Below are 144,179 nucleotides of genomic sequence, written 5' to 3'. Positions count from 1 at the left end.
CCCCAAGTTTTTTGCAATTCATTCAATATCCGTTAGAGCTATCTGTAAAATTATCTTCCTTACTATGCAAGTGATTGTACAGGGTGCAATATTTTTTCCGACTACATCTTTACAAATAATTCACCAGCCTCACAAATAAAGCAATTATAGATTTCACATCTAAACAAAAATTTTTCGCACCTTAATACATGAAATTATTTACAGATTTATTATGTCTTTGAACTGAAAAAAAGTGTTTTGTTAATTTTAGAATGAACAGAAACAATGCAAGAATGCAGAAGATTTTTATTTTTAATCATCCAAAAATTTCAAAAATATAGTCTCGTTCAAAATAAAATTGCTTTAAACAATAAATCCTTAATTTATCATGATGTTGTTCATAAGCTGACATATTTGTAAACTACGTTATGTATGATGGGATGTACATTATGAAAAAAACAGCGGGGGGGGGGTATCCTTCCCGGAACTTTCTTGTATATTCTCAAATAAGAATATTATTCCTCGTTTACTTTGAGTAAAATTGTGGGTCAAGGTCATAAATGTTATGAACACTCAGATTTCTACTTTCTGGTATACGGAGTATACAAAGAGAAAATATTATAATCATTCAACACTTCGAGATCGAAATTTAGACGAATCTCTACGTTTCAAACCTCGTTGAGTTCGAAAATCACATTTTTAGAATAATGTCTGTCTGAGAATACAATAACTCAAAAATGCCTTGGGCTAGATGGATGAAATTTCTTATATGGTCTTTACACCCCATATTTATATGTCTATTAAATATTCAATGAAATCCAGTCAAAGGCACTCTGTCTGTCCGGTTGTCCACGTACGAGTGAACACAATAACTGTAACACGTAAAGATTTACGTAAAGATCTAGATCTTATCAAATTTTGAACCATATCTGTTAAAGAATTGACAATCTGTCGTTCAGTGCTTTCTCAAGCATATAAATGCAATGCTACAAAAATGTAATTGCTTAAATGAAATGAAATTTGTTATTTGTAATTTTGTGATTACAATTGTAGTTACATGTCAAATTTTAGTTTCAATCAGTTAGAATAAAGTCGCTCAAGAGATATACATATTCCATTTTTCGATACATGTGTAAACTGCATGCCAGTGATTAATTACCGAAAAAATCGACAATGTTCGCGTGTTAAATCTAGTAAAAACTCTAGTTTCACGCCAAATTTCTATGTTGTAACTATTGCTCTCGAATGCCATACAACGAATTCACGTCCTTTCCCAAGGTCCACAATTTTATGCGGAAAATGAGGCTTAATACTTTTATTAGAAAGCCTGCTAGAAAATTTTTTAAGAGATAATTTCCTCTGAATATTTTTAGATTTCTGCACATGAGCTTCGTAATATAAAAAAGAAAATCAAATATGGATTTCTGAAATCGTTTTTCTTTTGTTAATATTTTTTTTGAGTCATCATTTTTGTTTGCATGCAAAAATATAGATCTCCAGACGATCAATCCTTTGACAGATTTGATTTTAAATTTAATAAAAAAATTATATATTAGATGCTAAATTTGAATGCCAGTTTTTATCATAGATTTTTACACTTTGTATTGATCAGGTTCACTTGCCCTATATTGCACTATAAATTGTAATGAAATCTTAATTAAACTAGCATTAAATTTGGAAAAGTAAAAATTTGAAAAATTAAGTTTTATGTTATAAAGTTTAGTTTTCTTAATTTAAATGTTTGTAATTTAGCTTAAGTATATGCTGCATAAAAAGAAAAAAAAAAAACAACAACCTTATAAGTATTTTTATACCGATTAGAAATAGTGAACCAAAGAAAAAAATCTTATTCTAAAAGTGTTTTATTAGAATTTCAAATGATATTAAAATGGTGGAATTTTTTAAAGCGATGAATATTAAATTTAAAGATACCATTTTTGTCTCACTTCTTAAGCTTGAATTCGTTTTCCAATGACCTCTTCACTGGTTAACATTAACATTTAATGTTTTTCGAGAATCAATCTTCACAAAATAAGATTTCTTTTTTTTCTTCCTAAAATTTAATTTCCATCACTTTTTTAATATTTGACCATTAGGGTACCATTTGAAATAGTAGAATATTTTTTTAGAAAAAGAATTTTTTTGGTCCTCAAATTCTGAGTAACAGAAAAGTATTTATAGGCTTTTCGAAGTTCCTATTTTTTGCTATAAACAATCTTGTTTTTAGCTATTTCCAAAAACAACACAAATATTTATATGAAATTTTTGTCGAGTATTCCTTTTATATTTAAGTAGAATTTCGAAAATTTCGCTAAAAAAATGAAAGTTTTATCAGAATTTGCCTTTTTAGAAATTTACTCCTTATTTATTTAAACTAATGTCTGTGGCTCATTATTTAGACCATTTTTATTCTTGAGATTACTGTTCTCTGAAATTAATAAATTTTGTTTCAAACGGGAAAACTGGTATTAAAATGTCTACCCACCAAGGCCCCTTATCCGTTAACATATCCGGTTACAAACTTTGAGGCCTGTTTTGGCTTGCCAGCTCAACAACTTAAGCCAATAAAATTGATTTTACGTATTTGTCATGGATAATTAACCTGGACCATAGTAGCAAATCTTAGAAATAAAATAAAAACAGACAAATTAAAATAAAAACATTATAATAATTATCCTAAAATTTCGAATTTTTTTTAAAAAAAGCCTTTAAGTTTTCTTTCTGTTTCCATAATTTTACGGTAATTAAAGATAAATTTTGTTAAATATGCAACGTGGCAGCAAATGGACAATTATAAATCTTTTGAATAACATGTTAAATGAAGAAGAAAACAAAAGTGGTTTCACCTGAAAACCAAATAATTAACCATCCATTTTTGTATCGGCGTTTTGTCCATACCGAAGAAGTTTTTATTTCTAGCAATAGATGAATTACTATTCCGGAATATTTATGCCTCTATTTAAACATGTAGCGTTTAAAGTTCAAATAGTTTTTTGCACATGCTCTATTTTCAAATTTTCCAGCTCGCGGCCGGTCTTTCCCAGTGTCAACCTGTTTCCTTATCTCTCTGTGTAAAACAAAGGTCTCCTTTTTGTTATCAGTATAGACGATTAGATTCTAGCCACGACCCCTGTTTGGGCTATTCATCACCTCCGAACAATCACCACTTGATGAATGATCTCCTCGAAAAGAATTTCAAGAACGAGGATATAAATTTGTCCACACCATTTTGTTTTTATTTTATTTTTTTGCAATGTTGCGAGCTTCTTATGGATGGTGGCTCGTCTGTAATAAATCTCGAGATGAAAGAGAAAATTCCAGATCCGCGTAAGTTTTCAGTAGACTAACGAAAAACCTTGTCCATGCAAATGTCAATGAAATTAATCCATGGGAGGTCAAAGACACATGACAAACTGAACTGAGCGTAACAACAGACAGTTGAGAACGCTACGATACGGCATCACGTTTTTTTTTTCTTTGAAGGTTCGGAATATATGTATTTAAAATAAGAAGAACAACCAATGAACCAGTCACCAAGTCCCAACCATTTGTTCATTTCGAGTCCAAGTCCAACCGTTGGCCTGCTTTCGCTAATTTTTATTTCATATGAGAGTTCATAACCTTTAAATATGCTATCAATGATAGCCCGTTTTCCTCCACTCTCCATTTTTTAGAGAAATCGTAAAATCACTGCTTCACAGTTGTTGATATCGGGATTCTAGGATTTGGTTTGCGGTATTTCCCAAAAGCACAAGGCAGATGACCCTTGATGGCAGATGATCTTTTGGTTATGAGCTTTCCTATGAAGTAAAAATAAGGAAAATAAATACATTAGATATTTTATTTGGTGGTTATAGTTGGGAAACTCTTTCAATGTTTTTCCCCACAGAGAATGCACAATGAAAAGGCGGGGGGGGGGGTTCTTTCGAAAATGGGTATAGAAGATGAGAGCAGAGAACCATTGATGATGTATTTAGGGGATATTAACTTTCGTATGAAATAAAAATTGCCGAAATTGTTATAATGGTGTGGCTGGCAGATAGATTCTTTGGTCTTGCCAATTATTTTAAATACATAGATTAAAGGTGAACAGTTAATAGCCAAAGGCGACTATTTACGATAGAAGCGAATGTTACTTTTGTTTAAAAATTGATTTAAGATATCATATACGTTTATGGTAATTCTTACTTGCAACAGCATGGTTAGATATGAAACATAACTAACTACTAATGAATAAGAGGTGCATTTTTTTTTTTAACTAAACCAAAATTGGAGCAACAAGATAGCATCTAAAATAGAAGTCCGACATCACTCCAATAATAATTAGTATTCCATGAGTGCTTTCGGGGAAAATTGAGCCACATATGTATTTCGAAGGGAAAGAGGCTTCATTAATCATCATGACCACAACGAGTAATTAATTCTTACAGTGGGAATCAGTTAACAACTTTTTAATTACCTCTGATTAAGAGCTCAGCTAAAAGAAACACAACTTTCTTTTCATTAACTAGTCGCCTTTGATGACCAGTTTGTTCATCGGGCATATTGATTTGTTTAATTTTCTATAAATCTTTTAAATATAATTTCAAGTCCATGATCCCACTCTATTGTCAAACATTAAAGCCACTTTATTTTTGTTGATTTGCTTAAACTCTGTTTATTGTGTACATTAACTTTTCTAACGGAAACAAGTTCATAATATCATGTCACTAATAAAAAACCTAAATGTTTGAATCATCTGTCTTCTGAATTTCATGATACTTTAATTTCTTTTCTTCACTTTTTTTTTTTTCGTCTTGTAAACTGAATCTATATAAACAGAATCCTTCTTTAACACATTGACTGCCGCATGACGCGCCAGTGTCTTACAGATGATATGTAATTGTACCAAACCATCTATGTTATTAGATGAACCCTTCTCTACTACAGTCAGGAGATAGCAAAGAAGGGGTCATCTAACTAGATAGAGGACCCGGATATTGGGTGTGAGTCGTGGCAGCGTAAGTAATAACTTCCAACAATGGAGGAAAACTATGCTATTAAAAATTTGATGAAACAAGGAAAACATTTCGTATTTCAGGGCAATATATATATATATATATATATATATATATGTATGTATGTATGTATGTATGTATGTATATATATATGTATGTATGTATGTATGTATGTATGTATGTATGTATGTATGTATATGTATGTATGTATGTATGTATGTATGTATGTATGTATGTATATATATATATATATGTATGTATGTATGTATGTGTGTGTGTGTAATTTAATTAATGCTATATGTTTAATTTAACGATTAAATACATGCTATACCATTTAATTGAAATTAAATATAGCAATATTTCCTGCAAACCAGGTGAAAACCAAAGAACCTTTGACTTCTTTTTTCCATTTGCATAAATATTTGATGGTGTGCTCAGTATTTTTGCAGTTTTAAAATGATTTTAGCCAAATCATAGCCATTACTAGAGATATATCCTCTTCACAAAGAAAGTAAAAATAAATATATAAAACGAATGGAATTTTTAAAGCTGAATATATCTTTAAACAAAAAACGATTTTATCGAAATTTTACAAAGTGAGCATTTATTTGAGACACCTGATTTTCAAATGATACTGCAGTTTAATGTTGGATACTAAAGTTATGAAATCATATCCTGAGAAAACGTGAAAATTCCAAAAGTCAGCACAAATCAGAAGTAAGAGCGAAGTTTTACTTCAACAGGTTAAAAAATAATTAATTTTAAGAAACTTGACAGTAAATTTATTGTATTTATTATATCATGCTTTTTATATACGAGTTTCTAAAGCCAGTTCTGTTAAAAATTTACTAAGTAACATCTTTTATTATTTTAATTTGTCAAAATTAACTTCTGAAAACTTCTTACATAGAAATTGAATTAAAATTGATATTAAAAAATTGGCGAACCCGAGACTTCTATTGATTAATCTATACAGACTTTAATTTGATCCCTGAAAATATCACTAATTTGTTTCATTTAAATTTGAATTTTAAAAGGGCAATTATATTTTTGCTTTCTTGTTTACGAAGTACTAAGATAAAATACTGCAATTGCTAAAAAATTCGACCTTGACTTTTCCAATTTTTTAAAGACTCTTTAGCTTACAGAGCATAAAAGAAAAATAATAATTATGAAAATGTCAAACTCAAAACATTTACCTTTGATGTTTTAAATCGAAGTTCGAAGTCCGAAAAAAATTCTTGTGTTCTCATCAAAATAATTTCAAAATCCATCGAACTAGCTCGATGATATGCAATCTACTGCCTGAGGGATGGAAGCGACTTACTTAGAGCTTCTGTTTGGTCTGAGGTAGATTTTAAAATAGATAGGAATCTCTGCAATTTGGCTCGTCCATTAGTCCGGCGTTTTCAGAAAGAAGAGTGGGAAGGAAACAAGAGAAAACAAGATGTGGATGTTAGTGACCTTAGCACGATGTAAACAAAAGGCTTCTATTTAGATTTTGAATTTTATTTGCAGTATTTATTATATATTAGCCGCATATGTTGATCAGCTACTTCACCAGGAATATTGGTTGCGTCTAATTTAAATTAAATCATTTATACATAGTTTGATTTTTTTTCTGAAAAAAAGTTATTTTTTTTAAAAGCAAAAGCTTTGATATGTTTAGAGAAGCTTGTTCTGGGGGGGGGGGTGAGCGTTTCCGTTAAAGTTTTTTGTGTGCTTCTCAAATTTTAAAAATACATATTACGCATGCAAAAATTTATTTATTGATGTTAAGTAAAATGAAAAAAGAGACATTTGCAATATAATATAATCTTAATATATATAAATTACGTGTCACGTTGTTTGTCCGCGATGGACTCCTAAACTACTTAACCGATTTTAATCAAATTTGCACACCGTGTGCAGTTTGATCTAACTTAAAAGATAGGATAGTCCTTTTTTTGAATTTTTAATTAGGATTTTAATTATTAATTAAAAACTAACTTTCCCGCCAAAAAATTTTTTCATTTTCCCCATCGCCAAATGAGTACGGCTTCAGTTTTTTTTCCCAAGAGTCATGAGGCTAGGCTTAAGAATTTTCGGCTGATTATTTGAAACGATTCTATTTATTTTCTTAATGTTTGATGCATTTAAAATTAAACATTATTAATGAATCGATCTTTCAGATTCATTCTTAAGTACTTTTGAATTAAAATAAAACAGAATAAAGGAAATTAAAAATGTCTAATCTGCATAGCGTTACCCCAACTGGCGTAGAAAAACTTACGCATTTGCGTTACCGTAACTGGCGTTGAAAATTCACGCATGCGCATTGTGTTCTGATTGTTGACATGACAACCCTTATCAACGGATGATTTAAATTATTTTTAGGTTAGTTGCATGTTTTTGTAATTAAATTGTATTTATGTTAATTATATATTTTTGTATACGCTTATAGTTTTAAGTACATCTTTTTTTTAGTTCTTTTTAACCTGTTTTCAACCAATTATTTTAAACGATTCGTTTTATTTTCTTAGTGTTTAATGCATTTAAAATTAAACATTGTTAATTAATCGTTCTGGTCATAATGAATCTGAGAATATTTTGTTGACAAATTCTTGAAATATTACATAAATTAGGAAAGATATTCTTTAGTGCCCATAAAGTTTAAACGCTCAGTGACTGTTTTCAGTAATCATATTACAAAAAAATACTTTGTTTCAGTAAAAAATATTATTATATTAATTGCAGATTAATCTTTTCCACTTTACTTTATAGTATAAATTCTACGGGAACTAACAGAAAATTAGAGAGATACGTATTACGTTATGATTGAAGGCGTTTATAATATTATGAGAGAATTATATGACTATCAAAATTTGAAGTTTTAAAATATTTTGATGAAGAAGCTCTTAAAGTTGGAATTGTATAAAATATTTAATTATTAAAATTTTAACGAACATTAAGATTGGCGAACCGGCTGGTCGGCAAAGGCGGCTAGTTAAGAATTAAAACAAAAAACATTAATGTTGTACAAAAAACATAATAATGCTTGTTTTTAAATTTATAAAAAAATAAATAAATAAATATTTGCAATGTAACAGAATAAACTATATGGAAAAAAATTAGATCTTAAAAAATTTTAAACATTATATTTTAATACGTGCTTAACAGCATAGAAAAAACAATAATATAAAAAGTTATAATAAAACAAGGCTGGCTTTTACAGTAGCAAACTCTTTAGTCATGTGATCAACGGCTTTACATATCGTTTTTTCAATTGAAATAACTGCTAAATCTGATAGTTATTAAAAAACATTTTATGAATTTTAATTTGTAGAAACTGCTTTCGTCTGAAGCCACAGAAACGGATAACGCCAAAAATATTTACAGAACTATAAATAAATTTGGAAGCAAAGGCTGTAGATAGTTATTTTTGTTATATAATGATAATTTAAAATGTTTATGGGTGAGTATGCATCTGAACTACAATTTGGGTTTAGAATATTTTATTACATTATTATGTAAATAAAGTCGTCTGTATCTTTATATATATTTTCAATTTGAAAACCAAATTTAAATCCATACGTAATCATTTAATTATTTCAGAATCTAGATTTTGAAAATTTCTAAAAGAAATAAAGAAATAGAAAAAATCATTACATTTCTCTTTTCCCTCAAAACGCTTTTAAAATTTACATAATTTACAAATCAACACAAGAAGCCTGCTCTGTTGTGTCCCAAATTTAAAATAAAATTATTATGAAAATTATAATAATATTTAGCCTCTTGGAATAGCCGCTCTGAGACCTTCTCACATCCCCATCCCCTCAGCATAAAAAGTTGGGCCTCGGTTAAGGTTGCAAATGTCTTGCACGGCATTGGTGAATGATACTTACTAATGTAGATAGCATCATTTTATAGGAATCTACATTTTTAACTAAATCAATTAGGCGAATAAACATTTTGGAAGCCTATCCTCCGACTATCCGTAACCAAAGTATGTCTCAAAACTAAAGTGGTAATCACAAGGCAATATAGTAAATTTCATTAAAACATTGCGTTTGTATGCATGCGTAAATACAGACCGATAGACGACCAGGACTTTGATAGATTTGGTTCATCATTCAATAAAAATCTACATTCTAGATATTAAATCTATGTACCAAATTTTATCCATCTACCGTTCTCCGTTTTATAGTTATTGGGACAGTCCGAAAGACAGTCTTTCCTTGAATGGAGTTTATTCAACACAAATTCAAAAAAGAAACTAGAAAATTTGGTCTTAAGTCTACACACCAATAACTCAAACTTTTTTGTCATGTTCACAGACAAACATAATGCCAAAATATATTTTTCAAGCACAGGGAGGTTTAAAACATATTGATTCTCAAAATATCGAGTTCGAATTTTTTGACGATTACATCTTCCTTGTCTTTATAAACGAGAAAGGAATAATAAGTTAGTCTACTGTGTCTGCTCTTTTGGACAAAATATTATTGGACAATATATGCATTCTTGCATTCGTAATTTCTACTTACAAGATACCTACCGAATTTGGCGCCTCTAACTTTTGTCTCATGAGTGCTGTGTGTTCTCTGTATACACATCAGGAAGGCCTACTCTTACCCCAACTACTCAAGCAGGCATTACCGTGACGAATTTTGCACCTAGAATCGGAATTCCTGCCAAGCTATTAAGATACGTAGCTATGCGCAGGCCTCATAGTGGAAGGCAACTTATGATGAAGACAAGCAGGAGAATCCCACAGGTAGACACCGCGGGTGGTCACGGGGAACTCGGGGTTCCTTATCACCTTCGCACGTGACGAATGGCCGCTTTACTGTCCCTTCCTCCAGTCACACAACTTGACTTACAAGTTAGAATCGTTTCATGTTTATGAATGAGTTCATTATGAAAGGTTTATATTAGACTGTAGTAGACTTTTTAGAGCTAAATTTTCCTTATTCCAAAAATTTCTTCAGAAATTCGATGTCATTCCAATTAATTTTTCGAGTGTTTTGTAGTTAAAATCAAGATGAATATTTTTAGCTTTTAAATTTCCCCCATTTCTATTAGCATTAAAGAAGAATGTATGTGATTGTGTGAGGCATTTGGTGTTCTATAAGCATTTAAAGGCTCCATTTGGTTATAGAGTAAGAAAATTTGGATGCGAAAAACCAGTTCGTTTTGTTATTGGAAGTTAAGTATAGCAAAAGTCCCCCAATTCATTCTGTTGTAAAACTTTTGATTACTGTGAACTGTAGTTGTGCATCATTTAAATATCAGCTGTATGTTACTTGCAAAGCAAGCTTATCAAAGCCAGATTAACTATCCATGATTGGTATTAGCAAACAGATAATTTTTCGTTATTAAAAATTCTTGATATCGTGGGCAGTGGTGTCGTAACAGAATACAAGGAAGTGAGGTATATATAAGACTCATACCACTCTTAAAAAACCCGTAAATAAAAATGTCAGTGCATTTTTTTCCTTCTTTTTAAACGCTTTAACTTTTTACAAATCTGTAAAGATAAAATTTTTATAACGGATTTTTTTCTCTTATTTTCTGATGTTTTAGAAAATAAAGGATTTTTTTTAAATATGTTCCAAACTTAAGTATTACCTTAATACATTTATGTCTTAATCATTAGTTTAATTTGAATAGCTGTAGCTATTAGTGAAGTTGAAAAATTCATTAATTTCAATGTTCATAATATTTATAAAAATGAGTTATAAAATAAAAACTGCTCTGTAGAAAATAATTAAATAAAATGCCTGATTATATATATATAGCTGAAAATTCATTTGTTTGTGCGTTTACTTGTATGTGTGTTTGAACGTTATAAATTCCAAGCTCCTGGACAGATTCAAATGAAATTTGATACATACATTTCTTAGTACCTAGAAATATTTATTGTGCTATTAAAATGTTTCTATAACTCCTTAAAAGTGGTTGAGAGATTTTGCGTTTTTCCGCCATAAATTCTAAAAAAATAATTACACAAAAATTATTTTTTTACCATCTTAAAATTTAAAAAAATATATAGCTTTTCAATAACACAAATTTCCTTTTTATTTTCTCGCATATGTTGTAGAGAGAAAATATACATATATATATTATGTATATCATATATGCCTAAGAAAACAAATAAAAAAATCGAACTTGAGATTTTGACGAATTTTCACGTTTTAGATCTCCCTGAGATCGAAATACATATTTTTGGGATATATCCGTCGGTCTGCCTGTCTGTGACAAATATAACTCTAAAACGCCTTGATCTTGACGGCGGAAATTTGGCATACTCTCAAATTTGTAGATTTCTATCAAATTTTAACCATGATCCTCTCAGATGAAGTCTATCTGTCCGGTTGTACGAATATAACTTAAAACGATAACTACAAAACGAAGAGATAAAATTCGATAGATAAATTCGATACAGGAATTAACATCTGTAGTCTAAACTATTTTCAAATTTTGAGCGAAATTGAACAAAGGATTTACCATCTGTCAGTCTATACATTCAGAAACATGTAAATGTGAGAACTCAAAAATGTAATGACTCAATATAAATAAATATATGAAATTTAGTATTCGGTTTTGTGACTACAAGTGCAGTTTTGTGTCAGTTTTTTTTTTTAATCAGTTGAGAAAAACGTGTTTAAAACACAAATTCGATTTCCGGATAATATTAATCGCATGCCAGGCATCAATCGCCAAAACACTCGCCTAGGATCATATGATATATTCAGCAAATTGCTAAATAACTTGCCGAGACTCACACGATAGATTCAGTTAGAGTCTATATTCAGCTCAAAAGCTAATATTTTTTAACTACTGTGCTCCAGCGCCATGCAAGGCGTTCTCTGGGATAACACCTTTATTAAAGAGTATGCGAGAAAGTTTTGAGAAAACCATTCTCACTAGTTGAAAAACTAATATCTAACTAACTTAAATTCTCTGATTTTAATCAATTTTTTAAAATTAAATCAAACTCAGTTTATAAAAATGTTTTTTCCCCTTTTCGAAATATTAAACCTATTTAGAAGTTTAATTAATTTTTCTCACGCACGCTTTTGCCAATGTTGAAGTTATTTTCTTTTACTTTTGCTTTTGTTACGCAGGTTTTTTTTTATAGCTTGACTTAAATTTATTACCTTTTGATACACATTTTAAAATTTCTTTAAAAATTATTATTGTTTCTTTAACTGCCTGACCCATTTTTGTCACACGTATTAGTATTTTTAAAATTTTAATTCTTTCACTTAGCATACGATTTTTTTCACTGGTTTGTATGTTGAGATTATTGAATAGAAATCTATTAAGAATATATAAATATATTTAAAGTATTTTAAAAATATATGTTTATTTATATTCCTATGCTCATATTGCAATTTACACCATGAAAAATTTTTAGTTGTATGTTATTAAAATTTTGAAATTGCAAGAATTCTGTTTTAGAAACAGTTGGTATTAAAATGCTTTATTATTACAATTAAACGTTTTATTATTACAATTAAACGTTTTATTGTTATAATGGAGCATAACTTATCGAATTCATCTCATTAATTTTATCTTTAATGATCTTTGAAGCCGTTGATGATTTCTCAGTTCCAGAAAAAAATTGCTATTGCTGATAAGTAATTTCTCTGTCCTTCAAATCTTGGAAAAATTTATCTTACAAATAACCGAGAATAGCTGAAATTTTTTAAAAATTACTACAAAGTTAAACTTGGCAACTGAAAATATTATCATATGTTACCGGGAAATTTCGCCTCAAAATATATATAAAAATTTATAAATGCTCATACTTTATTCTTTCCCCCATTGTACTTGCACGTCTGGTAATCTCAAAATTCCATTGTGATGTGAATTTGGAGATAAAACTGAGACCTCAAAATCACCGATTCTCATCAAATTGTGCATCGATCAGCATATATAAAAAAATAATTCAGTATAATCTTTTGGCAAATTTTATCACATTTCCAGATTTAAAGGAATTTGTCTTTAATTGTAATCAAATATAAATAATATAAAAAATCAAAAATTTGAATCAACATTGCAAACTGTATTTGATAATTTTCATTTTCTTGCTCTGTACGTGCTTAATTAACTTTTGACTGAATTCTTCAAGAATTATTAACTGTTCTTGTTTGCTCGAAACGTTCTTTGCATATTTCTTCTCAACACAAACGCAATAAACCTTCTTTCCGAACCAACGCCATGTTCGCACATGATAATTAAATGTTCTGATTTAAACGCCACATCAAAAGAATTCGTTTTTGTGTGACAGTGTGACGCCATCCTCTGCTAGCTTCGGTAACTTAAAACTGTAACTTCTGCGGCAGATGTAAGAGAATTATCATCACAGGTAGTTCTACCATTTAAAAGCGGTGCATGAAGAGCCGACTCGATTTGTCAGAAGAACTACCTGTCGGATTCAAACCGGGGTGTTTGTAGATTCAGTTCACGTCAATCCTTATCGTTGACAGGGAACTCCAGGAATGTTGCTCGCAGCCGATACCTGTGATAGCGACAGGGGACTCTCACTGGGATTTATGGCCCCCTCCTTTCCCAAGGTCTTCGCTAGTTCACAGAACATGTCTTGAAGATTTTTGTGACGCAAAACTGTTTCTTTTCTGTTGATTGTTTCTGTGAATATTGTGTTTAAACAATGAAATTTGAGCCACAGAAATATATAAAAAAAAATCTTTGTATGAATGCATTTAAAAGATTTGGAGCCAATTACTATCTTATTCATTTCGGATTCTCTTTCAAAAACTGAATTTAGTATTATTTGCTATCCAGAATGGATCCAAATCTTCTCAGTTGTATCACAAAATAAATGTTATGAAATAATTAATTTTGAGCTAGTGCAATATTGGATATTTTTATTTTCTTAACAGCGAAGTATGTAATTGGTGAGGAATTCGACATCAAGATTGTAATGAATTTCATTCTTTAAACACTCATGAAACCGAGTAAGGTATTTTTAATATTATTTCTATTTGTAAATGAACAGGATAATTAAAAGAATGATATCAAACAAGCTAGGTGGGTGTAATTTTGTATACACTTCTGTGATTAAAATCTTGGAGGTGTATCGAAAGTTGGATCAAATTCATTATCAGATTGACTGATGCTATCTTTCGATATTGCTACGAATTTGTAATATTGCTTCCCTGCACAGTTAGTCTTATGGCAAGTAAGAGATTTTGGACCCCTAATTTTGGCTGAAAATTTGGCTACTATTTATAGACTTAATAAATTTTGCTACTTTGGCAAAAAAAAAAAAAAAAAAAAAAAGATCCCTAATATTTGAGAATCTTAGCGATATCTCCATTAGGACTCAAATTCCAGCATTTGTTCCACTATTAAATCCCTGTCACGGGACTATTTTAAAAAGCGGAGGCAAACAGACGGGAGTGAGTCAATAGTCGAGTCGAGAGAAGTAATAGTTGAGAAAAACTTTTTTAGGAATATTGAACTCAAAGAGAGCTCTCTTTGAGAGCACTTTGTGTAGTTGCGGTTGTTTAATAAGAATTTGCTATTTGTGTGTTGTTGATTTCTGCAAGTGCTGTTTTGTGTACTTTTCTCTTTTCGCTTGTGTTTTACTACTGTGTGTTTGCATAGAATAAAATACTTTATTCATTGCTTAGCCTTTTGGTTTTTTTCCCAATCATACAGTCATCAGATAGAATTTTCTGCAACAATCTTATTTCGATAATATGGCATGATAATTCAAAAACGCTATATAGGTGTATGGATTTTAGTTTGTGATCTTTACACCAAAATCATATATCGATGAGAAATTGTGGAATCATCGATTAGCGGGGATCGATGAGTATAAACGGAGAGTGACTTAATTGAATAAACGTGACAAACACATATCGATATGAGCAAAAATACTGTTGCGTACGAGTTTAAACACCTAAATGCGTGTTTGACTGTTTTTAATATATATGTTGCAAATCTAAGCAGAAAACACATTATATTGTGAAGGACTGCAAAAAAATCGAGTGCAAAAAATTGTATTGATTATTTTTTACACTATTCGGGAGAAACAACTTCATCTTAAAATGTAGTTTTTGATTTAGTTTTATAGAATACATATAACTAATTGTATTTACTGCCTGTAAAATAATCTTTTCTCATGTATAGAGATCTTACATGCCTTTTCCTCAGGTTCCCATCGGTTATGAATTTATCAAAATAGGGAAATTAAGTATTTATTTTTAACATCAGAAAGAAATAGTTTAAAATAATTTTCTAATTAAAATAAAAGTAATAAAAAATGCCTAAAAACACCTACTGAGATAGTGTTTATCATTAATTACAAATCACTTCTCTGGTTGGAGAAAGTCGTCGAAAATTGATTGTAATTAAGTTTTGAAACGAACATTATAAATATGTGGGTTTGTAATATGTAAATCTGTGAATTTTTTATTTTTATTTGAACGCAATACACGCTTTTACATCCATTGATGGGTGGGAAAATGATTTTTTTTTAATTTTATGATATGGAGGCTGGATAGACTATGCTATTCTAGAGACATAGTGAAATATCAAACAGTAATAAAAATTCTGCAAGATTTATATTATTTGCAAACATACAGGATTACAGGAATATGTTATATTAATAACTGCCTGTGAAATTTTAAAATGTTTTCAAAAGTGACATGGCATAAGTTTAAAATATAAAATATTTCAAATTTCCATCTTAAAAAAAGCAAGAAAGTTGATATTTGACTAGGGCATCTTTTTTTTAAATTTACAAACAATAGCTTTATTAGTTTTTTATTTCTTGAATTCTTTGAGATCGAATATATTAAGTTATGGAAAATGAGAAGTTGAAAAATGTTGAAATGAAAAACTTCAAATTTGACACAAATGCTATTTCGGATATTATGGATACCTCTGTTCATTCCCATTCAGCGTCAACTATTGTAGTTTCACAATTGGGATTATATTGCTCTTTTATGTATTTCTTTATATATTTTGAAAGTAAAAGGTTTTTATTTATCTATTTATTGCTCTTGGCATTATATATTCATATTTTGTTCGCTATCGTTTTTTCAACCGATGTAACAAATATTTGATTACCATCTTTTATGAAATATTTACATATTATATATTCTTTATTTTTGTTCAGCTAAATAATTGCTTTCGTAGAAAATTTAGATTATTTTCGAAACCACTTAAAAGCTAATCGAAAACTAGTAAAAGAAAAAAACTTTTACAGCAACAGAGACTTCATTCTATTCAGATGTTAATGCGGAAATTAAATTGCCTTAGTGTATTTGGCATATTTTGTGTGCTCATGAATTGTTCCATTGTATGTTGCATGGTGTAAAGGATTAGAACAAACGGATTCTGCTTAATATCTATGTAATTTTCAAGACGAATAAATTTTAGGCCACAAAATTTAGGTGAATTGGATACTTGCTTTTTTAATAATACTATAATATTATGGATCTGCTTCCATTAGTAAAGTTTATCTCTATAATAAACATAATTTGAGACAATCAAAATAATACAAATTTAATATCATAGTACATCAAAATCATAGGCATGAAATTACATTTCAGCGCTTAATTGAGATTAAATATTACCAATATTCTCGGCGAACCAACTGATCGCCAAAGGCGGTTGGTTACAAATAAACAGATGGAGTAAAAAATTAAAAACGAATTTGTCGTCTGCCGATAAAATTCTGTTATAAAATAACGATAAGTTAAAAGGCATTCGGGGAAATAACGTAGAATTTAAGCAGATATATTATTACCCAGCCATCCTCTATATTTTTATCCGGACTCTTCGGTAGATTTAAAAAAAATTAAGATCACAAACTAAAGGTCATAAAAATCCATTGCAGATGACACCTGTAAGACTCTTCAACTTATTAAATGACACAACTTTGGACAGTTGGGGAAAAAAAAAGAATCTTTATAAGATTCTCCATTTTAAGAAGATAATATCAGGAAAATAAAAAAAAAATGCGAGTGAAATTCAACAGGTCACTATAGCCATCTGCATCGTGCAAGTCTACAGTTGCCAACTCCCAGAGATATCGCTATTGCTTTCGAACAGAAATATTTTGGAAATATCAATGAAGTTTTTAATACATAACATGAATTATGAAATGATACAAATTGTTGAAATTTCTATATAATTTTTAATGATGAAACGATCATTAAATATGATTTGTATTTTAGTATAGTTAATCATCAGATATGACGAGAAAGTCAAAAAGCAAATAAATTAAACTCATAAAACTCTTATGATTTATTTATAAGCACCTTATTGGTACAGATCCCCAAAATATTTTACCCGAACATTTTGTTATTAATTTAAACTAAATCAGCTATAAATGAGATAAATGAAAATAAATTTTATGTTTACGTTATGTTTTGTATTAAACAAGGCATATTAAACTTAATTTTATTATGAAGAATTACTTTATAACAAATAACAACAACAATAAATATATAAACTTTATAACAAATTTCAACCATCTAGCTCAAATCGTTTTTAAGTTATGTTTGTCACTGACAGACAAAGAGGTATTTTCCAAAAATGTGTTAATGTGTAAAATTCTCGAGTTTGAATTTTTTGACGATTATTATATTTTCTCTATACTACATATACGAGAAATTAAAAACAAATCTATAATATTAAAAATAAAACCGTATACCAAATTTTAACAGTCTTGTTCGTTGTATGTAGATATATTTCTGTATCAGTGCCAATATATTCCTTCTTCAGCCTTCATTCCTTCTCTTAGCTTATTTTTATATATGAGAAAGTATAATTTCTGAATCTTTTTGGATTCAATAATGATTTGATAAAGAAAATATGTTCATATTTATAATTAAAAATATAAAAAAGAAGAAGAAAACCCACAATAATTTACTATTGATGAGTGATAATTTAAAATAAGATAAAAAAAATCTATGCCTATTATTAAAAGTGTGAGATACACGCATTTTATTATTTTTTTCATGAATGTTTTGTCTTGTTAACTTATAACTTATATAAGTTATAATTTCAACTGGCAAAAGTACTTCAAGAATAGACAAGATAGAAACTTTCGACTAGCTATTTAATATACATGTCCATGGCAATTTTTAATGTAGAATTTTATTAAGAGGCTTTCAGTTTTTATTAAACAGCCTTAAATATGAAGGCGGAGATGTTACTGAAATTTTAACTGTCATCTTTTATCTTTTAAAAATTACATGATAAGTGTAAAAGTTACATTGAAAAGTTTTTGTAATTTAATCTCTTAACGAATTTAAAATCTTGCATGTGCCTTTCCATCTTGGTCACGTTTGATTAATATTTTAAAAATAAGAAATATGTCAATTGATTACTTTAAATTTACTTATGAATAATAACTAAGTAAATATTTGAAACAAAAGAGGTTAACTAAAAGACTCAAATTAAGGGGGGTAAAAAGGGTAAAAAGGCAAAAGGTTTATGTATTCAGTATCCTTGATATGGACAAGAATGTTTTTTTAACGTCCTTATATTTGAAATTTGTCTTTCATTCCAGAAATATTAAATTATTCCACTTTTACAATTTTCATTTTGTCTGCTTCGAAACATCTTTTTCCAAGATTAGAAAAGTACCCCTTATTTTGCCTCCCAAGCAGTATAAGAACCTCGTATCATTTATTTCAGTATTAACTTATCAGATTTCCTCTGCGAAAGACGTAAGGTCAGAGGCACCTTACGAAGACAAGTAAAATGAGAGGGGTGGGGGTGAGGGAGAGCAACCCATCGTGAAAACGACATCAACGCTAAGTGAAGAATACTGTAAAGGCCATATGACATAGATATCCTTATGTGACTGTTTTTATAACTCCATTTATTATATTGCTGCTTTAAAAATCCGTTTTCGCCACTCTATTGCCTAACTAACACTTTTGGGCAAATTTGCCCCACAAAGGTAAGCATTGAGCGAGATAAGCAGTAAGATGAGAGCATTTCCAGAGGTTGTTTTTGTTAGGCTTTCATCTTCGTCTCATTTGATGCGTTCTCTTTCATACCCACTCTTGGGCAATTCTAATTAATGTAACTCGAAACTGTATTTATTGTTCACATGGCTAATTCAATTTTGTGAATCATTCGTGATCGCTCCGCCACCTATTTCTATGTATAATTGAGATTCACTGTATAGTTAAATAAAATGTCCTACTCTAGCTTTCATCTGATCTCTATTTTGATGAAATCAACGCCTTTTGGCGCATGCGCAAAAGCGAGGAGTGTTTCTACATTTAAGAATAGACAACAGAAAATACCATCACAAAGATCGAAAAAAAGAAGGTTTCACTTTCATAGCCACTAAAAGAAACTCATTTAGTATCGCATTCCATATAGACTGTGCTGCCATCCTTCTTGTAAAACAGAACTAAAAGCAAATATTTCATTCTGACATTGCGGAAATGGAGCAAATATTTGTTGTCATAAAAATTATGCAAATAATAATGAGGTATTTACTGTAATTTTACCTTTTTTTCCGATGAATAACATTAAATTTAAGAATATATGATTTGTTGTTTTATTAATTTTAAAATTTTAAAGTATGAAATACTGAAATTGCTTTTTTTTTTTGTCAATAAATTATCTCTTTCTATAATACAGAAATAAAATTTAGAACATTTTTAAAACTGTGGTACTATCAGCAAATATTGATGAAGGAGAAATAAAAGTTTGATTGAATGTACTGTAAATGCGTTTTAGTGATACTGCTGAAAATGAAGTCGCTTGATTTTACAAGTTTAATTTCATATGAATTATTAATTACTTTTATTATTTACTTTGATTAATTATTATTGTTTAATTTTGATTAATTAATAATTATAAAAATATTATCATTATTATTTACTTTAATCATTATTACCAAAAATGATTTATTTATTGATTTACTTTGCATTACATATGAATCATCGTAAAAATACAAATAAGAGCATAATTGCAATAGTATTAAAAAATTAATCCGATGAAAAATACCACTAACTTATCGCAGTTTATTTAACATCTGCCAATTAAAAAATATATTAGGCACTGAAGTGTTATTCACGTTCTAAATTTCTGAGAGATATACATGCGTTCAGCTAAGAAACAGATGGATTCAAACGTAATGCTTCCGAAATCCCGAGGCAAGTTCTAAAAGCAAAAAGTATTCAAAAACTGTAGTCTTTAAAGAATTCCAATGTCTGCTATTCTTCACAGATCTAATACGATTCTATTCTTCTTAAATTGGAAGTGGTATAATATTTAAAACCATTTTTTTTAGTATCTGATATTAAATCAATAATTTGTGACAAATATTAAAATTAGCTTTCCTTCTACCATCTTTCAAATATTATTTTTTAGTTCAAGGAAGTAAATTATTTTTTTTCTTGTGGTATTACACTGTGGAGGAATAATAATGGTAATCAGATGGTTGTTATACCATCATTCGGATAGCTGCAAAATATTCATCTTCCGATTAAAAAAATAATAATGAATTTAATCATTAAATTTGATAACTCTCATTTTGACATCTCAATTGGGCCGACATAAAAATGGAATTCTTTATTTATCCACTTTCTCCACCCTGCTGAAAGGTTGGAACGTGCTCAAAAGTTAACAAGTGCGGAGAGATCGGCTTCACCTGCAGTTAATAAATGCTATTTAAAAAAAGGTTGAGTTATAGTTTATAAATGCAATAAAAAAAACTGTTTGATTTTTTTTTTTTTTTTTTTTTTTTTTTTTGCAGACGATAATATTTCAGTATTGTTTTGTATTTCGATAAATGTAATTTTTTTTGAATGAATGGCAATTGGAATATTTATAAAAAATATTAAAATCTTAGAATTCCATGTCTTGATACCTTGCAGAATGTTACAAATGCGTCTTTGTATTCATATAAAAATGTACGAGAGAATTTAAAACTTCGAGTCCATAAATATGAATTATAAATAAGTTAGAAAATCATTTCAGTATTTTTCTTTGACCGTGAAGATCAAGAAAATTTAAGGTAACAAAAATGTTCATAATTCAAACCTTCTTTAATGCAACTGTGTATGGAATTTCGTAGAGATGAATTTTATGGAAAAGAAATAACAAGATGCGATATTATGTGATAGAAATAGCTTTTCAAACTTTTTTATGGAAGAAAATATGTGCGATTTATCATTTCAGATATTTTGTATTATTTATTTATTATTATTATTTCATGTTCAGTGATGCTGGTTTGCATAGGATTTTCTTAAAATATTAACGAAAATGATTAGAAAATATATTAGAATTAAAAGGAGGAAAAAAGAGAGAGATTTTTATGTAAGATGCCATTTTTTATTAAGGGGTATTTCAGAAAGTGTTTTTTTTATAGAAAAATTTCTATGTGACTTAAATTTTTTGATGTCTTTAAAAGAATCTGAACTTTTTTTTTCTAAAAATTTGGTAAAGGATTTAAAATTTATTTTCTGTAAGTTCTATAATGGCATTTTTGGTTAAATACTAATAAAAATATTTTGTTAATTTAGATGGCTATTTATAGAATAAATTACTTTATTTGATGAGGAATTTTAATGTTTATTTTTGGTGGTACATATAAAGATTCTTTGAAGAAATATTTTCGTAGTATATATATTGTTAAATAAAATGTAGAATTTTTACCAGATTATATTGATCTAAAATCTGTATAATATTTTTGAAATCAAATACCTAAATTTATAAATAAAGAAGTAGATAGAAATGATTAAATAAAAGTTAATAAAGCAGGAATTTTAATCTATCTTCTCTAGCTATCTTATGATTAATTATAGAAAAAAAGGTGATAATCAGTTCCATCGATTTAGTGGAATTAATTCATCCTTGAAGCTTAAGAATCACGTTTATCATGTGATATAGGAAATGTTACAAGCCAATTTAATTATCCATTCTATTTTAATGATCTATAATGAATAATAAGTAAATGATTTAGTTTATTTTAAAGACAGAATAAGGAGAAGATAAAAAGGAAATGCCCAAGATCTCGCTTTTTCTTTTTAATATTACAATTTTCTTCTTAAAATTGCAATAATAATGAAAAAAGCTAAAACACATGCAACTTCTGGAATTTCCTGATCAATTTTTGTATATGGTTACCAATTGTTGTTAAATGTTGATGTTCCTTTATTTTTATTTATTTGATTCAAGCTAAATTTTAATAGATGTACAATAGTCAAAGAAAGAGAGAAAGGGAGAAAGAGAAAAAACAGAGCACTTTCATAACTTATTTTATTTATCGCATCTTCATACAATTGTGCCGCTGAGAATGATTCGAGGGGGGAGGTTTGCTTTAAATAATAAATTGATTAACTGAGTTAATTAACTATTATATTGAAATTTATTCAGTTATCATTTTTTGCTTGCTTTGAGAAGATGCGATAATAAAAAACAAAATTATAGAGATGTTCCTTTTTCTTGTTCACTATTGTTCATTTAATCACTTTCGAAATAGTGAAAGAAAGGAAAAAAATATTTTTTTTCATTTTTTTAATGCTGCAATATTCCATTAATATTGTAAGATTTTAATTATCACATTTTAATCATTATATTTGTACTTGTTGACTATTTAAATTATAAAAAAATTATATTAATTTATAATTATTGTATTTATTGATAACGTGCTTCTCCATCTAGAGAAAATATTTTACTCTATCCATGAATGTAATGGAATCTTTTCATTCTCACATGACGCACTTCAATAGAATTCTGCCAACATGTGTAATTTTTGAAATCAATTAAGCATAACGCGCAATTATGAACTTGATTTAATACTTCGCAAAATTTAGCTACAGGCATTTTTTTCTGCTTTTGTTTCTAGGCGAATATTTTTGCTTTTATATCAACCTCCTTGTATAGATAATTTTGTAATTATAACTCCTTGTAATTATATATTTTGTTTAGACTGCTCAGTTTTATGAATTATTATAATGATCCATCATGACATCTCCTGAAAAGATAGTTTAAATTTTTATGTATATGTATGAAGATTATGCATTTTTCATCATAACATCTCTTAAAGAATGTTTCAGTTTTTTGATGTAATTATGATGATCCATTACAAGGTTAGATAAATAAATAGCCGGATTTTAAAAATATATTTTGAACATAAAATTTTTGAAAATTTTTGAACATAATATAAATAGTGATATATGAACATAAAGAAAAACGTTCCAAATTATGTTTTTAGCAACGCTTAACATGTGATAGAACAATCCTAAAACTCCTTTAATGCAATTATAAATGACCACAGTAACAGATAAAAGTTTTTGTGAATTAGTATATTCGGGAGCTTTTTGCCTGCTTGATTAGTGTGCAGTGCAAGTTTAGAAATGAGTATTGAAAAGATTTACCAACCCACAAGAGTATGTTGTGTTGGTAAAGGTAACGCAAGCGTTTCAGAAAAAACGGTAGATAGGATAGGAATAGATAGGATAAGTGTTTTCGAAGTCCTTCCTGAACTGGTATCAATGAACTTTAAATTCACTCTAAAAACTATAAAGAAAATTTTGCCCAAATGTTTATATTTCATCCTTATAATTTGCAATTGCTTTAGACTTTAAACTCAGAAGAAAAAAAATCGCCGATTAGGCTTTTTTAATCACATGTAAGAAACATCGGAATATGAAGATTTTGTCAAACGATATTTTCAGACGAAGCAGCGCAGGAAACATTCATTATCATAATGATAGAGTGTGAAGAGGTACATTGAAATTGCGGAGTTACTGACGAATTCGCGAATGTAAATGTGCCAAGTTCAAAAACTAGAATGCATTTTTTTTTTCTTTTTTTGAAAAAATGGTTACAGGAAGCAATTACCTTTACACGTTTTAAATCTGGTGGTTTTCACAATTACGTAAAAATAGTATGAATTTTATCTTTAACAAGATGGGGTACTACCTGTTTAGTTAACCTAAAATGATTTCTTTTAATGGTGTAACACCAAAAACCTTGTTTATTAGCCCTCATTGTCGAAAACATTCAATGAGTTTTTTTTAAAAAAAACCATCAATGTCGCTTTAAATACCATCGACAATATAGAACTTCAAACTGTGCAAAATGAACTTGATTGCTGTTAAGATGTTTGTCGTGCTACGAAAAGTTCACGCATCGATCATTTATGATTGGAAACAAAAAGGAAAGTTTATCTTTAATTTCCTGCAATAAGTATTACATCATGTGCAATAGTTATAAAAATTTACATGTGCAATATCTAGTCATTTATTTATGCTAACTCAGTATGTCATGACTTTTCTTTTAAAGAAAGATAAATAGAGCTTACATTTTAGGTATAGTTGAGATGTGGTAATATTCGAAAATGTCGAGGAGCAAAAAATTCCATTTGATTTTAATTTGGAGCACATTTTGACTAGCAAAAAGGAGTGAATGTACTATTTTGCATATTTAAAGGAAATAAGAAGGGAATAGAAATTATATCTGCACTTTAACTGTTTGTGATTATAATTGTTGTGCAATATATACATGAATAAAAAAAAGTTAAATGTTCAGGAACGAGTTATTTGAATTTTTTTTCTGAAAATTCAGAATTTGTTTTGGAATTTGTCGGGAACTCATAAACTTCAGCATGATTCATTATAATAAAAGATTTTAATTCAAAATCCCTTTAAATGTCTACACACGTTTTTGTTGTATAAAGTGCACACACAGAGATACACAAAAAAAAAAAAAAAAATGGAGGGAAGAAAAGAATTAAGCATTGGGAGGTAAGGAAGGAAGATCGCGATTTTCTTTTCTTTTTTTCGTTTTTCTTTTCTTTCTTGCAAGACTAGACAGTAGAGAGTTGGAACACGAGGCAACCCTCGCTCACCGCTCCTTCTGCATCAGTTAATCTTGAAGCCTGTTCGTTCAGGCACTTTCACTTGCAAATGAACTCCACGTTTCTCTTTGGTTGGGGAGCAACTGAATCGTCGAACTCGCATCTTTCTCATGCGATCGCGAGTGAATTGAGCGCTGTTTTTTCGCAGTGACGGGCGAAGACGAGCCTCTGCCTAATGAAGCGTCTCTCGCGCAAGCGAAATGTCCCTCTTCCTGACACAACAATGGATCGAGCTGTCACGTCACCTCCAAAAGAATGCGAGCAAACAGAACGTACTCTCAGGCGCTTGCCGTGACTGGAGCAGTCAGAGGCGATCATCAGGGTTAAGTCATTGAATTTCGGACTTGAGAATGAATCTAAACTTAGAAATTCCCTTTCTTCAAAGAGTCTGTATATCTACACATGTAAACACTAAGCACGTTTCCAGTTTTCAATATTGCCTACGTTTTAAGAAGCTTTTGCTTTATGGTCAGTGCTATTGAATTTAGATTTAAAAGTAGTTGTAGCATGTTTGAAAGAGCATTTTGAATCTCCAAAACTACTATAAGACAAGGACAGCTCTTTGCATGTATTAGATAACAGTCGGAATAAAACGAGCATTTCAATAAAGCTAGTGCTTTATCCAAAACTAGTATTTTAAGGAAATTCGCTGTATTCTATAGGTAATGTAAAGCTATGGGATTTTTCCTAGCCATATCTTAATAAGAATCCTTATAAAACATTGTACAGGGTGTGAGAAATACAATAAGATGCTCGTATTGAGGTACTTTTAAATTCTTGTATTTGAGTTTTGTAATTGGTGGTGGTGGGTTGACGAAATAGAACCCTAAAGAAATAATCCTTTGAAACTTTGAAAAAGTTGTTTTTGAAATTTCGGGCATGATTAATTGTCCGAGTTATCAAAACAATCAAATCAAGCTCTGAAATGAATTAAAAATAATTTTTAATTTTGTAGCTGGATAAAGATCTCAACGAATGCAGTATTGTAAAATCCAAGCTAAACAGAAATGAAACATTAAATGATTGATTAAATAGGAAAAGTTTATTCCACAGAGATATCTAACATGAAAGAAGCGCCAATTGGCATCTTGTCACATCAGTCTGTTCCGTTTCGCTATTTCGCTAGTCCGTTGCTATTTCGTTGTCGTTAGATTTGATGAACCCTGACTAATGTCGTACAACAATAAAATTAACAAAAAAAAATATCTTTGATGCATTAAATGAAATGGCAAGGTAGATTAAAATTTTCCCACATAAATTTAAGAATGAAAACTTAGAATCATTCAATAGGAAAGAATTGTTGAACGACTTTCATATTAAACCGCCAGCACGGCTATGCAGAGTCAAACCTTGATCAGTGACATTTATATAAAGTTGATTTAAACACACTGGGAAAAAATTTCTTCTGAGCAGAAGAGCTTACCAGTTTAATTGCTGTTATAGTTCGGAAATGTCAAAACCAAGATCTGAGCGGTTAGCGAGGCAATCCGAATCCATCGCAAGATTACGTAGAGCCGAGGATCGCAGATGAATGTTTGTCTTCATTTGGTTATGAGCCATATAGTTAAAATTCAGGGATGCATAGAAAACACTGGCATTAATTGTAAAGCGTTATACTGCAGATATTTGGAGACATTTTTTTTAAATAGCTTTTGTTCGTTTGGCGAACATCTTGTAGTTTTATCAATAATTCTTTGTTAATTGATGTTTTTTTAAAAAAATACTTAATTTGAATTGGTTATATGATTTAATTATAATTAATTAATGCTGTCTGATTTTAATAAAAAATATTTAAGAAAATTTTTCTGTGTAATAAAATATTAGATAATTAATACATTTATAAGTCATATTAGTGAAATCGCAGCATAAGACAGAATTTTTATTGAAGGTATTGCTTAGCAGTGGAATTCCTAAAATACAAAACAGAGGGTTCTTTTTTTACTTTCTTGTATAGGTAGTGTAGAGAAGGTATAGCAGTCATCAAAAAATTCGAAATCGAGATTTCGACAAATCTCCACGTTTTAGACCCTTCACCTACCGAGTTCGGAAAACACATTTTTGGAAAACGTTAGCCTGTTTGTGACAAAAAAAAAAAAAAAAAAAAAACTCTTTGAGTTAGACAATTGAAATTTAGTATACGGTCTTTACACTAATCACATTTTCAAGAAAATCTCCGTCTGTCTGCCCGTGACAAAGATAGTTCAGAACCCTTTGAGATAGACTGTTGTAATTTGGTATACGGTCTTTACATCATATTAGCAGCTTTCTATCAAATTTTGAGTAAAATCTGTTCAGAAGTAGTCTGTCTATCCGGTTGTCCGCATATAACACTATAATTATAAAACAAACAGAGCTAAATAGGTAAAATTCGTTGCACTGATTTAACATCTATAGTGTAGACACTTACCAAATTTTGAGCCAAATATAACTAAGGTGTGAACTGTCTGTCTGTCTGTACTTTCAGAAACTTATGCCCGCGATAGTTCAAAAACGCAATGATTTAAATATATCAAATTAGATATGAATTTTTGTGACTTCAAGAGCAATTTTGAATCAAATTTTTGTTTCAATCGGTTTATAAAAGCTTGTCTAAATCCCAAGTTCCATTTTTGCGTACTATTAATCGCATAGCAGTAATTAATCATCAAATAATTCACCGAGGATGATACGCTAAATTCAGGACAAATGCTAAATTCACTCTAAAAGTTAGTATTTCGCACAATACCAGAAAATTTGAGAAAGTTTTGTGGAGATCATTCTCGCTGGTTCCATAAAAGAGTTAATTTGTTCGATAGTTTTTCAAAACACATTTTTGAAAAATTTCCGTCTGTCTGTCTGTGACAAAGATAACTCAAAAAGGCTTTGATCTATGCCGATGAAACTTGGTATATGGAAACTTGGTATGCTTGTACTTTCTCAAACGCAAGAAAAATATACTCGCCCATTAATGTTAAAACAAAATTGTCCCCCTTATATAAGGAAAAAATATTTATTGTAAAATAAATGGTATTAACAGAATTAAATTTTTTAATTGACTTATATGTGAAAAATACATGAACCGATAGTGACTATAGCTGTCATTCGATTAATTAAGGAAACATTGTTTGATTTAAAAAAATAATATTATATACAAATTTTATTTAGAAACTTAATTGTTTTTGGCTCACTAATTAATCAGTAAATTTATTAATAATGATAATTATTTTTTATGTATCGTATTTTGCTGGATGGATATAGCTGTCATTGTACATATATCTCATCAAAAATCGGACGCCTGTAACTGTCGCATGTAGCAATATGTTAATGTAATTGAAAAAAAAAATCTTTCTAAGTACATTTGAATTGTTTAAGGAAAAAAAAACTTTAATTTAAGTGCGACCTACGGTATGACATTTTTTTGTAAACAGCGACAGAAAAATATTTTAATTTCTTTTCCGTTCCTTGAAATGCTTTTAAAAATCTTGACTGAAGATTAAATGTTTTAAACTGACTTAATTTGAATTTAATTCCAATTTTAAGAATTTATTTTACCTCTAAAGCCATTAGGGCGTTTTCTATAAAAATGAAATACATTGTCATAGGAACAAATTTACTTTTGCGACACTTTTTCATGACCATTACTTATAGTATATTTGATATTAAAATTTTATTTAAAGGGTAAGAAAATGGATTAATTCTTAAAAGACTAAGACATTTTAATGTATAGTTTTCGCGCATTGATCAAATATTCTTTGACAGAAATATATGGCCCTTTACCCATCTTTATTTCTTTTTTATCATGTTCCTAGGAAAAGAATCATTCATTTCTAAAACATTGGTAAGGCGCCGAGAAGTTCCTACCATGTATTTTCATAATCCTCTACGTGCTGCCTCACGAGGAGAGAGGTTTTGCACTGCTAATCCTTCCAGAAAGTGACAGTCAGAGGGCAAACGAAAATGAAAAATGAAGGCTACCAAGTCAAATATTGAATTCAATGAAAACAGTAACACGTGTCACTAGCGTTAACAAGGCCAATAGAATCTAAAAATATTTGATCATTCGTTTTAATCCTAAAATTTTCCTTCAGTTCTTAAAGATTTTAACAATGTTAATGTTTTAAAGTGAACTATCATTGCTTAAAAGCGCTTTTCTTGTTTTTATAAAATTGTTTAGCTAGAATTTTGTTGACATAAAAATTTAAAGTTTAAATTAATTGATTGAGCAAATTGATTAAACATTACTAAAATTCTATAAGAAAAAAAATCATTTTAAGAGAAAAAAACGCAGGTGATAATAGTTTGTTTTATCATCTTTGATCAAAAATTTAAAAAATTTAAAATGCTTTTTAAAAAATTTTTTTAGTTGTTTTGATATAGCAGTAAACGTTTCCCTTTTACATTGACATTTTTCTTCCTTCTCTTTGCGGATTCTCAAAATCTACGAGTTTATCTATAAACATTTAACCCTTCCATCAAATATCTTTGTCAGGTGATAAAAATGTGAATACGGTTACAGGAGTTATCACTGTGTTTGTTTACTGACAGGGTAACATTCTGAAATGCAATGATATTGCAAGATTAGCCACGTAATTGCACTGAAGTACAACGAAATTGCGCTGAATCTCCATGCAGAAAGACTGTTCGCGCTCTTTTGATGAATGCTTATGCACGGAGAGAAGACACAAAGTTGATTTGTTTGGTTTGTGGATTAATCTTTGCGCGGGATGTAAACCAATCTCTCTGTCTGCGCAAGAGTGATGAATGTTTATCTACGATGACAGGAGAGCAAGAAATGCATAGTGGGCCATAAAACTGGAAACGAAGTCTTTACAAATCGACCAGTAGTTATCGTTTAAGCAGCGAGATAGTGAGGAGCATTGTTTAGTTCTCTCTTTTTGAAAGGGAGAAAGGGGAAAAAAAGCGAGGAAGAAGCTGAAAGTGTATCGCTTTATTTTCTCAAAGCATTTAAGAAGCTTAAAATAATCCACAACCACGGAGTGAAGATTACTCTGAGGAAGAGAAACTGTCTCTCTGCCAGAGGATCAGATGGCGCAGTTTTGAGAGAATTAATTGCGCGTTTGGGCATGCGCTTCAGCACTGAAAATTGTCGTATTTTATTTTTAATGATTTCAGTTACGTACAAAAAAATTGGGATAAAGGAAAAACAAATTCCCTTACAATTTTAAACATTTGCAAATTTCTTGCACATGATATACATTAACAGTTTTTTTTAAAAAAATACCCCCCCCCCCTTAGCCTATCTGAATTTTTTGGGGTATGCTAATTGGTCAGAATAGAAAAAACAAATACATATTTGAAATTTATGCTCCTCTTTCCATACATTACAGGTATCAACGTAATAAAGGAATTGCTCATTAATTGAAACTCAATCAGCCATTATGTAAATGTTAAGTGACAATCACAATTAACATATAACACTTCGGCATATAGTAGCCAAAATGGCTGTTGAAATAGAAATTTTATGTCATGTATAAAGTCAGTGCAGGATTTGACAAATTTGTTGGTGAAAAATAAAGATGACTGATTTGTAGAATTGGAAATAAAGTTATACCATATTTCGAGCACTATAAGATTTCAGATCAGGGGAATAAGATAAGTGTAGAGCTACGCCATAAGTTTCTTTACATTTATTGTATCTATCTGTAATAGTATATTGAACGATACAAATGAGATTATTACTGCCTTGATGCGATTTGCTCAAATGTCAGGATTTAGTAGCAGTCTTGTCTTCGGAAGTTTTATGCCTAAGATCAAAGGCAATCCGCAATCCATATGGATTTAATTGAAGCGCAATCGTTAACAGAAAATTTTCTGGCCTGAATAAGTTAAAGAAGTTTGGTGAATGAACACCACCTCGGATATCAATTAGATTATGGTCAAAACTACGAACTTTGTCGTACACGGTTTTTCTTTGTACTTCCAAACATGACTTCAACAACTATTGACGTAATTAAATATGACCGATATGTATTTGTAAATGACATAAATGAAGCTTGTAGATATGGTAAGATAAAAGAAACAATAATTTGGTGAAATTAGCTTCGCATGTTTCCAATACTTTCACTTTTTTGGACCTTCCTTAGACTTCTGTAGGTATAAATCCCTCTCTCTCGTTTATGGCGAGTAATTTCGTTATGCCACCTATTGAAACCATAGTTCGATTCTTTGGAACTAATGCATATCATCTTGGAAACTCGTAAAACGAAATTAACTGCTCTTGAATGAACAAACAATGTCTATTTATTAGGCATCACAAATTCAGATTGGTAAATTTGTATTTCATGAATTTTTTTAGATTCGAGATAGTGCTTCCAGAAATGCCATCTAATTCTTTGAAGTTAAATACCGCAAGGTATCAACAGCATGAAAACTATTACCAACAAATGAAGAAATCAGGAATTGTAGTATAAAAAGGATATTGAAATAGGAAATTGATTTGTTCAAATTCAAATTAAACATTTTGGACAATATCTGTAAAATAAAAACATAATATGGAAATAACTTTCTTGTATTGGAGAATTAAGATTAAATCTGAGGTATTCGATGCACCACTTGTTTGAAACATGACCAACTATCCTTTACTAAAATCGGTGATATATTAATTGTAATGTCAGATTTACACTATATGAAATGTATTACAGCCATGTTTCTTTATTCCAGATTACTCTGCTGTTAATTAGGAAAAGAGATTAAAATCATTTCCAGACAAAGATAGCGATAGTAAGATTGTTCTAAATTTGTACTGTTTATACAAAATATCTATTAATTCAAAAGCTAAATATGTTAGGCAATACGTCTGTATAGAACTAAAAATATTTTTTGCCTTGAGCCTTGAAGAAAACAATCAATAAAAGAGATAAATCGCATTGATTTAAAGCAGAACTTAAAAGCATAATAATAATTATTAACAATCTGCTATTTACTTTAAATTGTCACACAGTATGCTTGTTAAAATCAAACTGGATTTTGAAATAAAATAAACTGCAAAATTAATTTAACTGGATTTACGATCGTATCATACCATGAATATCGAATCATGTTACACTTCGATAAATGTTCGATAAGAACCATTATATGAACTTTACTTTGCCTTGTAAAGGAAGATGTAGTTGGGAGGAAGAAAGAAAGAAGGGAGAAAAAATATAGAATCTGATTTGAAGCAAAGTGCTTAGTCTTGGAGTTTGCGCAGTGATTCAGTGAATTCTGTCCGTAGTTTTCCGTGCATCTCGTCATGATTTGTTTTCGAGAGGTACGTTCCGCTCACTTGGCTTATGAGTGATTTTTGGGAGCAAAATCCGAGTATTGCAGATCCCATGAGTCATTAGGCTTCAAATTAATGAGCGCGGATAATGGAGTGGAGAGGTATCGGGTTGCAACTGGTTGCCTGTCACTCAAAATTCATCGCTTGGCAAGACGGTGAATCCTGCTTTATTTATGAACAGCGAGCTTTGCTCCTTTTGTTCCTCGCTTCTACAGCAGCTATTTAGAGAAGAAGCAGAGTGAGCAGCGGGAGTTTGATAATCCTGGACGAAGATTCACTTCAACATTTTTCTATATCTTACTTCACTACAGAATCTTTCGGCCAATAATGATGGTCGGAACATGGTATGAGGGTATGTTTCACATTATTTCACTACTCCACTGCACTCAAAAGCACAATTATTAGTGGTGTATTCTGTAACATTCTAATGATTGCAAGGAGTCAGGAGATAAGAGATTCTGTGTTAAAAGCGTTTTCGCTGAATTTTTTCCTCAAGTATTACGCAGAGACAAATAGAAGTGAAAGTGATCAAATGCAACATCCATCATTTAACATTGTTGGGAAGTTATTACTCACTTCTTTGAGTTAAGCTTTTTTATTATAGTCATAATAATGCAGTTAAAATACCCCCCAAAAAGTACACATTATGGTGCCAAAAACAAATAATTGAACTTGCAACATATTGTTGTTATTTTATTAGAACAAACATGTAGAATTGTTAAGTAACTAGTTAGACAACATAACTGTACATTTATTTCAAAATCAATAGAATTAATTTATGATAAAATATTTTAATTAATTATGAAAAAAAAACTCATATGATAATAAAGTTTTAGTATTTTTGTGATAAAGTTTTCTTGTTCTTAAATTATAAAAAAACATAAAATTTTATTTAAACGTTATTCTGGCGAGAGATATTCTTAGTTATATCCTTTCGAGATTGTTTTTGGCCTTTTAAAATTTTCTTAAATTTGATTCATTTTTTTTCATAAACAACCGAAATTTCTTGTAAATCTGCAGAATTATGAAGAATATTTAGATATTAGCATATTTTAATTCCTTTAATTATGTATTATTGATTTAAATATAATCAATAGAATTCTGATTATTAATAATTAGTACAATTTGATTTTCTACGATTTTTTTCAAAGATAACTTAGTTTATATAATTTAAATAATTACTGATCTCATTGATTGGAGACTTAACTTTTCCCATTTCAAAACAGTCTTATTCATTATGAGAAATACTTTTGGAAAATCCTCGAATTTTTTTATTATCATCTAAGTTAATACCTTTAAAATTCCCTTTCATTTTGCAAGCCACAATACATAAAACTATAAATTCCAGTAAAGCTAGTTCAATTGCTGAATTAGTTGCGAGGTTCCCAGATAGCTGGTAACCTCACAAAAGGGAAGGAAATTACAACGATTGAAAATTAGAACAGTCGATTGGAATGCGAGAGATGAGATAATTGCAGAGGGACATTAATTGTTATTATAACGATTTTGCAAATAATGTAAAATCAAATAGCATATTTCTTTTCTACATCCATATAGTATGACTCATAGAAAGATACAAAATTCATAATCCAAAACTAATCTTGAATTTAAAAAGTTTTTTGCTACCTCGATTCACGATGGTTAAATAATTTCGTAAACTCTATTTTGAAATTTCAATGTTCTAAATTTGTGGATTCTTAAGATATCAAAACAGTAAATAGCTCCCCTCCCGCATGATTACTCTTTATATTAATCATCCTCTGAACACATTTGTCATTGGTCATTCTTTGAAATATACATTGAAGTTGAGATTTCAGCATCATGACTCGGCAAGCTAGCTCTTGTAAATAAATAAGGTAGAAAGGAGTGGCGCAGTTGAGCGGCTGTAAAAACCAATACAAATCTATATATTTTTACGGTTTTAAGTCATGTTGTAAAAGAGATCAATGGTAAGCTTTCATTTTTCTACCGTTGGAAATATCTACACAGCATCCTGAACTCTGTGGAGTCTTTTCATGGTGATTTATACGACATTGTTGCAAAGTTGAAATAATTATAATTTAGTAATATAATTTCTCTTATGGTATATGCGAAGAAACAATTCAAATTGCAAAATAAATACTCTGAAATAAAATATAATCTTTTTAAAAATCTGTATTAAATTGTTCAAATGTAAATGGGATCCTTAATTTATACTCTTAGTTGGCACGGATTCCCTGACATCCAGTAGAGACAATACAATCCACGTCACAATCGCATAATAGAAAGGAATGTGCTTGCCAGAATATTATATAAATAAAAGCTTTTGTTGTAATATTTTAGCCTCTAATGGCTTATTGGGAAATTTTTATCGTTGTTTAATTAACTGTGATAACCACTTGCTATCTTTTTTTAATAACAAAGTATTTTACTAACTCAGCTATTAACATGTTCTTGAAATTGAAAAATAAGCTTTAAATTATTCAGTAAAGGAGAAACGGACAAAATTCTATATGTAGCGAAAAATTTTATAAATGATCATGCATCACGATTCGTTAATAAAAATTCATCGATGATAAAAATGCGATTCCTCTGGACAAAATGAAGGATATGTTTAAGTCTTTAATCTGTTTTGTATTGTGCACATTTCATTTTAGTCTTTCAATCAGCTTGATAAGTTGTGGTCATTTTTTTAATCATTTTTGAAATAAGACTCTTTTAACAAAAATTTAATACATATGGTGCAAAAGGATGAAAGATTTTTTTTATTACTTTGAAATCTACATCGTAATTTAAAAAAAAAAATGCATCGTCTGCTGCAATGGAAGGGTTTTTTGTTTTTGTTTTTCCTTTGTATGATTTAAGATAAAAATTTTCTAAACTTGAACGAACTCGAGTCATTCTTTGTTTGTTATCTTGTTTATCACAAATTGTTTTTTATTCTTTACTGTATCTGCTATTTTTCAATTTTAAGACTTTTCTGCATAAATTTTTATCGATACTTATGCACTATATCAGTTAGACTTAATTATGTAAGTCAAGAGACTTGTTTATTACACGATTGAATAAATTAAAAATTGTTTTGAAACCTTTATTTAACCATTTTTGACAGCTATTGCGTGTTCTAAATACCGATTTTTAAATTGCAATTGATGAAAAATCATAGCACATCTTAAATTCATGAATCTCGCATTTGAAGAAATACTTAGTAAAAGAATCTAATTATAAGATGGAAACGTAATTTAATTAGTTAAAGCCTTTTAAAATCTAATTTTTTTATGTGTAATGTTTATCTTGAAATAAGTATATTTTGCTTGAGCTTTTCAAAGAGGTTTAGTAGCAAAATATTTCCTAAGTTTTCAGAAATTTTACACACAGCCTAAATTTTAACAAAGCTTAAGGATATTTTAATTTTTTTATGAGTCATCAATTTTTTTTTCGTTATTTTTTTTGTGTTAATAAATAGACTAGAATTATCAAAATCAAACATACGATTCACAGAATTTTAAATGTTATTGCGAAAATGCTAATTAAAAGATGACAGTAATTGCAAAGTAATTAATGCACAACTTTGAAATTCTTCTAGCCTAAGTTACTTTTAGTTAATTCTTCATAGCCTAATAAAGCTAAATTATATTTTATATAGTAAAATTTAGCTCCCATGATGACTGAAGATAAGTTTCATTATTACTAAAACAAAAATATATTGCTTAGTATAAAAACATAATTTGAGTTTAAAAATTATATTCGCTTCTTATTTTTGTAGGAAATTCACTACAATGATTGAGAAAAAGAAGTAAATGGGGTGATGATTTGGAATTCAATTTTTATTTACATCACTTCTAAGATGCACGGATGAATAAAAACCACAAAAATTACATTTCATCTAAAGCAGTACCTCGAGAAATGAAATCTGTACAATTTTCTACCATAAATGTATCGATGTAACTAAAAAAAACCCTCGAATATTCGGTGCTATTTAAAATACATTCATAATGATATGAAGTTCTGGAATTATTTTCAACAACAACAAAAATAAATAAAGTTATTCGTACCTCTAGTTTAAAACATCGGAGCATGGTAATGATTGATTATTCTATCATTTCCCTGATTGATTATGAATGATTTTTCTATCTTTAAATTATTTTTTAAATTCTAGATATAATGAATTTATAATTTTACTCTCAGTAAATTTTTGACTTTTATATTTAATTAGAGTAATTTTTTGTAATTCGGTACCGAGCCCATGTACACAGAAAAAAATCATCGTACACGCTTCTGTACAAATGCACCTGTTAAAGCAATGAAAAGTACAACTGCAAAATACAAAACATTTAAAATTTACTAAAATTAAAGAAAAATCGCTCCAAAATAAAACTGATATCATTGAAAAATTAATTTCTTGTAACTTTCGAGTAGTGTAAAATAGTTTCTCTGCAATAATATGTTCTGAAGTTATCGGAGATAAACGTTAAAATTTCGTTTAATTTTTAACTAATGATATAATTTAAATTTTTAAAAAGGGCTTTCTTACTGGGAACCTATAATTCAAGAAACAACTATGTACCAAATTTGGTAACCCAAACATATAATTCGTAGAGCTTTTTGAGCGATTCTTTCATCAAGCATGCCGATTGACGCAATTTTTAAATATTACGCCAGCCTATAAACGTTATCATATTAAAAAAATGCGACATTCTATTTAAATAATAGTAGAAATACTTTCATCTTATGGCAGTCATCGATATTTGATTATTTATCTTATCTAGATAACTGGCGGGGAGTGTCTGCCCGAAATTTCTCGTATGCTTTCTAATAAATGCATTACCTACTCCAACCCCACGCATAAAATTGTAGACCTAGGGTGAGGTCATGAACAACGCAGATGCTTGGATTTTAATTTCCACGCACACATCAGAGCTGTGTCTTCGTGATATATTAAAGATGGTATATTAAAACAGGTACAGAAGCAAAAATTAGGAAAAATCGATCTTTGACTTGAACTTGGCTTGTCAATAGAACTCGCTTGCGATCTTTCCTATTTCTCTCTCTCTCTCTCTCTCTCTCTCTTTTTTTTTTTTTTTTTTTTTTTTGATTAATGGCTGATATACTTTTATACGCAAGTACCAGAAAATCGGAACTGTATTTTGAACACCTTCATTCAAACTGTTTCAAGCCAAAGTCTCAGACAGAATTAAAATTGTAGTCACAAGATCACATACCATTGAATTATCGCGTTTACAAGCATGCAAAAGCACAAACTGACAGATAACTCAGTCTTGGACAGATGTGATTTTGAATTTTATGACGTGTACTAGATGTTATCCGCCAAACTCTTTTCTTTTTGTAGTCACCGTGTCTACTTATAAACGGATTTACCGGAGTTATCGGGACAGATAGACTGACGTAATTCCAAAACTGAATTTTTTTTCGAACTCAGAGTGATTTGTTATGCTGAGACTTGCCAAGACAATTTCAGTAATTTTTCTTAATGTACTTCTTATACAGTAAAGTGAAACATTATTGGAATATTCCTGATATATAGATTTCAGAATAATTTGTATTCAAAACATAATATAGTTGTACTCCGAAAGAAAAGGGCATCCCCCCCCCCTTCTTTCGTATTTTTTTAAGTATGGAGAGGAGATGCCAGTGTCTTGAAAGTTTGCAAAATAGTTATATAAGATGGAGAGATAAGAGCCATACTTGAGACTTTCAAGTGAAATATATGTATCTATAGATTAAAATATTCAGTAATATTATATCAATGAAACAGCTATTATTATTATTATTTTTAATTATTCAATCTGCAAACATTTACATTCGTAGGAAATTGTAACTTAGAATATTGTTTCCTATCTCCTTTTCCCTCTTTCTCTCTCTCTCTCTCTCTCTTTTTTTTCCTTATCAGAGAGTAAGACAATTTAATGAAAAACATATATTGTAGTAATTCTAAAGTTCATCTAATTCAATCTAAGCTGTTTCACCCTTACGCGGAGAGTCCACATGTGATCATTATCAATTATTATTTGCTGCGGACAGGATGACATTATAACAGGATGACGTTCATTGATCACCAGTTAATATTCGGTTTTTGAAATATTCTCCTGCCCTTTCTTTCTTATTCTTCTGCAAATTCTTTCAAGAGTATTTTGAGGATGGATTTTTCGAGACTTCAAAATTGTCATACTAATTTATTTGATCCACCGATTATTTACTTTTACTTAATGTACAAATATTTAGTATTATATTTTCCCTGATCGTTCTAACTTGTCTTCAAAGTAAAATCAATTTTTAAAGAGAATTGTTGTTTTGTCTAAATCTACAAAATATGTCTTTTGACAGTATAATAAACAACTACCAACTGAATGTCATAAAAGGAAGAGAGTATTTAAGGCTGTTATAAATGGACATGAAAAATAAATTGAGGAAGGAACTTAAATTAAATTAAATCAACAGATTAAGTTTCGATCATAGAAAAATTTATTGAATATTTTATCCAAATTTTTAATAAATAAAATTTTTTTGTTGTATAAATATTTTTCTTTTATGTTTATTACATATCCTTTTTTTAAAAAAAATCCCGATATCACTTATTCATAGTTTTTAAAACTAAACTGTTTTTTAATTATTGTCAGTGCACTGTTAAAAGTAACTAAATCAGAAAAAACAAAAGATTTTAAATGTCATCTACATAACAAAAAAATATGCATACATAGAATATATATATATATGTATGTATGTGTGCGTGCGTGCGTGCGTGCGTGTGTAAAAGATATTTTAGCTATTGCTGTGGCCGAATAGAAGAATTTTTTGAAATTTTAGAACTTTGATTTATACCATCCCGGGGGGCATAATTCATGTACAAGAATAAATGGTAAGGAATACGTCAGTCTACATCGCGACACAAGAACAAAAGATACCAAAATTTTTCCCTTCAATGGTTTTTTTTTAGCAGTATATCGATGGTTTGTTTTATGTATGAGTAGGAAATGTTCTTTGTAAATACGTTAGAATCCCTTGTTTAATTTAAAATTATTAATATTTTTTTTTATTTTATGATTATTATGGACCAATTAGACATCGATTTGCAGTTACGGACATTTCAAATAAAATTTCATTTAAAAATTCACATTGCTATTATCGAAATTTTCGTGTGAGAAAAGAAGTAGTTAAGAAAAAACAAAAGATAACGTTATACAATTTCGACTGAAAACATAGTTATGAAATAATAGCAGAAATATAATAGTAATTGCATACGATGGAAAAAATTATTTTATCTCACCACACTGATTTATAGTTACTCACCATATAGAATTTCTAAAATCAATGTTTACTTTCATATATGAATAATTTATTTAGATAATCAAAAATCTTATTTAGTTTTACTGTGACATGATTCCCCCCCCCATAACCATCACTGATGTCTTTAATAATTTCTGGGTTTTTTTTTCTTTTTCGGGTTTTTTTTAAAACTATGATTTGCAGAAGTAAAAGTAACTAAAATCAGTTTAGAATTTTATTTTCGTAAGGAACCCCCCCCCCATATTTCCAACTTTTGCTAGAAATCCATCCAAGGGTTCAACACATTATTTGATTACCATCATTCCTAAAATAAAGTCATTGATAAGAATAATTCGAGTTAACGGAGATGGAATAATCTTTTTTTAAAAAATCAATTTGCATCGTTTAGAAATTTTAATTATTAAATTTTGATTGAACTGTTTTGTACGATTATAGAAGTAGTCTATCGCATCTATTTTGAAATGCATGAATCGACGTATAGGCATTTAAATCTATATATAAACTGTTCATTCTGTAAGCGACATTAACTGCGATATATCTGCTACTCTAAGAATAACTTTTCTTCCACAGATGCAAATGACTGAGAACAATGAATGAATATTTCGCACGATAAATTAATGAAGGTCAAAGCAAGTCTCCTCGCTCCGGTTAATCAGCTCCCGTCACAACAAACAAATAGCCCCCATCCTCTCCTCCACTGCGGCATCCCAGAAATGTCCATTAACCGTCCCTCCGCTTGTGATGAAGCCATTCCTCGCATTCCCCGGTCCACTCACGTACACGCTTCGCTGATTCCGACGCCTCCCATTGGCTGCAGGTTCTAGTGTGGGGAGGGGCGTGGTCGAAGGTACGCCCACCTTCTCCCTTCACAGATCAACGGCTCTTCACAACTTCCGAAGTTGCTGTCGTGTGTCCGATTGGCAAGTAGAGCGCTTCTTTTGGCGATTTTCATGCGGCAATGATTATCGAGTAATGATTGTGTAAAGTAATGTCGTATAAGAGATGGTCCAAATTCGTAGCAAATGCTTTATCAAAGAGTTATTTCCAAACATATGGTCCATTTCCGGATAATAAATGAGATAAATAAATTAAATATGGTCGGAGATTAATAAAAAAGTTATCGTTGCTCCATAGCAATTCATATTCAATTTACTATGCATATTTTTTAAGTACCATAAAAGAATTTAAGTGTATTTAAAAAACATACAAGAAGTTTGCATTATTAAGAAAAGAAGAAGTCATATAATACCCAAATAGAATTCTTTATTAACTAAAGGAAGCAAATCAGTTTAGAATAATTAAAAAATATATTTAAAAAGTGAAAAAAAAAAAACAATCATAATCAAGGAAGAAGATGGCACATTTGTACGATTTATAAAGTAAAAAGCATTTTTAAATCTATTGCACACGGTAAATTTTTTCTTTCCCTCTCTATAATCATGTTTTATTGTAAATTTGTTTTCTTATACGATTAATTCTACCGAAGGTTTTTATTATTTATTTCTTTTCGTGCGCACGAATTTTTTCTCAAATAACATTATTATTATAAAAGATACAATTATTTTTCATTTATTTTCAATTATCTTTCTCATTAATCGGATATATATATATTTTTTTGTTAAATAAAAAGTCATTAAGAACTTTATTCCAACTATAATATTTCTGTTTCATATTTATTGTGTTTTCATTTCATAACGGCGGGAATGATCTACCAAAACCTTTTTTTGAATGCTTTCTAATAAATGTGCTTGCATATTATTAAAGGCATGTCATTATAGATCAATAGTAACGGAAGAGCCTAATAGAGTGCGTTTTTTTGGCAATAAATCGCTGAGATGCATTTTATACAAAAGTATCTGGAATCCGGATATGAATTTGGGACTCCTTTGGCTGACTGAAACCAAAATTTTACACAGAGCTTTTTAGTTAAAGTTATAAGATCATGTATTAATTTCGTACATTTAAATCATTGCACTTTGGAGTTATCGCAGTTGCATGCTTGTGAAAATATAGATCGGCAGACGGTCAACTCTTCGACGATTTGGTTCCAAATTTGACACAAATCTTCATTTTAGATGTTAAATCTGTGCACCAGATTTTATTTAGGTCTCTTCTTTCACTTTGTAATTATTGTGTCGATAACTGAACAACATTTCGTTTACAATTTGATAGAAATCCACAAATTTGGTATAGAAACCCCATACCAAATTTCACTCGGCTAGTTCAAGGCGATTTTGAATTATAGTATTCACAGATAGACAAATATAATTTCCAGAAATGTATTTTACGAACACAGAGAGGTACGAAAAGTAAAAATTTGTCAAAATCGAAAATACGGCACGAATTTTTGATGATTATAATACTTTCTCTCAGTATACTTAATATATGAGTATATGAAAATGTCTGAAGCCAAAATAAAAGTCATGTTACGTTTTAGAGACATAAAAAAGCGCGATGAGGACGATCCATTTAAAACATGACTTGCATGTCCTGTTTTAAACGATTCGTAAAGTAAAATTCACCGCTTCCTATTTTACTTACGATCCTCTATGAACCAGTTTAGTGTGACAGTTTGGTTTTTGTTCTGGGTTTTACTCAAATGTGTCCGGTTTTCCATTGGAGAAAGTTCCAGGAATTTATTTCGCGTTCCTGTTATTTTGGAAATGCATAATATATTATCTATGCGATTCTCAAATCTAATATAAAACATTAGTTTTTTTTTTCCAGCACCTTTTCATTAATTAGTTTATGATCTTAATGTAATTAAGAATTACTTAAGTCAGATTGAAGGAAGGCTAATCAAAATACAATACAGTGAAAAGAAAAAAGAAAAATTAAAAATGTTTTATTTATACGGTTATAAATAATGAAGATGTATTTTCATTCAGCACGATAAGACGTTTCTTTCATAGAAGCTCCCATCCAGTAAACCAATTCCTTCATTTTATCCGTCTTATTACGTCGTTAAGTATTAGATTTCTTGATTTTGTATACTGTAATGGGTCGTTGGATGTGTAATGAATAATTCTCAAAATTTGAAATTGCTTTTTTTCCATTTGAAATAATTATTTTAACCAAGAACACTAACAACTTTTTCCAATAAAGTGACAAAGATAAGACTTGGAAAAAAAAATAGAAACTTTTTTTTTCAGCATTAAAGTTTTAATTTTATTTTGTTCATAGATTTCTTTTTTAAATCTTTTGTCAAGACTTTACATAACATAGTTAATTACATAATACATGAATAATTTAATTATTCGCAGCAAAATTAATTTATTCCTTATAAATAATTCACATCAAAATTAAGTTACGAGGATAATCTACTAGAAAGTGCGGATGCTCATTAAATGAGACGATGCTTGAAAGTATAAAACTCTTGAAGAAAATTAATATTCAGAACTAAATTAAAAAATTCCGCATTCATAATACTAATTTAAACGTCAGTTTTGGAAATTCTCGTTCTTAAAATAGCGATTTATTCGAGTATATCTAAAATTTTTTGTCTTTTTTTCTAACAAATGTTATTATAATAGAGTAAGATTGCGTAAGGTAGGTAACTACGTTAAAAAGTCAATTTTTTGCGAAATTATGATTATTTTTAACTTAATAATTTTAATGTTTGAACAGGTTCTTTTATAGATATTGAATATTAAATATATGAATATTGTTTGAATATCTATTTTTTGAGAAATTATACAAAGCATTTAATGCATTTACATATTGTTTAAAGCTTTTTTATATGCTTAAATGCTATTTTCGCAAAATTTAATTTTTGATAGGATTTTCTTACAGAAAACCTCATTATTTAAAATCTAATGGGTATTTTTTGTTCAGATTTGGTCAGATAATTTCTCAAAATGTTCTACAGTTTTTCAATTAGAGAATAAGTAATCTATTCGTTTAGAAATATTTCATAATTATTTTAATGCTTCACAACGCAAAAAAATCATATTATTTGTCAGTTGAACCTCAATATTTAAAGACTAGATAGAAATACAGCTTATTTTTTAGTGGGTCTAGGTAATATAATTCTTAAGCTATCTGCAGGATCTAGAATAGTTTGATAAACCTCTTAATTAGAAGATTTTTACTTTACAACTCTTTCTAGTCAAAAAAGAGGCCCACTTTTCCAATTTTTTTTAAAAACTTCTGTAATTAATTGATATATATTTGTTTTATACGTGTTTTTCAATTTTTTATGCAAAAATTCAAAAAGCTAACTATTACTGAATGATTTCCAAAAAAATCATCCCCAATCTAATCGCTTACTTTAAGTCGTAACCTTTATGGGAAAATATTTAGAAATTATTATTTTTTACAAATGAAGGATAAGAATTTGATTTCTTCACAGTCTCTATGAATATCGCAGTTATTTATTACAGAATTTCAAAATATATATGCCTTGTCGAGTGAAATAAATAAATCCTCAAATAAAAACGTTGATGAAATTAAAGAAGTCCATGTTTTAAGTCACGCATAGGAAGAAACTGAAGCGGAAATTCCTTAATTTACTATTTTTTTTAAATAAATCACTTTTTTAGCAATAATATTCAGCATCTATAAAAATCACAAAAATAACGTTTTACCCGTTCGTTCCTCTCAGTGCATAAATCAAGTCCCCTGATTTGCATTTTATTTATTAAATGTTTTCCAAACTTATCAAGTTCTATAAAGTTAAACTACAATGCTGGTTAGGAATATTCTTCTTCTATATATCTTTCATTAAAATTCATATCGCCAATGCGACATTTTTCTAATGGTTTTTCCATATTTTCTTGTTTTTAAGTAGTTTGGTAATGTTTCGCCATATTTATGACTCCTTCCTAAATTTCCTAAAATTTCCTAACATTAAGAATTAAAATATGCATTTTTAGATATGCAAGAGATCCTTAAGTCTTATCTGGTACGACTCAAGAATTTTACTTAAAATTTAGACAACGGCTCTTGTTCTCTTTTTTAAAACGAGAACCTAAATTAATGAATTGAACAAGAATACCATCGTTATTCAGAAGCAAATTCATATAGAACAAATGATAGCATGAGAAGGAACAGCAATTTATAAATACCATCATTTCCGTATATCTTATTAAATAAGTACAAAAGAATTTTTTAAAAAACTGCGCATTTCTTATTTTTTCGAGATTAGGTTGTTATGCATCAATACTTCGCAATGAATGTTGAAATTTACACCATCGATAGTAATCATCACTCTGCCACACATGCACTGATTCAACGAAAACGAGTCTAGAATGAAATAGATGAAACTTAGACTGCGGTGTATAACTTAGGCAATATTCTATAAGCACGAAATAAAACGAAGTACAGTTCCTCATAAGTAATCGTTTCTAACCACTTTCCTTGTCGGATGAATGATAGCTATAGCATTATGTTGATTTGAACGTAAACAAGTCTAGACACTTTTTTCTCCCCACATCAATAGCATTCAGAAAGTGCTTTATACCGAGAGTATCATGTCAATTTCGGAGGAAGATTTAGACTATAACAGTGGAAATAGCAAATGTTCGATTTCTTGAAACTTTTCTTATTTATGTAGAAGCCTTCGAAGCGTGTGAGAGTAACATTGTCTTGTGGAAGAAAGCTCCCCTTCATTTAATTAGACCCAAGGTATTTCCGTTCTTAAACAAGGTACATTCTGCTCAACTATTCAGAATAAAGTTCAAAGATCACCAGAACAAGTATTTTGCAAGATTTCGAAGTGGTCAAAATTTTACCAAACCTTAATCATAAACTTCCTTTCAAACAATCCATGATTTGCAAATGTCTCGGCTATTTCACCGACATTTAAACATAATTTTCTTTTTTCTTTCTATCAATGGACTTTTCCTAATATATTTATTATTTACATAGAAATATTTCTATGTAAATCCACTAATAACTAATTTTAAATTAATAGTAAAAGTCTAGACGAGTACAGATGATAGATAAAAATTATAAACATTTATATCACATTCTGATTTAGATATCAGTGATGTACTGATGCCAAAAAACTCTAATATAAAGAATTACAAAAACATTTTCAGCATATCCTAACAGATACATAATCCTAATAGATACTATACTTGTATTTTAACAGTCTACTATTCATTTAATTAAGTTTATTAGAGATTTTTAAGTAAATGTCTCCTATCGATGAGTTTTCGAATAATTTAGTTTCTATTAAATATCAGGAGTTCTTACGTATAAATATTGACAGACTAAAGTTTTGTTTCTTGTTTAGTTACACAAAGAATATATATAAAATTCTAAGGCATAGAGAATGAAAACACATGTTAAAAGAGAAATGTGCTTACTCTCACTTCTATTAACAGAGCCGCAGTATACAGAAAAAATCGGAAGTCGAAAACTTGTTCTTTAAAAATTAATCTATGTTTGGATTAGTTCTTTAGTTTATAAAATTGACTGATTTGCTGGATTAATGTGCCTTTCAAAATCTATTAGAGATTGTATTTTCAATTTTAAAGTAATCGTACGGAAAGAACGACACTCGTAAGTACTGGTATTAGACTTCCTAAAATTTTACTTGGTGCAAAGGTAGAAGTCCCTAAGCCGCTTTAAATATAATATACTAAATATAAAATTCAAAGATAAATTTTTAATTTAATTAATTTTTCATTTAATTAACTTAATTAATTGATGTTTATTATATCAATATATATATAATAAAAGTTCCAGGCAAAGCGGAAGAAAAGGAAATATTTAGGTTCAGACGGTATGATGATAGAAATTAATCCCCTAACAATGAGCAATTGTTTTCTATCTTAAATGAAGTACAAATATCCATAACAAAAATGAATTGTCTTTAGATCCTGACGATTTACCATAATTATAATTTTCTGCCTTTTTATTCATCATTGGAATACATATTTTCCCATGTTGTTATTACTGCGTAAAACGGGCACAGTGCAGAGTAAATAACGGAGACAAAGTAAATAAAAGTAAAATTTAAAAATTTTAATAAAAATTGAATTTTGATTATTTAGAAGAAATATTTATGTTTGCGCAGAAAATCTTATCGCATAAATAGCGGCTACTACTGAAGTATTATTTCTACTAATAACAAAGAAGAATATGTGTGTTTGTGATAATTGGCACTCTACATATTTGATTAGTTGACCCAGAATTACTGCTTTTGGCACAAATAAAATTTGTATAATGTTAATGCCTTTTAATATTCTAATTAAGAATTAAATCAATTAAAAACTATTTTTAAAATTTTCTGCGATAATTTGTTATTGATCAAAAATGATTTCGAAAACGTTTTAAAATTAAAATATATATATATTTTCAACAATATTAATTTAGGTATCAAATTTCTTCTCGACGTTTGGCATTTTTTTGAAAAATACATTTTTTTAAACATTTTTTAATAATGATGGTCATTGTTGCATGGAAATTCAAATCTTTTTCATTGTCCATGGAACATTTAATTCCTAGTTTTCTTTCATTGCTGAAAGCTGAGGAAGAAAAATTTTATTTGTTATTTGAACATAAAAGTAAAATCACGGAACCCCGAAAAAAAGTGCGCGTTTAAAAGATTGATAATCGGATAATCAAATCTCTGATGGCCATAAAATATCATGAGACTTGACTCTAAGAAAGTTCATTTATGTAATGATGATGATGTCGTGTCCGCGTTACCACGGAAAGAGGTGCAGTAGCATCTGAGGGTAAGCACCCCATAGCACCTGAGGGCAGAAGTCTAGCTCATATGAAGATGAAACTCACACATTCGCTTGCACAACTCCTGTTTACAGGGGGGCACATTCACATACCTCATAGATAGAACGCAGAGGAAGAACAACCATGCCCGAACCAGGATTCGAATCCGGGACGCCCAGATCACGGGGAAGATGCGCTACCCCTATATAAGGACGCCGGCCATTTATGTAATAAACAGAGTATGTATTAGACTATATAATTATCAAGACTAAATGCCTATCATAATTTCAGGCTTGAAAATACTTTCTTCCTGAAATTACTAGCCTCAAATTAAGCATAAGAGGTTTTAATTAAATGCAACTAATATTCTTGGCGGGATAATTGGTCGCCATTGGTGTTAATTTAAAATAAAAAATTAAATATTGACTAATAGTTGAGCAGCGGCTCACACTGCTATTGAATTCTGGAAATAAGTTCGCTTCTACAGAAGATAAATAACTATCTTCAAAGCTTTAGAGCTAGGCAATAAATCCTTTTATTGCTTTAATAATATCACCAACTGTTGAAAGATTTTGGAAGAATGTTTTTAAAAGAAATTTAGAGCACATAATTTCGTATAATCGTAATCAATGTGTAATTATTATTATTATTATTATTTTTTTGGAATTTAAAAAAAATTATTGACTGTGATTATTGTAATGAATCAACTCGTTTTAAAGACAAAACAAAAATGAGGTGAACATTTCAACATTTCAGTCACGTAACTGTTTTTTAATTTAGCGTTTTTGAGAAGGCATATGCAATGCAATACAATGCAAACTCAATTATAGCACCGAAAATAAATGATCAAATGAAAAAAAAATTACTAATTTATTCAAAGAAACCGTGCAATAATTGTGAAAATTCTTTTAGTAAATGCCTCATTGTTAAATAAATCACGAACATAATTGCTGAGGTAGACTAATTTTTTTTATAATGGCATGATTAAACTTTTAGAGACATAATTGGATGCATTTATGCAATGGGGAAATTTGTAATTTCCTTTTCGGTAGAGCAGTAAAGAATATCAAGAGGGGGGGGGATATTAATACCTCGGGAATAAGGATACGTCAGGAATACAAAATATCTCTGTGAATGCATGGAATTTTAAAGTTAAATTTAATGAGAGACAAAAAAAAATTCTGTACTCATGTATCATCGAAACGCTACCGTCGCTTCGCAAACTTAGCATAAACTTATGAACTATCATAAGTAGAACTAAAGCATTTCCATTTTAATGCACAACAGATACATGCAATGCAGCCATTAATTCCAAAATATTTAGCTTTGAAATTTTTTCTTTCACACTTGGAAAAATAATAGTACTTTGTTTCAAAGTTTTAACTGTCGAGTTGGTTTTCTATTGCATAATGGTTATATTTATATCACTGGTATATATATATATATATAACACTTTACACTTTTGGATGTTTCGATGTATTTTTACTTCGTATTTTCATTTAAAGATCATTCAATTTACTCAATAAAATATTAAAAAGTTGAAATGATGCATTTTATACAGTGAGTTTATTACACTTATTAAGATTGAGTTGATAATTTCGAACCGTAATTAATTGGGCAGGAAATGTCGCAGCGGGACATTCATTTCTAACTGATTTATCTGGTTTATTAAATCTATGGTAATAAAATCGGATTTCAGTTAGTTGTTATGAGTTTTTTAAAAATTTTTGGAAGCTATTTATAATTTAAAATAATATTAGACGCGTCACTTTCCAATATCTCTACCAGAGAGCTAGAAAGTACGAGCATCCTTTTAATTGAAATATAAACATTATTTTCTCGTATTCTCTAAACAAATTCTTCTAATAAATACATTTTTGAAAATAATTTTGAGCTTTTATTTTATCTGAATTTCGTATTCAAGTTCAAAGGCGGCAATTAAAAAAAAATCGTTCATTGTCTGAAACATTTTTTTACTCATAAAACTACTCTTTAAGATGATCTGGAATCTGGAATTGATGAAGAGATGATTATGCCCTGAAAGCACTCACATCTAATCTCTTCATCAATTATATTTATAACAATGGTTCCCAAAGTTTTCCCCTCTTTGCTCTGGAGACTATAGTCTTTCTCACAGGAATACCATACTTGTTTATTTATGTTTTAATTCTTTCTAAAACGCTACATTAAGCGTAGCTGGTGTGGACTAATAAATAAATGATTTTGCAATACCATAGGTAGATGTTATAAATATATAAATGGATATGACTTCTACGATAACATCTGCTCTTCAGGCAGCAATTTATCCAGTTTTCGAATGCTCTTCTTGGCATAGAATTGGGGAAGAGGACATAGAAAAAAAAGCTGGTTGATAACACTGGTTTGTAGCTTATTCTATATTTTTTCAATTATTCAAGCTATTAAAATGGAACAAAAATATGCTTTCATTACACATTTATTGAGTTTTAGTTATCAATAATAGAGACTTAAAATCTGTAATAGAATATCCCCGTGGTGCTAAAGCTCAAAGAATTTAAATTCCATCTGCTTCATCTTATTTACGCAAAGCCGAGTTTACTTTTTTTCAATTACAGAGCTAAATTTAAAGTGTCGTGTGAAAATATGGGAAAATAGATAAGAGTATCTTCGTCCACAATTAAAAATGATCTAGTGAAAATGTTCAGCGATCAGCAGATTCATTCATCCCAATGATTACTGTTTATTGAAATTTGTACAATGAACTTTTATGTAAACTTCAATATGATTCATTTGACTTTATCAAACGTATACAAAAATTATCGAACATTTTTACATAAGATACGTATTGTTAATAGAAAACGCCAAGTTAGAAATTGATATAACAAAAGCGTTGAGTATCTTAAAAATGTGCTATCCTTGGAATTCGGGCCTATAAAAAGATTCGACAAGCTGAATAAATAATTCGAGCAAATAATTTGAAACATTTCCAAATAAAGTTGATTTTTAATTTCTAAACAAATAATCTGCCTTAGAAAAGAGAAAAAATTATGTTGTTGCTTTTTTTGGCAAATCTTCATGAACACATATGACCATTAACCCGCACTATCAAATATACATCCTAGGACACCTTCAACTTTGGAAAGCCCTAAATCGATATTCCTTTGGGATTGTCTCTAGATTATCATTGCGCTTTCATTTTATTTTTCATAGGAGCTTTATATTCGAATATACAATATTTAATTTTATTAATATAAATAATTAGGACTAGTAATAGAATTTTTTATTTTATTTTGATAATAATATATGCACCAGAAAGATTTAAAAGTGAATTTTCCTTCAGCTGTTAAAATTACTAATTCGAATGGTTTTATTTGTAGATAAACTTTTGAAAAAAATAATTGTATTTAATATCTAAGTACTTGTTTTCAAGAAATTTTCTGATTTTTATTTAGATAAAATACCACATACATATATAAAATCAAAATATTCATAAAAAGAGAATCAATTTTTACCTTACATATTATTTTTATCCATATCGATGAGCATTCAATGCATGTTTAATAGAAACATGTTTACGATAAAAGATATCATTTGATAAGCAATAATGCAAGCTAATTGATTCAATTATAAAGAAAAACAATTGAATTCTCTATTTGAAACCTATCGGCTATATTTGTCTTAAATTTTTATCGATGAATAGAATAATATCATAAACAGCAACAGTGACGTCAAATTTTCAACAAAAATATTGTCTTGAAAGCTATTATTTTAACACTTTATCAGATTCTTTCAAATCAGTGCCTGTATGTAGAAAAACAAAAAGAACTGTGAAATTAATCAAATACTAAAGGCAGAAAAATCACCTCGAATATTAACATATATATATATATATGTGAGGAGGAATATTCATGGAGAAGGGGAACCAAATGAGTCAAAGGTCTAAATTTTTTAGATAATCTTTTGTATCACATTAATGGGAAAAATTTTAAATATCGATTAAAATTCGGTCTGTCCGTGTGAATGCCAACGCGGACATTTGGCGCCATGTGTAGTGCGCCAAGCTCGGCAACCCCTGGACCCGGAGGAAGGGAGAAATACCACACCGAAAACGTGGCCCGCTGCGCCGGGAAAAGCGCGTGCATTTTGAGTTTGGTGTGACGAAGATCCTTGGATGTTTGTTGTCGAGCGCTGTGCGCCGTCAGCACCATGAGCTGCGCCGATGTCATGTACCAACCGTATTCGCCGTATTTTCCGTATCATCAGCGGTCGCAGGCCGCTCAGCCCATCACCCCCCTGGCCACTCAGGGATCCGCGGACTACAGGGTAAGCGGCCCTCTCTTATTCAACTTCAATTCGAAGCGCATTTTAGAACAATAATAATACATTGCAAAGGCCTTTTCCAAAAGATCAGGTATATATTTGGAGATGAAGTAGTATTCAAATACATTCAAAATTGTCGTCCAATGACATTGCTTGAAATGCAGTATTATATAATATATATTCAATGAATTTAATAGGTTTAATAGCATGAATATAGCAATCAAATAAAAGAGACATTAACATTCCTTTTTTTAAAAAAGGAAATATTTAATTTCTTTTTATTAGTTTCATTTATCTCCAGTGTAGGTTTAGAAAAAACATGGATACTTTATTGGTCAAATTCAAGAGTTTTTGCAAATTATTTAGAATACGCAAACTTTTTAAAAAATTATAAAACTGAATTAAACAAAACATCTAGTCCCTTATGACAACTCTTTTTAGGAATTCAAAGAATTCACAGGAAAAAAGTGTGTATAACTCAAAACATTCCTCAATTCTTTTCTTTAGCTCTTGAAAATACACTTTTTTAAAGAGAAGAATGAAAAGGGAAGGATGAAAGAAATCGAGAAAGAATGCTTATTTTAGGGTTCCATGTTTTTATTTTTAGATTGTACCGTTAATTTAAAAATGTTTCAGATTTTTCCCCCTTCTTTTTTTTCATAACCCTTCGTGAGTTGAAAATTCCTCCCTCCCCCTTCTTTTTTTATGTAGCGAAAGCACATTTCAATGAAATGCATAAAAATACAAATGAAATATTTTATTAATATAGACAAAACTTTTTGTACAAATTAATTTTAAAAGAAATCATTAAACATACTTTATGACTTTAAATGAAGTGTTACTAAAATACATTTAATTTTCATGACAAAACAACTGATACATATTAATTTGCAAATAACCATATAATTTTAATTTGGGCCAGTTATTAAAAGATTGGTAGTGCATTATTTTTGCATTGACTTTACAAATACCTTAGAAACCTTTTGATTTCACTAAACGTTTTCGTTATTATCTCTTTCTAATTTAATATTTTCGATTCAGAGAAATTTTGACTCTGGAAAGTAACAGTGGGTGACAATCATTGCAGAAATCTGGTACTAAACAATGCTGTTCTCTTATATTTACTTAGATTGATCGTTTGAGAAACCAGGCGATATGACACTTTTCCTTAAATTGTATGCAATTAATAGTGAAGGTTAAAATCGTTTCTGAAAGTAGCATTATTACATAATTAAAAAATTGCTGATTAATTGTAAAACTTGAAAAATGCTTCAATAAAGTAGATAGTTAGTATCACTAAGCGATTTTTTAATGTAGTAATTAACTCAAAGTTTTAATTTGTAGATGACATATAACACAAGAATTTAATTTCATAATTCTGTGCAAATAAGTATATAAATCTCTATAAATTTCTATGCGATGCAAAGATAATTTAGTGAAATCAATAAGTAGAAAAACGCAGTCAGTTTTTTTGAAAACACAATATTAAAATTCGTAATTCAACATCAGATTGTGTAATAAAATATGTTGCATTAGAATTTTCTTAAAAAATTCATTTGGGGGCTATAGTGTCATTATATTTGTCAATCATATGTTTCTCATGAATACAGTGATTTCCTAAAACAGACGACTTTATATAAATCTCCACTAAAACCAATATTTTGCTCTTTCCTTTTTTGACTTTAAATATCATATCTGTTTTCCTTTACAAAATCTTTAATGAAATTCTGGCGCTTGATGAATTAATTGTGTAGTCAAAGCCATTGGTTGAAAATATTATTAACTATAACCCTTACATTGATTCACAATGATTTGATACTCAGTCTTTACCTTTAATGGTAGTTTAGTTACTTTTACTTGTGTTATTTATTACCCTTCATGAGCCCCTTATTTATGACCCTTGGTATACTTGTTATCTTAGATGCTTATATTTGTGCTTTTATATATTTGCTTTTTTATATGAAATTACCAGAAAACACATTGCTTTACTTAACAAAAATAATCTGCATTAACTATTTCTTATTCCCTTATAAATTTAAGTAACAATGAGGTATTTAAATTTATAGTGAGCAAGTAATACCTAGATAGTCTTTACAACTTACAGCAGCCTTATTGGAGGAACAGATAAACGGATTGCTGGCTCATAAAAAAGAAAGTACTTAAAGAAAGATATAATTTAGAATTCAATTAAAATGAGAAGTTATGTTGCTTTTAGGAATTCTAAAGTTGATATGCTCTTTTAGTTATTATTTATAAAACATTCTGAATTTTTTAAAAACTTATCATAGATAACTGTTTAATAAATTCAAGAAAAGCACAGATTTGGCTGACTTTAAATAAAAATTCTTTTCTTAATGGACTATTTACTTTTAGCAGCCATAGAGAAGGTAGCATTTTGTAAATCGTAAAATTTTGCTATGAGATTGGATTCATATTTCTTTGAGTATCAGATACTTCATTTGTGTTTGGAAAGCACAAATATTTACATTAGTAATTATTAAATGATTTGAGCTTGAGCTAAACAAACCAATCTAGCAGCAAATTTTAATTCATTGCAATATGGCTTTGAAGGCAATCAATTTGTTTCTGAGGAAAAATATAATTTTTTTTCTGTAACTGGATAAAAATTATTTAAAACTGGTATAAATTTTTATTATATCGCCATCAGCTTGAAACTTACTTGGGAGTCTATAATAATATCTAAATCGAATAATTGTCTTGAAGAAGAACTTTGTCAGCCGTTTTGAAATGGAGCTTCTAAAACGGAGCATAATCGTTCATTTTGTTGTTTTCTGTCATTGGCTCTTAGTTATCAAGATGTTAGAAAAGATATCCAGTATGAATGGAGTTAATTTTCTGTTTTACTAATAGATTTAAGATACTGAAACCGAATACTGTGCTGGAACCTAATAAAGATTTAAAGATTGGTTCTTTTTGGAAGGGAAGACATTTATTTATTTTGTCGATATTCATGCTAGAAACTTTGTTATTAAATAAAATCAATCCACTTATTTAGGCAAAGTGAATAAAGATTAATAAAAGCACATTTTCAATTACAGAAATAGAAGCTTTTAATGAGTATTTTCTCGGTGTTCCATGAAATTAATTAATGATTAATGAAAGGATCTATTATAAAATGAGTCATTTTTCATAGAAAAAGTTATCACCTTTAAATGAAATTGCACCAAAATAAACAAAGTATCGCTAGTTATTTTGATGAATTCTAATTTAATCAGAAATATATTCAGTTCAGTATTTTCAGTTTAATGTGTGGTGTTTACAAACGATTGTCTAGTAGCTATAATCCTTCAGAGTGAATTCCATGTGGTTAATTCCTTACTTTTTATATATTGTTTCCCAAATCGTGTCAGTTTTTCTAGATGTAATATAATTTGTCATCAAATGTTAACAGCTTCATTATAAATAAATATTTGAGTATTCCAAAGTGAGCAAAAATGACAAGAAGTGGGCAAAAATTATTCAAGAAATTGTCTAATATTTTGTAAATAGACACTGTATTTTTAATCGTATTATAGACCAATAAAATGAAATCTTTGGCATAATCATCAGGATTACGAATAAAATAAGCGAATGAGTTTAAAAGTCGTTTCAAACAGAGAAAAACATTTTGGTTTGGAAGGACGAATTTCGCTTCTATAGTTCATTTGTTTGATTTTTCACATCAAATTTTTTATTGACGGCTGTTCTTTTTTCTTAATTGAAACTTTAGAAATGGTAATGTTTTCTCTTTTACTATTAAAAGCTGTTCGCATGATTTTACTTGTGTTCGTAATTTAGATTTTACTCGTGTTCGTAATCATGATTTACATCGTGTTTCGTAACACAGTGCACTACGTTACACCTTGTTATTATGCATTAAGTATACTTTGAAAAGACGAATCTATAGTCTCTTCCATTTTGCTGCAAAAATCCCTGCTTTACTTCACTGAAATTTTTGGATAACAAGCAAAAATATTTAAACATTTTTTCCAACCTATTTATTATTTTTAGGAAAATTGCCTTCAATCTTAAAGATTCCATACGATTTAAAAAAAAAAATCTCTTTGTTTTTTTTTTTATGACAGAATTGCTGATGTAATTCGATTATATCTTTGTTCAAAACGACAGTCTAAAATTTATATTTAACTTTACTTTTTTTGACTGAAATTTGAATTTTACAAATGTTTTCATCCTTATGTTAACTTGTGTACTCAAAAGATTCATTTTCTTCCCAGTAATCGAAATCATATATGTTTATAGACTTTGTTCTTATATTCAGGAATTAGCACATTTCTTCAATAAACAAACACGCCCTTAAAAAAAGCACCGACATGTATCTAACAAATTAGTCTATTACTTTACAATCAGTTGTCCAGTATTGGAAGGGATGAACGTTATTATAAAGATGTTTCATTATTCCTTTTGAGAGTTGGATTATTTCAGGTTAGTTCCGCCATTTTTATCAAGCGAATATACGTGAGAATTTTCAGTATCGAGAGTTTACGTTTTATCATTTGAAACGTGCTATGATTCATATACAGAAGCTTTTAAGTTTCTTGCAGTAAATCTACAAAATTTTTAATACAGAGCCAGCCATATTGGTATAATACTCAGAAGGCGGAAAGTGGTTTTTCCTACCTTTATATCTGAAACGTTCTGAAGTTTAAATTGTTGAGCGAGTTATCTTGGAAGGAATTATGAGGTTTATTATTATTATTATTATTTTTACCACACTACAGAATTAAGTACTTTTGTTATTGAATTTACTACAAGTGAATCGATTAAAATTATTTTCATCTTAACTACACATTTATATTCCCGAGAGTGGAAGCGTTGTTTCATGTTAATTTTGCAACTTTAAACTCAGTTTCTATTTCTGCGATGCATCTCAAAATTAAATTTTAAAAATTTCTGATCACAATGCATTGCTTAATATGAAGAAAAAGCTTTGATAATGATTTATTCATGTGGTCGGAAAGACACGAACTTTGATGAAAAAGCATGTCTTAAGAGAATGTGTGTTGATTTCAGCAAATATTCTGTCATAGTCAGTCACAGAAAGCGACGCATCAACAAGACGCAACAAATTCTTTAACCAATTGTGAAAAATATGTTGAGAAAACAATTTCTTTCCAGATCGTAGCGGTTGCAACTGAAGTTGTAACAAGCTACAGCTCTGTATTATAATACCAGACATGTTAGAAAGAACAAGGAATCACTTTTGATTTCGGGACGATATTTCCAGTAATGGTTGCATCAAAAATTTATGCGTTTTTCTCTGCATTTATGCAAACTTTATACAAAAGTTACTGAAATGAGTGATCAACCAAGATTCTATTTTTTTTCCCCTTTCTCCCTTACGAGGCATACAAATTATTGTAACAGTAAAAAAATTTGAACTCAAGATTTGAGGTACAAAATACCATACAATTTAATTTTGTGTCTGACTTTTTATGTTTTAAAAAATTCTAAATATGTTCTCTTCAGCAATCAAATGAGACTGCATAAGGAACATTTTATAACTTTTTTCATTCTCATATGCGAAAAATATTTCACTGTCATGCTAAACTGGTTAAAGGAACCATACTAAATTGGAAGCAACGAATTTTATTTATAATCCATTTAAAGCAGAAATCATCATGCATTTTTATATATCACATAATTCACATAACATAACATAACTCTTCTTTCAGGCTCAACGTATTTTATTTCCTCCTTTATGAAGAGAAAATATTGTAATAGTCAAAAAATCCGAATTCAAGAATATGACAAACCTCTATGTTTCAAACTGCTATAAGTTATAAAAAAAAAGCATTTATTTTTGGTATTATCTCTGTCTTTCTGTGAACATGATAACATTAGCAGATCTGAAATTGTTATTTACTAAAAGATATTTCATTAATTTTGAATCTGTTGATAATTTTTAAGTAATAATTATATTTTTAAGATAAAAAAGATACTGCATTTAAAAATTTATAATTTTTTATGTCTCTTCATTTTCCTTTTTGTTGTATGACCGAAAGCAAAGTCTTTCGATAAAAATTCATTTAAGCTAAATATCTTTTATGCAAAATACTATAAATATTTTTTAAATTAAATTTTTAAAAAATATTTATTGAGACAGAATGGAATTATTGGCCCTTTATTAAATTAATATGTAAATCATATGATATGAAATTTTTGAACTCTAAAAAATATATTAGTTTGAAGTGGCAGTAATCCTTAAACTTGGAAATATGATGTCACATGTTCGTGTATGATAAGTAAACATTGAATAGACAATGGAATGAACTGATCTGAATCCCATGTTTGTATATACATATGACAGTAACAGCTCATATGTTAATTCGTCATACATATAAAAAAATTTATTCAAAATAATTATTTGATATTTCATCTCTGTATGCTATCATACTATATTACATCAAAAATGATTTATAACTGATTGGTTAATATATTTATAGTTTTTTTAGAGTTTATTTTTAAAATTATTTTTATTGTTATAATTTTCTCACTTTAAACGCAATTGTTTAATTCTTGTCCATTGATTTTTAGTTTTGATTTCTGCAAGCAATTAACAAAGGAAAGAATTTCTCAAGCTTTAAAAAATTATTAGTTCAGAAATTCTATCAAATTCTGGATATTTGAATACTTTTTTTCTAAAAATAAAAATCGCTCAATCGAATATCTTTAAAACTACTCGAAATATATCCCGGGAAAATCAATAGATTTATTTACTATAATAATCTTTCATGATACATTTTTCTAATATTAATGGAAGAAAAAATAGAGGTTTTCTATTGTGCCCTGAATATAATAGCCATCGGCCAAGATTATAATATGATCATAGTTTACAATTGCCTTCTTTTTGCCCTATCATTCTTGTGCTAGCCGTCGAGAATATCTACGAAGATGTTTAGTAGAAACACGCCACATGAAGACTGGAGTCTATAAAATTCTTTTTTGGAAGATATTTGGACTCATCAGTTATAATAGCATATTTGCATTTCTCAATTTCAAATTTAAATTTATTTACGGATTTTCTTAATCTATAACATCTTTATGAAAGTAATTCTTAAAGCAATAAACAATTATTGAAATTGGTAATCAAAATCATTATGCTTTTTAAATTCAGTTAAATTATAGCATTATCTGTGTAAAATAATTTTCTATGACATTCATGAGGAATCATTAATAATAATATGAATGCTGCTCATTGATATTTGTAAATTTAGTTATTACTAAGTTTCTGCTTTAAATTATGGCATTTGATGGCTTCCAGAACTAAAGTTTTCGAAGTCTGCTAATTTTGAAAACAAAGTAATCTTATTGGAATGTAAGATATTCCGAAATAATAATACAATGCAATGTAAATAAAATGTAATCAATTTAATGCGTATTATTATAATCTGATCATGAATGTTAGAAAATTAATCCACATTTTTGTAGAGATATTTTCAAGTATTTTGTGAAACTACATTCCATCGTTCGCCTTTTTACAGTTAACTCAATTAAAAAAAAATTGGTGTTGAATTTTCATTAGCTTTCGTCAAAAACAGTATTAATCTTTAAATTAATGAAGAAAGTAAATGAGTAATCTTTCTCTAGAATTTATTCTCAAACTATTTTTTTTGTTCAGAGAAATTATAATTATTATCTTCCTGTCCCTTTTCCGAAAGATAAATCTCTATTTGGATCCACTGCCCTTGGAATTATAGTTTTATATCATTTAAACACATTTCTGCAATATTTTTTAAAGAGCACATTTTGATGTTTTGCCCTTTATGGGTTAAAATTCATCAAAAAAGAATTTCGAATAATTATTAAGACGCACTATTAAGACTTTTTAACTGAACTTAAAAAATAAAAAATACAAATTTGCTATTCAAAATTCAAATTTAAATTTTACTCCAATATTAAAATTTAATATCTTGTTTGGTCTAGAAAATTATTTTAAGTACTAATTTATCTAAGTATTAATTTAAGTACTAATAAGTATTTGGTAAATAATAAATACTTATTAAAGTACTAATTTATCTTAAAATTTTTATCTTATATAATTAACAATTTAAAAATATTATCTCACTACTGTTCTTTCCCGCTGTCTTATGTGTACCATATCAGCATATAATAAATCATTTGTTCCTTCTTTCTACCATATAACTGGGGCAGCTTGACGGATCTAATTCTTGTGCCATAAAACCGAAACTAACAATAACAACAACAACTCGCCATTTAATATTACTAAAAAATACGAAACGCTCTTCTGTGTTCCTGTTCTAAGAAAAAGTGTAGGAATACAGCTCCAAATTTTCTTTGTTTGTTTATATTCATATTGAATCAAACGCATTTTTATCATTTCATATTGATTTTACTGTTTTCATTCTTATTTTTAAAAAATTATCAAATTAAGTGACGTGTCTGATTCGGGTAACGAACAACTAAGTTTTAGTTTACAAAATGTTTAAAAAAATCTCTAAGTCGCTTAAACATCTCAGGTATCTTTAACATTCTTATTAGGATAAAAATATAAAAAAATATCCCAAATAGGAGTTATTATCTAATTAGGTGATTAAATTAATTTTAGGTAGAAATATATTTGCACATAAATTAGTTGAATAAAACATTTTAAAAGAAATCACAAATTCTATTTTTCAAACCGAAATTCTTTTAGATTCTAAGTGAGTTTTAATTTTCATCTTTCAAATGATTACATATGATTACATTTCTATCTTTTAATCATTAAAGTTTGCAGATATAACTCTAAGCATTTCATTAAGAAAAAATTTCATGTGACTCAAATGAAAAGCAACCCGTTTTCGTGAGGCGTTTTTAATATAATTACCTTCACATGAAACACACCGTCTTCAGAAATTTTACATTTTATTTGCTATTTATTTGTAAATATCTTATTAAATGCGTCACATTACAAGTTAATGTTGAAATAGATATGCCGGATGCTTTTCCTCTTTCATTTCTGAATACTAAGTTGAAAATAGGTGGCAAGAGACTAGCTGTTATTATCAACAACATAATCACTAAATAACTTTTCATTTTATCATCTTCATGAAGCCAAAGGCAATTTAATATATTAAAGCAACAGTAGTAATCATCTACGAGAAAGATTTTGCTGTTAATGTTACGAAAAAAAAATCTGAATTATATACAATGTCAGTGATGGCGTTTCATGATAAGTTGTTCTTTTTTTCCATATCATTTACAAATAAAAATCAAAATAAAAACCCGACGATGGAAATCTACGAGTTATAATTCATCACCAATGCTACGTTATGCAAGCAGTAGTTTTTATACAAATATTCGCGGTAACAAATATAATTGTTATCTTTATACAGATTTTTGTTATGCAGTTATGAAAAGGAGGTCTTTATCTATATCTATAACTTACAGGCGATTTGTGAAACAGAATCTCGTGATTTAGGCAGCCAATCAGATTCCTGCAGAAAAGGAAAAAGTGGAAAATAGTTAAAGTAAATTATGGGAATCCATCCAGTGCTCATTATCGTTTATCTGTCTGCCAGAAATAGCAATGAAGATTCTGTTAGGATTACTATGCGCATAATTTAAAATTTTGTTTGTAGAGTTAATGATGTTAGGAATGAATCTGATTGCATAAGAAATATGTTTTTACTGGAACAGAATTTTTGATGGGGCTGAAAATCTGAAGCATTCTTTTAAAATTAGAAACTATTGATGGTAGATAATGGGGCTGACTTAAACAACTTAATCGGTAATGTGAACCTTTTTTAAGAAAGACCACTTTCTTATTGATTAACTGCAAAATTGGTCGATGAAATAAAACCTTATAAAATGTAAACGTTTACTGAGCGTGTTTGTTTTGTGTGCGTAAAAGTTACAGCTGTTTTGAGAAAGAAAACATACACGCTAAGTAAAACAAACAAAATAAGAAACAACTGACGAGATGTCATTTTTTTACACAAATGAATGCACATCTGAAAAGCAATATCAATGACTGTTTGTATGCTTAATAGCGTTACTTCCGGTAATCGAATATATATTTCAACTCCAGAAACAAAATAGTTAATGGTAAAAAACGAATCAAGAGTTTTAAAACACTGTAGGAAACGAATAGCTTTTGCTTTATTTCTATGCTGGTAATAACTGCAACATGTGCAGACTAAAAGAAAAAATATTTTTTTTTCTTTTAGATCAACTAGGTTTTGTTTATTATTTATTTATCAATGGTTATATCATTACACTTGTTTTTTAGTTTTACATTGCTGCTAAAGATCAATTAACAAAGTATTTTTTTTGTGATAAAAGAAATACATATGCATCTGCTGCATCAATAATGAATTCTTTTTGTAATCTTTGCTTTATTATGTAATGCTCTAACTTATCGGTTCTTATGCTTTTTACGTTTAAAAATAGTTATGGCATGTTGTCTACATACTTTATCCTTTCTTATCGAAAAGCACACCTTATGATTGAAAAACTACTCTAACCAACTTTATAGAAACAGAAACTTATGATAAAACAAGTTCTCACCGAAGCTTTCTCATTTATTCCTTAATAAATGTACCGGGGCAAAGGAAAATTATATTTTGCAGGTATTTATTTTCACTTGCATTGACACGAAAATCTGACAGAGAATTTCAATGTTAATAATAAGATCACATCTAAATTTTATTTATCGAATTTATCGCGTATACATATAAGCATGCGAATGCACAGAACGTTGATAAGAGTGTCTGCTAAATTTTATTTATCTTCCTAAATATGTTTTGTAGTAGTCGTGTTATTGCATTTGGACATAAAGACTAATAAATTTCATTTGAATGAATTTTGTCCAAAATTTTATAGAAATCTTTAATCTGATGCAAGTACCAAATATCATCGTTCTAACTTAAAATCCTTTTGAGTTATTGTGTTCAGAGACTAGCATAATTCTAAAAATGCGTTTTTCGGATAGAGGGAAGATTGAAACGTGGAGATTCATCAAGGATGGAAATTCTCGAGACTGATTTTTATTTTTAACAATTACAATGCTTTATCTTTGTATATTATGTACACGAGCAGTAATAAAATCAATTTGATAATAATCTTCTCAAAATATGAATGCATTCTTTTCTGTTACTTCACTCGATAAGTATTTGTGCACAATTTTTGCTTGACTGTATTTGATCATTATGAGTTTCTATAAAAAGTGAGGGTTAAAATGTATCGACTGACGAAATGTTCAACGATTGATATGGTTTTATCTTGTATTGTGTGTGAAATATTTAGACCTTTGGTAGTTTTAGATTTGTCAAACTCCTATTATCATGTTTATAAACTTATGAATTATATCAAGCCTCAGTGTAATTCTTACGTCAAAAGCGTGCGTGAAAATCAAATATATCCCAAATATTCTGCAGAATTTTAATTGAATGCAAACAAACAAAATAATATTTCATCCTATCTCACCTAAGACAAAACTGATTTAATATAGCAATCTAAATATTTCTAAAAATGGTGTTCAATGTTCGAACGATTGCGATTCTGAAATGTGCTTTTATAATGATTATTTGAAATATGTGCATACACATTTTAAAAAAAATTGAAAATGTCATAATTATTTATCTATTTATTTATATTCTTTTTTCAAAATGTATTTGTAGTCAATATTTGAATTCATCTATTGTATTTGTTGTTTTGAAATACAATAAGCATAGTACTTTTGTATTTCAAAGCAACAAACAAACGCAAGATAGATTATTAAATTTGCAGACTCCTTATGGAATTGAATGAGGTGTCGCTGTACTATGTTTAGAATTCAAGGAATTTTGCCGATTATTTCTCAAACACACAATTATCCGTAAGGAAGTTAGATTTCTTCGCATATAATTATAAGATCTCTATTTAATATATATATATATATATATATATATATATATATATATATATATATATATATATATATATATATATATATGTATATATAATAATGAATGACCGTTTGTTTGTTTATTTAAACCTTATACAATTCTACAGTTATTGACGTAATTGAACAAATTTGACACATGATTTTTAGCACTTACAATTATTAACTTCACTATTAAAAACTTGTTACATTCTCCTAAAACCGGTGAAAAGTTACGAGTAAAATGATTTTACGGTTTTCTTCATAACTTCAGAGCATATGATTGGACAAAAATTATTTACACATCATTCAAAATTTAAAAAATAAATTTTCAGTGACAAATTTCATTCCGAACAGCTATTTTCTAATTTTAAACAATCTTTCATATCTATTTTGAACAAAATTTATAGTAATTTCTTTTCTTTTCTTTCCAGTTGAAAAATTGAACCAATTTTATTTTTTAGTTACACATATCATTTGCACTTTTTTGCCAAAGCTTAAATTAAGTTTTGTTTCTTAAACCAATTTTGCTTTTGCTTTTATTTCGTAAGACTTCTTATATGCGAATGCAGATATATTTTTCTAAATACTGTCTCTTAAAAAGTATCAATTTAGAAATTTTATTTTTTCCCATGGCAAATATATATTGTCAAATCCTCTATGGAGGCATTACATGTAGGTGAAAAATAGTGAGACACGAAATGTTATTTATTCGACATCTTTAATATTAATTAATTATTATTGTAATTATGGTCGAAGACTCTAAAACATCTTAAGAAATTTAATATAAAATTCGAAAAATATACGATGTAATATTAGAGGCTTTTTTTCCTTAGCATGTATTTACAACAGATAAACACTGGCCCAGATTCAATAGTTAATTTTTATCAGACATTAGCAATAATGGTTAATTTTTATTATAGTTGGTTAGTTTTATTATATGTTAGTAAAATTTTAATTATACATTAGTAGCACATTCTCTTGCTTAAGTCAGTTTTATAGTCCAAAAAGTCCTAATATAGCAGAAAATTTGTTATTTTTCTATGCAACAGTTTTATTTTTGTTTAGTAATGTTTCGCTTTGTTTTTATTCTTATTACCATTTGGAAGTTTTTGGGGAAATCATGAAAATACGGCATTTTTTAATTTTTAAAAAATTTTTTTTTTTACTATAGAAGATAATTTATTCATCTGTAGTTTTTGTAATATACTTATTTTTTTTTCCACAGAGATATTTTAGACGATTCATCTATAAAGTATTTTTTCTATTTTAGTAATAAAGACTATCATCGATATTTCTAAGCTTAATCTGCGATATTGTTTCATTTATTTTCTGTATTTACATTGATAATTTGATGACTATTGGGTAGCCAATCTTTTTGTGGATTACTGGAGCTTTTATTATGGAAACTTTGTAGAGAAATTATAAATAATATTCATTATTATTATTCCATGACTAGTCAAAGAAAAGGTAAAATGCAAGGAATAGCAAATGAATGATATCGTAAAAACAAAAACATTCAAAATAAAAACTTTGTGAAATTGAAAGATTTCTTTTTTCTTTTTGAGAGATTGAAAAACACGTTTTTTTCCCTCGAAAATCATATATTTTAAATTTGCAGGTAGAAGTTTAAACATGTCGTGATACATGCAAATTTCAAACTCGGCTGAAAATTGTTTTTGGATTATTTATTTTACACTTTTAATGGAATGTATGAGATCGGAAAAAGATAGCAAAACTATATGTTTGTTACAACCACAATTATTTTTACACCAACCAAATATTTCCCCCTTCCCCTTAAAAAAACTTTACATAGTTTCCCGAATATCTGTCTCTATCCTTTAGCTTTAGATCTTTTTTTTTTTTTTTTTTTTCATTTTATTCGCACATCAGAGGAACAATAGCACTAAAAAGAAACCTAGACGAAATGCATTTTTTTTTTCTCCGTACCTCTCAGCTGTTATCTTTTGTACATGTGCAAATGCAACAAGTCGCAATTACTTTTTTTTTTTTTTTTTTTTTAGCTAAAGATGCTTTTAAATTGTTGCTTAAAGATGAGGAAGAGAGGAGAGGTTAATAAAACAGCAATAAGTATCAGTTATTTTCTCTCCCTTTATCACTGGCATGCTATTGTTATGTCTCTCACAAATGTAAAAATAAGGTTAAAACGTGAAGTATAATTTTTGAAGATATTTCAAAGCACTCGGTAATCTTATCAAAAATATAATTACATATCAAACTTGTTTTAATTAAATTAAAACGTTTTTTTAATTAAAGCAAATTTCCAAAAGTAATTTTGTTAGTAATGTTAATAAAATGCACATTTAAAAAATATATTCGTCTTTAAAATCCATTCACATATAAATAAATTCAGACATTTAGTATTTAATTCAGGTCTTTAAGTGAAGATTCTGTGATATTTGCTTCGCAGCAATAATTTATGTTCAACGAAAATATTTTACAATATATATATATATAGAAATTTTTTATAGAAAAAAATTTTTTTTAATCAATACTTTTAAGTATTTTTTCAAACTTATTCTTCCCTATTTAAGAAAAATTAAGTATTTCTAATCAGAATAGATAGAAAATACTTAAATTCTTTATATGGCATAGAATAATTAAAACCATTTTAATCCAAAAGAAAAAGACGAATGAAACCAAGAAAGGATTTATAGAGAACTGATAAATGAAATGATCCCACCTTACCTTTAATTAGAAGGTAAAATGAAAAAATTGCAGTAATTATAGCCCTAATGAAGTATTTATTGTTGCCTGTAAGTTAATTTATAATAAGCAAATTTTAGTGATAGAAAATTTGAATGTCTGGAAAATTACAGCATTCATTGTTATTGCCACAAGAATGTAATGAAAAGAAATGTGATCAAATAAATTTATATATATAACTTTAATATTTGTATATTAATAAAATATATTACAAAATTTTACTATAAATTTAAACGTTTGTATAGAGAAAAAAAATTGTTATATTCATATTGAATTACGGATGCTTAAAAATAAATTTATATTCTATTTTTTTATAAATCAAATAATGCAGATGAAAAAGCAAAGATGCACAAAATAAATGTATAGATATTATTTTAGAAACGACAAATAATGAAGATACAATATATGCAAAGATAACTTAAGCAAGAAATGAAAATTTTGTTTTTTTTGTATTTTTCAATTTTAAGTGGTATACTGGAAGTTGGTTCTTGAGATTGAATATCAAGTTAACATGCCAATTGCTTTTTCTTTGCCATTTACTTTTTAATCGACTTTTATCTATTTTCTGAAATTTCAAAAGTATTTTGCTTTTTTTATGCTAGTTGTTAAAAGAGCAGAGTATTGGAACTCATTTTGTAATTTCATTCATTAATGCATTCATTAATGCTGTTTCTTTTAAAGATCACAATTCAACATTTCACTTGGGAGAATTTATGATATGGATATTATTTCCTTCGTTATTCCTGATATTGAACACGTCAATTGTTTAAAGTTTAATGATAACTTACCTTAATCTATAAGAAACACAGAGAAATAACTATATTTACACACATGATGAGTTATTAAGATATTTTGCAGGCTGTTAACTACTGCAGAGAGAAGAAGAAAACAGGAGTGCTTTCCCCGAAACTTTCTCGCATACTCTCCAAAAAAGGTTTCTCTGTTTCCCGCACAAAATGTTAGATCTTGATTAAGGTCGAGATTACCTTGAAGACATTGACAAATAATAATTATTTAATAGATCTTCAGTGTAAATCTAGTATTTTTGCGGATTCTATTAGACGAATATGTACTTTGCATAAGATTTTTTCCGACCAACTGAAACAAATTTGACCCGGAACTAAAACTGTAGTCACCGAATTTCAGTGATTTCAGTGATATGACAAATTTGATTCTAAATTTGATAAAAAATCTATATTTAAGATACGGGAAAGGGCACACCAAATTTTAATTAACTAGTTCCTTACATTTTATAGAATTCACTTGTACTCGAATAGCCTGACTGGTAGACTTTTTTTTATATATATTTCGTTCAAAATTTGTCCATATATCAAATTCGATCCGTCTTGCTCAAAGCGTTTTTTGAATTATCGTGCTTGCAGACAGACATATTACGAAAAATGTGTGTTTTTCAGACTCTGAGGGGGTGGGTGGGTGAAATGTGGAGATTCATCTCGAAACCTCAAATTGAAATCTTTTTGCGATTGTTTCATTTTCTTTTTGTATGCTTCATTTATAAGTCAGAAAAAAGAAAAATAATAACTTCCTCTACCCTTTTCAGGTATTTCAAGCAAAAATTTCATATTTTTTCATATTAATATTAAATTGATATTAAATGATGATGATATATTGATATCAATTTAAAATTTCATTCGAATTGTAGACCTGTATGAAAACTTGTAGAAAGGTGCTCAACATTGGGAGGTATTAATTTAAAACGAATTTTCTTCCATATACTATGTAGCTAAACACAAATGCGCCACATTGTTCATGTATACGAAAATGCCAAGGGAAGAGTGTTCCAAATATTTATGCTGTACTTATCTGTTTTCAATACTTATTGGAAGTTTAACATAATATAAATCATTATATGTTGATATGACAGATTTTACAAAATGAAGTTGATCGTAAGCAGCAGTTCAAAAACTTTCATTGCCATCCAGCTATAACGATTTTTTTTATTTTTGCATTTCAGATTTTTATTCTGTCTGATTACATACGATGCTCTAATTTACATAGGTAATATACTAAAAACATAAAATGGAACTTCTTAAGATTTAATTCAATATTTTATTATAAGATTAATTTTATCCTTTCAAGTTTATTAACGTTTGGAAGTACGAGTTTTCAGCTCGATTAATTACAGAATGCAAAATCTTTATTTTGTAACATTTTGCTTTTTGAAGGTTGCTTTCACTAATCATGGTTCTAATTCGATTTACTATAACATATTTTAGTACACTATAAGAACACATTGTAATACAGATCATGAAATAAAAAAAAAATCAACGAGTATCATCGTATAATTTCAGGTTAAATTTTCTAATGGTGCACAAAAGTGATGGAAAAAAAAAAGAGTCTTTGCAAGAATTTTTATATGAACAATAGAAGGATCATTACGCATGTTAAATTTGAAAATGAACTTAAGATTTTCATATGGCCTTTTAATAAATAAAACATGAATAAAATCTGATTTTTTCATTTCTGGTTGATTTATTCTTTTAAGAGAAAGGCAATATTCAATCCATCAAAGAACGAATAATTTTTAATGCATTTTTAATTACTAATTGCCTTTGGTGGCCTAAATTATTGACTTTTTAAACTGTTAAATGATTAATATGGAATGCATCTTTTAAAAAATTCATCTTGTTATGCGACAAGATTAAAAAATATGAATTCAGTTAAATCAGTTTATGCAAATTAAGAAGTGCGTGGATTACGGAATGAAAGTGGAAGTGAAAATCCTACTATTGAGTTTAAAGGATTGTACTGAATGATTAAATGGATGAATTTCAATTCCATAATAGTATTTAAACGCCTTGTTGCCGATTGCATCAAAATTGAATTAAAAATGATATTAAAATTAAAAGAAAAATGTACGGATATGGAATTGATGTCATTAGAAAGATATTTTTTTTAGTTTTAAGATAATACGAAGATCATTTTTGGAACATTTGAACAGCAATTTTTATAGGCAAGTATTATCAATCTGCCGATGGTAAAGTCTATTTTGGCGCTCATTTAAACTATTTGCCTAAAATCCGTTTCTAGAATTCTTTTATAACTTCCATTTAATTGTTTGGATTTGCTGGCGACAAGGTGAATATGATTAAGAACCTTTTTAACAATATTTTGCAGCTCCCTTAATTAGTTAAATGTTGCTTTTAATTCAATGCGATTATAAAAACATTCAATGAACGTAAAGTAGTCTGAAATTTGTATGATGGTGTGTTTAAATCTGACTGTTGCCATTCGTCAATAAGTAATAAGAGATATTTCTATGCTACGTACACAATGCTTTATGTATATATAGAATTTTCCGTAATAATATTTGGATTTTTTAAATTAATTGCAAAATTTTAACGATTGCTTATGGTTGCACAACCCATTTTATAAATGAATCCTTACATTATTTGAATTAAATTCAGAATTAAGTTTATTTTTTTAACCTTTCTGAGGCATTTTGCCTTAGAAAAGCTTTGTTTGCAAATAGAGGCTCAGTATTAAAGGGATAATAACGAATGCAATGAATTCTGAGAATGAACATTCTCAGATGACTTATATCTCTTACACTTTTATTTATTCAATGATTATCTCACCTAATTAGATAATAGCAAAATTTTAGATATTTTATGATTTGCCAGGCTTCTCAATAATATTAAATGTTAGATTTTTCAATTGGTAATTACTTCATTGTTGCAGCGACGATTTGTACTAGTCCAATTTTTCCTTCTGTGAGATTTTCATCATATTTTTATTGAAGACATGTTACTGTTTTTTCTTATTTCTGATATAAGATACGTGTTAAAACAAAGATGAGCAAAAATTGCCCTCTGTAGAAGAAAATGCCCTTTTCACGATTTAAAATTTTGATTAAGATATATGAGATTTATTAGGAAACGGTGATCATTTGTTTAAACCAACAGCTCATTAATTATACCAAATGAAAATAACCATCCATTAATTCATAAAAAAGCGATAGTGATGCGGAAAATTTATCTGCGTAGGCTTTTACAGACAAATTTTTGCTTTCGCTTTAGCACCGCTACAGATGTTCAAATTTTTGGACTTCTGCAGTGGTGCTAAAGCGTAGGTTCCTCCTTTGTTTCCCTCCCTTTCAACTTCATCCTCCAAAATCATTCCTATTTAATAAGTAATGTTTCACAAGTTAATGCAACTTTATTGTATAAATTGTATTCATTAAATTAAAAGTTTTCCAGTACATTTGAGAGTGTTTGGAGCGAGGGAATTTCAAAGAAAACAAGATAGCCATTATTACTGAGGACATTTTTTTTTCTTAATATTTTACAAAATTCCTACCTATACGTAGATGCTTTTCTGCTCTTTAACCAGATTTTCTTCTAATATTAATTTTTAATAAAATGTTATTTAAAATATTTTTAAAAAGCATGTTTTCTTTATCCTTTCTAATCACAGCTTACTGTATCTAATTTGGATTCAATGCAATTTAACTTCTTTTAGTTTTATTGTTATGAATTAAATTAGAAGGTAAAGGTGAGGAAACAACTTTATAAGGAAAGGATTTTTGTGCATATTTTGAAAAGAAATTAAGATCAATACATAGAATGTCGTAAATTTAATATGGTTCTGTATTGATAGATTTTCATAATAATAATATTATAACGTCTTATGAGTTTCCTCTTTCTCTAAATGATTTATTTTGATGTTTAGTTGATCATCTATTAAGGATACTAAATTCTTATTTTCTCATACTGTGGCTTTTCTTTCTGAATCAATGCTTAAAATATTTGCGATGCATTTTCAAACTAAACAGGTTAAAAAAAATCGGCAACTGCTTTTAAAAATTTCAAATGAAAGATGATATAAAAGACGTGCTCTTTTATTTTGTAACTTATCTTATTTAAAAAAAATATCTCCATTTTTTCTGAAACATTTTAACGAGGTAGATGAAACAATAATAATATTAAGAGTTCTTTAAGGCTATTTTTTATGCAACATATACAGAGTTTTTAACTAGTCTACACTGTCAGTTTGCCTTATGATAACGATAAACGTGGTTTAGTTAAATCACAATTAATCTGCCGCGCTATTTAAATTCAAAACATACCCTTAAAAAATGATATTTTATGGATGATCGAAGCACTGACAGAATGGTAAGAAATCCCGTTGAGAAACAATTCATCTACTTATCTCTTTTAAAGTGTGAAAATTTTTGATAGACTTCCTGGAAGATTTTCCATAGTGTTCGAAATTTATGACAGGAGCACATTATATTGAAATTCATATGAAAATGTTATCATAAAGGAATTTTGTGAAAGCTTCTGTATGCATTTTAAGTGAGTTTCATGGACAAAATAATTTTATCTTTTGTTCCTCATAGACCGCGAAAGCCACGAGTGCTGAGATTCTTATTTCAAGTTCTGCATGAGAATTATATTCGTAGTATTATAAAATAATAATAATGATAATAAAAAATTGCGGCGGTGATTTTGAAACTGCTTATATCGAGTCACCGCATGAAATCATTGTAAGAAGGCATAAGATTATCGGAAGTGTGCATTGCTTACGAGCCGGTTGATCACACTTTTTATATCAGCTTAATAATTTTATAAATCTCCCATTCTGCGAAATCCTCTGCGAATCCATTAACACCATTTCATTTAAAGTTCGTTCTTCAAGTTGTGCATCTATCGACTGACATGATAAACATTAGATTTGCTAGACTCAAATGTATTCCTTATTTGATAAACATATCTATTAGCAACTAAACGTAAGAGGAAGAAAATACTTTTGATTTCTTATAAGATATTACTTACTCACAAATTCATATAACCTTTTTTTTTTTTTTTTTTTACAAAATTTAGAAATTTTATTGAATATTTTAATAAAGTTCATTTTTTTATGTACTATAATTGTAATGTTTCTATTATCATGAAAATGATTTACATGGTGAAAATTTTTCATGAAACATATAACACCAAAACACCTAATCGGCGTGATAACGTATAAACAATGAAAATTTCTATCTGTTATTTTTCAAGAAAATATATTAGTGTTTATTTATCTTTAGTTGTAAAGCATTTATTTTTATTCCCTTTTCAGAAGTTTTCTGCATTGAAACCTCAGGTAGAAGGAAGCAGTCCCGCGCCTTCCGCGTCTCCTCCGACTGAGGACAAAGGGGGTGCGGAGAAAGCGGAGGCGCAGTACCTGTCGGCCAACTGCGTCCTCTTCACTTATTACAGCGGCGACATTTCCTCGGTGGTGGACGAGCACTTCGCCCGAGCCCTCAGTCAAGTCGCCCCTTCGTACACCCCACAGCCCTCAGAAGCGAAAGCATCCTCACACTCCTCGAAAGGTGAGTTCTCTGTCTGTCTACTCGGTTTTCTAATTACCGGCATTCAGGAACCGGTTTGGATTGATAGATTGGACAGATAGACATCGCTCGTGTGGTTAGGTAAATAACTGTTGAAACCAGAGCAATTATTTCTTACTATGATTTTTTTTCTCTCTCTTAGTATATTAGAATTTATTTCATTCGGGTTGATGGATGCTACAATCCCAATTCGAGGGGAGAAAAAAAATAAAAAAAATACGTGGGTCTAAAAGAAAAGGCAGCAAGAGGCGAAAAATAGCGATTTTTGAGCTAATATTTGAAGAAAAGCTTTAAAAAATATCTTACCTGTCATAATAAATAATTCATATTTAGAGTACGTATTAAAGACGTAGTATTTTCAAGTAATATAATAATAATGACAATGAATGAAATGTACTAAATTTGATAAATAGCAATAATTGTAATAAATAAACAGCATGACAGTTATTTAGTTATTCCTAATACTGTATTGCAAATAAATGTTATTATTTGGCTACCTTTTATTATATTAGTAGCACTTTGAATATAACGACTATGCAATAAGGCTTCGAGATAAATTGTATATTTCTAATCAAACTTTATCAGAGCTTTTTAATAATAGAGAAGTTATTATTTTGATGGAATACTTTGCCACGTAATATAAAACAACAAGATGGGAATTTATTAAATTAATTAAAAGAATTCAAAAATAGAAACGAATTTATATGATTTTAGGTTTGGATTTTGAAGCCATCAAAATAAATTCGAATTATTAGATGATATTTAAGTTAGATAAATAGGAAATTCAAGAGCCAACAGAAGGGTTTATTTTTTTTAACTATATTTTTATTGCATTGTTTATATTCTTTTTAAACCTATCTAATTTGAAACCTTTGTATTAAAATTAAAGAAAAAAATACTAGTATCAAACCCAAAAAGAAAAAGAGATTATAGATGATTATAAAATGAGCACCGAATCAAAGTCAAGCTCGTATTGACACGCAGGGAGATAAAAAAAAAATTACTTAGCAGGTAAATAACTACTGTGATAGCCATTTGAATTTGTTTTTTTTTTTTTTTTCAAATGGGTGATTTCTATTTTTATAGCGATGTGAGGGAAATAAGAAGATTGAATATTATAATGGTTTTAATGACACGACTTTAAGAAAATTTTTGCAGATCTTCACTGATCATGATCTCTAATACCCAAAATTTTCAAACAAAATGGATAAATATATTTCTATTTTTTTATGTAATCAAATAAATCCATAACTCATATTTGATGAATTAGTGCCTCATTCAGAGAAAAAGCTTTGCATTTAAAGTTTTTCTATGGCCTCAACTGTTTAGAAATTAATTGGTTGAAAAGTGATTTCGACTATTTTAGTAAGATCTGTATTACCATATTTAAATAAATAAATAAAAAAAAATGCTGGACTTACTTTTTTTCCTTAATTTTAATTTTTTTATTGAAGATGAAATAGAGCTTGAAGAAAATTCATTAAATACAAATAAAGGACCAGAAATATTTATTGGCCAATAATATTTAAAAAATGGCAGCGTTAGAAAATCCCAGAAATTACTTGTGCTGTAATTTGATTATGATTATTTATATGTGGAAAGAAAAATTATGGTAAATACTTATTTTGCCGTAAATGTTGAATTATTCGATATCAATGTCATAATCTATGGATGCTTCAATATGTAAAGTTTCATTGGTTTTGTCTGAGGATTGAAAGGAATTTGAAACTTAAGTGATAGGAAATCGTTCTTTGCCTTCCAACTTGTCGTGAGGGATTTTTTTCCCCATGAGCTATAATTTATCATATCAGATTATTTCTTTTTTAATTCTAGGTACTAACGATAGAATATAAATTACTATTGAAAATCTATTTTGACATTATTAAGAATTTTGGTACCGCCGTCGTGGCATAGGGGTAGCGCGTCTTTCTCGTGATCTGGCGTTCTGGGTTTGAGTCCCGGTTTGGGCATGGTTGTTCTTCATCTGCTCTATCTGTAATATGTCTGAATGTCCCCCTCCCCCTGTAAAAATGGGCTGTGCAAGCGAATGTGATACGTGAGTAGCTAAGACGTACTCTTGCACAACGGGGGTCGCGACTCTTGGCCCTTGTTGTCGCTACTAAAATAAGAGACGCTTCCTTGGCTTAAAATCGCTGACTTCGTCAGCGAGTTTGTCCATGGTAAGTGCCATTATAAACTACAACAGAATTTTGGTTTATTTGTCAAATAAATTTTATGTTTTAAAAATAAAATTTTAGTCCAAATAATCATTAAAAAATCGTCTTGGAAAAAATTATCATTATTGTGTCTAATCTATCTAGTTTTTATCAATATTTCACGCACTTTTCGAAATTTAACTTCATTATTACACAAATAACAATAACAGATATCATGTATCAATATTCCAACTCGCTTTTCTTTAAACACATTTAAACTGAGGGTCCTTCTATAAAAATTTTGAAAGAGATATGGGCAGAAATTGTATACAATATTAAATGAGGAAAATAATTTTAAAGATAGGAACATTAGATATTTATTCAGATTCAGATATCTAGTCAATGCTCCCTAGTAAGCTGAAGTCCGATAATGCCTCTGAGACGAATACCCCAAATGTTTTGAAGATTTTCTAGAGTAATTTATTAGTGAAGAGTTAAAACAATCTGACAAAATTCGTATTCCATATTTTCCTAAATCACGCAAACTGAGGAGAAAATATATAATTGCAATAAAGTACAAAAATTTATAACGCTCTTACTTCAGTTGATTCTTAAAGAAATTGTTATTTCCTTACCTTCATTTTATTATCTTTTACTCGTTTGTTGTTTTAAAGATTTTTAATACTTTGTCTAATGTCATATTATGGGTTTCAGAATATAATGAATTTGCTTAAATTTTACCTACAAGTCTGTTTTTACTTCCTCATATACGAAGACTAGAGAAAATATTGTAATTATCAAAAAAATCAAATTCGAGATTTTGACAAAATACCATGTTTTAGGTCTTTCTGAGTTCTAAAAGTACATTTTTGTCATTATGCTGTATATCCGCCTTTTTTTCTAATCTATGACAAAGTTAAATCAAATACGCTCTGAGCTAGACAGATGGAATTCGGTATACGTGTTTATACCAAATTTGCATATTTCTATCATATTTTGAGCAAGAACTGTTCAGGAGAAATATACCTGTCCGGCTATTCGAATATAATACAATAATCGCAAAACGGAGAGAGTTAAATGGATAAAATTCGAAACACAGATTTAAATCTGTAGTTTAATCTGTAAACTTATCAATTTTTGAGCAATAGCCAACAACAGATTTGATAAAAGTACGGATTGTCTGTTAGACTGTACTTTCAGAAACACATAAACTAGATAGCTCAAAAACGTAATGATTTAAATATATATCAAATTAGATATGTTAATTGTGATTACAAGTGTAGCTATGTTTCATATTTTTATTTCAATTTGTCTGGAAAAATGCTCCTAAAGCATAAATTCGATTTACGAATACTATTAATTGCATTCCATGGTTTAATGACTAAATGACTTGTCAAGGATCATACGATAGATTCCCCCCAAATGCTTATTTCACGCCAAAGGTTAATATTTCGTAACTATTGTACGCCAATGCTATACAAAGCGTTCTCTAGGATAACACCTTTATTAGAACGCTTTAAGTATACCACTTAATTTGGCTTGGTTCTCCTTCACGCCCTAGATTAGCACCATAATTATAAACTTCAGCTGTGATTGACCAATTACCGTGCTTTTTGACACATCTTGACCAAATCCGGCGCTTTTGATTATGGTCAGTGCTTTTTGAGAAAATTATTCACAGGAATGCAACTAGTAAATGGAACTAACTATCTAGGGAATTAAAACAATAAAGGGAAATAAGCGAAAACGAGAAATCACTAAGTTATAGATTATTTATAACTGAATGATTAATGAATAATAATTTTGAGTACGAACAGAAGATTCGATTTGGATTAAGGACATATTTTGCCACAAGTATATTGATACCCCTCATTTGACGTTTAATGACTTAGGGACATAAGTATAAAAATGACAGTTTTGGTTAAAATGCATAGGAGAGAACTCTAAAATTTGCTTTAATATTCAGTTTTTTCTATACAACAACTGTCGCATTACCACACTAGAAAAGCCGCAAGTTGTTGATCTCAGACACATTTCATACCATCACAAAACTCCTTGAAATCTCAGCCTTGCAGTTGCAGCCCGAAGAATGATTTCACGGAAAGAAAATGCTCTAAAAACAAGAACCTCCATCCAAAAATTCACAGTGGAATATTTCAAATTAAAATGTGGGGGGAGACGAATGCGAACTGCCCCAAGAATCCTGTTCTGGCACGTGCTTCTCATAGTCCAAGAGGGGGCGCTACTATCTTTCAGAATTCGACACATCTCGCCTCCCCCTGTCTTCTCGAGGGCGATAAATCAGACCAGGCTCCTCAGCATCCGCACCTGTCGAGGCGAAGGCAAATTACTTTTGCGGCTCCGTCGCGCGTTTTAATTGCGTGAGTGGAGAGCACCGGAGATGCTCCTTCGCGTCTCTTTTGTTTCTATGCAAAATATGATTGCGAATGTGTGAGTGCATTAGCTAGATTGCCGTTGGTGGGCATATGGCACAAAACAGGAAAAAATTGTTGCCATTCTTGTTAAATTAATACATATAAAAAATGGAATCTTAATGTATACAAGCCACCTTTGGCAACCAGTTTTTCTGCCCAGATGCATGACTTTTTCGGCTGTTAAATAATGAATAGAAAATGCACTTTTTATAATATCACCTTATTATTTGATTGAAAAAACATGAATTCATTTGAATTAGTTTGCTGCATATTTAGAATTACAAATTATGAAATAAAAGCGGAAATGAAAATCCTACTGCAGAGTTGATGATTGGCAAGAGCATGCGATTGAATATTTTAAGAGATGAGTTTGTATTTGATCCTAATAATTAAAAACATTGTTACAGATATTTATCAAGTTAAATTTTAAAAATATTATTAAAATGAAAGAAAAATGGTAGGAAATGGAACTGATAACATTAAAAAAATAATTTCTTGAGTCTTCTGATAATTAAATGACAATTTTTATAAGATATTGTTTTGAAAGATAAGAACATCAATTTCCGTAGGCAAGTCATAGCATTTATTCATCAGAAGGCGGTTAAACTTATTTCTGCGCTCGAATAAATTTTCTGTTTGAACAATGTTTCTTTATTTCTTTTATATCTTCTTTCCGTTAATAGAATAGATTTTTTTACTGGCAAGTTGAATCTTCCCCAGGATATTTCTAATCAGATTTAGCAGCTCCGTTCGAAGCATTGAATGCAGCTATAAGAACGCTCAATGAAGTTTGAAATGTGTGCGATGGTTTGTTTTCATTTGATTGTTGCCATTCAAAGGGCGATTTCTATGCTACGTATAACAGCATTATATAGAATCAGTAGAATTTGAGACATTCGAAAGTTTTTAATTTAAAAGTTTGTTAATTAGTTGAGTTTCTTAATTACGGATTTTTTTTATCTATAAATCGCATTTATTTGGTATTTTCTCCATAATTCACTTTTATTTGGAATTAAAATCAAAAGTTGTAAAATACTTATTTTTGTATTATTTTTGTTTGTTAAATATTTAAGATAAGTATTTGAAATTTAATTTAAAGTTCGTTAAGTATTTAAAGTAATGGAATTTAAAATAATTTGTTAATTTTAATAATGGAGTTCTATATCGATGCATCTTCAATTGCATTGCATCTTCACTATTAATTCTCAGTTTGTTTTATCACTCTTATTAATTAGATTTAATTTAAACGCATTAATACTTTGCGTTCTTACTGACAGTAAAAAAGAATATTTTTTTTAAAAAAATCATTTGATTTATGCAAGGACTTTATTGCCGTACAATGTATTAAACAAGAAGAAAACAATTGCCGTTATTAAAATCTTTAAGCACAAATATGAACAATACAATTTATTTTGATTTTTATTATTTAACAGTTAATGTTTAACTTCATAACACTATGTTTTAATACGTTGTGATAGGTATAATTTGTAAATCTTCTCTTCCGATTTAGATGTTCTGTAAATTATTTTGGGTTGGTAAGTGAAGCTTTTAAGAGTTTTAAATAAATAATATTTAACTGTTATATTCAAACTACTATTTACATTTCGTTTATGAACATATTGAGCATATATGTGTGAGACTGGTATTTTGAATTTTAGAGCCATGTCGCATTGAACTGAGCGACATTATAATGTATTTTATGCGGATGTCTGTTTAATGGCCCATAAGGAAACAGCTTTTAAACATGGTTTTCGCAGATATAAAATAATAAAATGCGTGCGTGACATCAAAATAAGCTAAAAACTGATAAAACTAAAACAAATTAACTTTCATCCGCAGCATATTTGATACCAAATAAATACAAATTACGAAAAAAAAAAAAAAACCCTCGTATATTTTTTTTTATTTGTAGTTATTATATTAACTTGTATTCGAACAGTCAGACAGACTTCCTCTGGGATTGTTCGAATTCATTCGATACAAACCTGCGAATCTGGTCTTAAATCCCTACACCAAATTTCATCCTTCTAGCTCAAAACGTTTTTAATTGATCTTTTCCAAAGATAAATAAAGACATTAATTCATATAAAGACATGAAATAAAGACATGACAATAAAGTCATGAATTTAGGAAGTCTATTTTTTTTGTTCGAATTACAATACTTTCTCTATACTTCGCATATAAAGAAGTAAAAAACATCGATTTTGCCTCATAATAATTCACTATGAATAGAATTTTAAACGAAATATCTATTCCAGAAAATGAATGAACCATGATTTATATTGTTTGATTAATTAGTGTATTGTTTTATATCTTCTGAGAATAAAAATGTATTCAACTTTTATCATCATGATTGTCATTTTTCTTCATCAAAGGGGTAAGATGACATTTTTGCATTATCCTTTTTAAAAAGCAAAATAATATTTATTGTATTAAAATAAAAAGAAATTATCCAAGTAGAATAATAGGAAGATACAATACAAGAAAGCGATATATATATATATAAAAAATACCACAAGAAATGAATATATTAAAAATGAGCAACTATCAACATTGCCATCTTGTCCTTGTCTTCCCTATCAATGGAAAAGGAATGAAAAATGACGTGAAGTATTTAAATGATTTTACAAACAGCCTGTTTCTCCTAAGTAAATGACTCTTACGAATAACTTGACAAGACGCGTTTTTACTGCAGACCGAGGAAAACACGCGGAACTTTAATTGTTGACACCGTATACTTTAATGGGCGAAAACTCTGCCTTCAGGGTTAATTTAGTGGCTGCGCACTGCGAGAGCCATTCTCTTCATCCTCCACGATCCACTAGAACTTACTAAGATTAGCCATCTTCGTGCTCTGTGCCGCGGATTCCTTTTGTCTTGCACGCCTATTGTCTGCCCGCATTCATCATCCGCTTGTGTCTCAATAAGAAGCTTTTGGACATTCCTTTTGCCGCTCCGAAATAGAACCATTTCGAGTGGGGTGTAAGAGCTATTTTGATGCGAGCCTCATTTCCGATTAATGAATCGCGTCGGAACAATGACCGCGCATGCAAAGTACCCCGCCAATCATCTGCCAACTCTGCGACGACAGACAAATAGACTGTCTTCAGTGCGAAATTACTTTTCTTCCAAAGAATTCTAACTGCGCCCCGCAAAACACTTTGTTCTTTGTGTCTGAAATTCAATGACATTCGCCGCGACGCAGACCATACACTTTACGGTTCGATAAGATTTTTAACACAATTAACTTTCATCAATTTCATTTCTAATCGTATTTCTTTCGAATAAATATTCTTTCATTATATTTTTGGTTCAGGGACAAAACATTAGTTCTATTCATAATCTGCGGTTTAATTATATAAATGTTTCTTTAACCATACATTTAGCGAATTATCTCTCTCTACTAGTAATAAAAATGAATGCGCGTGTGTGTGGGTGCTCTGCAGAGTGTACCGTTTTCCTTATAGCTACCATACTTAGTAAATATATACTTTCTAGGGCGGAAAATGTGCAGCTTGGGGAGATTTTTTTTGAAATTCTAATTAAAATTTTAATTAATGAAAAATTAAATTACATTTTCATATTTTCTAGCCATAACCTTCCAAAATATTACAATACAATAACAATTTTTTTTTGTCATTATTTCGTCATCTTAAAGTTTAAAAAATTATCTTTTTAATGGTACTAACTTGATGGTCGGGAAGTTTGAATTATGGCATTTTTTTAAAGATATTTTTTTACTTATTTTTCGACAAAAAGTTGCATTGACGCTCAGAAATCGTTTTCATTGCTCCATCAATTATTGAATCGTGTTTCATTCCAAATATTTTATTGTTGAAAGCTAGAGAAGAAGGTCGAATAAAAAGAAAAATGGTTATAATATTACGAAATACATTAGAAAGTTCATGTAATCAAAGAATGGAGCATATGCAGGGCATTTGAAATCACACGGCTTTATTCCCCGACACTTCGGCAAAATCTTAAACTTGAAATCGTTATATCTAAATGATTTAACTGAAATTAAATATAACTAATATCCTAATAAACCTACCGGTTGCCAAAGGCGATTAGTTAATTATAAACTTAGTGCATTCTTTATATTTATTCCCGGGCAATTTTCATGCATGTGTATTTTATATTAAAGGCAGTTTATAATAACTTGGCTGAGGGGAAATAAGAAGCACATTGACTGGCTACATATTTAATGTTATGATAGAAAATTTTTACAATTAGTTAGTTAATTAACTAGTTAGAAAATTAAAAAAAATGGAAATAAAATTAGCAAACAAAAATTAACAACATTAGCAAACATTATGCAATATGATTGAACACTGCTGGATCGATCATTTGAATATGGAAATTTTTTTAATGATAACAATGTTTTTTTTTTGTTTTTTTTACGGATTTTTGAAATTGTGTATTGTTTAAATATATGCTTCAGAATAATTCTTAAAAAGATCGTTTCCATGTATCTTATATGCCATAAAAATTTTCCAAAATTCTTTCTTTGTTAATACACAAAATGTGAACCAATACGATAGAGAGCATTTTAAACTTAACTTCTTACACATTATTTTACTTCCCCATGTCGAACTTTCAACCTAAAAAAAATGTATTTTCAGATCTTTTTTATTATTATTATTATTTTTACTGGAGGAATCGTATTCAATTCGTGAATATTTTTTTACACGAAGACTATGTAAACTTAGATCTTCTTTGCCTAAAATGCATTACATAAATCAAATTTCGAAATGAAAACTACAGCTAAAAATAATAGAATAACAATAATCACTATTTATTTGAAGGAAGTACAAATTTCTCTAAATAAATGGATTTTATATATCTTATCGAAGTATTTAAATATTTCATTAATATTCATTCATTGTCATATGGACTGATAAAAGGCGTTTAAAAATTAATTTACAAGATTTTCATAAGAAATATACACATTAAAAATAATTACGTAAAATATCTAGTTGAAATATTTGCTATCAACAGAAGTATCACTAAATTACTAAACACTTTTAGAACGGATATAGCTAGACAATAAGAACACACACACATAATTTTACACACAATATTACAACTTAGGCAATCTGTTATGCAGTGGATTGTTGTTCTTTCGGTTCGATTTTTGGAGACAAAAGTGCAGTTAACACTTAGGTATAATTTTCAATAATGATTCTGAAATCCATGAAATTGTATTTTACTTCTAATTGTATTAAGATATCCGTTTGCATTTTAAATCTACTATATATATGTTTTACAAGTACGACTATAAATATTTTATCATATTTTAACGTTACGGTCATATGCGTTAACAGCAGAAATATTCGGAAAAATAAGTAGGAATTATGAAAATTGCTGAACTTTTTAATATTTATATTTAAAGGATGCTAACTCAATCTACAATACTTCGAAACTCTTCCATTTTAATATAAATAAAAGCCCTTGTGCCATATTTATGTATGCTTCACATTTCTTCCTTATTAAGTGGGTAGAATTTAGCTACATTTTGCATGGACATGAGAAAGATTAATGTCACATTTTCAAAGTGCAAAAATTAATTTAACATTGAATTTAGAAATTAACAAAAAGTTTGTCTTTTTTACACATTGGGCTTCTATATCACGATTTATTTCTTTTTATTTTAATACATCTTTTAGCGGAGCTGTTATTAATCTTAAAGTAGAGATTTAACCATGTTTAAAACTAAGATTAAATAAATCGCGACGAATCAAACGAAGCGAACATTTCTTATTCATCAGCATTTGCGAACAAAAGTTGTTATACTAACACAACAACATTTTAGAGAAATAGAGAAAATTTATGATTTATAGAGAAAATTAACTATCAGTTGTTTTTAAAAATCTGTTTCAATGGATGTTTTAATTTTAATAAAAAGCAGACGATAAATATTTTCTATGATAAAACAATTTTGTTCATTAAAATACTTTATATAAAAATAATGCAGATATATAGGATAGTGCACGGAGTTTTTGAACTCGATGGTTCTAAACTTTCAAGCACATAATTTCCGAGAGCATAATATTCCGAAGATTTTAATCCCGAGCAATATCGGGTATATCAGCAAATATTATCTAAAATTATCCAACATTATATATTTGATTAGTCCATTCGACATTTAAAATGGGATCTAGAACTACACATTGTAGTTTTATCGCTTTATTCACATATTTCACCAAAATTTCGCAATCCATTCAGCGAACAGCCAGGGTGTAGAAAATCGGACGTCTCGCCGGAACAATGAACGGGAGTCATGGAAGCGGAATACTCGATGACATGCTTCCATTTGTCAAAACGCAGCTCCTCCTCAACGCCAACTTTCATATCCTAAACTTAGACACACAATGCTCATTTTCATGTGTCTATTATTAGAGAAATCGGTTTTCTACCTCGCATGGATGCGGGGAGGCATTTCGGCAACGCTCGAGCCCAGGAATTTCGGTGACGTTCGAAAATATCGGCTTATTAATTAAAGGTTGAATATGCACGATTTCGATCTCACTCACTCTTGCAAATCATGGAGTTCAATTTCAATAATTAATGTGTTTTATAGATGAGTCGAAAGACTGATAACGAAATGCAATATCATCATGATATCAAAGTTTCATTTAACGCTTTAAAATTTGAAGGTATTTTTTAATATTACCACAAAAATCTTAATGAAAGCGTCCATTGTAAAACCGATACCGTTGCTATTTATTTTCTTCTACAACAAGTTTAGAGAAAATATTGTAATCTTCACAAATTTTCGAGCTCAAGATTTTGAAGAATTCCACCTCAATATGAGCTCAGAATTTGAAAAAATTCTGGCTGTGAATACGAAGATTCAAAAACGCTTAAAACTAGACGGATTAAATCTGATATATAGATTTAACAACAGATTTTGATGTCTTTCAAATTTTGAATTAAATTCGTTCTCAGAAAGTTTTCAGTTCGGTTGACCAAGTAAGTGAACACGATAAGTATAAGATGTAAGAAGCTAGATAAATAAAATTTGATACACAAATTCAGCATTTAAAGTGTAAATTTGTATCAAATTTGGAACCAAATCAGTCAGAGGGTGATCGCTTGTCGGTCTGTACTTTCACATGCATGTAAACTCAATTTCTCATAAAGGCAATGATTTAATGAAATTCTCATTTGATCTCGTGACTGCAGGCGTCGTTCCAAGTCAAATTTCAGTTTCAATCAATCGGATCTCAAAAAGATGTCATATTCTCACACTATATTTAGTAAACATTTTAGATTTGCTCCAAAGATCCATATTTAGTAACCATTTTTCATTAGCCATGCAAAGCAATCGAGGCCTAATCCTAGATTGGGAATTTTATGCAGGGGGGAGGGAAGAAGGATAGGATCTTTATTGGAGACTATGCAAGAAAGTTTAGGGGAGACATATACGCTTATGAATTATTGTGTCTTCATGCACACAAAAGTACAGACCGACAGACGTTCAAACCTTTGACAGATCTACATTTTAGATGTTATATATGTATATTAAATATCAATTATCTAACTCTTTATGTTTGGAAGTTTTCGAGCTCATTTCTGATGAACACCCATATTAATTTTATCCATATAGATGATATCATTTTAGATCTATCGCGTTTACATACAAACAAACATAATGGCAAAAAATATGCTTTTCGATCTTTGGGGAATAAATCATCTTTAGATTGAATTCAAATTTTTTTGACGATTTCAATACTTTCTCTGTTTTTTGTATAGGGAAAATTATTATAAATTATTTTATATTTATTTATAAATTATTAATATTTAAATTATTACTTATAAAAAATGTTTTTGGATTGAGTCTAAAACAAATATCTGAGTCAAGCAATGCATAAATTTCATCGTATAATGTAATATGATAATGCATATATTATATTACAGTACAAAAAAAATTAAGATAGCAAAATTACAAAGCGAAAAAATACGGAATATTTTTCAAACAAAACGGCTGTTATTGAATAAAAAATTGCTAAAAATTATCTATATTGATATAAAGCTCAATGTGTGTGTGTTGGCGCTCTACAGGCCAGGCCATTTCACCTATAGCTGCCAAATTTAGTACATGTATACCTTAGAGGTTGGGCATGTGCACCTGGGGTCCCTTTTCTTGAATTTTTAATTAGAATTTTAATTATTAATTCAAAACTAACTTTCCCGCCAAAAAAATCTTCTATTTTCCCCACCGCCAAATGAGTAAGGCTTCAGTTTTTTTTCCCAACAGTAATGAGGCTAGGGTTAACATTTTTCGGCCGATTATTTCAAACGATTCTGTTTATTTTATTAATGTTTTATGCATTTAAAATTAAATATTGTTAATGAATCGATCTTTCAGATTCATTCTGAAGTACTTTTGAATTAAAATAAAACAGAATAAAGGATATTAAAAATTTCGAATCTGCATAGCGTTACCCCAACTGGCGTAGAAAAATTCACTTATTTGAGTTACCTTAACTGGCGTTGAAAATTCACGCATGCGCATTGTGTTTCTGATTGTTGACAATATTATCAACGGATGATTCTTGATTTAAATTATTTTTAGATTAGTTGCATGCTTTTATAATTAAATTGTATTTATGTTAGTTATATTTTTTTTGTATATGCTTATAGTTTTAAGTACATCGTTTTTTAAGTAGATTTTATAAACCTGTTTTCGACCAATTATTTTAAACATTTCATTTTATTTTCTTATTGTTTGATGCATTTAAAATTAAACATTGTTAATGAATCGATCTGTTTATGATGAATCTGTGAAAATTTTCTTGACAAATTCTTGAGATATTACATAAATTAAGAAAGCCATTCTTTAGTGCCCATAAAGTTTAAACGCTCAGTGACTCTGTTATCGATAATCATATTATAAAAAAATGCTTTGTTTCAGTAAAAAATACTATTATATTAATTGCAGATTAATTCTTTCCACTTTAATTTAAAGCATAAATTCTACTTGAGCTAACAGAAAATTAGAGAGATACATATTACGTTATGACTGAAGGCCTTTATAATATTATAAGTGAATTATATGACTTCAAAATTTGAAGTTTTTAAATATTTTGATGAAGAATCTATTAAAGTAGGAATTGCGTAAGATATTTAATTATTAACATTTAAACGAACATTAAGATTGGCGAACCAGCTGGTCGCCAAAGGCGGCTAGTAATTAATAAAACAGAAGAAAAATAACTTTATTAATGCCTGCATTAGACAATGTTAAATAAGATCAAGCGTGATCCTCTAGTTTTGAAAAACATTTCCGACTTCAAGACACTCTCAGTGGCAATCCGATAAAATCGCTTTTTTTTGCTTAAACCCGTGACACAGCATTGCAGGCAACATGGGAGGTAAACTAAGGAAAGAGAGGGAAGATAACGAAGCCAGCACGAATGTTCTTGAATACTAAGTGTGCTGAATTTTTTTAATATAACTTCTTTTAATATATAATTAGTGAATAGGAAGATGAGTTTAAAAATTTTGTAGCAATGTGTATGCATTGTAAGTTGTTACTTTTCAGAATTTCTGGTACAAATTTATATTTTTTTAATGTATTTGTTACTTTTTATGCATATGAGAATTTAAAACGTTTTGAGGTCTTTTTACAAAATTTTCTTGTATACTTTTACGTCAAATGTCTTTTTTAGACGTTTTTGTATTACTTCAGATGTTCCAACCAATTGAAATCAAAATTTGGCATATTTGTAGTCACAAAATTACATACGAAATCTCATTTATTGTCATTGAGTTTTTAAATTATTACGCTTGCAAGCAAGTGATAGTATAGAGATGGACGGTTAATCCTTTGATAGATTTGGTTCAAAGTTTAATATGACTATCTTTTAAATGCTAAACCTATGTACAGATAAACAGAGAGACTTCGTCTGAATGATTTGGTTTCAAAATTTGGCATAAATCTATAAATTAATGTATTATGTAATATCTTAGACTTCACGAGAATTCCCTTTTTGAAGTTACCTTTATATCTAAATTTTTATTTATCATTAATATTGAATTCTTTTAAATATTTTGAGATGTGTCAAAACTCCCTTTTTAAATTTAAAAGCTTTATTATAGAACCACACATTATTTAATTGTTAATTAATAAAAAATAAATATATTAATTCAAAACGTTTTAAAATAAAACGATGAACTACTCTTTAAAAAGATTGATTTCGAAGCAATGTAATTTCTACAAAATAATTTTGTATTAAAGAACTAACTGATACCCGGAGCGTTGCTGTCGCAGAAGAAATAATTTTGGAAGTATCATTTGAAATTTAAAATGGATGTCTTGTTTACTTAGGTATGATGAAAAGAATGATATTTCTTATCGGCAATGAATACATTCATTGAAATTTAATGATATATAAAGGAGAAGTACAAATAATGTTTATTATATTTTTTTTACTTTATTGATCAAGTGCTTTAGGGAAGACAGTTTTTTGTTTTTGTTTTTTTCGTCTTCAGCCCAAAAAAAAAAAAAAAAATTAGGTATCTAATTCGGAAGCATCCAACATACAACTGGCCATGTGAAAAAAATGGATTTTGTAGGTTCAATTTGCACACTTGAAGTGATTGACCTTTCGCCTTGTTGGTGGTCATCGAGAATGCAAATCGAATGAGGAATTTCAGCTGTTTGAAATCAAAAGGTATGCCGGTGGGAATAATGGGAATGCGTGGAATGAGCACATCTTCTCAAATCGACTTTCCGTTAAGAATAGTTGCCTCGCTTCTTGTTGAATATTTGTCTTGTGATTCTGATGTGTTTGATCAGGTAGCATATAAAGTTGCCTTTCGATTCTTGACGCATGTTGATCTTGGGATTCTGAAGCACATGAATTTGCAATTCGTAAACCATCTGCTTCATTGCTCGCTTGTCGTTCCTCTTTGTTTGAGAAGCTCGAATTGGCTTATTTCTACGTGTTGCTCTGGCAGATCTACTAAGTGACGAATGTTTAGAAGGCATATTTTTTAACGAAGCAATCAATACGATATACTCTTGAATAACCGAAATATCGTTTGTCGATTCACTGAATAGATAGAAAAATTACTGTTTGCACTGGAAAATTTCCATTATATATAACTTATCTTGATCGGCACAGATAATAATAATTCTATTTTGTATGGATGAGAGAAATTCTGAATAATATGTGCGGTTTGCCACGGACAAAATATTGAGCACACTGAATGACAACATCCTGTGTAGATGACTATTCAAGAAGAAATAAATTAGCGCTTGCACTAAATATTTTCCTTTCATTCACATTGATTGGCATCAATCATAATTTTAGTCTGTTTGATATTAGTCCGATTAACTCCGAATGACATTTGCTGTTTACTGTTAATTTTTTTTGTCAAATGTCAATTTTAAAACATATAACCTTCGCGCAAGTGCAAGTAATAAATTGAGCAAGTTTCATAGTAATCGGTTGAACGGTACGGTAGCACATAACGTACGAATTCATTTTTATATATTAGATCATTTAAGTTCTCTCCCCCCCCCCTTTTTTTAAAAAAAAAGAAGAAAGAAAGCATGTTATTAGTAGTAAAGTAGATTGAGAATCTTTGAGAAAGAAAAGTTCTTCTTTTGCAAGATTGTAGAACTTTCCATTTTTTAAATGCAAGTAATTCAGTTTCATTCCAGACAAATACGGAATAAAAAGTCAAAAATTTAGAAAAAAAAAATCCTTAAAAATCATTATATTAGCAAGTATCAAATAATTTGAGTTAAAATTCTTTTAGTTAATTATTGCGCCTGATTTTATCTTGGATTTTTGAAATAGTGTTTAGAAAATTACCTTATCAATAAGACTCCTACCTCTCCCTTATCATCTTCATCTCTATCTACAATGCGCGTATTCTACATTTATTTCTGACTCGAGGTCCCTTTGAAACCATAACTATTATAAAACATTATTGATTTTAAATCGGTTACATATTAATATCAATAATATTATGCATTTCAATTGTAACTGAAATTCGAAACTTTCACTCTCCATTATAGAAATATGGTGAATAACATCTCTCATATTCAGAGGATGAAAATACTTTAAAATTCAGAATCCAGATCTGGAATGAAAATCGTCAACCATCGGCCACCGTGAATCGACCACCTTGAAAGAGAAAAAAAAAAGCAATTCTAAGAACATTTTGTAGCTCAACGACTCTCATGATATTAAAATTTTTTTGCAAAGTTTGTCACGAATTGATTAAGAAAACGTCGCACGTTTTTGAAACGCTGATAGAAAATTTTTATACATAATTTTAATTTTACTGCATATCATTGTAGTGATGCTGTTTTAGAAACCAGTTGTTCCTTAAATAAGTATTATATAAAATGCTACAAAATGAAAGTGCATAGAATTTGATTTCAGTGTGATAAATATAGATGTGGGAAAAGTATGATAAAGGCTATGCATGTGAAAAAATATAATATTGAACAAGAAAACATATTTTAATTAGAATACTGTCTTTTTTTATTGGTGGTTGTTGGTTATGAAACCTTATTTTTTATTTATGAAAACGAAGCTTTCTTGTCATAATGATAATACAATTGCTTCGCAAATTTTTCGCGGATTAATTTTTTTTTTAAATAAAAGAAGCCATTTTTTTTACAGCATTTTTCTTAGCTACTTTAAATCGGAGGGAAATGTGACAAAATGGCTCTTACAAACAAAATAGGTATATAAAAACTAAGGTAATATTAAAATAAGTGGCTATTTAAAAAGTCATTCTGCAAAAATATCAAATATTTTTTAAGTAATACTCTTAAATTCTGAAAAATGCTTGTCTCAAAACCATTTGAATTTTGCTTTTAAGTTATTTTTTGTATGGTTGGTGAATTACATTGATTTTTATGTATGCATATACACATGTTAATACTATTTTTTTTTTCTAATTTTAAATACTGGTCGAATTTTCTCGCGAAAAGCTTTATAAATTAAAATTCAGTGCGCGAGTTTTGTTCAAATTTGACATAATAATTTATCAATGCATTCTGCAGTTTCTGAAGGGAGAAAAAGCAATCGGCTCAATGAGAAATATTCTATAGTTGTTTTAATGCTTCATAATTGGAAATTAAATGTTATTTATCAATCGAACTTCAATATATGAAAATTGGATTGAAATTCAGCTTATTTTTTAGCTTAGAAACAAAATAATTTATTTCTTATCTGCAGGAATTTGAACAAATTACTTCATAAACTTCTGAACTGGAAGTATTTTTATTATATATCTTTCTTGCAAAACACACACACTTTTTTTTCAGTTTCTAAAAAAGGTTTGGTATTTAACTGATATATTTTGATTTCACAGGCGTCTTTACAATCTCTTTTATGCAAAAGTTAAAAAATGTAACAAGTTTACATTTTTAAAAATAAATTCATCCTGAATATAGTCATATATCTCAAGACAATAATTTTCCAAAAACAAAGGAATGACGAAGAGAAAATTCTGAGTTTATAACATTATCAACATTTAGCCCTATCTTTGATAATAGCGTCTCGTCCACCGTTCCTACAGAGCTGCAGTATTTTCAGTAAATATGTCAAAGCTGCATTTTTTGAGAAAGATGTCACTGATGACTATAATGAATTAAACATGTGATTATTTTTTCACTTTGTAAGAGAATAACCACTTTTAACCATATCCTATAACGGCAGCTTGATATTCTGTAACAGCTCTAAAAAACTATTGCCGTTAAGTAAAATTTCATCTCATATCTGCAGGACATTTACATTTATTTTTCAACAGCAACTTTTAACTGCCATAAAAATCAGTTAGTGCGGATTCCCAAATGATGTGGATTTCCGACTAGGTAGCTGACTAAGATCGTTAGGCTAAGAAAGGATGGCTATTAGTTAATTAAAGAACTTTATTTTCTTGGTTGACTACGAAATAAGTTTGTAAAAAGTACAAATTCTATGAATCATAAAATATTAGGATAATATTTTTTTATTGTGTAATTTATCATGTTCTTGCATGTTTCATTGCATTCACTTAGTTCTTAAAATATTTATAAACTTCGAATATCTTCAATTTTGATTATAAACTTTTTTCGGGTAATCTGAAGAGATAATAGATAAATAAAAACAAATACATTTTCACAAAATTAATAAAATAAAAATTTAACCTAAAATAAACATGTGTTGAAATGTTAAACAAAATTGACCGTTTTATTACAGAAAGGGCCTCATAATGTGTGCTCTTTTGGATCGCAAAATACTTTAATACGCCACTTATAGTTAATGTTGCTGTAAAATTAAATAATTTTCCATTATCACAGAGAAATTAAAACATTTAAAATCATTCAATATTTCGAATATTTTTCTTTCTATTCAAATCTTCCCTTTATTTATATTTGTTTTCATTTCAAACTCACTAATTACTAAGCACTCTAACTTCAAATAATGACTTAATTTCTTTTAATGCAAGTAAAAATAACTGATAATCTACAGAAATAAAATAAGTCTGTTCTTAAATGCATTTATATATCAGAGCTCTGGCCTTAACCGGGAATAGAAAAGGGGAAAATTTGCTTATTTTAACATCTTTTGAATCACCTATTTTATCATCTTTTTAATTGAAGAATAAAACAACTGGTCTCACAATGAACACAATGTCGTAAGCTCGTGCGTTGAACTAAAAAATAAAGAATAGGAAAAACAGAATACTTAATTGAATCAAAAAAATAAATTCACTTTCATGAAGGAGTGATGGCGCCCTTGGCATCAAGCGCCCTCATGCTTGGCATGAGTTGCCTGCTGTCTGAATTCCGCCAGCCCTGACATTCTGATCCGGTGACGGACAGGGAACTAACTCGACTTTGTCTCCCTCTTTCTGACATGAAATCACCTGCCTGTGGCTTACGCCGAGAGTTTGATTGAAACACTGTCACCGAATAATTTAAATGTTGCGACAAACGAACCGTGCATGTAAAAATAACGAATTCTGATCATTCAGTTGTTTTAACATACGTAGGTTTACATTCTTTGTAAACGAGATGGATAAACCGTTACGCATGAACAGTCGTGAGGTTTTTATGGTGACAGATCGAGGTAGTTGGCAACACTTGCAATGCCAAACGTCAAAGTTTTTTTTAAATTTTTTTCATGAATTTCTTAGTGGCAATGGTTGTGGCAGATCAGTTTTCACAGTTTGGCACCGAATTGTAATAATTAGATTTTAATTTTATTATACGAAAATGAGGACGACAGGACGAACAAAGTTTCAACAAATATTGTCATCATTATTATTATGGCCTTTAAAATGACCGTTAAACCAAGGAAAACGTTTATTTTGAAATTTTAGCTTTATATGCATATGAATTTATGTATAATCATTGAGAAAAACTTTTCGAATCATCATATACATTCATCTGATGTGAAAATATTTTACAAAATGAAAGATCTTTGATGCAGGTAGTCAACGAATGAATTATCAATTTGTCTTCTGCCGAGTAACAGTGGACAAATCTCCATGCATTAAATTTTATATTCATATTTTTAACCTTTCCTATTTACTTCAAAAGAATTTTATTTGATTGCAAATCATATCAGGTGGAGTTTTTTTCCAGGAGTTAATCTAATAATAATGATTATAAAATACCAGTGGTAATGGTCTCCTCTAAAGTTTCTCGCATACTCTCTAATAAAGGTGTAACAGAGAACGCCTTGAGGTATTAGCGTAGAATAGTTACGTGTATTTAGACTTTTTACTGAATGTATTGGATTATGCTTGGCGAGTTTTTTGGCGATTAAGCTCTGGCATGCGGTTAAAAGCATCCGAAAATCGAATCTGTGTTTTAGATCCGTTTTTACCATGCAATTGATTCAAAAATTCGTTAAAAAACAGCATTAGTAGTACCTTTTGAATTTGGCTCAAAATTCCGCAAATATCTTTGCTATAGATGTTAAATATGTGTACCAAATTTTATCCATATAGCTCTCTTCGTTTAATAGTTATCATGTTAACTGGTATTCGAACAGTCGGACAGACAGACAGATAGACTTCCTCTGACCAGATTTTGCTCAAAATTTGACAGACATCTACAAATTTAGTTATAAGCCTGGATACCAAACTCTAAACGTGGGTATTCGTCGAAATCTCGAATTAGATTTTTTTTTTTTTTTTTTTTTTTTTTTTTACGATTACTATACTTTCTCTATACTACGTATTCGATAAAGTAAAAAACAGTTGCGCATCATGCTTTGAAAATTTCTTTTTAGACTGATTCTCAAATCGTAACAAATAAAATGCTGTTGATTATTTCGTTATAATTTTCAAAGAATTAATATTAAATTATAAAAAATAAATTGATAGGATTAAAACTCCTTAAAAACATTTATAGATGCGTAAAATCACTGCTGATACAAATGTTTGCTCATGATTTCGTAGATATTCTGTATTCAGACATCGTAGTCGCCAGGAAGACTGCGACAATTCTTATTTAAAAAGCTCATCAGCTGATTTTTTTTCGGTTGAGGATTTACTACGTTAGAATACTTTAATACATTTAAGCTCGGTTAAATATGTTTAACTGTAGATTGTTCGATTTTTTTTTGGCATCATTGAACAAAATCTTTCTGAAAGTATGTGCAATTATCATATACGAGATGCAGTAACGATACTTTATAAGCAAGTTTACTCCAAGCTCTTGGGTGGCCCTGCGAATTTCATTCAATTCGTTCTGTTGCCTTGTGATAAAAATTCAAAACAAATAAAAGAAGTAGACGTAATTAAAACAAAGGATGGATGGGATTTCGTTTTAAAACAAGGCTTTCTCGTGAGTTTGGCGATGTACCAATTAAGATTGGAAGTTGAAGATTCTTTAGACTCTTCTAGAGGCTCTGACACAGCTTATGTTATAATAATTTGGATCGATATGATCTCATTAAGACAAAATAATAGAAAAAGAGTTATTAAATACTACTCATTTTTTTTTATTTTCCTTTGTTTAACTGTAGACACAGAATGATTTGAGTTTTTTTTCCCCAATTCAGGAGATATTGTTTAAAAACATGCATGAGTTTATAGAATTAAACTTTAAAATAATTTGCAGAGTTTAAATTTACTAAAATTTAGAAGAACATATGCAAATTGTCTTCCTCTTAAAAATAGAGCAGTAAGAAAATTCGTATTCTTAACTTATTATAGATAATACGAATGATATATCAGAAAACCGTCCATATTGATAATATAAATGTTTTAAGAAATGAATATCAATTCCTTTCCATCTATATCTTTGTACTGTTGTGAAATGTAGAATAATATTGCTTGGTTGAGTAGTAATTGAATTTAAAAGAAAAGAAATCAGAAACTTTTGAAATAAGAATTTTTGCTATCAGATTAACACTCTTAACATTCATAAAACAGTTTTAAAGTTAACGAATAGTTTAGCAGCGAGCAGCGGATTTGTAAAGCGCTTCTACGGAAATTTAATCTAATTGATCTATCTAAGCCCGAATGGTGGCATAAAAAAAAGAAAATTAACAGAAACGGATGTTTATTATAATTTTGCAACTTTTCATCTTGGATGGCCTCGTTGCATCTAATTTATTACTATAATTCAAATATTGCGTCCAAAAATTTCATTAGATTCGAGCTTGGCAATATCGTTGGATTAATTGTTGCACAGTTTTAAAGATGCCAATCGTTTCTCTCACACCTGCTCTTGACCGGATATTCGAGCTATAAGGCCCTCAATAGTAAGCTGAAGTACGCGACCACTGACAGGAAAAAGTCTGCGATCTTCTGCGACGTCACAACGAAAAGTGACACTTCATTCCTACAGCGATAAGTCTGTCAACACGTGATTAGAAGAAATTAATTTTCACTAATAAAAATCGTTTGATTTTTATCTATGTAACTCAAGAAAAATATATTGTAGAATTTATTGCTGATTAAAATGCAACCGCTTTTTACATTAACCAAATGGTATAATGCTTTGCATACATTACCATTTTGTTGCTATATTTGCAAATCAGGCTCCACGGTAGATATATCTATCTTTCATTTAACAGTAGAAAACTAACCGAAAAAAGTTGATGATAAATTTAAAAATATAAAAATGATTTTATAAGCATTTGGTGTGGTCTCTGTAATTTCTAAATAAGCAATTAGGTCAGTATTCATTGAAAACTGGACTTCTTGCATTCATTCAAAAACTGCAAAATAAAATAATAAAATTTGTATTCATTCAAAAACTGTAAATTGTTTTTGAAACAACATTAGAAGTGCTTCGGTTGCGATTTAACTTTATATTTCATATTTTGCTCGAAGTAACATTACAAAGTTTCGTTTTCTTTTTATGAAAAAGGAGAGTCTTTCAAGCGGCTATTTAATTTTTAATAATAATTAATTTTAGCGGAGAAAATTTATTGCTGATCAAATTACTATTCTACAAACATTATTTGGTCTGTGCACTGAATGTATTCACCATTATCGTGTAAATTAAATGATTAAATGAATTACTAAAATTATTCGTATTGCTAAATGTTTCTGATTTGAAAATTCTTCTTTAAATGCAGTACAAAATTTCAGAATAATAAATAAGATTATAAAGTTTTAGCTTGCAATATATTTTTAGAAATACAAAAGCTTCTCTGTAATTAATTTCTGAATTAAAAAAGCTGAACAATCTAGTTCTTTTTTATGTATCATTTATTTACTTTTGCAAATATTGCATTTCGATTTTTTATGGACTATATGAACACAGTAACCGCTTAAAGAGACTTTACTCGTAGAACATGTTCAGATTTTTTTAAAAAAAATCTTCTTCTGAGAACAAAATAGGATATAAAATATCGCAATATTTAAAACTTGCCTACCAGATTTACATGTCTTTCTTACCTTATCCGGTTTTTCAGAGTTATTTACGGACGTTATCTCATGAATAAAAGAAAAAAAAATGTATTTTTGGACATGAAGCTGAAATGAAAAGATGTACACTTTAAGTTTGATATTTTCCTTAATAAGGGCACATCTTTCATTGATCCACATCACCGACTTACCTTTATTTCAAATCATTAACTTACCTCTATTTCAAATCATTAACTTACCTTTATTTCAAATCATTACCTAAATAAATCACACCGTTTTATTTTATGCATAATGTTACACATATTTCCTTTTGGTTTCGTATACAAGTTTTTATTCATAAGGCTTCAAATTCGTCTATTTCGCCACTTCATATTATACGTTTTTAAAGTGCATTCAGATTTGTTTAAATTAATAACATATTAAATAAGAAAGATTGATAAGGCTTTGAGTTGCAACGGGCTCAAAAAAAAAAAAAAAAAAAGCAAAGAAACAGTTTTCCGGAGTACTGTAATAAAGCCAAGCGGCATCAGGAGCAAAGTCATACAAGGCAAAACAGTATTTCCATAAAATCGCTAATTTAAAAATGAATCGTGGTTATGTATATATGTATATCCTTTATCTTTTTCTAAATAAATGGATCGAGTGTAACTAATTTCAGGTCGCTCATTATCTAATATAAGAAAAAAAAATACTGCCAGCTTGTATATTTCAGAACTCATAAGTTAATTAAATTTTCAGTTAATTAGAAATTAATCGAAATTTTTTAGAAAGAATATTCCACAAGAAATAGTATTTTCATACCATTTTAAACATTAAAATTTTGCATTTTCAAGGTTACCAATTTCACTTTCTCCTTTAGATTAATTTTTTTTAAATGAATAAATAATCGAACAGAAACAGATTTTATAATAAGAAAAATTTATAGATCTCCATCTTTAGTCAACGGTGAATTGAATTACTTTACTATCGTTTTTTATGTATATATTTGATTTTTTAATGTTCTTTAGTTTTTCATTGGTTTTAAAAATATTCTAAAATTACTCTTAAAGCAAAATCGTAGACGATCGAAAAGCAATGTCTATCACAATATCTTTTTTCCATAAAATAGGCAAATAACATTACAAAAAAATTTTTTTTTTTTTGTTTCGGAATTTGTCGACTGTTAATATTAATTAGATCCTTACTTTTTTGCATATGACACATATATGAAATTTTGTTCAAAAATACTGAAGTATAAGCTATGTTTTAGTGAAGGTTTTGTGACAATGTATTAAACCTTAAGTTTTTCATTAGTAAGAAGGGGGGAAAAATCAACTCACGAGTTGCTGAGTATTGAATCTAATATAAAAATATTTTTTTACTCAGCAAAATTTTTTATATGTTCACCACTTTGTATTAAAATGTTGTCATCATAGCCTCTCTGAAAACTGGCGCCTGGGATATTGTTAATTCCTTAGAGCTTGGTATCTACGTCATCGTCCATCCGTACATGCCAAATGTTTTTCGGCTTTTGTACAGTAAAAATATATCAAGCATAGTAAATAGAAAATAATTAAATAGTAAATGCGCAATTAAAACTAGATATCACGACTTGCTTTCCAAGCAGAAAGGAAGCATATAGAAGCATTTGATAATATACGTAAAAAAAATCGGGAACTTAATAACTGAGCATGATTATTTTAATGAACTAGAATCAAATTTTAAAACTAAAACTGTTTCGCTTTATTGAGCATTTGATGCCCTTCACAATATTTAAAATATCATAATCATTCAATAATAACAACTTATCAGCAATCATTATTAAACTGTTTTAAATTATAAAGGTAATTAAATAATAAAAAATATTATTAAATTATTTATTCCTAATAAATCTTGATACCTTAGTGCAAATAAATAAATAAAAATTAAAAAAATATATCTCAGACGCTGCCTAATTAATGTGCTAATTATATAAAGTAAAATCGCATTTTTAAGCATACTTAAATTAATTAATTAATTCAGACAGGTACATTTACTTATGTAATTTTATGCAACGAATTCAGTTTTATTTTCATCAATTACACATTGATATTCTATATATATTTTATACCTGGGCTATTGATTTTATCTTACATTCAAAGTAGCTATGTATCAATCAAATCTATTAGTATTGAAGAATTTGAATATTTTTATGCTTAATTATGTAGCTATGTAGCAGTTTAACATGTTCAAATTAATAACTCTCCAACTAAAAAAAACAATCAAATCTCTTCTTCAAGGTTTCATAATGCCTGTTTGCCGAAAGAAACAAAATTGAAACAAGGAAAAATTCTTTGCTTCAGTGAAAAGTTTCTGTTAATAGTTACTTTACATGTTACATTCGCTAACATTCAGATGATACATTCTTCTCTAAGAAGTTACATTCTCTACTCATGTTACATTCTGTTACATTCATTAAGTAGTTAATTGCTTAGTTTCCAATAATGTTTGACATTCAGGAATTTTATAGAAAACCTTGAAAAATGGATGAAAGGACGAAAAAAGCTATTTGATTTTAATATTTTGCATGCATCCATTAAATAATAATTAGGATCTTGAAGTATTCTTGAGGGACTAAATGTTCGCTTCATTAGGATAGTTAAGTTCATTTCAAAATGCCCTCTAAGTTTTAGCAATATACGTAGCTGAACTTATCTTTCCTGATTTCTATCGAAAATTTTATATTTATCATTTTGTGCAGGGTTTTAAAATCCCTCCCTAATTACAAAAAAAAAAAAAAAAAAAAAAAAAATCTTTAAAAATGTATCCTGTAAAATTTTTACAGTATATACTATTGAATTGCAGTTTTCTTGATTTTTTTTTTATTTTTTAGTTCAACTGAATCCACAACCATTACAAGAATAGTGATTTTACATTAGATTGTTATAAAAATGGCGCAATTGAAAAAGAAAATTCTGTGTATTTTTGTTTCATTTCATAAATACAAATCGCCCATTAACGTTCAAACTCAGTTTTGGGTTTAGTTACATAGAGGACAGTGTATTTGCTGTGCCAGTTGAAAACATTGATACACTCATAGAACGACAGATGCTGTATCTAGCACAACATCGGATATGTAGTATATGTCGGATATTTAGCTTGGTAAAAACTATAATACTGCCTTGAATTCTTGTGCTACTAAAGGTGTTCACATTAAAATTACTGACTTAAGTGGTTTTATTAAAAATTTTATAAATGTCAGTATAATATATCGAAACAACCACAAGACAAATTACAATAATTTTTTCACAATACTTTTGGCTATCTGAGGAAGACTTTGGGATAGGTATTTCCTACATTTCTAAACGCATAATTTCAAACAACATAATTTGTATACCCGTGAATTTCAGACATTGCTTTAGAGAAAAGTTAAATATCGAAAGAAAAAAAAAAATACAACATCTTATTTGTCTTTGGCCATGAAGAGATAGCTTCAAATATTTGCGGTTACAGTTATTAGATAATTAAATCATTATTTTCTTTACTTAAAATGTTGCATACAATCAACGTCAGGAGGATAGCTCTAGTGAAGGGAAATCTGCATTCATGCCAAGAGGAGCCTGGAAGTAAATGCTGGCGAATATTCATTTAAAAGTCGAAATCATCGACTGTTAAGAGGTGTGACATTCTGCCAAAGTGCCGTGCATTCTCCTCTCAAGAAATTATGGCTCCCCAATTATAAGCCCCGTATTGAGAAATGAAATAAAGCAATTCGCAACCTCGTGGGTGGCATGCAAATGGTATCATTTTCCGCCTAAAGAATGCTCATTTGGATCCGACCAGACTCTCGTAATTGGCCCATTAATCAACGCATTCCTGCGCGATGTGCCGTCATCGCACGTGACGGCGCAGCTCATCGTGGGTGAGCGCACGAAAAACACTTCTCCCCCGTCATAAAGCATATTGCATTATTTTCCCACCCCGAACAATCGGTGGGTTGTGCAGTAAACGAGAGGAGGGAGAGAGCCGTTTTTCGTGCGGAAAACTTACCCACCTGGAAACCCAAACGGGAGAAACGGGAATCTCGAATTAGAAATCGTGTGTGTCAGAGAATCCTTCTTTCCTTTCTTACAGGAGCAGCATTGAAGGGAAGTTTCAGTAGGCCCTGTTTACTTTACGAGGGATGAAGGGTTCGTGGTTGTGCAGACAAGCGCAGCCTTCATACACCGTGGAGACTTAATTGAGGGTTCTTCTTCCACATTTCTATGGGGGGAAAAAAGAAGAATATCCGCAAATTTACGAATGGTAAAAATTTTACTTAAATACTAAAAAGAAGTATTGCTTGCTTCACAGCAACTCAGTATTTCCTGATTACTGTGAAATTTTTTAAAGATAGGGATAGCTGGCATCATTTCCTTCAAACGACAGTTTAAAATTACAAAGACCTTGTTAAGTAAGCTCGAATATCTTTGCAATGAGAGAATCCTAAATCTTAGCAATCAACAAATCAAGCTTAACCCTCACCATAGGTACAGAAGCAATAATAATGGGAAGAGTCCTAATTTTTACTAATAATAAAGATGAAAAAGGGGGTGTATGTACGTGAGTAAATGTGAGAGTTGGCGCTCTACTGGCCAGACCGTTTGGCTTCGGGCAACCAAACTAGGTACATACATAATTAAGTTCGATATATTATGGCTGCGAGACTCGGTAGTTTTTTAATTATAGATAATCTTTATTCTGTATCTATACTTATAATAAAGCTCAATGTGTGTGTGTTGGCGCTTTACAGGTCAAACCGTTTGACCTACAGCTACCAAATTTGGTACATGTATACCTTGGAGGTCGGAAATGTGAAGGGAGGTCAGGGTTCCTTTTTTTGAATTTTTAGTTAGAATTTTAATTATTAAATAAAAACTAACTTTCCCGCCAAAAAAAAAATATTTCCCCACCGCCAAATGAGTAAGGCTTCAGTTTTTTCCCTCACTCTAATGAGGCTAGGTTAACATTTTTCGATCGATTATTTCAACCGATTCTGCTTATTTTCTTAATGTTTGATGCATTTAAAATTAAACATTGTTCATTAATCGATCTTTCAGATTCATTCTGAAGTACTTTTGAATTAAAATAAAACAGAATAAAGTATATTAAAAATGTGTAATCTACATAGCGTTACCCCAACTTGCGTAGAAAAATTCACGCATTTACGTTACCATAACTGGCGTTGAAAATTCACGCATGCGCATTATGTTCTGATTGTTGACAACTATTTTCAACGGATGCAGACTTGAATTAAATTATTTTTAGGTTAGTTGCATGCTTTTGTACTTAAATTGTATTTAAGTTGGTTATATATTTTTTGTATATGCTTATAGTTTTAAGCACATCATTTTTTAAGTAATTTTTTTAATCTGTTTTCGACCGATTATTTTAAACGATTCATTTTATTTTCTTAGTGTTTGATTCATTTAAAATGAAACATTGTTAATTAATTGAACTGCTCATGATGAATCAGAAAATACTGTTGACAAATTCTTGAGATATTACATAAATTAAGAAAAATATTCTTTAGTACCCATAAGATTTAAATGCTCGATGACTCTGTTTTCAGTAATCATAGTATAAAAAAATGCTTTGTTTCATTAAAAAATATTATTATATTAATTGCAGATTAATCATTTCCACTTTAAAGCATAAATTCTAAGGGAGCTAACAGAAAATGAGAGAGATACATATTGCGTTATGACTGAAGGCCTTTATAATATTATGAGTGAATTATATGACATCAAAATTTGAAGTTTTAAAATATTTTGATGAAGCTATTAAAGTAGGAATTGCATAAAATATTTAATTATTAAAATTTTAACGAACATTAAGATTGGCGAACCGGCTGGTCGCCAAAGACGGCTAGTTTATAATAAAGAAGAATGTGTGTCTGTGGTTTGGCACATGCATACTTTGAAGGATAGGAATGTGCACCTTGAAACAATTTTTTTAAAAAATTCTATAGGAATTCTAATTAATTGAAGATTAAGCAGAATTTTGCCGTTTTTATGGTAACTTCCGAAAATATTAGAACAGAGTAAGGATTTTTACGCCATCATAAAATTCAAAAAATTATCTTTTCAGTGATGCCATATTTTTGTCATGTGATTTTATTTTTATTTCTAATTATTTTTAATAAAATATTTTAAGCTTATTTTACAATAATCTCTTAATTTTAGATAGTAGTCAATAACTAAAAGTGTCGATTCTTGTGATGTTATAGATTCTTGACAAAAACGAAATGCTGCTATCGTCTAAGCTCTATTGCGCTGTGCAACAGTAAAAGATTATAGAGTGAAACTTAAATCGTTCGCATTTTTAGTATTAACGCATTATAATTACGAAGATTCGGCTTATTTTTCCATGTTCAGTAAGTTGCAGTATAAGACATGCTTTTAATATTTTTTTCGTGTTATTTTGTACTTAAGGTTTAAGTTCAGAATCAAGCTTATGGTTAGATTTTTTTAAGTATGCCTAACTTGAAAGACTATTGCTCTGTCCTCTTATATGATTGGTTGTATAAAAATGCCAAAAGAACGAGCAGAAAAGTGTAAGGTTTTAAAAATAGCGTGGTTTATATGCCTATCAAAATTAGAAATTTAAAAATATTTTGTTTAGAAAACAGTAGAAAGTCACCAAAGGCGGCTAGTCCTAAATGAAGGAAATATTTTAGATGATCGGGAAAACTAGCTTTTATCGATATATTTATTTTTAATTTAAAGAGACTTATTTATTTGAATTAATAGATAAGTTCTATGTTGCAGATTAGTTCTCCAAAACAGCATAATATTCAACCATTCTATAAAAGGATTATAGCTTTACCTTGAACAGACTGGAATTTTACATCAAGTGATTTCGAAAGAGAATTTCGCTTTATAGAAGGAAGTGTTTATAATCAATATTTTGTATGATTTAAGAAAAGGATTTATTAGGTGTTTTTTAAATTTAGTGAAAAACTTTAGACCCTTTGATGGATCATTAACAACTTGAATTCATTTAAGCTCCTAATTAGATGACATATCCTATTTGAGACATATATTGTTATTTCAGTCCTTATAGTAATATAAAGAACGTTTGAAATATTGAAGCGTTTTCATGCGATTTTTTGCGTTTATAATTAGTTAATACTTTCATTTAATTATAGATTTAAATCCTAAAAATTCAGTAATTCGATGCGCGTTCAGAAATGTTATTGTCAGCAAGGGGGATATTTATTACTTCTTCTTTATTTACGACCAATATCGACTTTTGACTAGCGATTACGAAAATTAAAATTAAAAATAGGACATCAATTCAGATAATATTTTCGTTTAGAGTTCGTACAATTAAGCCGAAAAACACTTTTTGCATTGCATACCTTGGTTATACTTGCGCAGATTAAACTTTTTTGTTTTATGAGCAATTTTCATAATCCGCCTGAATGAAAGTAATTTTGAAAAATATATATCGTATTTGTAACTAAATCATTTTACGAAAAGCAGTACGGAGTTCGGCCAAAAGTTGAGAACAGCTTACACTCTTGCAAGAAAGAAACTAACTAAATTGGAAGTAAAATAAATATTGTATCTCTAATAAAATAAAGGCGAATGTATATCTGTGTTGGCGTTCAATATGCCAGACAGTTTAACCTACAATTCCGAAATCTGGAGCAATTGTACCTAGAAGAATAAAAAGTGCATCTGGGAGAGATTTTTTTAAAAATTTTAATTAATTAAAAATGAAACTGAATTTTGGTGTTTTTCCGAACTTTATGGTACAAAAATAATTTTTACGTCATTATGAAATTCAAAAAGTCACCAGTTTAACAGTTTTAATTTTGTAACCAGTTTTTATCTTTACCTCCTCCTTTTTAGGATTCTTTAATAATATTTGAACGATATTTTACTACGATATATTTCATAGTTGAAGTGAAATTCAAACCATTTTCACTGCTGCTACTAATATTTCACCTTAACTTTTTTTTATTTTTGATGATAATGCTATAAAGTTGATGTTTATTTCCTATGAGTAGGTTTCTTTTTAAAATTTTGTTTTCAATGCATCATGAAATTGGATGTACTTGGTTGAGATTTAACTTCATAAATGAGATATAATTAAATGTTTTATAAAGAGCACTCATTTTTAAACATTGTTACTCTTTAATGTAATATAATTTGGATATTTAAATACATATTATCCTTTTTTATTGTTAGTACAATTGCTTTTTCATTTTAATGCACTCATTTATTTTTGTTAATTTAGAGAAATTTTATTGAATAATTTTTGGAGTTAATACACAAAACATAAAAAATAATCTGTAGAACGTATAAAATTTTATTCTTGAATTTTTTTTGACAATATGCTTTTATATTTTTTTAAAAAAAATCGAAATTCAAGACTTTGTTTAAACATCAAAGTATATCATAAAATAGTAGAATTAAGAAATTTTATATTAGTTCGAATTTAAATACTTCTACTTTTCAAATCAAAGTTCATATTTTAGACGAAATGACAAAAAATTAGGGAGATGCACAGAACAATGAAAGAAACCGTACAAGACTTTTTAAATAATACGTGCTGTATGTCAATTAAATTTTAAATTGAAAAATATTTTTCTGGGGAAGTCATCAAGAAAATATACACAAATTTCTTAATTGAAAATTTTAACCATCTTTTATTCCGACGGGCCAGCTAATCACTAAAGACGACTAATTAATAATAAAAGGAAATGTATTTTTAAATGGCAATAAACATTTACAAATTTTATTTATATTAATATTAGTTATGTAATAATACTTATAACTATCATTTAATATTTTAATCAAAGCTTTATATGTTTAAAGAAGGAACTAGCCAGGAATGATCCCGTCAATAAAAGCAATGAGTTAAGCAAGTCACTTTCTATTCCAGGCATATATATATATATATATATATATATATATATATATATATATATATATATATATATATATATATATATATATATATATATATATATATATATATATATATATACAGGGTGTTTATAAAGTCCTGGACCCATTTTGATGTTTAATAACTCATAAAATAATAAAGATAGATTTAAATTAATAACATAAATGGTTAAATAGACTCAAAAAGTTTCATGACCCTTGTCAATGAACTTCCACGTGTGCCCCCCTTCGTCGCACGGAGAATATCAAGTCGATAGTCAATTTCACGCTAGGTAGCGACAAGCATGTCGGCATCCACAGAGCCATTTGCGCACATTATGGCGATTAACAATGCCAGAAACATGAAAGGATGCTTCATCGGAGAACATTATGCTCTTCAGAAAATCAGCAGCATCTTCTATCCTTCTTAGCATATCAGTTGCAAAGGCCATCCTCCTAGGCCTATCGTTCGGTTCCAAAACTTGAACAATTTGAACTTTGTATGCATGCAGTCTTAATTTTTTCTTAATAACCTTGTACACCGTCGAAATTGGCATATCCAATTCTGTTGCCGCTGATCTCACAGATATTCTAGGATTGTGTAAAAATGTCTCTCTGACACGCTCAACATCAAAATCACTTGTGCAAGGACGTCTGGAACGTTTCTTATCTTCGATACTTCCAATTTCTAGAAAATTCTTTTTCCACCGCAAGATGCTGTTTTTGGATGGAGGATCTTTTTGGTAAATTCTTCTGAAATTTCTCTGTGCTTGAATTATCGATTTCGTTTCTACGAACCACCATAAAATCTGTGCTTTCTCTTGTAGTTATGCATTCTCCTTAATATCCGCTCGAATAAAACATCACATACAAAAGTACTACATAGAACAAACACATCAAAAGTAAACATAACATTGCAATAGTTGCCAAAAACAAAAGAGAGAAAAATGCAATTAATAAGCAGACGATATTTAGAAAAGTACAGATATTTAGACTGGAAAATGAAATTATCTGAAATTAACCACACGCGCAGACGATATTTACAAAAGTAAAAATATTCAAACCTGAAAAGGAAAATATATGAGTTATTCCATCAATAAATGACATAAGTTTGTTTATATCTTTATTATTTTATGAGTTATTAAACATCAAAATGGGTCCGGGACTTTATAAACACCCTGTATATATATATATATATATATATATATATATATATATATATATATATATATATATATATATATATATATATATATATATATATATATAACTTGACAAAAATGAAGCATCAAATCGTTTTTCAGCCAAATACGTCTTGTACATTGCACATTATCTCAAGTATTTTCTAAAATGTTTTGAACTCTCTATTTATCATTGTGAGGTTCATCTCCATAAATTCTCGTATCGTTTCAAAATTGTTTTTGGTAATACAACAAATTAATCTGTGTTATATTTTTGCAACGATTTTTTGTATGTTTTCTTATAGTAAATAATATTCGTCGGTATTGATTTTTAAATTTCAGAATTACCTAAATTCAGTATAAAATGGCATTTTTTTTCGTGCATCTACAAATGTTTATGCACAAACTTTTTTTTTTTTTCAGAAATCGTTTGCATTTTATTGATGGGAGAAAATATTGGCTAAAGTTAAGAGGTTACAGCCACGAAATCATTTCTATCCATTTAAATTTTGGTCTTATGTTTTCCAAATAAATATAATCTATTTTTTGAAAAGGTTGTTTACAATCTGATTAAATAATTGTGCTGTAGACTCCGTTGAAATCCTTTTTTTTTTTTTTTTGCTTTTTAATCAGCTTTTTAATTTGTCATTTATGAAATCTCTCTCTATCTATATTTATATATATAAAAAGATAAAATACATGACGCAGAAATCGAAAAAAAAATTGTGGCACAGAATATATATATCTTGTCAGACTTCTTAGCGTTTTTACTGCTGCATTGATTTAAGGATTCTGATAAGCTAATTAAGAAAGTTTCAAAATGTTATTAGAATTGTTTTAGAGAAAGTTCGCCGTGCCACCAAAAAGTTCATTTAGTCAGGGAAAAGAATTTGCATAAAAAATCAAGAAATGGGCTTGAAACAGAAAGTTTAATCGAGCTCAAAAATAGCTTTAATCGTCCCAAATGGGTTTTCATTATGACTTGCTCTATAGAAATTCATATTCATATCTTCCAAAGCAATTAATTACTTAATAAAGTGGTCTTTGTATTAAAATAAGATTAAAAAACATACATTTTTAATGATATAAATTCCATTTCGGTACATTGTTGTTTCTTGATTTCAATTATATTGGCGCATTGAAGAAAGAAAGTCGAATCTACATGGCCGAATGGTCATGGCACTGGTCTCATGATCAATAGACCTGGGTTCGAATCCCGCTAAAGACAATGCGATTCGCTGTTTGTGTAATTACTTAATTCCTTGATTTTATGTTTTCCTTTATTTCATGTTCCAGAAGATACTAACATTTCTTTAGTTTACCAGACAAGTGTTCTAGACTTTTCTTACTGTCTCCAGAAGAGTATTCTGGAACTTTCTCTGCATGTATAAAAGCAGAAGATTTGTCAGTTACTGTATTCTGAGTTCAGTTAATAAATTGGTTTAGCTCTACCTCTTGTGTGTGCCATTCAGTTCTATATTATAGCATCTACGTGACAATATATTTAATTCAATTGTATAAAAAGTCTGTAACGGTATTTTAAATTTTATTTTGATGGCATTCAAATTCATCCATCAACAATCCTGTTCTTTCAACTCCATTGTAAAATCTTCACTTCTGCTTTCATTTCGCAATACATACTCTGCAAAAAGCCGACTCAATTGTATTCTATTTTAAAATCGTATTAAATAACAAGATGATTTTTTAAAAATATATTTCATTTTAATAATTCAATAGCCTAAAAAGTCAATAATTTGGGCGAACAAGGTGGCTAGTATAGAGAAAGAATTGTAAACGCCAAAAAGTTGAGGACAAGAATTTGAGAAATCCCCCCGTTTCGGGCTCTCTTTGAGCTCCAAACGTGCATTTTTGGTATTATGTCGTGAACATGATAACTCAAAAATTCTTTGAGCAAGACTGAAAAAATTTTGCATTTGAACTTTTGACCACAGTTGGTAAGAGGAAGCGTAGAGGACTATACGAATATAAATACACTCGATAGCTGCAAAACATAAAGAGGTACACAGGTTTAGCGCATCAAATGTGTAGATATTTTTTTTTAATAAAATGTTGAATCAAAACTATGAGAGGGGTAGATAATCTTTCGAATCCCTGCAAACACAATATTTTATAAATGCAATGATTTAAATCAAGGAAATTTAGTATGCGATCTTGTTCCGTCCAAATTTTTTGTTCCAATCATCAGAAAAAAAGGCGTTCAAAGTACATATTCTTAAAATACACATGAGAATAAGAACATGGTAAAATTCTAATCGACCCAAATGTAAGCTAATTCTCAGTGCGATTTGATTTTATACAGTCATTGCGGTTAATTTAATACAATTATCAGTAATATTCGTGTTTTATGACAGGAAATTATCTATTAAGCTTGATCTTCTACCATTATCTAACAGTGTTATTGGGTTAAATTTTCAACTATATAATTTTAAGAAGAAACAAAGATTTTGTTCAGTTTCCAAATTCATCATTCGTACCAGCAACGCTTTCTAATTATCATTCAGAATATTTGGAGCAAAAATTATTTAAACTGAATGTAGTGCATCTAAATATTTTCTGTGCAATAATCAAATATCTTCATAAAAAGGCGATTAAAAATTTGATTTGACTTTATTTTTATCTCCACAACATGTAAGCAATGCGGTCCCAGGCAATTCATGTTATGAGGTTCTTCTTTCCGTAAACTCGTCGATTTAGCTTCACGTTTCAGCACATCTTTAATTTAAACATCATGTCAATGAATTCTTGTTATTCTTGTCAAGTTATTCTTGTTAATTTTATAAACATGATAAAGAAATAATTCTTTTTATTTATTTATTAAGACTTATGACTTCGCGACATTCATTCAATATTAAAATCATTCGTCAATTCATTCAATATTACCTTATACAATATTATTTCAACATGGAATGTATAAGTGATGCAATAATTAATGCGGCATCTTGGCGTGTATATGTGATACAATAATTAAGCGAACATGATGTAATATGTATAAATATAACCAATAATATTTGGTAATAGTATTATAATACTTTATAATACATAGAATTCGCATCTTTCCCAAATTCATTCATTCGGCATTTAGGCTTATAACAATTTTTTATCCACCAACATTGCGCCCCCTCCCACTAGCGTCCTTAGACATCTGCCTAGTTAAAAATCCGCCAATGTCGCATTATTGGCATATGAAATTACGAGCAGATGTATACTATAATAAGCACAGCCATGAATATTTTAAACATTTCTAGAGAGCTTATTACTTAAAAAGATGAGCAGTTTTTGACTGCCAGGCCATTATCGGTTCCCTCTTTCAACTTGGAGCACCCCAAATCGAAATCCTCCCTAGCCATCAGGCTCCAGAACTTGCAGATCTTGTCATCAAGACTTTTGGAGAACTCTAATCTTTTGCACTAGCACTGTATGCATAGACACGACAACAACAACAACAATGAGCTTATTTTTTTCATTAATATTGAAGATTATTATTTCTCATTTATATTTAAAAAAAATCTTTAGCATTTCTTCTTTAATTTTTTTTTCTTTCGCAAAAATAGACAATCAGAGGTAAAATTGAAGTGGTGTATAGTTGCACAGTAAAAGTAAATCTTGGATTGTATGAGGACGTGCAATATTATACTCTTAATTTTAAATAGTTGTCAATATATAATAGTGTCTATTCTTGTGAGTTTACAGTCTCATGATAAAAGTAAAAGCGGTTTCGTCTAAAGCTCTGGTGTTGTAAGATTCTGAAAGATTCGTGACTCATTTGAAATTAAATTTGTGTTCTCCATTTGATGTAGTTCACATGAATATCAATAGATTCCATTAACCAAATGATTTAATTCCATTACCAAAATAATTTAACAGATCGGCTGCAGTAAATTTTCTTTTTTATTTGCAGCAAAATAATGAAAATGACATCTTTCCTCTCTCAACTTGAAACACTTTTTTGAAAAGTAATCCTTTAAAATAATTATAATGTGTCTTACAGGTAAATCATTGGGATAGACAAATGCCAAATAATCGTTAATATGTATCGTTTATATTTCTGTCCAGTTGCCTTTTCGGATTTTAATTTTATTGGTAAAGAAACATCTAAGTTACATGCCTAAAACAAGTGTAATGCAATAAATAGATAAATTAATTTTTTTAAAAACAATTTTTCCAAGAAAACAAATTTCAGTTTTAATATAATCGAAATCATCGTTACATTTTTATCAAAAAAGTCTTCTCTTTCTCTTTAAATAATCGCAATTTTAATGTAAATAAGACAGATGAAATATTTTGAGTAGATAAAATTGAAAGTTTTATTGCATCTTTTTAAAACTGATTTTATTTGCAGAAAAATTAAATACACTTGAACAATAAGTGAATAATTTTCTCTGTGAGAATTTTTCATCTGTTAATAAAAACGCAAATGAAGCAACAGAAAAAGAAATATTTATTAAACACAAATATTGTGTTTACTTTTTTAAGTATCAAACTTATACGGGCGCTTTATCTGTTTTGCTACCTATTTATCCCACTAAAAGCATAGGTAGAAAACTTAAGACTTCCCTTTCGAAAAACCTGCGTAATCTACACGGAAAGTTGACTACTCCAGATAAACAAAGAAACAAGGGAAGTAAAAAAGAAAAACTTGTTTGTTGTTGGGTAAAGCTACTTTCTTACACCGAACGACGGAGGACGGAAAGCTTTTCGAGGAGAATCGTAATCCTCTTCACAGAAAAAGCACATTTTGTCACCGCTTCGCCAAGGGAAGAGGGGAAGGGACGAAGTTAAATATCTCGATGGGCGAGGTGGTGACGTTTAATTGGCGATAAACTAAAGCAAAAAAGCGCGGACTCTTGGCGACCGTCCAAGTTGGCTTGCGCTCAGTTTCTCTCTATTGTTCTGGAGCGAGACACAACAGAACTCTCTTCCAATTTATTAGATCTCTCTCCCTCCCGTTTCATCATCTCGTCTGCCATTCCGCCCCTCCATCACCGTCCCTCCTCTTTCAGCATTTTTATCGTTTGATTCTTCTCTCCATGCTCCCTCCCTCATTTTGCATCCCGTCAACAGCACAAAGAGCCGCTTCAAGCTTTAAAAATTTCTTTTGGTAAAAATGCCTCAAACGAGTGTGTTTAATCCGGTTTTACCTATTAGTTTGTGTGATTGATCCAATTGCCTGAAAGAAATTGAGTTGCCTCAGAACAGTTCTGTGACTAGTAAAGACAATAGTATAGTGGCTCTTTTTTATTGCTGATGGTATGATTAAAATTTCTATACCAAATTTTTCAAAATACAGTCGAAACCTAATAACAACACTACACACACGCTCACTATTATTACAATATTAAAGAACAATTTATGTAATGTCGACATTAAAGAAAAGTTACTTGAATAAAAAGTTATTTTCCATTTCAGTAGCGTCTTTCCATAAAGAGGTTTTTAATTCTATTTCATTTTGTAATTTTCTCCATTACGTAAACAAGGGAGTTTATTTTTACTGAAGTCGATGGTGCCCGTATAAAAAGAGGAAACATTTTCTACAAAAACATTCGTAGTAACCGTTACAAACAGCATACGCCGACAGTTTTAGAGTTTAATAAAATTTTTGAAATGCAGCAAAATAATTCATTGCATCAGATTAGCTTTCAAGACTATTAAACAATCTGATACTGAAAATTGCGTCACTTCTCAGTGTAGAACTGATTGATTAAATTAATTTAAGGTTAATGTAAAAGATAAATTTAACATTTAAGTTGAATGCATTACTGAAAATTGCGTCATTTCTCAATGTAGAACTGATTGATTATAAATAAATTAATCTAATGTTAATCTAAAGGATACATTTAACATTTTAATTAATGGATTCAATAATGCGCGAAATGTATTTAAATTTATTTTTATTTATGTATTTCAATTCAAAGATTTCATTAACCAGAATAGCAATGCACCTATTCTGTAAAATTAAACTACTAAAAACATTCTAATTAGTTAAACTTATTCAAATTAATCTGAAATATGCGACCAGAAATTTTACTAAATATACATATTTTCGAAACAAAGATGAAATAAAAACTCAAGTTGATTTTTATAAGACTTTTGCAGGTAAATTAAGAAACAAGCGATCCGAAAATGTATTTTAAAAAAACTAACTTGTTTGCATCCAAATGTTTATTGCATAAACGAAGTAATTCAAAAAAAAAAAAAAAAAAAAAAAAAAAACAGAGTATTAAAAAAAAGGAGCACATTTAAAAAAAATTATTTCTAATAACTAATTGACAGAAATTTTAATAGATAGAGATAATCCAATGCATCATATTTTCAATTTTATATTTTTTATACCATGTATTTTATTTTATTATTTTAAAATCTCAATAAAAAAGGCACTATTGTTTGTTTACAAAAAATAAAGATCAAGCTTTTTTTTTTTTTTTTTTTGCTATAATAGGCAAGAACTGAATCCGTTGTTGAAGTACAATATACATTTCATCGTTCAACAACGATCCAGCTTGCTATAAACCGATTTATGATAAAAGAAATTTGTTAAAGCTGACTACATATGTAAGGAAGAAAAAACACTGGTCATCCTGGCACGTCAGATGAAAATGCTAAGCGTATCATGAGCAGATATAAGTGGCATATACATGCTTTCTTTTATATATACCTAATAAAAGATAGCGTGTACATGCCACTTATATCTGATCTTCTTCAAAATCTGCAAGATCAAATTGTTATGGCAGTGAGTTCAACAACAGGAGACCAGTTATTTTATATATAGCAAAAATTGGGCTTCTGATTCGATATCAGTCTCATAATAAATATTATGTTGAGTGTTTGAAATAAAACTGAATTTTTCTCTTTTCAGCTATGTTTCATATGTGTATCGACCTATTATCGTTCAGTAGAAACACATATTTAAAACATGCTCTTTCTTTTTACATAACCCGGTGTAACTTACGAGCAGTAAATTCAAATTTAATAAAGAGAAAATTGGTGTCCCCAAAATTTTACCAGAGCATAATTAAGCCGCTCGATTAAATTCCCTAAGTTAGACACCCGAGATTCTTAATATTGTGGAGATATCTTCAAGTTTGCAGCATGTGCCGAGAAAGTCAGGTCGTTCATCACGCGCGAGGGTTGGGAACAGAATCTCGCAAGTTCTCACGCCGCGAACAACACCCTCGAGCGATAATAATAATCGGAAGAAGACGTTTTCGTTTTTGCTGCGATATTTCTTTCCTCTTACCTCATTACCTCTTCTGCCTTTCTCGGTTTCGCGCGATAATGAGAAGAGGGACCGCATTGCAGAGACACCCGACACTCGCCGTTTTGCACCTTCGCTCGCTTCTCAAGACTACTGACAAGACTCTTCGCAACCTGGTGTTTGACGCCCAAGTTGCATGTGTGGAAGGAAGTGTCGAAATAATATACGAATTTTTTTTTACCGTGAACTTTAGGCAGAAAAAAAAATAGGCAAGAATGTGTAAATCCGTGGTAATAAATTTAAATGCGGCCGTATGACTGAATGAGTGAAGCAATCATCTTTTAGTAGCAATCCTTTCAAATCTGCAAAAATGTATTCATTATTTTTCCCAACATATGTCAATATTTCCAAGCTGAAATTTCTTAGAGATAATGCAATTTATGGCACAAAAAAAATTGTTGTTAATGGCAAATTAGAAAAGCAATTTCGTTGTAAAAATTTACAACGAAATTGTTTGATTTTTTTGACACCTCTGTAGAAGGAAAAAAAAAAATCATTATTTTGAAATTTTTTTGTTATTTTAGATATTAAGTTTTTCCTTTTTCTGTTTTTAATGTAAAACTTTTTTTCCCTATTCTTTAAAAAAAAAAAAAGACTTATTTAAGGTGTACGTACACACTAGAAGATTTTTTTTAAAATTTTAATTAGCCTATTTTTTGAAACATGATATCTTAAATTCTAATTTGTACAGACACACAGTTCTAGTTGAACATTATGCCTAATATTAGTCTTCATGTTGTCTGTCTCAATAAAATTATAAAAACATATAGTTTTTTTAAAACAATTTTTTCATCAACGATGAATAGAAAAAGCGAGATTTTTTTCTATAATTTTAACTTTTAAATAAAAGTGCTTTTAAAAATGAAAAGAAAATTGTTTTTGACAATTTAGGATAAGACAAATGAAGTGAAGATTTATCTCATAAACAATTCTACTAATACTCGAAATCTCAACTCACGTCGAAATAGAGCTGTTTCTGAGGAGCAATTTTTAATTCTGGAAATATAAGTAAATAGAGCTGTTTCTGAGGAGCAATTTTTAATTCTGGAAATATAAGTCAGTGGGAAAATCCAAATGTTTTTTTATAAATAAAAAGGGGGGATAGAGGAAAGCTTGTTATTAAAAATACACAGCTCAGTACCTTAACCTAACAATAAAGATAATCAGAATGTGTTATTTTTCATATTTTTTTCTTATGTGTTCTTTCCTCTCTTTATTCCTAAATGATTGCTTTGGATTTATGTTTTGATAATTTGCTTTAATGTTCGCTGGATTTCCTTCATTTTTAGTATTATTTAAAAGTTTATCCTATATCTCTTGTTATAAATTACTGATTTTAATAAAGATAACTGTTCCGCCAGAAGCAGTAAGCATGCTGGCGTCCTGGCGTAGGGGTAGTGCGTCTTCCCCGTGATCTGGACGTCCCTGGTTTGGTCATGGTTGTTTTTCTTTTGTGTTCTATCTGTGAGATGAGTGAATTGTCCTCCCCCCCCTGTAAAAAGGGATTGTGCAAGCTAATGTGGCGCGTGATGTAGCCAAGTCGTACTCTTGGCCCTAGTTGGCACTACTGAAAAAACAAGACACGCTCACACGGCTTATATCGCTGACTGACGGTTAACGGACTTGTAAAGAGTGCCATAAATAACAACAGTAACAGAAATAAACATAATTTAATTTAGAGTACGTTTTTTAAACTAAAATGTCATCGTTAATTGGGAAAAAAGCAGATAAATCCCAATTTGTGAATTTATTAACATAAACAATAGAAACTTTTAAAATCTGATATTGAATATAAAAACATTCGGTTCAAATTGGCAATTAATTTGAATATTTATTGCGATAGTGCTCATTTCATTCCTTTTTTTTTGTGTGTGTATATAAGTTAGTTTTGATTCGAAAATTGCTTCTCATTTTTCGCGCAATTTTCATTCTTGCTCATTTTTATTCTTCAACCCATCTGTGTTTCTAAAATGCTGCAGGAATGAAAAAGCAATGTCATACGTACAAAGACATATAAATGCTAATATTTTAATCGTTAGATTCTTATTTGGTTGAAATTTCATAATAAGATACATCAATAATTTATTTGATATCTTTTAATTCATTGAAAAATAAAGCATTGGATTGCTCGATTGGATATCTTTTCTTTTCCATATTCTTGACTTAAATCTAGCCGTCTGACGTGAATTGATACGAAATGAGTATAGAATAAAATTCTATACTTTTCATGTTGAATAGAAATTTCTTCTGCTGCGTAGGTAAAAGTTCAATGGATTATTATACATATCCACATCTGGATTATTTATATATATATATATATATTAGAAAAGTGAAAACGAATAAATGGTTCCCAGATCCTACAATCGCTGTTCAGAGCCCCAAACCCTCAAGTATTTGATCTCGCATTATATTCAGAGAACTTTTTCGTCAACAATTTGAACTGTGTATCTTTTCGATTATGATGTTGAGCGGAGAGAACCTTTTATACAAGAAGAATTAAATCATAATTCGATTTCGGCAAATTTCAGTAACAAATCTAATTAAAAATGAAACGGAAAATAAAATTTGTAATACAATAAAATTTATAATTTTACTCAGTTAAGCAGTTATTATTATCTAATCACATTCCTTTCCTTAGAGTTTTAGAGCCTTTTGTTTGTTTTTTCAATATCAAGAGATTCTATTATTTAAGAATTTGAGCCGTAAAACATTTCATGGGCAGAATACCTGATAGGATAAAATAATTCAAAAATTGTTATCAGAAATTACATGATATATGTTTTTTTTTTCTTCGAAGAAAACAGAATTCACGGCGAATTATATTTAGTTATATATTTGAATTCGTTTAATATATATTTTAATTAATACAGAAAAGACTTCAAGAGTAATGAATTCACTTCACTTTAATTCCTTATACAAAAAAGAGATCAAAGATAAGATGCTACATGGTATATTCTGTTCAAGGCCGCAAAGAATTCTTTTTGTTGTTGTTTGTGTATGTTTTTGCCTTTTTAGAAAACTAGAGTATTTCATTATTTTACAATTCATTCTGCAGTTAAAAAAAGAAATCCTACTATCTTTTTGTGATAAGGTACTCCATTGGTTGAAGATCAGACGAAAACTCTTTTTAGACACGTATAAGCCAGAAAACGACTATTTGTTGTCCGGCAGGATTGTGGAGGGGCAAGACGTGCAAGAACGCAGAAATGGGATTACTTCCTATTTCAGACGAATGCTGGAACGTGCCTAGCACCTTTTCCAAGTCATTTGTAAAGCAACGAATGTTTATTCGAAAGAATCTCCTTCTGAAGGGAAGAACTTTTTCATTTAAAAAGATTACAGAAGTTACAATGGGCAGACGCTCGAAAAGATTTGTAGCAGTGCATGAAACATTTTAACAAACAGTAAGATGGAATAATTTTATTGTGATGAATTTGAAATTAGGTAGTGGGTATTTTAAGATTATTATATAAAAGCGTGAATTTGAACGGACACGTTATTTTGGTTATGAAAATTTCACCGTTCTGCGCATTATCCGTTTGATTATTTTATAATCTGGTATCATAATGTAATATTAATGGGCCGTCAAAATCGTCGAATGAAATTTGATTGTTTAAGTTTAAAGCCCGATTAGATTTAAACGTGATATTTTCTTACGTTTATTAGAGTTCTTGAGTTGAATAGGTATTGAGATTCTTGACTATAGTAGTAAATAACTAGTGTTTAGTATGAAACATTTCTGAGATGAGTGACTACATATTTGAAAGCGCTGCTGTGCTACATAAATACATTTTAAAAAAATCCTGAATTCCTTTGGAAACAGTTATTATTAACAATTGTTAGAAAGTTTATTGGACATCCCCCCGGGAATATATTTTGATTTTCGGAGGTACCATAAATACGGTATTCAATGGTATATTATCACGCAATATTCAAGTATTATTTTAATTATCTATTGAAGTAAGAGAAATGAAAAAATTTTATTTTGATAATAATTGATTTATTAAAATATATTTTCTTCGTAATTGACTTTTCTTTATTTAAATATCGCATGATCTTAAGTAAGTTGTAACTCAAACTTCATATTAAAAAAAATACATATAAATCCTGTTTGACAAATAATAATTAAGTCTGTAAAGCAAAAATTTTACTGAAAATTATTTGCGTAAATTGCTCTATGCAAGTCTTCATCTCACTCAGCTTCAGCTCACTTATTTAGAAATAAAAAATCTCAGTAAAACTGGGGTTATTCTTTGGAAATAGCAGTAATAAGTTGAAAGTTATCATTCTTTTAAAATTGGACCTTTTAAATTATGAGTAGCGAAAGTGAATTTTTCCTTCTGGTTATAAAATATTTAGAATCAAAAATAGTCAAGAGAATAATCTTAAATTAACGTATTATATGTTGCTGGGCAAACAATTGCTTTATTGTTTATTTTTTACCATTCATTAAAGTTTCCTATTCTTATTTAAGTTAAACCTCTTAATTTTTGGCAACGTTTGTTTTTTCCTTGCTTTTAACCTCGAGGGTTTTAATTTTTGAGAAATTATTTCTTTGATTATTTCATCTTGATGACAGATCAAAGAAACAATCATGCACCGTGATAAATTCGCCAAAATTAATTTCACCGATACTGAAAATCTAACTAGTTTTGATTTGAAGGTATTTTTCATATCATTGCTTTGTCTTTTATTAATTTCGAATTCTAAGATACAATTAGCCACAGATTAATTTAATCTGAGAATAATGAAAGTTTGGATTATTAGTTTTCCGATGAAATAATTTCGACCGTAATAATTTCTGTGTCGAAGCAACCATGAAAATCCACTGTAGACTTGTGGGCGATTAGTGACTTAAGGACCTATCTTGACAGCTTCTCTTGATTAAAAGCAGATATGTAAGCAATGTCGAGAAGCACGTGTTGGGACTGTCTTTCACTCGTCGGTGAAGACGTTCCACCAGAATCGCGCGAATTGATTGCCGAGTGCCGAGAACGCCGCACCGAAATTCTTCACCATTCCATGCAATTGTTCGAACGCGCCTGGCGTTGCACCAACTCATTTTGTACAAGCGCCGATCCCTCTCGTCGTGCTCTTCGGCCGATTCGTTTTTCCAGCGGGGATATACATATGCCTTTTCGGAATTTTAATGGCGTTCTCGAAAAGAACCCGAAGAATTCTGTGACGATCCATCCCGGACATTTTAATTGGACGTCTCAATTGGCAACACTTTCTCTCGTGCTGGAAAAGAAGAGAAAAAGAAAATGGAACATGTAAAGAGCTAAAAATAAAGCCTAATCTTGTGAGGTCTCAGCCACAACAAGAGATAAGAAGACTTTAAATTAAGATTTTTAATTGGAATCATACCGCTAGACGACTGCTGGGTGGTCAACCTGGGAGGGATGAATGAAACACATAGAAGAAAATGGTATGATAAGCCACGAGATAATTTCTTTTACTGTTTCGTGGCATGTTAATAAATATAGAGTGAAAAAAATGTATGTAAAAAAAATCAGAGCTGCATCTATGAACAAGACTAAAAACTAGAAAATCCCTGGGCTCAAACAGATATAAAAGTAGAATGAAGACAGAAAGAAAACTTAAGAAATTTAATGTCTTACCAGCTACTTAATGTCTTATTAGCTATAATGTCTTATCAGCTTCCGTAGAGACATTTCTCTACGTAGAGCTGTTATGATTACCTGTCAGTAAAACGTTACTCTGCCTAGTGTCTCATACGATATCGCTCACCACTCCAGCAGCTATGGGACCACCAGGTAATTAAATTGTTAACAATACTACCAATAATTTCTGGATTTGTGGGTATTTGGATGTTGTTATCTTTCTTATGGTATCATTTTATCTTCAATTCTCTATTAATCATTGATCTTTAAAGGTTTTCGATTAAATACATGCCGCATTCGAAAACGAAGTATTTAGCTATTTGCCTAATGCAAATGAATTGTGACTATTCCTTGGAGAACAAGTGAAGAGTATGGTATGATTGATTAATCAGAAAGTATCTTATCTAATTCAAATGAGTCGCACAACGCTTGGCAGTAGCTCTAGCAACAATTCTCGAGCACCAAAGAAGAATGGCAATGAAAGTTTTAGCTCTAATTTGCATTTACAGCACTGTGTAAATGATTACTAAAATATAAAATTGCAAAAGGTAGTTGCTTCGAATGAAAATCTAAATAACAGGCTTTTACATGAAATTATTATTTAATAAAATCCATAAATAAATTCCTTTGAACTCTTTGAGTGTAATTGTAATAATTATAAGTTATATACAAATGCAAATAGAGAGTGGAAGATTCTTTTATAAATATATGATACTTCTACTTCATGTTCATATCAATAGATTTTCTATCAAGCTATTTTAAATAATTATTATATAACCCCCCCTCCATTCTTTTTTAAAGAAGGAATCTTTTAACTCATAAATGTCATTGTTAGTATTGTCAGATGAAAAAATTACTTTTGGTATCCGTTATAGTTTTTGACGAATTAAATTTGGGTTTCAATATATAACCGTAAAAGCTCTTTCATTTGCATTACTCACTATTATTATTTTTTCGATATTATTATGTTTGAAATTGTTTTATTGGATTGATTTATAATTGAATTAATATGATATAATTAAAAATCAGTCAGAGTAATGATTTAATTTGTATAATTACTTTTTGAATTAAAATCTTGACAACTTGAAATACTTCGAAATGGTAAAGGGAATAATTGAGTCACACTTATTAGTTAGAGGAAATAATTAAAATATCTTCTATAAATAATCTAACAATCTGTCCCAAAGTTAAGTAATTAAATTCGTAGTAACTTTTTCATAGAATTATATTGATATGAAGTGTATATTTTATTTTACTTCAATTAAAATTAATGTGCTTTTTACTAAAACAATTACGTTCTACTTTAGAAGGAGAAAATAAAAATTAGAGCAAATTATTGTTTTAAACATGCATATCATTGAAGAAGAATTTTTCGACTGTGCAATCTTTCTAAGTCATGTGGAATGCACATAAATAAGGAAAATGTTTCGTAGTTCCTAACTATTAGGTTTTATTAAAATTTTCTATTCAAAAAAGTGTTGACTGTATAAATTGCATTATTGCTGGAATAAATATTAAATCGCTAGAATTCAATCAAGATGCGTTATTCTTTTCTGAAATTGTTAATGAATTTCTTGAAAATGCAAATAACCAAACGATCTAGCAGCAATTACTTATACTTATGTTAATCAATTGTACTTCACAGTGCTACTTAATTTGTTATGTTTCAAGCATTCGATTTATGTTACATGAAGTTTTATGAACTAAGAATTTTACCATAAGCTTCTTTACAATGAAATTTAAAACCACACTTTTTGCTGTATATATTATATATGTATACATATTCGCAGATAGTTTCTATGTAAAATTATGTTATTTATTTAGTTAGCAATTTATGAGGTGGTGTTTTAAAAAATCATATCTGATAGTTTGTTAAACATATGATTTATAATGATGCCAAATCCTGTTTATTACAAGTCATTTCCTTATTGCTTTCCAGATGGTCCTCCTATGTCGCATCGGAACTTTCCTCCCTCCTTTTGGAACAGTAACTATCAGCCGATGCCCAACTCCAATCTGGGCCCCATGGGTCCAGGGGCACTCGGATCTCTTGGTCCGGAACTTACCTATGGTGGAGATCCTTATCACCACCATCCTGGAACGCTGCATGCCACCTTGCACCACCAGAATGACCCGTGGCACTACACACTGACAGGGCAGCCACCCTTCGGTTCCTCATACCACCACGGAGCGGGCGGCGCTCGTTTCGGACCGCAGTACGGCTCTCTGCTACTCCAGCCTGCGGTGCGTTCCGCCGGGAGACTGGGTCCTGCCGCCGCAGCCTGCGCCAGCCTCGAGAAAGCAGACTCATGGGGAAGCTCCAGATACCACGACACCATCGGACATGTGGACTCGAACTACGGAGCAGCCTACGGTGCCATGACGCCTATGCCAGGTAAGAGAATGAGATCTCCACAGAACGACTGAAAGGTATTTTCAAAAGTAAGCTCTCCGTGCTAGCTGCTACATCAGAACATAAAGGGGAGGAAATTCATAATTAAAGAGCAGTTGGGAGCTCTTGTAGGTAGAAAAGTATTCTATTCGTTGAGGTTTATTATAAATTGAGTTGATCCTGATAAACCCTTAAGGATCAGTGGGTTTCTTTTTAAGCATTTATTTCTGTAATACTAACAACTGAGCGAAAAACATTTTGCATGCTTTTCTCTTATTAACGTTTAATATGTAAATTAATTTTAAAACTCATTATCCCCCCCCTTTTTAAATCCTTTTTTCTTATAAAATAATGCATAGAGCAAGACTCGAATATTTTTCACTCACTTCTTCCTTTTTTATTGATGTCTATCAACAATGTTGGTACCTCTCTATAAATAGAAAATTTCCTCGAACTCAAATGTGTGCAATGTGGTAGGGGGAAAAATAGCAGTAATTAATGGTTTATAAAAAAAAACATTCTTGAGTTTTTAACGCTGTCTGCATACATTTTTTTTTTTTTTGAATATCTTGTTGTACTCTTGAACGATTCTCACATTGTTAATATTTTTTTTTCTGTATCTCTTAGAGATGGTACTTTGTATGCTGGCTGATAATTTTTCTCAGATGCTATGAATTGATAAGTCTTGTCATCATTAAAGAACAAATTATACAAACCACGTGTTGAAAGCCAGAAAATTATCCTTTTTAATATTTCTTAAAACTGTTTTATTTGACTTGTTTTCTTTTGGTAAATATGCAATCGGTTTTTCACTCACTTTCTGATGTGCTGGAGTTTTGAGACTTAAGTCTGATTCTGTACAAGAATCACTACTTGCTGGTGAAATAAAAAAAAGAAGATTAATTAATAGATTAAAAAAATTGAAAAATTTGAGTGATAAAGTAAACTAATGGGTATTTTTATAAATTGCTTTTAAACCAAAAATTTTTTCAGAAACTGGTAAAACTGGTAAAATTTTTTTTAAAAAATGAATTTAGAGTAGTTGTAAAATACTGCACTTAAAATTACATATTATTTTTGGGTGCAGCCTAATTTAATAACCACGACCGCAATCATTTTCATGTTTGAGATTATGGAATTTGGTGTTATTTTGTGAGATTTTAAAAAAAGTACTTCTCCAGAGATATTTAGGAAAGTGTTTCAAAAAGTAAGGTAAAAGTAATAAGAAAAGTAAGGAAACAAAGATTTAACTACGAAAACAACGAGATACAAATGTCGGAAAGTAATGGTACATATTAGTTTTCCCTATAGTTATTATGGGTTTTGAAACATTTTTGCCTTTGGTAAACCAGCCCAGGGAAACTGGCATAGAAGAAATCCATACATAACCAGATTGTGGAGTTACATAACTGAAGTTTCGACATCGGTTCTGAAATAGCGATCTGCCAGGTACTTTTTTGCAGTTAAAAAATCATTTGGTGCAAGATATGGGCTATAGAGAGAATAATCCAATACATTCCATATGAAGCTTTGTGCCAAATTACGTTTAGCCGAGTTCGTGTGCAATTACAGAACATCTTTCGAGAATAATCTCTACCGTTTTCTGCTAATTGCCTGATTACAAATCGCACTTCAGTTGTCGATTAAAAAATACTCGTCATATCGTCATTTTCTAACAGAAGTTTCGTAGTGCTACCACACAACTGGCACAATCTACCTTTAACGTTTGAATTCTAATATCGTCTATTCTACTGAGAATTTAATTCGCACGGTGAATTTGTGAACCTGTGAAAGCTTCTGTTACCTTACTTTTTGAACTAGCTATGCATTGCTTTTGATTTCTATTTAGTCTATATTTGGATGGGATTTACAATTAATTTTATTTCTTTTGCCAATTATATATTAATTATGAAACTTCAACTGTCAGTAAGTCATCGATAAAATGAAAATTCTTAAAAATTTCCATAGCCTAAAATAGGTCATATTTAGCATTCAGTCCTTTACATATCTCTTTACATTCGTTTTTGATAGTTTAAAACAATTAATGATTCCATTGACGACGTAAGTTTTCATTGTAAATGAAATCTATTGCCATTAAAAAGAGAGAATAGCCTATTTAATGTATAGGCACTGAGATTTCTTTGGTGCTTGTACTGAATGGCCACAGGTGCCGATCGAATAATATTTTTTCTGTCTTATCAGCTGTATGTCTAATTTGTTCAAGAATTTAAATTTTTAAAAGTGATATCTATAAAATGTAACGCATTTTTTTAAATCCTTTATTTAAATCTAGTTTATTGACAAATATATTTAACTCTCCCCATGCACACATATGAAAGTACTCTAAATTGAACAAATGCATGGTTACAACTATGTTTATGATCCACATATTGTTCATGTGAAGTCTTCTCCTTATGTACAGCCGACCACCCCGCCACATGTGAACGAACAGCAGGATGTTCATACGGAGCCTGTGGGCTACACAAATCAAAGCCCTACAGCGAAAACGATGAAATAATGATATTCGTGTTGAATATCTTACTATCCCTTTACGATGCCTGTAAATAAGGTTTTATGATGGGTTTTTTAGGGTGTTTTTTTTTTCAATATTAGTTACAGTACATGGAATAATATTTAATCCGTAGATAACTTATTATTCATACATAAAGCATTTACAAATAGCACAAAACAAAATGGAAAGTAAAAACTGAATTTTGAACCTGCCAGACTTAAGTTCTAAATTTTTTTTTCCTTACACAATCACGTGAAATATATAACTTGAATACCTAAATGACGATCGGATAAAATAAGTTTCATTTAAGATTGTTTGGAATGTATTAACATTCTATTGCTTCTGCTTATTTTCATACAACTAAATTCTATGATAGATTTCTTTCAAACTTTAAACTATTGTCTTTGTAAACACATCAAAGTTATGACACTTCTTAAACAAATCTAATATTTAATCAAATAATTAAAGAGTTTTTAAATAATATTCATTTAGGTAAAATATCCTATCTTTGCTAAATTTTTTTAAAAGTAACATTCCAAAGCCTTTGTATGTTTTTAAATTTATATACCTATAGAAATAGAGCACTTAAATTTACGGCTTTGAAAAACCACTGGGTATTGAGTTTTTTCTTCTTTTTTTCTTTCCTGTTTTGTTAGATTTCAATTTGACAGCATTTGTGAATTCACGTAAATGTGAGTTTCTTAGCTTAAGAAGATCTTATAAAAATTTTTTAAAAAATATCGAAGAAAATTTTTTTTTATTACATTTTGCCAAAATTTATTAATGTATTATAAAAAAAATCTGCTGTGCAATCGATTGCAAGTAGTCTAATTTTGAAAAACACTTTATAAATATTTATCTATGCTTCACAATAGTGAAATTGAAAACCATAAAATGAAAAATTGAATCCAGTTACGTAATATGGAAGCATTCTATATAAAGAGAATAGCAATTGGCATCAAGTGGCATGAAAACGATCAAATCATTCAGTATAAAATAAATAATGGTTAATAAAAATCAAATTTGCTGGTCAATACGATTCATTTCATATTCAGTATGTTTTTTTTTTATATTTTTAGGAACAATTAAAGCTGATTTCTTAAACTGTAAAACCTGTTTGCTATGGGCTGAGGCACATACAGTATTATAATTGCTAATAGTTTGATCATTAAAAAAATTATGTTGCAATATATATCGGTAGAATACTACGACTATTAATTTTTGCCATTTTTGCATATCTAGTAATTTGTTAACATTTAAGTAAAATCGTAATTCTTATTTAAAAGGCAGCCCACAAACGGAAGCATAGAAGTAATTATAAAAATAGAAAGAATCATACTTTTTTAAGACGGAAAAACCTTTATTGAAGCACAATTACTTGAAATACAGTGTGGTTATAATTAAAATTTTCCTATAAACAGCATCCTACAACGCAAATGGGTGAACGGATTGCAGCGAAATTTGGTATATAGACTATACACAAAATATGCCCACGGAATTTTGAAAAAAGATTTTTAGTTCCAAAATGTCCACCAGGTGGCGCCTTTTCCGGAAAAAACACTAATTTTAAACGATCAAAACGTAATACAGAAGCAATATTAACATTTAATGACTAGTTTCTGATCACCTTTCATCAAACCACATTAAGTAAAGGCAAGGAAAAAATAACAATACGCTGTTTGAGGGAAGGAAAAAAAAACAGTTCAGTTTGCAGAAACAAGAAAACCAGATTGCACCAGAGGAGCAGTTGTTAATCGTGTTCAGGATGATGTAGGGAAAGTGCTCCATGTGACCGCCCTCATTCACTTGCAAAATTTCAAGTCGATGGACTGTGTGTTCAACAACAGATCGTGACTGATCAGTTGTGACATGAAGCTTTATGGGCTTCTTTTAGTTATTTAACGTCTCAACAAGATACCGTCATCATTACAAAATCGACATAAAACATGACAAAGACTGCAAACGTTTCTTACCCTAACCTGTTTTGCATAAAGTTTCCTCTTCTTCACAAGCATGCAAATCTAGATATTTCTTTCCTAGATTTGACAGCTTTTCCCGGTTTTGTATTTTATTACTCATAATTCTTGTTTTGGATTGTTAATATTGTTTCTGTATTCTATTTTGGTCGTTTATTGTGTTACATTTAATGTTTTTCCGGAAAAAGCGCCCTCTGGTAGACATTTTGGAGTTTTTTTGTTTTTTTTTGAAATTTTGTGACCGCAGCATTTCGTTTATATACCAAATTTCGCTGCAATCCGTTCATCCGTTTGCGTTGTAGGATGCTATTTATAGGGAAAGTTTAATTATAACCACCCTGTATATTCAAAAATCAATTTAAAAAAAAATCTCCACTTTTAACAAGCTGATAATAAATTTACGAAAAATTTTAATCTATGAAACCTTTATTTAAATTTAAAATCATTTTCAACTAACAAAAGACCAATGCGGGAAGTCTTTTTATCTTCGCACCTATCTGATTCATTATTCTTATCTTTAAATTTCTTTTTTTTTTTAACAACTTCTGTCCTTGAATACCAGTTGAATCTATCCACATGCAGTAATGATTCCTTATCTTTCCTCTCTGCTCCAAACCAGAGTTTGATGTTTTGAATTTTAAATCAAGAAAATTTAAGCCACACAAAAATAGAAACTGGATATCCAATCATGTCATTCTATCTTTTGCAGGAGAATGATTATAAAATTTAATTTGTATGCCAATAGAATATCAATCTGGCGACTACTGGGGGAGCGAAAGTGTTTAGGTTATGATTACGCAAACATGTGAATTTATGAATTTTGAGAGCTGTAGTTTAAGACAATTTTTTTTACTTTATTTTAAGACTAAAATAAATATAGGAATTCTCCATATATTCACACTTTTGGTTTTTATTTATTCTTTTTCATAACGCAGGAAATTTATTTCTTTTTAATGTATAAATTATTTTTATCTGCCGTGAATTTATTTCTTTTTTTCGTTATCACTCATTTAAAGCATTTCATGTCTTTTTCATTAAGTGAGGCATGTATGTACTTTGAATTGAATCTTTGAGAAGAATTTCTCCGAAATGTTACCGGCAGTGCATGAAAACTGCCATTCTATCGAATATCTAAGCATTTTATGGAATGACAAAAATTGGCCAGTAATATATGAAATTATCATCATTTCACATATTTCCTAGACATTCTACTGAATGTCAAATGACAAATCGACAAATTATGAAAAACATATCCGATGCAAGAAAAAGAACCTGCTCTGTAAAAAAACTTGGAGTAAATTATAGATGAAGGTGAAATAAACCGACATGATGATGACATGTTTACCGAAGTTGATATCCATTTTTTATATGTGCTGCATATTTAAAGGAAACTAGTGTCATGCGTATTTATGCAAAATATCATCAAAAAGTTCGTATCTTTTGTAGACATATTAGAAAAAATGATGAAACTGATATTTTGTGCCCTTTTTGTTTCCAAATTGAATAATAGTTTTTTTATGATCTTTTTTCATATTTTTTTCCGAAACAGCATTTGTCATAATATAGGTTGTCTAGAGGCTATAATAACTTTCATATTTTACTTAACGCTCGGCAGTTTTAAAAAATGCATAGATATTCTATAGATTGCCATCGAATCACACGTTGCTCATAACAGAATTGTTAACTCTGAACAGATATTGTTATTCTACAGTCATTCAAAGTTAAAAGCATTCATGGTACCATGAAAAGATATTGATATAACATTTGTAAATATTATTGGTATTGATTCTTACACTCAATGGTTAGAGCTACATTAACTGAATCAATCATGAGAAGGAAAAAAAATTGAAGAGTTTAAAGCTGTATAACTCTGCATCTCGCCGATTCAAATGTTTTTTTTTCTTCTTGTTTTTATCTTTGCAGAACTTATCCAGAGCTGACTTTTGGATTGTTGAATTAAAAATATATATATAGCGAATTTAATATGTTAAAGATTTTGTTAATCGATTTCATTTGCAAGTTGGAAATGGTAAATAATTATATATTCTGGAGTTTATTAGTAATATATCTGTCAATATGAATGTAAAAGAAAGTTAAACAGATTTTTATGTGAATCTTTTCATTTTTGAAAATAAATATTCTATGAAATATCAGCAAAAAGATTTCAGTTGTACATAATATGTATCATCAATTTTAAAGAATTTTTATATGAAATTTTTAAAATATATATATAAAAAAACTTATTTTTAACACTCGAGCTCCTTGAAGTTAAGAATCGAGGTTGTGGTGATCTGTAAGTCTCGTTTGCAAGACAGGAGGACTCGAAGTTTCAAACCCGATTTCATCAAATATCGATTGTATTTATCCTGACGCGTGTTTAGTCTGACATCCAGAAACAAATGACTTCTTGCTGGTATAACTCGAAAGTCTCAAAACAATTCTAATGTCACTTTAAAAAAATGGTACTTTAATATAATTAAACTAATGTCAAACGATAAAACTATTCCCAAAATGGATAGAAGGAAGCAAATGAGTTGTCATGAATTGGTTATTAAGAGGTATTATTATTGAGAGCAAAGGATGTATTGATTCCTAGGATGTCAATCTTTGGTTGGCAGAGAATACTACGGCAAAATATTTCATTATTTTTAAAACCTGCATGTTAAGTGGGTAAAATTACTACAGACAGTGACATTTATTCTTTCTTCATTACTGGGTAGATTTTCAGATTCATTTTTTAAATATTCTATCAAGTAGAATTATCTGTGTAATTAAGTTATAAAGTACATTTACAAAGGTTCACTCAAGTGAAAGGGGCATCAAAAATTTTGTTTGTTTCAGATTTTTCTGATAGATAACAATTAGGGATTGCAATACCGGTATACCGGGATACCGAATACCGGTATTTTGAGCCATTTTACAATTTCGTAATACCGGTATTCACAAGTTTAAATACCGGTTTTTCGGTATTTACTAGAAATATTTTAAATTGTCTCCACAGGGATTGCCAATATAGCAAAATAATATACGTTTTTGTTTTTATGTCTCCCCAACTGGCGAAATTAATTAGCTAATTAATGGCTTAATTAATTGCTTAAATCTAAATTAGCGAAACATGGATTATCCCTGAAAGAAGATATTGTATCTATAACGACTCATGGAGCAACAGTTATGAAAAAATTTGGAAAGTTGATTGGTGCAAATCAGCAATTGTGCTTTGCTCATGGATTTCAATTAGGAGTCAATACCAAATATACCAAAAAAAAATAAAGAATAGAAGAATCCAAATATTGTGGATATAGAAACTTCGGATTCCGACATTGAAGAGAGTAAGAGTGAGAGTGATATTGACAATGAAGATAATGACAATGTAAATAGTGATATTTACAATTTTTTTTTTTTTGTGATTTAAATAAATAAGTTGTTTCTTTACTTTTTTGTGATTCTTTATATACTGTTATAATTTATAAGTTCCATATTATTTTTTGTGATATTACACTCTTTTATAAAACTGGCAAATAAAACAAAGAAACACCTTGTTTTCTTTCTTTTTCTAAAATTTCTAATACCGGTATTAAAACCGGTATCCCGGTATTAAGATCTATAAAATACCGAATACCGGTATTGAAATTTTGGTCCGGTATTGCAATCCCTAATAACAATATATGCCAGAAAAAAAATGTGTTATAGAAGGCTTAATGGCAGTATGTCACTGAGTCAGGCAGGAATGACAAAGCAAGTAACGCACTTTTATGGATTTCTTTTAAATATTGAAGAAATAGTAATTCGACTATTGTCGATAGATTGTCTAATTGAAAGTGATTTGTACAATAGAATGAAGAATGTGTATAGGAATGGAAAATATGCGAGGTTCAATATTGCAATGATTTTTATCATGATCAGGCGATCACAGATGACAAATTGCAAATTGATTAATTACATTGAGTTATTGTAAGAAATATTAATTGTATCATGGAAAACGTAAACTTCAAGTGTATATTCTATGTTCCATGCACGATTGACTGTGAATGTTCTGTTTCTGTAGCACCTTATGTCCAGTGGCGTAGCATTTGGGTGCCAAAGGTGCATAAATGCTCAAGATGTCAGTCTCCTGGTGAACCATGGAGACAAAACATGCGTGGGATTAGGCCAGTTTCTGTAGTTAAACTCAATGAGGGGGCGAAAAAATAATAACATGCCCACGTGCCATTCACTTTTGCTAAGCCAATGAAGACGATAGGGAGGAAAAGAAGAAAAAAGAGGCATTTTATGCCCCAGTGTCATTTATCGAAATACTATGGCCTGAATCTGTAACGAAAAAATTGTCGCATGACATTACTTATTTTATTGCTTCTATTTCACTCAATAACCATCTATCGCTACCAAATAACACATAGAATAATGCTGCTAGAACCAATCGTTTTCTTCCAGCCTGCATGATAGAATAGGAACGCTATTATTTATTTTTAACAAAATAGTTTTAAAAACTCGTAACTCTTACTTGAAGAGTAATTGTATTAAATTAAAGAATTCGTATGTTGCAAATACTCTAATATTTGGAAAAAGTGAAAATATTTAGTAAAGAGTTAATTTTAAAACGAATTTTATTGCTATTATAGATTTTCCTAAATTGAGAAAGTTGACATTTTTTGTTATAGATTGCATAAATAAATCTTTCCGTCTAAAGTTTTGCTTTGTTTCTTTCAAATAGCCTAGTTTTTATCCGTTTATAACATTTTAGAGATAATCAGGAAGTTAAAGATATATTTTTCAAAGCTTAATGTGTATGCCTTTCCTTTCTCAGAGACTTCCATCGAATTTTGAATGGAGCTTTGCATTTTACTCGATAATTTCTGGTGTGGCTTCATTATTACTATTAAGCAAATGACCATAACCTTCTAATATTAAACTATTCAAGCAAGCGAGAGTTTTGATTATATCATTTTGTAACACGCAGTTTTCCTAAATGATGTTTTTTTTTTAATGTGACTTGCTACTTCTAATCTTTTTCCAAGATTTTGCTCATTGTATCCCAATTTTATCAACTAACTTTAATAATTTTTTAAGCAGAATCATGGCCGAAGACAGAGAGACACTTTGAATTTTTAACTTAGTTTTATTTCAGGCAGGCATGATTTATATACAAGCAGAAGAGACGAACACATCAACCCAGAGCGACACAAAAGCGAAATGAGGAAAAATTAATGAATGATTTATCCCTGATATTATATAATGTGATATTTTGATAGGGATTTCTTTACACGTGTCGATTTTTGTAAAGGAATTATAGAGATCTTTTTAAAAGAATGGCTTAGCTCGACAAATTTTTTTCCCTTCACTCTTAGTGTGGGAACTTGTCGATGCCAGCAATTTCACAGAGCTTCCGTTGCATTAATTAAATAAAAAAGATGGAATTGTATCAGGAAATAAGAGAACATTTTAGAATGTAGTTAATATTGGCTAAATTAAGCTAAAAATTAGGAATTTAAATTAGATTTTAAAGTATCATTATATATATATATATAAACAAATTCAATGCTGGTATATTTGATGTAAAGAAAAAAGAAAAATATAAAGCATCTGGTAAAAAGAATTTCTTGATTGCAACTTTAATGAAAATTTCTAATATATGGATACTGCCAAAGATTTCACTTTATTATAAATAAGTTATAATTTATCATAAATTTGCATCCGGTTTACTTTTAGATTGCAGTAAATATAATTTTGTTAAAAATTAAACTGGACTGAAAAGACCATTTTTACCCAGTTACACAACAAGCTATTTACGATTCAACATTTTTACCTTGCATAACATCCTCATCAATCAGCATTTACCCTACATGACCTCCTCATCAATTCGTCAAGAATATAATTTCTAACCCGTACTTTATATAACACTTACGAATAGTTGTTTGATCTATAAAATATATTTTATTCAAAATGAGATTCCATTTTGACAAAGCACTACATCTTTTAGTTTTATAATTTTGAAAATATTTAAATTCATATATCAATAAATCAAATAAAAATGGAAATACACTGAGTATTCTAGACTTCTCTGCTGGTAGGAGACTTTTGTTTTTATGAATGCAAAAAGCCTCCATCATATTTTAAGGCTTGTGTTTTCCATTGTTCCCGTAGATACCGGCAACGGCGGCTACTCGAGCATGTATGAGGTATACAAGTTGCAGAGCATCCAGCGGACCTTCCGGTGACAGCAGTGTAGGTGCTATTTTTGTTCTCATGGTGGTGGTGGCGCGAATTTTGGGTGGCGCTTTGCAATTTGCTCGCTCATTTGCAGCGTGAGTTTCATTAGGCAAATATCCTTGCAAAAGTCGAAAAAAAAAACCCTTTAGAATATTATTCTCGATTAAGCATTTTGATGTAAAGAAGAGTAACTTGATAATTTATAAAAAGAATTGCTAAGATAAGAACGAAAATTTGCAGTAATAGCGTAGAAGTCAAATAAAAAAATACTGACAAAGTTACCCCTATTCTCAGAAAAATACTTCTTTACTGACAAAGATGAAATCGAAAGGGAAAATATTTCAAAAATATGATCGCTTTGTATTAATATAAACAATTTGCTTGAAAAGTGGTAAAATCGTTGCCATTTTAAATATTACTCTAGATCAGGAAAAAGGTTTAACACTTTATTCGTTGAATTAGTTTATCATCAGTATTTCAGATTAATTTTTGCATTATGTGCATTAGATAAGTTTTGATACAGAATATGGTCAGGAACGAGGAAAAATACTTTTTATTTAGTTGAAAATAATTTAATTAGTTTAATCAATATTTAAAGCTTTTCATTTCTATTTTTAGCTGATATATACTGCTTGATGTCACAGCTATGGCCTTTGTTCCCTTTTAAATAACATCAGACAAAATATCATGAAGATATCAGCATGATTTAAATAATACCTTTACAAACCGTCGGCATATAAAGAGTTAAAATCAGTTTAAGTGTATTCTTAGCAACTGATAACTAATAAAATGATCTACAATTTTTTATCACTTTTAAACCTTATCACTAGGGATTGCAATACCGGTATACCGGGATACCGAATACCGGTATTTTGAGCCATTTTACAATTTCGTAATACCGGTATTCACAAGTTTAAATACCGGTTTTTCGGTATTTACTAGAAATATTTTAAATTGTCTCCACAGGGATTGCCAATATAGCAAAATAATATACGTTTTTGTTTTTATGTCTCCCCAACTGGCGAAATTAATTAGCTAATTAATGGCTTAATTAATTGCTTAAATCTAAATTAGCGAAACATGGATTATCCCTGAAAGAAGATATTGTATCTATAACGACTCATGGAGCAACAGTTATGAAAAAATTTGGAAAGTTGATTGGTGCAAATCAGCAATTGTGCTTTGCTCATGGATTTCAATTAGGAGTCAATACCAAATATACCAAAAAAAAATAAAGAATAGAAGAATCCAAATATTGTGGATATAGAAACTTCGGATTCCGACATTGAAGAGAGTAAGAGTGAGAGTGATATTGACAATGAAGATAATGACAATGTAAATAGTGATATTTACAATTTTTTTTTTTTTGTGATTTAAATAAATAAGTTGTTTCTTTACTTTTTTGTGATTCTTTATATACTGTTATAATTTATAAGTTCCATATTATTTTTTGTGATATTACACTCTTTTATAAAACTGGCAAATAAAACAAAGAAACACCTTGTTTTCTTTCTTTTTCTAAAATTTCTAATACCGGTATTAAAACCGGTATCCCGGTATTAAGATCTATAAAATACCGAATACCGGTATTGAAATTTTGGTCCGGTATTGCAATCCCTACTTATCACATAAATTAAAAGACACAAAATAATCACTTGACTTATTTGGAAAATTTTGGAACTTTGCTCTGATTTATAATAACACCAATGCATCGAAACATTTTGTGATTTCTTTTTTTGCAACCATTAATGACGGGGGGGGGGACGTAAAATACAAAAAAAAAATCATACTTACGTACGGGAAATAAGTTATTTTGAGAAACGACACAAATGATGACAGTCGTTTAAAAAGACCTAAATAAATTTTTATTTTTTCTTCGCATCGGAAGAGACTGACTGCAGGTGCTTTTCTGGTATTCAAATGAACATCTGTCATGTGAAGTATATAAAAGTGGCATTTTTTTAGTTGCCATAATGTAGCAGCATTAAAAGCAGTCGTCTGTCTAAATCACTGAAAATTGCCTTCTACTTTTGTTGCCACCTTTTAATCAGTTAATCCATCTCTAAAATATATCCTATTTTGCGGTAAATGAAGACAACGGAATACTTTGCTGAAGCGTCACACCTCATTTAACTCCGCTTGTTTCCTTTTCATGTCTCAGTTCGCATAAACACTTTCTGGATAGTCTCAAAAGACAAGAATAGAATGGTTCTTAAATTTTTGGTATTTTCAGAACTCAACCGCAAGGAGAAATCATTTCAACTGCCCCCCCCCTCCTTCTTTTCACCCACTAAAGGGGCAAAAGTTTCATATTCCAGTGCTTTTCTCCTGACCGCAAGCATTTTCCAGAAAGCAAAAACTTTTCTTCTTATTATTATTTCGTATGAAAAAAAAATCATTCCGCTCAAGAAATATTTAATTGGGTAAAAACATAATCTTTTTTTGTAAGACAGATTATGGTTTTTGTTTTTAATAAAATTCCGTGTACTTTCCTTTAAACAATTGAATTTGCACCAGAATAATATTGTTACCATCACAAATTCGGAAAACAGTGATAAACATGTAACATGAATTGATCATAATTTAAAAAAACAGATTTAGAAAAAATTATCATAAAAACTAATTTTAAATGTATTGACTGAATTTGCTAGTAATTCTATTTAGAGCAAGAAATTTGGAGGAAAAGAAAGCTGTGTAGCTAAGGTTTCGAGTTTGAAATTCACCAAGATAAATTTAAAAATGTGTTTTTTAAAGTTTATACATAAGCTCTACATAAGTTTTAGTAACAAACCACAACTTTCTCCAGTGACCAATTACTAATGACATTACATCGACATATTATCTTTCCTGCCAATAGCAGCGAATATTTTAGAAATCAATACTACCACAATATCTACCATGCCAGTGGTATTTGGGTTAAAGAATAAAGTTTGCAAATATTTGCCAGACAGGTTTAAAAATACTTGATAAAAACATTTAATGCTTGGAATATGAAATATTTTCCATATTTGAATCATTTATTGGAGTCATTAATTCTCTTCGTGAAAGAAAATATGTCTCCGGTCAGAATCAGTATTATTAACGTTCATTTAAGATAAGTTTTCTTAGCAACCATTCTGTGCAAGATTACTATAGTAGTTATACATATGTTTAGAAAAGAAGAGATGCAAAAAGTTCAGAAGAAAACAGTGACTTACTATAGGCTTTGTTCTTTTTTTAAATCTGTATTTCCAAAATGGACCTATGATTCTGTGAAAATTAAAACTGTATTTCTTTGTTTTACAACCCACAAAAATATGGACCTTGTTTATTTGATCCATCTTACCATTTGAACTTGACAACCTTATTGTAAAGTTTTCTGAATTCTATTTCACTTTACTCGAAATCGTCATCTTTATTTAAAATAGTTCGGATTTAAGTGTTTGGAGTTAATTAAAATTAAGGGCAAGTTATGAATTTTTTTGTTAAAAAAGAAATTTAAGTTTTTAATTCACTTTTAATAATTAAAGTTATAAGTAAAAAAATGTATGTGTAAAAAAATAAATTCCAGTCAAAACTAATATATGTCACATAATAATGTTCCAAATATTTTCGCCAATCGATATAACATAAAGAGTAACGCCTTGGTACGGTCGCGTAAGAGAAATCAATTACCTTTTCCGATTAGTACGTATTGTTTTTTGACACAAGATTTATTAAGAGATGAGAAAACAGTTTAAGGTACATGTATATATAAAGCTATATTAGTGGCTTAAAATATTGGTGATTTAACGTGAATTAGAGCATATATTAAATTCTAAAATTTCAAATATTCTTTAAAAAATGCATTTTAAAAATTATTCCAACTTAGCATGGTGTTTTCGGTGAGAGTGCAAGATTTCCTCTTTCAAATCTTATAGTAAGTATGCAATAAATGTTTGAATGATTGTCAAAAGAACAGATTTAAAATTAGGATATTTGATTATAATATGAGATACAGGATTCAGAATATTGCAGAGACTAGAAGTGTAAGTCATTCTCCATTTACGAGTTCATAGTATAATAAATCTAATGTGAAAGCAAATTAATTTCACATCTGCGCAACACTTCAATAAATTGACTTCATATTTAAAAACTGGAACATGTGCCCCTCTAGATGGACTGATGTGCTGTTAAAAATATCTCAGAATCTCACATATGATTGTCACAGATAAATAAATGAAGTTGTAATAGAAAATACCACACATATGCAACATGCATATACATAGCTGAATTTAAAATTATGTTCCTTTGCAATGATGCTCATTAACGCTCTGTGTTGAAAGAAAAAATTAGCAATACCTTCAAATGAGATGAGAATATTATTAATCAGCAGACCTGAGCTCATCAACCTTTGTTACAATCTGCATAAAAATGTAAATAATAAAATATAAAATTTACGATCCGATAACTAATGTTTATCTTTTTGAATTCGTCTCATCCTCTATCGTGTACTTCTCTCACTCGTTTATATTCATTTCCTTGTAGTGAAATCTCTTTTACTCATATCGTTCACGAACAATTCAAATTAAACTAATTATCAAAATCTGATTGAAACGAATAGTGAAGTCAATTTCTCAACATTATTTATATGCGCGTTCATATACACGTTTGGTCTTTGTTCGGAATAAAATTACTTAATAAAAATTACTGACCTCAGCCTTGCTACGTTCAAACATTTGCAACAATCCAAAAGAAAATATGTAAATAAAACGTGTAATATACGATTCCATAACCAATCCTTATTCATGTTGGCATTCTTTATTCGTACACATATATAAGAAAACAACATGAGTCGGTACGAGATAAAAGAGAAGTGGGCTAGATAACAAAAGAGCATAACAGATATTGCAGATAACTCAGAAGATATTGCAGAAGACTGAAGAAAGAAAAAGGTATCGAACCTGACCGCATTTGCTCCACAATTTCTTGCCTTGGATTTCAACATGAAAGGAGATCCAGGAGACTATATTATATCAAAGCCGTTGATAGACAGCAGCTGTAACTGCCCCATGATTCGAGTCAATGATCAGATTAACAAGAGAAATAAATACTTTGTTTTTATGGTAAAAAAATTGTGTTTTTGTAAACACAACTCGGTACTGTCTAAACACTGTTTTTAATTGCGGCTAACCCTTAAAAGCATGAATTTTTATCTTTAATCGATAAAATTTAAAATCATTCGAGAAATGGATGTAGATAATGGGAAAAATACAAAATAAAATAACAAGAATTTTGTTTTACTTTTCAAATAAACATATGGATGTTCTACATCATCATGAACAATCACTTCTTAAGTTCTACAAATCTACGGCGTACAATAATATAATATTTCAAACGTGAATAATACCTCTCATTATATCACAAAAAATGAAAATTTATGAAACAATTATTGTTAGCATTTAAACAAAAAGAAACATTACATTTGCTACATGGCCACCTTACACAGTGAAATTTTACACCTCAATCTATCTGAAAATAAAGCCAGTGACCAACGCTATCTTTTCGTACATCCATAGATGGCAAAGGATGAGATGACCCTTTAGGGAACTTATGTATAAGCGATTTTGTATATTGATGTATTTTTTGCGTCACAAAAACAGATACATTTTTTTTTTGCATAAATTTATCAGTACATGCAAAAATATAAATATTATTCGTTATTCTTACCTAGTTTCTATTCGAAAACAATTTTTACTGCATGTTTTTAATACTTTTTATATAAATAATCGTAACTCGTAACAGCCGCAGAAATGAAATTGTACTCATATAGCGCTTCAAGAATGAAAATTGTTATAGAAAACGAAATAAATTGTCAATGATCATATGTCATAGTTACGATCGAAAACGATAAAATAGTTTTGGTAAAATTAAAATTAAAAAAAAGCCTAGGCAAATGTTGCTACATAAAGAGATATGAGGTTTTAAATAAACGATGCCGATCTACATCCCTATGCATTTAAAGGCTAAGGAGGAATTATTCTTAAACTAATACTTCTATTCTTATCAAACTTTTATGGTTGGAAAGAATAATCGAGAATTCTGCCACAAACATGGAAATTTTACAAACAATTTCATTACAGAAACTTAAAGTACAATATGACAAAATAAAAAATTGTTTCGGCTTTTTATACACCCCTCCCCCTACAAGCATTAAATCATGAATTCTCATTTAAAGGAATATTTATAGCACATATGCATAGAAATGCGGATGCACAAATAATAACAATACTTAAATACGCGAACCATTCTTTTTTTTTATCCCTGTTTCAGCGAAGGGAAAAATCTCTATCTCAGCACACCATTTCCATTTGTATTTTAATTCGTTACTAGCACCCCCGCAATTCGCTTCCCGGCGATACTAATTAAATTTCGTATCGCTTCTCTCTCCCTCAACCCTTTCTTGCCCCCTTCCAAATCGCCATGGTCCGTTCCCGCTTTCCTATTGGTGGAAAAAGGCGGAATGGAATGCCTGGTATTCTCCAGCCTCTCGTATGTGTTATTGATCCACATTCTTCCGCGCCCCCTCCTCCATATTATGGCCAATGCTATTCATTCCTTTCCGAATTCTTCACCTCCTCCCTCTTCTCACCGTAGCTATAGCAACAGCTTTTATTTCATTTTATTTTTTTTCCACCCGAAAGATCCAATTGTCACGAGTCACCAAAACTCGAATGTTGTCCTGCATTCGAAATGCTTTTTGTAATTTAATTTCCACGTTCGGTACGTTTCCACCGATTGAAGCCAGCTTACCAGAAGAATTCGGAAGATATAAGTTCCAGAAATTGATATTTGATTTTGAAAAAGAAAGTTCCTGGAACTAGCATAATTTCGAAATCCACTCAGTCCCCGTCAATTTTGAATCATGCTCGGAAAGGAAGAACAAATGTATAAATGTCTAAAAGCTGCATTCCACCGACTCAGAAGAACCACAAAAGCAAAAGGGTATCCACAGTAGGAAAATGGAAATTAATATTTTTAATATGAATTAGTGCATTGAATGGGTACAAAATTTTGGAAAAATTCCTTCATAGGAAAAATGGGAATCTTAAAAAAACAATCGTTTGTTTGTTTTTTCCCCTGAAGAAAAAGAAAGTTATCAGTGATCGTTTCAGAGAGATCATATACATATTATGGCGAATGTAATTAATCGATGTATCATAGCAACCTGTTCGCATTAGTAATTAATGATTATTATGACTAAAATTACTTTAACTCACTTTGAATTGTAGCATATACGTAACTGTAACGCAACATTTGTAAATATTACGACCTTACATTCCTTTTTTTTTTTAATCAGTATGATTATAATTTGAAATATTTCACATTATAACAACTATTACACATGCAATTTTTCAAGGAATAATTACTGAATTTTTGATTTTGTAATCGTAACTATTAAATGGATTATCGTATAAACCTTGTAATGGTTTTAGGGGATTTATTTCTAATGGGGATCGACAAATGTTTGAATTGGAAGACTCCGACTTGTCTTCACAACAATTCAATCATTCGAGAGTTTTTAATGTTATTTAAAAAGAAAAAAGAAAAATTGAAAGATATATCTTAAAAACTATACTGTTTTTATGCATACATTAAAATGCGCAAACCAACATAATGTGTGAATGCTCACATTGTTTTTAATCATATAATTGGCAATGATCTTGAGATTTCGTGTACAGTTGTGCAAGTCAAACGGGTTCGTGTACAGTTGTGCAAAACGATGAGGCAAATTGTTTTTAGATTGAAGCAGGAATTTTAATTGGTACCATGACATAGTAGTCAGTAATTTCATTCAGTGTAATGGACTACAGTTTATTTTACAGTTATGCGTTGCTATTTTATGTATAGCTAGAGCATGTAAACGACATGTACAACAATAACACCTTAATCCTTGTCATCTAAACAATAATTTTTCTCATCTACAACTCTATTTATTTGAACAGCAAGAAGAAAAAAACAATTTCATCCGTAATAAATAATTGCTATAAAGAAGGTTTTTTTTTTTTTTTTTTTAAATCCGGCAGTAGTATGGCATGCTATAGACTATAGATAAAATACATAGATCTTTCAAACTTATAAAACACGCTCTTCGCAAAAATACCTAAGATTTTAGTGAATTTCTTTACTTACAGAATTTTTCATTCTCTTTTTTTTATATCATTGTACGGAAGATTTCAAATCAAATAAAGTTTCTTTACAACTCCTTTTCAGCTGCAATTTTGTCAATTATTGATTGTTGTCTGTTTCATCTCAGCATGCAGCAGTGTATTGTGAGCTATGTCTTTAATATTTTATAGGAATTTTCATGAATGTATGTTTTTTTAATTTTGGTTTTGGGATTAAAATTGAAATATCTACATAAGAAAAAGAAATTCTTTGAATAGTCATTAATTGGTTTGTAGAAGAAAAATCATTCGCATGAATCTTCTTGTGAATTTGTATGTAATGCTTTCCGCTAAAATAATATTTTTAGTTTAATTTGTTAGTTTAATTTTTCCTGACAATAAAATATTAACCAAAAAATTGTCAAAAGTCTCCAAGCCTATAATTTCAAAAACTCAGATTTTATTATTCCGCTCTCTTTCGGGTATGGAAAAGTCATGAGTATCTTTCGAAAATGAAGTAAATATTTATTCAAAATATTTACTATCAAAAATCCCAACATATTTCCACATCTATCTGACGAAAATATGGATCACAATATAATAAATATTCTTGTTTCACTATTATTCGGTCATCAACTCAATTTGGGATTTCAGCGTAAGAACTGAACCATTCAGAAAAGCTATTTTGAATAAATCAAAACAAACGGAGCAAAATCTAGTGAATATAGTATGGTCAAAAATCCGAGCTAAGTGAGTCTAGAATTTCTTTGAACGATCTTGTAACTTTTGAATAAACGTAATCAATCTCATAGCGTCTAGCAATATATTCTAGAAGTTTTTATTTCAGTGTTTCATTCGTAATGATTAAATACTATTTCTATAATCAACCATTAATTATCTGCTACATTTACAACCCTTCATATATGATTATGATGATTTGGCTTTTACATATTCAATTCATTACTTCATCGTCATAAAGTTTTTATTTCGGCTATACTAGACTTGTTTCTAGATCCATTCATATCTGTTATCATTTAAGGTTTTCAAATTTATTGATCTCCCGCAAGAATATGGCACAATTTTTATTTTTGCCTTTTTATCTCCATTTATGCAGGTCCCTATATTCTTGCTTTCGTACCTCTTCCGTTACATGTCAAATGAATGGGTATGAAGAATTAATAATATTTCTAGTTTTACATTTCAATATTTCTGGTGGTTTTTCATGCTCTTTGTTAAGTGTATTGAAATTATTACTTAAGACATCTGAAACCATCTTTTGTAAAACAGTATTCGATGTATCAAATTTATCACTCATTTTCAACAGCAAATATCGCTGTTTATTTTGCTGTAAAACATTGAAATTAAGTTACTTGAAAATGTCTATTGGTTTCAAAAGTCAACACTTCCATGAAGTTAAGACTTTTCAAAAAGATGTTACTCAATGGAGGTAGATGATGTCCCACTTTCCAAAATTTTTATTATTATAAGAAGCAGTATATCAGTTTTATTATCAGTATTATCATCAGAAGCGTATATCCGTATTATCATCAGAAGCAATATATCCTTTAATTGAAAAGGGAAGCATTTATACACCTTATAATAATATGAATTTATTGGGGAAGCATCTATCGTTGGTCTTCATGTTTAATCTGCACTTGTTTTCGCACTTAATTTTGTATAGCATTAACTATGAGAGTGTCAACCAAATTCAACAGGAACTCTCCGCCAGAATTATAGTTACTGGCAACCCAATACATCTCATTTTATAATTGCTAGATACTTTTGCTCATCGATAAAAAGTAAATTTTTTTCACTTCATACTCTCTGGAAACGCTGGCATAAAGGACTGGTGCTCATGTATAGCTGAAATGCAGAAACTGCAGCCTACTACGCATTCAAAAAAAAAATGTTTGCAACAATATGCGACCTTTATAAAATGTTTATTTTTTAGCCATTGAGTCATATTACGAACTCAAAATTCTTAAAAGTAATATCTCTATTTCTAATGAAACTTTGTTATTTACAGGATTACGAATAAATCAAATCAGTACTGAATTATCTCTTCGACATTTTATGGCCTCTTAAATTTCCCTGATTAGTTTTATCTCAGAAAAATCTAATTAATGTTTTTCTCCTCAATAGGTTTGGAAGGTCAACCTCAAGACAGCAAGGACCTCTACTGGTTTTGAAGAACACAAAGTGATATCCCTGCACTCATCCAGAAATGCGATGCCAGAAAGCGAATTGCAGTTGCCATGACAACCGAGTCATTTCAACGAAAGAGAGTGAAATTCCGTAGATGCCCGAAATATTTGCCGAAAGCTCTTCGAAATCAATTTTTAGTATAAAGACTGTAAATAGTTTATTCGATCGAAATGCAACTCGAGCAACGGAAAAAAATCGAACATTGACGAAAAAAAACAAAAAAACTTTGGAAAGAAAACGATTCATGAGTGACTCAAATTCTCTTTCAAAAATATTAGAGAAGGACCAGGCTTTAGAATCGCTAAAAAGCCTCTAAATTCTATGCCACTACTTGAAAATCTAGTCATCGCAAAATCTTCAGGTTTTGAGATAAATGAAAGAAAAATGGTAGTTTTGGGAGCTGTTAAAGATCGCTGGAAATGTAGATATGATCTGAAAAATTAGATTAGAAATGATTATAAATTGCGTTTGATTATTCAATTAAAAAAAGAGCAGCATTTTTTTCAAAATTGTAAGTGAATTGGTTTTTTTTTTAAACTTTATCGAAATCAAAAGAGCCATTTACTTTTATTTGATTCATTTATATTATTTAAGTATAACAGGTAAACACTTCATACAAAATTCTTTAAAGTATCTCATTGTAAGCAATCTTTGTTTAGAAAATAATGCATTTCAAATTTAAATTTAGAAAGTAGAAACTTGTATCCTGAGAACATAAATAAAATTATTGGAACAGAATACCGTTATTAGTATTAAGCAGTAAAATTTACGAAATAATTACTTTTAATAATACTATTAATAATAACTTTAAAGGAAGGCTTTTGCTGTTAAACAAATTTAAAAACTTTTTTAGTACAAAAAATGAAAGGGAAAATTCCTGTTTTAATATTCCTGTCTATAATTTAAAATGCCAAATTTCTGTAAAATCTTATTCTTACATTTTCAATTTAATCTATGAGTCAATTTGAAAAATTATAAATGATAATCTTCTTAAAGAAATGCAGTTCCGACTTTATAGGCAACCGAAACCGTCATTTCGCGCCGCTAATTGATTTTTGACATCTCATTTCTGATTTGAAGTTAACTGCCTGATGTGACTGCACCAAGGAAAGCACAGCTGATGTGATTTTTGAAAACTTCCCAAAGCAAGAAGTGATACTCTTTCCGCGATGCAACCTCATGTGATCTGCCCGAATCAAGGAGCATCTGAGACGATATGGATGTGATCTTGTGATGGACAGCATTTGTGATTTTTTCCCCCTGTGTACCTGAAGCATATGTGCCAAAAAAATACCCCGCGCGCTTTGATCGTTTGTGCTGATGCGACTCTTGATATGCCAATGAAAAATTCCCCTACTAAAGGAAGGAAAAAAAATATGGAAGGTTTATGTTAGATACCTTGCCACAGATAATTGACAAGAGAAAAGAAAAAAAAAGAATATTTTCCCGAAATTTTTAATGTAACAAAGGATAGTGTCTGTCTTTAAAAAAGCTTTCTTATATTTTTTATATTCGTCACAACTTTTTCAAAATAAAGGGTAAATTTCCATCCCAACTATCCATGAATTATTATTATTATTATTGACATATGAATAAAAGTGGGATAAAAGAAATCATGCTTTTTGTCTCTTATCTGCAGCTTAGTTGACAATGTAAGCCATAAAATGGTTCCAGAAGATATAAAAGCTATCGATACGTTTCATAAAATACGAATAATAATTGCTTACAAATCTCATTTGTAGATGTCTATTGCTTATACTTTTTTGTACCGTCAGAAATGATAATTTATGCTTCCAAAAAATTGTCTTTTGCCAGATAGTTTAGCTTTTGAATGAAAATGCATAAATATTACAAGAATTTATTAAATGTTTCTTGGTTAACTAACTATCAGCATTAAAATAAATTCTATTTTCTTAATTGCCATAAACTGATGTGCGATGGCAAGTGATGAAATTCCATTTCCCTTTCTAATGTAAGTGATTTATTTTTTTTCTTTAAAAATTTCACACCTTGCTAATTTTTAAA

At 29.5% G+C, this 144,179-nt stretch overlaps 1 protein-coding gene across 3 annotated transcripts; it reads left to right on the top strand.

Moving 5' to 3' along the window:
• The first annotated feature begins 32,104 nt into the window (after positions 1–32,104).
• LOC129976442 (transcription cofactor vestigial-like protein 2) lies at positions 32,105–142,925 on the top strand. Of its 3 annotated transcripts, none has more exons than XM_056090014.1 (5): positions 32,105–32,450; positions 72,054–72,306; positions 120,676–121,131; positions 131,758–131,838; positions 142,092–142,925. In XM_056090014.1, the coding sequence occupies exons 1-4, from the start codon at positions 32,445–32,447 to the stop codon at positions 131,829–131,831; spliced, it is 789 nt and encodes a 262-aa protein (XP_055945989.1). In that variant the 5' UTR covers positions 32,105–32,444; the 3' UTR covers positions 131,832–131,838; positions 142,092–142,925. The 3 variants fall into 3 exon arrangements, with proteins under 3 accessions (XP_055945989.1, XP_055945987.1, XP_055945988.1); XM_056090012.1 differs by lacking the exon at positions 32,105–32,450 and adding an exon at positions 51,177–51,364; XM_056090013.1 differs by lacking the exons at positions 32,105–32,450; positions 131,758–131,838 and adding an exon at positions 51,177–51,364.
• Positions 142,926–144,179: the final 1,254 nt, after the last annotated feature.

This window comes from Argiope bruennichi, chromosome 7 (assembly GCF_947563725.1).
Source record: "Argiope bruennichi chromosome 7, qqArgBrue1.1, whole genome shotgun sequence".
Taxonomy (NCBI): Eukaryota; Metazoa; Arthropoda; class Arachnida; order Araneae; family Araneidae; genus Argiope; species Argiope bruennichi.
The sequence above is the reverse complement of the archived record's forward strand: the minus strand, read 5'-3'. Positions and strand labels throughout refer to the sequence as shown.

Coding starts and splice junctions, on each gene's coding strand:
- LOC129976442 (XM_056090012.1), top strand. CDS start 51,248: ATGAGCTGCGCCGATGTCATGTACCAACCGTATTCGCCGTATTTTCCG. Junction 51,365..72,053: donor AGGGATCCGCGGACTACAGG/GTAAGCGGCCCT, acceptor TTCCCTTTTCAG/AAGTTTTCTGCATTGAAACC. Junction 121,132..131,757: donor TGCCATGACGCCTATGCCAG/GTAAGAGAATGA, acceptor TTGTTCCCGTAG/ATACCGGCAACGGCGGCTAC.